This window comes from Hyla sarda, chromosome 2 (genome assembly GCF_029499605.1).
Source record: "Hyla sarda isolate aHylSar1 chromosome 2, aHylSar1.hap1, whole genome shotgun sequence".
NCBI classification, from domain to species: domain Eukaryota; kingdom Metazoa; phylum Chordata; class Amphibia; order Anura; family Hylidae; genus Hyla; species Hyla sarda.
In genome coordinates this window covers 425,109,591-425,253,769 of record NC_079190.1, presented here as the reverse complement: position 1 = coordinate 425,253,769, position 144,179 = coordinate 425,109,591, and the positions used below count along the sequence as shown (strand labels likewise).

General features: G+C 45.6%; 1 protein-coding gene across 8 annotated transcripts; it reads left to right on the top strand.

Moving 5' to 3' along the window:
* Positions 1-50,981: 50,981 nt before the first annotated feature.
* On the top strand, positions 50,982-134,215 carry LOC130358019 (interferon regulatory factor 6-like). 8 transcript variants are annotated; one of them, XM_056560818.1, is made up of 9 exons: positions 108,877-108,902; positions 111,753-111,857; positions 118,596-118,772; positions 126,037-126,241; positions 126,967-127,077; positions 131,708-131,854; positions 131,957-132,346; positions 132,459-132,577; positions 133,185-134,215. In XM_056560818.1, exons 2-9 carry the CDS (start codon positions 111,807-111,809, stop codon positions 133,485-133,487), a joined length of 1,503 nt encoding a protein of 500 aa, XP_056416793.1. In that variant the 5' UTR covers positions 108,877-108,902; positions 111,753-111,806; the 3' UTR covers positions 133,488-134,215. The 8 variants fall into 8 exon arrangements, with proteins under 8 accessions (XP_056416794.1, XP_056416795.1, XP_056416793.1 ...); XM_056560819.1 differs by lacking the exons at positions 108,877-108,902; positions 111,753-111,857 and adding an exon at positions 50,982-51,001; XM_056560820.1 differs by lacking the exons at positions 108,877-108,902; positions 111,753-111,857 and adding an exon at positions 104,830-105,002.
* The last annotated feature ends 9,964 nt before the right edge of the window (positions 134,216-144,179 follow it).

Below are 144,179 nucleotides of genomic sequence, written 5' to 3'. Positions count from 1 at the left end.
CCCTAATATACCTGAATACTGACAAAGTCCTTATAGTCCCTTGTATTGCAGATTTCAATGATTACAATACAATGTAAACTTTTCCAACACTAAAAAAAAATGCCACATAAGCAGGAGTAGCTCCTACAGAACCAGTGATGAGCAAAATAGGAACCAGTAAAAAAATTATATTTTACATGTTTCATTCTCTATTATAATATGCCTGCAACTGGTTATTTGGCTGGGATTTCAGGAGGTATGTAGAAGAAGAAAGGAGGTTTAAACTGGAATACCAACCAGCTTCTGATATTAATGTCAATAGGAAAAAGCCACAATGATAGCACACACATTCAGAACACTGTAGAGCCAATGAATGGGATCAGCAGTGCAATGTGCTCAGAATGAGCAAGAAGAACATATCATCCAAGCAAAGTAAACAGAAGCAGCGGGGCAGACTGGATTGCAAGCGCTGTAAAGCAGAAGACAAGTTAGTATATTTTATAACCATAACATTGTGTTTTCAATTTATGTTGGAAACCCCCTTTATACAGGCCCTTCAGGAATGTGGTCATTTGCATTGCACTCGCCCTCGTATGTGGGTCTTACAATGCATTCTCTTTATTGCATAGTAAACAAACATTGGTCCAGTCTTCCACAAGACATTGCATTGTGTACCATGGAAACAACCACAGACATCCAGTCACTCCACAAGGCTTCATCCCACCACATATCCCAAAAAGATTAAAAGAACTGTGTAAACACAAAGAGAGGAATTTATTACACAATTCACAACTGTTTTTGGCATGAAAAAGTTGCAAATTTTTGTATACATGTTAGTTGTGTCTTTCTGCCACATGCGCTTCCACAGGCAGTGCAGGGTCTGCAGCCAGGAACAGACCTCCTGAATTCAACTGCTGCAAGCTGCTGGTGTACCATTGGGCATGCATTACCCTAAAGGACCCTATGGATGGAGGGCTGAGTTATCTTCTCCCAGGACCAAGGGTTAGAGGGAATAGGGGAACTGCACAATCAAAGTTAAAGGGGTACTCCGGTGAAAACCTTTTTTTCTTTTAAATCAACTGGTGGCAGAAAGTTAAACATATTTGTAAATTACTTCTATTAAAAAATCTTAATCCTTCCTGTACTTATTAGCTGCTGAATACTACAGAGGAAATTATTTTCTTTTTGGAATGCTCTCTGATGACATCACGAGCACAGTTCTCTCTGCTGACGTTATTATAATAATAATAACACTTTATTTATTGTTGTCCTTAGTGGGATTTGAACCCAAGTCCCCAGCACTGCAAGGCAGCAGTGCTAACCACTGATCCACCATGCTGCCCTTAGCATACATCTGCTATGCATGGTTGCTAAAATGGATAGAGATGTCAGCAGAGAGCACTGTGTTCGTGATGTCATCAGTGTTCCAAAAAGAAAGGAATTTCCTCTGTAGCATTCAGCAGCTAATAAGTACTGGAAGGATTGAGATTTTTTAATAGAAGTAATTTACAAATATGTTTAACTTTCTGCCACCAGTTGATTTAAAAGAAAAAAGGTTTTCACCGGAGTACCCCTTTAATCCAAGTCAGAAAGGCACAGATGAAATAATATCCCAGACGTATTCACACAATTAGGCACTGTACAGATGCAACAAAACATCAACCCAGGATCATATAAACATTATGCAGTTTAACACATGTGCTGCACCATCAACAGGGCAAAAGAGGGATAGTCGGCTTACAAACTATAATGTTCCATGCCAGACAAGAATAATGATTAGTAATGAATAGTAATCATTATAGATGAGCGAATCGAAGCTGTCGAACCCGAATTCGTTACGAATTTCAGGAAATATTCGATTTGCAACAAATGCGAATATCGTCGCAATTCTATCATGCAAATCGCTTCATTAAACTCCATTTTACAGCGTTCCAGGCTCCAGGGCATCTAAAATGGCGGATCCACATGTCAACACATGGGGCAAGGGACGCTGGGAAGGCGGGAAGGCAAGGTGGGAGGGGAAGTAGGCGGTATGACCCTGAATCACATGCAGGATGCAGCCTATCAGTAGCCAGTCACCCCTGTGATGTCACAGCCCTATATAATCGGCAGCCATATTGCGGCCAGCCACTTCATTCATGACACTGCAGAGAGATGGGACAGACAGCCTATTTGGGTGTGTGTTACAGCAGAGAAAAGCGCATTCCAGCAGCAATTAACATTCTCCTAGTCACATCAGTGTTCTCGTGGATGGAGAGCATTGTTTTTTTCACTGAAAATTATTTTTACTGCAGCTGCAGGCATTAACCTCCCAGTCGCTTTCTTCGGCATAGTATTACAGAGAGGGGCAGATAGCTGTGTGTTGCCTCATACATTTCAACAAGCTGCATAAACTTCATAAACCTTAGCAGAGGAGGCAGTAATAATTTTTCAGCGCAATTCAGTGCCTTTGTTCCACAAAAAATCATCTACTTGTTATACTAGTCTGTAGACGGTATAATACAGTGGTCCCTCAACATACGATGGTAATCCATTCCAAATGAACCATCGTTTGTTGAAACCATCGTATGTTGAGGGATCCGTGCAATGTAAAGAATAGGAAGTTGTACTCACCTGTCCCCGCCGCTCCGGACCATCACCGGTGCCCTGGATGTTGCGCTCCATCGCTGTCGCCGCGTCCCCGTGATGTCCCCGTCGCTCCAGAACGTCTCTGCTGCCCGGGGTCGTCGCTCTCCCGTCGCCGTCATCACGTCACTACGCACGCCCCTCCTATTGTATGGCGGGACCGCGTGCGCGGCGACGTGATGACGATGATGGAGAGCGCCGGCGATGGAGGGGATCCCGAAGAAGACAGTCCGGAGCCCCGAGGACAGGTAGGAGACCATCACCGGAGTACACGGGGCACCGTAAACGGCTATCTGGCGGCAGCTGAAGCAGTCAGCGCTGCCGGATAGCCGTTTATGCGATGGCCCCGACATACAAAAGCATCGTATGTTGATGCTGCCTTCAACATGCGATGGCCTTTGAGAGGCCATCGCATGTTGAAATTATCGTATGTTGGGGCCATCGTAGGTCGGGGGTCACTGTACACAGCAGTCCATTCCTAATAGTCTGTGACAGAGTGCAATTTTGTATTTAGTACACATCTTATTTTGGCTGCAGCACTCTTGTGTACTGCTGGTGTTTTACAAACATTTTTTTATTTTTTTAAGGGTACTGTAGCACATTTCTCTGCCCTCATCAGTGCATACTGCATACGTACATCTAAGTAGTGTACTATTTTGTACCTGTTAATCTGTCAAGGGCCTACATACTGTGAAAGGACAGACAAAAGTTATCACCGGCTGGTGTTTTAAAAAAAATTACTGAGTTTTTAGGCGAATTGTAGCGCATTTTTCTGCCCTCATAAATGCATCCCGCATACGTATATCTAAGTAGTGTACTATTTTGTACCTGTTAATCTGTCAAGGGCCTACATACTGTGAAAAGACAGACAAAAGTAATCTCCTGCTGGTGTTTTACAAAAATACAGAGTTTTTAGGCATTTTGTAGGGCATTTTTCTGCTCTCATCAGTGCATACCGCATTTGTACATCAAAGTAGTGTACTATTTTGTACATGTTAATCTGTCAAGGGCCTACATACTGTGAAAGGACAGAAAAAAGTAATCACCGGCTGGTGTTTTACAAAAATACAGAGTTTTTCGGCGCATTGTAGCACATTTTTCTGCCCTCATAAGTGCATACCGCATATGTACATCTAAGTACTGTACTATTTTTTACCTGTTCATCTGTCAAGGGCCTACATACTGTGAAAGTCCAGGCATACTGTGAAAGTCCAGGAAAAAGTACTCATCGACTGGTGTTTTACTCAAATACTTTTTTAAGTGTACTGTAGAGCATTTTTCTGCCCTCATCAGTGCATACAACATACCTAACTCTAAGTAGTGTACTATTTTGTTCCTGTTAATCTGTCAAGGGCCTAGATACTGTGAAAGGCCAGCCAAAAATAATCACCCGCTAGACAAATACTGTTTTAAGAGTAGTGAAGCGTATTGTACTCCCCTCATATACACACTAAGTATGTCAGGCAGAGAACTGCCAGGATGTGCACAGAGGAGTGGCAGAGGCCTAAATCCTTCATGCAGAGGTAGCAGCAGACTAGGGGCGAGTGGCAGCACGAGTCACAGCGAGAGGCCTGAGCTCCCATTATCAGCCAGCAACCCGTCTGCTGTCGACCAGCAACCCATCTGCTGTAGTCGATTGGTTAACGCGGTCATCCACTTCATCACAAGGGACATCTGACACCCCTAGACAACAGTCACTGGGTTCCTCAGACACAGCCCTCAGTTGGCATGGCCCGAGAGCAGTTCCTGTCCTCCCATTTCCTCTGTCCTATGCTGTTCCCTCTCCTACAGAAGTATCTTATGCTGTGCTTTCAGCTCCACTATTCACTGAGGACGATCTACTAGAGGACAGTCAGCAGCTACTGCCCAGCCAAGAAGTGGAGGAGACATCCGCCACTTCCTCCGCTAGGCGGGCAAGTAGTGATGCGGAGAGGGAGGAGGTGTTGCCAGGGTTCAGGGTCCTGAAGTAGACACTGTTGAGGAACCTGAGGAGGACATCAGTGACGTGCAGACATTCATTGATGAAGATGAAGCCGCAATTGGGAGCCAGGTGCAGAAGGGCTTCATCATCATCATCAGGAGAAGAGAGTTGCAGGTTGCCTGTGAGGCAGCAGCTGAGCCAGCAAGTTGGTGGCAGAAGTGGAAATTCTGGAGCCAAATGTGCCCGGGGGAGACCACCTGCTTCGCGGCAGCCTACCTTCCTGGGAGAAGAGGTTCCTGGAGATGGCGGCAGTAGCACTCAATTAGTGCGGACTGCTGGTGGGAAAATCAGCTACTCGGCCGTGTGGCAGTTTTTCATCAAACATTCGGAGGAGGTTAACATAGCCACATGCAAGATAAGTCGACACAAGGTGAATAGTGGCCAGGATCCTAATGTTGGCACCACGGCCCTGCGTCAACATATGCTTTGCCATCATAAAGCGGCCTGAGAGAACCGTGGCTCCGATGTATTGGTCCAGCCTGCTGCCTCACCCAGTGGCACGCGGCTCCCTCTTTCAGCCAGCCAAGGCTCCACCACCTCAGCCGAAGGGAGCTGTGTGTCATACCCTCCTTCTGTAGCTCCAGATGCTCCTGCTCCGCTCACTTTTAGTCAGCCATTCCACCAACAATCCATCCGCGAAGCCATGTCCAAGAGACAACAGTATGCGCCCACTCATACAACGGTGCAGAAGCTGAATGTGCTCCTGTCTAAGTTGCTGGTGCGGCAGTCCCTCCCTTTTCAAGTGGTAGACTCTGCACCTTTCAGAGAACTTATGGCTTGTGACAAGCCGAGGTGGAGAGTGCCAAGCCGTCATTTCGATGCAAAGAAGGCAGTACCAGCCCTGCACAATTTTGTGGAAGAGAAGGTGGTCCAGTCCTTGAGTCTGTCGGTGTGTACCAAAGTGCACGGCAGCACCGATGTCTGGAGCTGTAACTACGGTCAGGGACAATACATGTCCTTTACGGCTCACTGGGTGAATGTGGTTCCTGCACAGCCACAACCCCAACTTGGACAGGTCACGCTTCCTCCTCCACATTCTCAGCCCGTTGGTCCTGTGACAGTGTGTGACTCCGCCTCCTCATCTTCCACCGTATCCTCAGCCTCCACTGCCCAGACAAGTCTTAGTGGCCCTTCAGTATAACATGTGTGCAGGGCACGGCGGTAAATGGGAACCATGGTGACTGACAACAGGAAGAACATCTTGCATGCGCTGCGACTGGGAAGGCTGAGCCCTGCATGTCACACGTGTTCAATCTGGTTGTGAAGCAGTTCCTGAAGTGTTCCCCCCATTTGCAAAACATCCTAACAATGGGAAGGAAACTTTGCATGCACTTCAGCAACTCGTACACCGCAAAGCACACCCTCCTTGAGCTGCAGCGTCAGAACGGTGTCCCACAACATAGTCTGATTTGTGACATTGCCACACCTTGGAATTCCACCCTCCATATGTTGGACCGACTGTATGAACAGAGAAAAGCCATCACAAATTACTTGATGATCCAAGCGGATAGGGGCACTCCCCTGTGTAATTTCACTGTAAACCAGTGGCAGCTCATACGTGACACCTGCCGTTTGCTCAGGCCCTTTGAGGAAGCCACATTATTAGTAAGTCGCCAGGATTAGGGGATGAACAACGCCATTCCACTGCTTCATTTCCTACAAGTGTTGGAGACGTTGCCCCTACATCTTGAGGAAACATGAGCCCTGTGGGGGCTGAACTGGAGGAGGAGCATGATCAACTTGAGGAGCTAGAGGGTTATGAGGAAGGCAAGACAGAGGACAACTCATCAGCAGCAGGTTGACATGGAGCAGGACCTGAACCAGCAGGTGGTGGCATACCTTGGCATGGCCATGCCAACAAACCTTGAAGATCTGCTGGAATTCTGGGCAGCCAAACTTGATTTATGGCTGCAACTAGCAGAGTTTGCCCTGGAAAAGCTGTCCTGCCCGGCCAGTAGGGTGCCATCAGAGCGGGTGTTTAGTGTGGCGGGGGCCATAGTCACCCCAAGCAGCTCGTCTGTTCACTAAAAATGTGGAGAGACTGACCTTTGTGAAGAAGAATCAGGCATGGATCAGCCAGGATCTCCACCCACCAATGCCGATTCATCAGAGTAGATTGACCATGGTGCTACACCAACACTTCACAAATATGGATAGTGCCAAACAGATTTAACGCACTGCTCCCCATTTACAAACACTCCAGCCACCTTCATCACCGGATACTGGTATTGCCACCCACCGCATCACTCTGTCACCGGATCACTTTCAGGACTCTTGATGCTGCTGCTGCCACCTCCAGGCTATTTCATTCAGCCACTTTTTTGTCTCCTAATGCTTCTGCCAACTCCAGGCTGCGCCATTCAGCCACTATATGGTCTATCCATGCTTTCCCCACCTCCAGGCTGTGTCATTCAGCCAATATATGATGCTGCTTGGACTGTCTTGGATATTACCTACAATTTTATATTACCTACAAGAGATTTCAACATTGATCTTTTAATGTTAGGGGTTGTGAAGCCCTCTTATGTACGCATCCTGCTGCCTGATCCAGGCTGTGTGTTTCAGGAACTACTTGGCTTACTGGTGCAGCTGGGCCTGTGCCTAAATTTTTTTGATGTTAGCACTAGCTAACATACATGTTTTATGCAGATTTCAACATTAACATTTTAATGTTAGGGGTTGTGAAGCCCTCTTGTAAACTCATGCTGATTCCTGCTCCAGTCTGTGTGTTTCAGGAACTACTGTGCTTAGTGATGCTGCTGGGCTTCGGCCTTAAATCTTTGATGATAGCACAAGGTAACATACCTGTTCAATAGAGATTTCAACCTTTATATTTCAATCTTAGGGGTTATGAAACCCTCTTGAGTACTGCTGCTGCCTGCTCCTGACTGTGTCTTTCAGGAACTACTTGGCTTACGTATGCTGCTGGGCTTGGTCCTTACATTTTTGGATGTTAGCACTAGCTCACATACATGCTTAATTGATATTTCAACATTGATCTTTCAATGTAAGGGGTTATGAAACCCTCTTGTGTACTGCTGATGCTTGCTCCTGGCTGTGTGTTTCAGGAATTACTTGGCTCACTGATGCTGCTGGGCTTGGGCCTTAAATTTTTGGATGTTAGCACTAGCTTACTTACATGCTTAATAGAGATTTCAACATTGATCTTTCAATCTTAGGGGTTATGAAACCCCTCTTGTGTACTCATGCTGCTGCCTGCTCCTGTCTGTGTCATTCAGCAACTACATGGTTTAGTGATGCTGCTGGGCCGAGGACATTGCCTATATATGTTTATGGTAGCACTAGGTACCATACATCTTCAATTGAAATTTAAAAATTCATCTTTTTTTCTTAGAGATTGTGAGTCCCTATTGTCTCCTCATCTGTCGCCAACTCCAGGCTGTGCCATTCAGGCAATACATGGTTTACTGATGCTGCTGGGCCTTGGTCTGGGAATAAAAATGTTGATATGGCAGCACTAGCTACCCAAAATCTTTGGTTTAAATTTCAAACTTCGTCTTTTTTTCTTAGGGATTGTGAAGCCCTGGTGTCTACTCATGCTGCTGCCAACTCCTGGCTGTGCCATTCAAGCAATATATGGTTTCCTCATGCTTCAGCCAACTACAGGCTGTGCCATTCAAGCAATATATGGTTTACTGATGCTGCTGGGACTCGGTCTGGGAATAAAAATTTTGTTATGGTAGCTACCCAAAATCTTCGGTTTAAATTTCGGAATTCATCTTATAATCTTAGGCATTGTGAAGGCCTAGTGTCTACTCATGCGGCTGCCCACTCCTGGCTGTGCCATTCAGCCACTATATGGTCTCCTCATGCTGCCAACACCTCCACGCTGTGTCATTCAGCCACTATATGGTCTCCTCATGCTGCCAACACCTCCACGCTGTGTCATTTGGGCATTATATGGTCTCCTCATGCTGCCAACACCACCACGCTGTGTCATTCAGCCATTATATGGTCTCCTCATGCTGCCAACACCACCACGCTGTGTCATTCCGCCACTATATGGTCTCCTCATGCTGCCAACACCTCAGCTAGCTTGATAGCGAGGAGTTCACGTTCTCCAATGGAGTAATTCCTCTCAGCAGGAGAGAAGGTCTTGGAGAAGAACCCACAAGTTACAGTCTTGCCCTTAGCGTTTTTCTGAATAAGAACGGCACCCGCTCCAATAGATGAGGCATCAACCTCCAAAGCAAAGGGCCTCTCCAGATCAGGTCTTGTAAGCACTGGAGCAGAGGCAAATACAGACTTAACGGAAGAAGGCCTCTTCAGCCTCTTGAGGCCAAGACTTAGGATTAGATGCCTTCTTAGTGAGAGACACTATTGGTGCAATCAGGGATGAAAAATGTGGGATAAATTGACGATAATAGTTTGCGAATCCCAGAAAGCGTTGAATAGCACTTAGGCCCGAAGGACGAGACCAATCCAATACTGCAGAAAATGTATCTGGATCCATCTGCAGGCCCTGATGTGAGACAATGTAGCCAAGAAATGGAAGACTAGTTTTCTCGAACAGGCATTTCTCCAGGTTGGCGTAGAAATGATTCTTCCGTAGTCGCTGAAGAACCAGGCGAACATGAGTACGATGCTCCTCTAAGTTGGAAGAGAAGATCAGAATGTCATCTAGGTATACAACAACACAGGTGTAGAGAAGATCACGGAAGATATCATTGACAAACTCTTGTTTGGAGCATTGCAGAGACCAAAAGGCATTATGATCAAAATGTCCATCACGAGTATTGAAGGCCGTTTTCGATTCATCTTCCTTGTGGATACAAATGGGGTTATACGCTCCACGTAAGTCCAACTTGGAGAAGACCTTGGCACCACGTAGACGGTCAAAACGTTCAGAGATAAAAGGTAGAGGTTACCGGTTCTTGACTGTGATTTTGTTAAGTCCTTGTAGTCAATGCATGGACGAAGTGAGCCATCCTTCTTCCCTAGAAAGAAGAAACCAGCTCCAGCAGGAGAAGAGGACTAATGGATAAATCATTTTTGGAGATTCTCCTGGATATATTCAGCCATGGCTTTGATCTCAGGAACCAATAAAGGATATTTCCTTCCACGAGGAGGAGTGGTACCAGGAAGAAGATCAATAGGGCAGTCGTAAGGACGATGTGGAGGCAGTGACTCAGCCTGTTTCTTGCAAAAAAAATCTGAGAAATCATAGTAAGATGGTGGCAGGCCAGGTAAAGGAGGAGGACGAGAAACAATTTTAGACTGAACTGATTGGAGGCAATGATTTTGACATGATTGTCCCCAACGAATAATCTCTCCAGTTCTTCAAACCAGTTGCGGAATCTAAAAGTACTGTAGCTCTGAAAGAAGACTTGGCTGAAGCAAAGACTTGTACAGAAATAGTTAAAGGGTACCTTTCATCCAAAAAACTTTTGATATATTATAGATTAATGTATGCAGAATAACTTTCCAATAGCATGTTATAAAAAAAATATGCTTCGTTCTATTTAATTTTCCACTTTGAAAAATGACCACTAGGGGTCTCCCTACCAGTCCTTTTTCATAGATTTCAGACTCATGCAGGAGTCCTAAATCTCAAACTGCAGCCGGAACACAGACAAACTCAGCACTGCTCACTGCCAGGGGGCAGTGCTGTGCTTGCCTGTGTCCCAGCAGCAGTCTGAGATTTAGGACTCCAGCATGGGTCTGAAATCTATGAAAAAGGACTGGTAGGGAGACCCCTAGTGGGCATTTTTTCAAAGTGGAAAATTAAATAGAAAGAAGCATATTTTTTAACAACATGCTATTGGAAAGTTATTCTGCATACATTAATCTATAATATATCAAAAGTTTTTTTGATGAAAGGTACCCTTTAAGCATGGAGAGGTAATATTGACACCCAGGGACGCCTCTCCCACAAACTCTAGGTGCGAGTGTTTCCCGGAAGCTGTGGGCGAGCTGTATAGATCTTGAGGAAGTGCTCCGGGCTAGCACAATACAAGCACAAATTCTCACTAGGTCGTCGTGACATCTCCTGTTGTGTAATACGTGAACAATCCACTTGCATAGCCTCTTCGGCAATAGGTGGAGGAAACAGAAGAGGTGGACATTAAAACATGGTTGCTAGACGAGGATATCTCATTGTTGGGGCAGGTTCCCTCTCTAAGCGCAGTTCCTCCTGTCTCTCAGCAAAACGCACATCAATGCGAGTGGCCAAGTGGATAAGTTCAGTCAAAGAAGATGGAGGATCACCTGCTGAGAGGGCATCTTTAACACAGCTTGACAGTCCTTTTTTAAATGTGGCACACAAGGTCTCATTATTCCATGCAAGTTCATAGGCAAGAGTGCGGAATTGAACCACGTATTCACTAACGGAAGAATTCCCTTAACAGTGGTTCAGCAAAGTCGTCTCAGCTTAAGAGGCACGTGCGGGTTCCTCAAAGACACTGCAAAGAAGGCCGAAAAATTGGAGGATAACGGATCACCACGGTCCCAAAGGAGTGTAGCCCAGGCCAGGGTTTTCTGGACAGTAGACTAATGACAAAGGTCACCTTAGCACGTTCCGTCGGAAACTGTTCAGACATGAGCTCCAAGTGCAGGAAGCACTGTGTAACAAAGCCTCTGCATGACTTGGAATCCCCATCACACTTGGAAGGTAACGGCAGATGTAGCTGGGAGTCAGGAGACACTGCAGGAACCGGTGGTGGGAGTGGGCCAGGTTGCGGTACCTGCTGCTGTTGTAAGGCCAAAAGCTGTTGCATCATAGCAGAAAGTTGAGAAAGTTGCTGCGCCTGTCGGGCCTACTGCTGCGACTGACGTACCACAACGGAGGGAAGATCGGCAACTTCAGGCAGGGGTACCTCAGCGGGATCCATGGCCGGATCTTACTGTAACACTCACGTTTCAGAAGACATGAACCCCGGTGGATGTGGATCCACTGGACCTGTGTGGCAGATGACTCGGACCATACAGGAAAGTGGAGTCTAAGGTCCTGCTGGTTTTCACCAGGGCCTGCCGCAAAGCGGGATGGACTTGCTGCGGCAGGCGGAACCCAGGCCGCTACCCCTGGCACGGCTCGACAGATAAGACAGCTCGTAGTCAGGATAGCAGAAGGTCAGGGCAGGCAGCACAGTAGTGTAGTCAGGAACGTAGCAAATGGTCAGTAGGCAGGTGGCAAGGAGCAAGGTCAGGTCAGGGAGCAAAGGATCAGATACATGCAAGGTAATAACAGGAATGCTTTCTCTCAGGCTAAGGCAACAAAGATCTGGCAGGGAAGTGAGGAGGGTGGAGGAATTTATCAATGAGCCACAGGTGAATTAAACTAATGAGCGCACTGGCCTCTAAATCTTAAAGCTCCGGCGTGCACACCCTAGGGGACAGGGACACATGCGCCAGAGCAGAGAGGCAGAGGCGAGGGCAGGAGAAGCACCAGGTGAGTGACGAACTGTGGCTCGCATGCGGTCGTGTCCCGCGATGCGAGTCCCAGCCCTGTCGGCAGCAGCAGGTAATGTGACCATGGAGAAGGGCTTAGCGATAGACCGCATCCTTTGTGCACGTTTTTTTTGTGTGACATGTTTGCACTTTTTCTTGCACTTTGGGTGATATAGAGCACTTGCCTCGGCTCTTAAAAAAAAAAATCTCTCTATCCTTTATTGCCCGATCTGCAGAACATAGCTGCATATACCGGAAAAAGTGCTTGTGACTTATGTTAAATTCCAACACCAAGTCTTCAAAACTCCTCAATTTACTTTCCCTATAGATTTGCTGTATTAAAGTTACCCCTTGTAGCACCCAAAATTTTCCAGACTAAGTGAAAAACTCTTTTAAATTCAAATTGTGAAGAATCTGAGAGAACAAAAAAATTCCTTTAAAATTCTAATACTCACCAAGCCATTTCCATGTTTTACTTAATGAGGAAGATTTATCAAAACCTGTCCAGAGATAAAGTTGCTGAGTTGCCCTTAGCAACCAATCAGATCGCTTCTTTTGTTTTTGAAAAGGCCTCTGAGAAATTAAAAAAGCAATCTGATTGGTTGCTATGGGCAACTCAGCAACTTTTCCTTTGGACAAATTTTGATAAATCTCCTCCAAATATGTGGACCTACTTCCCAGCTCTCTCTGACCAACCCCTGAATCCAAAAATGCTAAAATATCCACAAATTTGTACCCACTAATTTGCAAACAAAATACTATTATTGATGAGTCCTGGTTTTGAGTTATCATATTAATAATTCTTGATAAATAATATAGCCTAAAGTCCGGCAATCCTAATGGTTCCGAGGGATACCCATCAATCAAGACCCTTGCCAAAGGGGCAGGGCCAGATTAAGGCTGCCTGGAAGACGGAGCACTTCATTATGATGGTACCCCCCGACAGTCCCCCTTCCACTGAGTGGAACAGGAGTCAGGCCCCCGTTAAAATAAAACGGGCTGCATGGTCTAAAATCACTTTAGTTCAGGTCACTCTTTGCAGCTGTTGCAAAGCTACAACCCCCATTATGTCTGGAGAGCTTCAGGCGTTATAGGAGTTGTAGTTTTGTAACAGCTGGAGCCTCATATACAGTGTCATCCATTATTACTGCAAAACTTAGAAGTGACGAGAGATCTAATGTGACAGTCAGGAGAAAACAAAAACATAAAATGACTCACAGGAGACGTCTTCTCTGTTGTCTTTCCTTTTCTTCTTCATCTGGTCCAGACGCCAGGTCTTCTTCCAGCTCCATCTTCCTCTGTAAAGTTCGACGCCAGGACATCATTGGTTTCTCACTCAGCCAGCCGCTCCTCATCCTCTGTATAAAGACAACAATCATTATAATCCTACAAGAGACATTGCTCCCCCCTCCTCCTGCTTTTTCTATTTTTCATATCTACTTATCTGGCCGCGCTCGGCAGGCTCAGGTAGCGTCGGGTCTTGTGGGCTGTGACGAGTGACGGCTCCTCTGCACGACCTCACTCATCATTTCCTGCAGCGCTGGGGTGTAATGAAGAAAACTGTGCCCTGTAGCGGCGCGGCTGCCGGAAATGAGGAGTGACTCCCTGACACTGGGCAGAGGAGCCGCAGGAGATGTCACTCGTCACAGCCCACGAGACCCGACGCTACCTGAGCCTGCCGAGCGCGGCCAGGTAAGGAAATATGAAATATAGAAAAAGCAGGAGGAGTCCGGGGCGGGCCCACAGGAGCCGCCGCTGGTCACTGTTTTAAAGTGGCAGCGGCCGGGCTATCGGGGGGGCCCCGATCCGCTACTAAGCAGCCCGCAGGGATGTCCCGAATGTGACGGGGCCCCCTGTGGGCACGGAGCCCGGAGCAGGTGCTCCATGAGCGCCAATGATGATCCGGCCCTGCAAAGGGGTGGAGTATAGAGTATTCCCCCATCCTATAAATTCACCACCAAACCAAATTTTTCCAACACTCTCCACAGAAAGGGGCTGTAAAGTTAGTGTAGTTTATAATATAGTGTCTGTACCTGTGTGTGATGGTTTTCTCACAATTCTTATGTGATTATCTCCCCAATATTTATTTTTAACAGCATACAAAATGACCCAGGTCTCGGGATTTCCCAGGTTGTAGTGCATCGAGACCTGACATCACTAGGCAGGTGATCAGAGGGAATCTGCCCTGCTTCAATGGGTGGAGCGACCGCTGGGTAGGAAAGTGATCATTTTGCATCAGCTGGAGACACCCTGATTAGAAAACACTGGTGTATTGCATTGCAGGGATCACAGGTGTGTTTCAATGGGTGGGGTGGCTGATGTGTGGGAGGGAGGAAAGTGACCTCATACTTACAACCTATGGAAATATGGGGCAGGGGATTATTTTCTCAGCCCAACTTATTTTTGACATGGACTGAAAATCATGGCAGACGACCAGAATATGGCACACAGAACATTGCAAATGTTCACCTGTTATATGCAGGGCCAAGGAGTTTCTGATGCAGGCAGTGTGGTATACTGATGCTGTCTACGCCGATGGTCCCAGCTGCTGGCTCTGCACTCTTTGGTTCAACTGTGTGTGTGTCTTCATGAGGCACACATAGTTGAAAACTGAAATTGCCCGGGAATACAGCAGTCAGACCCCCACTGATCAGCTTATTATCCTGTATTCTATGATTATCTTATTAATGCTTCCCCTTTTTATATGCAATCCTGCTAACACAATGTATAGATAATTCTTCCTTTTTATTCTCTACATTAATACTCCTTTCTCCCCCACGACAATAGAATTTATAACAAAAACTTATATATACATATATTTTGACAATTTTCTATGCATGATAAAACTGTTTGCCAAAATATAACAGTCATATAGTTAAAGAGTTTTAATATATTGTTCCTTATGTAATTATAAGACGTTTATATGTTATTTATGTGATTGAAAAAATGACCACTAGGTGGCTCTGTTCTGTTCCCTGTCGCAAGTAAAACAGTTTGTTTGGTCTCCTCCCGGCCTGGCAGGAGACCAAACTGAGGAAGTGAGAGTGCGGGGCATAGTGAGGCACAGCTCTCGCAGGCTTCAGTGACATAGCGCCTGCTGGGGAACACACTTTCTCCTGCCGGGAGCTCACACAATGTGAGCAAGGGGAAAGATATGATACAGAACTTTTTAAAGCTCAGAAAAATTTTAAGGGCAGGAGGGGTGGTAGGAGTAGTTAGTTTAGAAAATATGGTTTGATGACAGGTACTATTTAACAAAGAACACTTGTATACAATAAGCAAATATCAGTATACATATTACCATCATACTGTTACTGACCAAATCCTGTATACTGGGACCAGTATTATTAATAATACCAGTATACAAGGAGGAATATTTTCACCATTCATATTACTATCATACTGTTACTGACCAAATCCTGTATACTGAGATAAGTAATACCAATATACAAGGGGCAATAGTATCCCCACACTATGACCACTACTATTTAACCACAAAGTGACTGTTGTTGAATAAAATCCACTATTTACAGAGAACAATATTCTCCCATGTACTGACCAGATAGAGATAAGTACCAGCACCTTACAGGCTCTGTAGACCATATAGGTGATCATATACTGTTACATCTAGTGACACACTGCTGCCATCTTTTCCGTGTCTTTTTCTTAGATTTTCTTCTCTATCTGGCTCAGATTATCATGAAGAATTCATCCAATCATGAATCGTCACCGCACAATCTGCCAGACAACAAACATATAAGGCTCTTCATATTTCCATCACATCCCCCACTTTTTCCCTCAGTGCCCTAAATAATGCCTCCCTTGGTACCCTGCACATTATGAGTGAGTAGGTAAGTGTGTTGGAGGGAAGGGTAGGGGTGATAATGGGAAGATAATTCCTCTCCATTAGGTAGAAGCTCCCAGTAGGTAGGTATATTCACCACTATTTGGTAGATGCCCACAGTAGGTAGTTAGGGAGTCAACCCTCTTATGTAGAACTCCCCTGTAGGTAGGTAGACAACACTCCCCTTCCCCCAGTTAGTTAGATGTCCCCAGTAGGAAGGTAGATAATCCCCCCCTCCATTCGTGTTGGTAGGTAGGCAATTATCCCCCCAGTAGGTAAGTAGGTAGGCAGTCAATTATTCCCCCCACCCCAGTAAGTAATCGACAATTATCCTCCTCCATCAGAAGATAGGTGTCACGATTCGGCTTACCGGTTGTGGATCCACTGTGTCAGCGAGGGATTGGCGTGGACCGTGCAGGTGGACCGGTTCTAAGAGGCTACTGGTGTTCACCAGAGCCCGCCGCAAAGCGGGATGGTCTTGCTGCGGCAGTAGCAACCAGTTCGTATCCACTAGCAATGGTTCAACCTCGCTGACTGCTGAGAAGGCGTGGGACAGAAGGACTAGGCAGAGGCAAGGTCAGACGTAGCAGAAGGTCGGGGCAGGCGGCAAGGTTCGTAGTCAAAATGGATAGCAGGAGATCAGGTAACACAGGCTTGGACAACACTAAACGCTTTCACTGGCACAAGGCAACAAGATCCAGCAAGGGAGTGCAGGGGAAGTGATGTGATATAGCCAGGGAGCAGGTGGAAGCTAATTAAGCTAATTGGGCCAGGCACCAATCATTGGTGCACTGGCCCTTTAAGTCTCAGAGAGCTGGCGCACGCGCGCCCTAGAGAGCGGAGCCGCGCGCGCCAGCACATGACAGCCGGGGACCGGGACGGGTAAGTGACTTGGGATGCGATTTGCGAGCGAGCGCATCCCGCTATGCGAATCGCATCCCCGCCGGCAATGTCAGTGCAGCGCTCCCGGTCAGCGGGTCTGACCGGGGCTCTGCAGGGAGTGAGACGCCGTGAGCGCTCCGGGGAGGAGCAGGGACCCGGAGCGCTCGGCGTAACAGTACCCCCCCCCCCCTTAGGTCTCCCCCTTTTTTTGTCCGGTAACTGCTTTACCTGGGACGAGGACACCGGGAGTGAATGTAGGGTTTCTTCAAAGGCAGGCAGTACAGCAGGAGTGGAAATGGGGAGGGAGGGCAGAGGGTGAAGCTTGGCACGAGGCAGGGTGTCACCAGGACGGGGGCCATGAGGAGGCAAGGCACAGTCCAGATAAGCCTTGGGGGGACCAGGTGTAGGAGGAGGCACTGAGGCTTGACTGACGGGACTGGGAGGGGGGGAGAGGCATTTCTTGTGGCAAGCAGAGTTCCAGTTCTTGATCTCCCCGGTGGTCCAGTCAAGGGTGGGAGAATGAAGCTGGAGCCATGGCAGACCGAGGAGGACCTCAGAGGTGCAGTTGGGAAGGACGAAAAATTCAATCATTTCGTGATGGGGTCCAATGCACATTAAGAGGGGTTTTGTGCGGTAACGCACGGTGCAATCCAATCTAACTCCGTTGACCGCGGAAATGTAGAGCGGCTTGACGAGACGGGTCACCGGGATGCAGAATTTATTCACCAAAGAATCCAGAATAAAATTCCCAGAGGCACCAGAGTCCAAGCAGGCCACGGCTGAGAGGGAGGAGTTGGCAGGAGGAGAAATCCGCACGGGCACCGTGAGACGTGGAGAAGCAGACTTCGAACCAAGAGACGCCACACCCACGTGAGCTGGGTGCGTGCGTTTCCTAGACGTGGAGGACGAATAGGGCAATCCACCAAGAAATGTTCGGTACTGGCACAGTACAGACAAAGATTTTCTTCCCTACGGCGATTCCTCTCTTCCTGGGTCAGGCGAGACCGATCCACTTGCATGGCCTCCTCGGCGGGAGGCCCAGGCGTAGATTGCAACGGATACTGTGGGAGAGGTGCCCAGAGATCTAAGTCTTTTTCCTGGCGGAGTTCCTGGTGTCTCTCAGAAAAACGCATGTCAATGCGGGTGGCCAAATGGATAAGTTCTTGCAGGTTGGCAGGAATCTCCCGTGCGGCCAGCACATCCTAGATGTTACTGCATAGGCCTTTTTTAAAGGTCGCGCAGAGAGCCTCGTTATTCCAAGATAATTCGGAAGCAAGAGTACGAAATTGGATGGCGTACTCGCCTACTGAAGAATTACCCTGGACCAGGTTCAGCAGGGCAGTCTCGGCAGAAGAAGCTCGGGCTGGTTCCTCGAAGACACTACGGACTTCAGCGAAGAAGGACTGGACTGTGGCTGTGGCAGGATCATTGCGGTCCCAGAGCGGTGTGGCCCAAGACAAGGCCTTTCCTGAAAGAAGGCTCACTACGAACGCCACCTTAGACCGTTCTGTAGGAAACAAGTCCGACAACATCTCCATATGCAGGGAACATTGAGAAAAAAATCCACGGCAGAGTCTAGAATCCCCGTCAAATTTGTCCGGCAGGGACAAGCGGAGGCTAGGAGCGGCCACTCGCTGCGGAGGAGGTGCAGGAGCTGGCGGAGGAGATGGTTGCTGCTGTAGCAGAGGCAGAAGTTGCTGTAACGTGGCGGTCAACTGCGACAGCTGCTGTCCTTGTTGGGCAATCTGCTGCGATTGCTGAGCGACCACCGTGGTAAGGTCAGCGAGACTTGGCAGCGGCACCTCAGCGGGATCCATGGCCGGATCTACTGTCACGATTCGGCTTACCGGTTGTGGATCCACTGTGTCAGCGAGGGATTGGCGTGGACCGTGCAAGTGGACCGGTTCTAAGAGGGTACTGGTGTTCACCAGAGCCCGCCGCAAAGCGGGATGGTCTTGCTGCGGCAGTAGCAACCAGTTCGTATCCACTAGCAATGGCTCAACCTCGCTGACTGCTGAGAAGGCGTGGGACAGAAGGACTAGGCAGAGGCAAGGTCAGACGTAGCAGAAGGTCGGGGCAGGCGGCAAGGTTCGTAGTCAAAATGGATAGCAGGAGATCAGGTAACACAGGCTTGGACAACACTAAACGCTTTCACTGGCACAAGGCAACAAGATCCGGCAAGGGAGTGCAGGGGAAGTGATGTGATATAGCCAGGGAGCAGGTGGAAGCTAATTAAGCTAATTGGGCCAGGCACCAATCATTGGTGCACTGGCCCTTTAAGTCTCAGAGAGCTGGCGCGCGCGCGCCCTAGAGAGCGGAGCCGCGCGCGCCAGCACATGACAGCCGGGGACCGGGACGGGTAAGTGACTTGGGATGCGATTCGCGAGCGGGCGCGTCCCGCTATGCGAATCGCATCCCCGCCAGCAATGTCAGTGCAGCGCTCCCGGTCAGCGGGTCTGACCGGGGCGCTGCAGGGAGAGAGACGCCGTGAGCGCTCCGGGGAGGAGCAGGGACCCGGAGCGCTCGGCGTAACAATAGGTAGGCAACCTCCCTCAGTAGGTAGGTAGGCTATTACCCATGCCCCAACCCCCATAGGTAGCTAAGCTATCACCCCCCCCCAGTAGGTAGGTAGGCCATTGCCTCCCCAGTAGAAAGGTAGGCCTTCATTCTCTCCTAGTACATAGGTAGGCCATAATCAGGCCCCAAAGAAGGTAGTTAGGTAGATTATTATCCCCCAACCAGTAGTTAGGATGGCATGCAGGCAATTAATCCCTCACCAAGGTAGGTAGGCAGGAAGGCTATTAACCCCTCCCCCACTAGGCAGGTAGGCTATTATGAGTAGGTAAGTGTGTTGGAAAGTTGGTAGGTAGGAAGGCAGGCAATTTTTGCCTTCCCAAGTAGGTAGATCAGCAATTATCCTCCTCCTTCAGTAGGTAGAAAATCCAACCACAGTAGGTAGGTAGGCAATTGCCTTGCCACCCAATACACAAGAAGGTAGATATGCATGCAATTAGTCCTCCCCTAGTTGGTAGGTCGGCTATTATCCCTCCAGTAGGTTGGTAGGCAATTATACTCCCCCTCCCAATAGGTAGGTAGGCTATTATCCCCCAGTAAGTAGGTAGGCCACTATTCCCCTCTAGTAGGTAGGTAGGCATTTATCCCCCCCCCCCAGTAAGTAGCCAGGCATGTAGGCCATTACCCCCCCCCCCAGGTAGGTAGGCAGGAAGGCTATTATGATTGGGTAAGTGTGTTGGAGAGTTGAAGAGAAGGATAGGGGTGGTAGTAAGCAGGTGATTCCTCTCCATTAGGTAGGCAGGTAAGTAGGTAGGTAATTTCACCCCTATTAGGTAGAAGCATAGAAGCTTCTAGTAGGTAGTTAGAAATCCCCCTATTAGGCAGAAGTCCTCAGTAGATAGGTAGGCAACTCCCCTCCTGCCCAATTATGTAGGGTATTATCCGCTCCCCAGTAGGTAGATTGGAAGGCAGGCAATTATATTCCCTCAAGTAGGTAGGTAGCAGATAATCCTCCTCCATCAGTAGGTAGGCAGGCAATCTCCCCCCAGTAGGTAGGTAGGCATGCAAATTTCCCCCCCAGTAGGTAGATGGTCTATTATACCTCCCCAGTAGGTAGGTAAGCTATTATCCAATTGTAGGAAGGTAGGTAGGCTACCCCTCCCCCCACTAGGTAGGCAGGTTATTATCCCAGTAGGTAGGCTATTACCCCCCCCCCCCACCCCCAGTAAGTAGGTCATTATCCCCCCTCCCAGTAGGTAGAAAGGCAGGCATTACCCCCAGTTGGTAGATAGGTAGGTAGGCTGGCTATTGTCTCCTCATGGCCAGAAGGTAGGTAGGCTATTATTCCCCCCTCCCCCAGTTGGTAGGAAGGCAGACATGCAGGCAATTAAACCTCCTCCAGGTAGGTAGGTAGGAAGGCTATTAATCCCTCCCAGTAGGCAGGCTATTATAGTCCTCTTTCACTCCAGTAGGTAGGAAGGCTATTCTTGCCCTCCCCCAGTTGGTAGGCAGGCTGTTATCCTCCCAGGCTGGGCAGGCATAATATTACCCCCCACCCCTCCCCCCTGGTAGGTAGGTTGAGAGGCGGGTTGTTAACCTCACCACCCCCCCACCCCCCCCCTCAGTAGGAAGGCAGGCAGGCAAATATTCTGACCACAGTGCTCTCTGCTAACACCTCTGTCCATGTCAGGAACTGTCCAGAGCAGGAGAGGTTTGCTATGGTGATTTGCTCCTAATCTGGACAGTTTCTTACACGGACAGCAGTGTCAGCAGAGAGCACTGTGGTCAGACAGAAAAGAACAACTCAACTTCCTCTGGAGCATACAGCAGCTGATAGGTACTGGAGGAGTAAAGATTTTTAAATAGAAGTAATTTACAAATCTGTTTGTTTCTGGCACCAGTTGATTTAAAAAAAAAAATTCCACACGAGTACCCCTTTAAACATTGAACATAGTCACTACACCATTTCCCTTACAGATACTGGATTTAACATAGTTTCCTTATTGACACCAATCCTCTCTTACTTATGTTTTATGTATGTTTCTTTACAGCTCCTTGTACCTCTTTTCTTGATTGTAAATAGAACAACATTCCCTGCCGGCCTCCCTAACTACTACCCAACCTAGTTTCCCTGTGTATAACATATTAACCACTGAAGTCATTCTAATCACGGTATACTGCTACATTGACATATTCCTTCATTTCTATGAGTATTAGATTCACGCTGTATGATTACTTATTACCATAGTATTTGCCTTTGTCTTGTCATACATGAACATTTATATTAATTACCACTACAGTATACATTACATATTATGCATGAGGATTATGTAATATTTCCTAATTGTTTTCATTATTATTCCTCTGGCTTATACTCTTTTTTGCATGTCAGATACCGTATTGATAAAAGGTCAGTTGGAACTGAAAAGCCCATCCTAACGCCCATACTACTGTGTCACCTATGCCGCATATCTCATCATATATATATATATATATATACAGGGTTCAAGTTCTGCAGGAACTCATGGGAATGGAGTTCCTGCACTTTTTCCACAGCAGGAATGCAGTTTCCATTAGCAGGAGTCCTGCAGAACCAGCCCTTAAAGGGGTACTCTGCCCCTAGACATCCCTAATCTTGGATAGGGGATAAGATGTCTGCATGCGGGGGTCCGGCTACTGGGCACCCCAGACATCCGGTGCATGGAGTGAACTACGCTCCATGCCAAATGACTGGCGAAGGGAGGCAGAGGCTCGTGACATCACGGCCATGCCCCCTCAATGCAAGTCTATGGGAGGGGGCGCGACAGCCGTCACGAGCCTCCGGCGCTGCACCCAACGCTCTAAATGAATGCCGGGTGCAACAGGGAGATTGCGGGGGTCCTCAGCGGCGGGACCCCTGCGATCAGACATCTTATCCCCTATCCTTCGGATAGGAGATAAGATGTCTAGGGGCGGAATACCCCTTTAAAGGGGTTCTCCGGTGCTTAGACATCTTATCCCCTATCCAAAGCATAGGGGATAAGATGCCTGATCGCGGGAGTCCCGCCGCTGGGGACCCCCGGGATCTTGCACGCGACACCCCGTTTGTAATCAGTCCCCGGAGCGTGTTTGCTCCGGGACTGATTACCGGCGACCACAGGGCGGGCGGTGTGTGACGTCACGCCTGCACCCCCGTGTGACGTCACGCTCCGCCCCTCAATGCAAGCCTACGGAAGGGGGCGTGATAGCTATCAGGCCCCCTCCCGTAGCCTTGCATTGAGGGGCGGAGAGTGACATCACACGGGGGCGCAGGCGTGACGTCACACGCCGCCCGCTCTGTGGTTGCCGGTAATCAGTCCCGGAGCGAACATGCTCCGGGGACTGATTACAAACGGGGTGCCGCGTGCAAGATCCCGGGAGTTCCCACACTGTTTTTCCCAGGACTTGACCCCTGTATAGATATATATATAAGATACGGTTTTGGACTCTTTGAAATCAATAAACAACACAATTAAGCAGAAATGTGCTTTATTATGGTACTTGTAGTGTGCAATGATTTACCACTCCAGTTATAAATTCTTAAAGACTTCTTTAAATATATGAAACAAGAACCTTATTCAGTGTGAAATCTGAAACTGGACTCCTTTATGACATTACAATTTCCAGCTGATAAAAAATACAGCATTCATTCTTTATGCTGCATTCAGGCAAATTCTTATAGGCTCAAATTCCTGCTGAACTGGTTAGTCCAGAAATGTTCTAATATTTATTTCCAGGGGAATCTTCTGAGCTATAGATTTTGTGTTCCACAAATCATGTTTTACTTTCTGTTAAAAATAGGTGTATTTCTCAAATAAATGATAAAACAAACCCTAAGGCTGAAACAAAGACTCTTTGTAACAGTCCACAAGAACATTTTTGAGTGTGATTCTGCATCCTGTGTCAATTAGTCAATGTAGTGTTGCCTAATTCCAGCGAAGCCACCTAGTAACCCACCAATCACTCATGTATCACACTGTCTACCCTTAAAAGGGTATACCAGCCATAGACATCTTATCCCCTATCCAAATGATAAAATGTCTGATCGCGGGGGGACCACTGCTGGGACCCCCTCGTGATCTCCATTCAGCATCCGCATTCTATGCTGAGCTGCTGCTCCAGTCTCAGAAACCTCTGTGTTTCCGGTACTGGAGAGGTGACATCATGTCACGCCCCCTCATGATGTCACGCCCCCTTCCATAGACATGAATGGAGGAGGCGTGGTGTATTGTCACAAGGGGGCGTCTCCAGTCCTGGAAACACAGAGGTTTTCGAGACCGGAGCAGCAGTCCAGCAGTCCCCCCCCCCCCCCCCCCATGATCAAATATCTTATCCCCTATCCTGTGGATACCAGCACACTTACAATATGGCCCCTGCCACCCCAATCACCTCTCCCTTAAATAAACCATACCACAGGAAGAAAATAAAAAATGGAAAACACCTAATGGCATGGTTGGAAATAATACTGCCACATACTGTGCCCCTGAATATAATAGCACACATTGAATCCCTAAATATATTACAGCCATACACCCTACTACAAAATATAATAATTCTTGAAAAATTTCTGCACTCACGTTTAGATGATTCATTCTTGTTTCATTTCTTTCAAACGTTCAGCGGAATTCATAGCCTATAAGATGAAAAATAGGCATACATCCATGATAGCAGAGGTCTCATTACACTAGTAGGGAGCCATCAGGGTCTGACGTGACGTTTCGGGGGAACGCCTTACTCATGCGTAAGTTAGGGGGCGTTCCCCCGAAATGTCGCGTCAGACCCTGATGGCTCCCTACTAGTGTAACGAGACCTCTGCCAGTGTGGATGTATGCCTATTTTTCATTTTACATGCTATGAATACTGCAGAACGTTTGAAATAAATGAAACAAGAATGAATCATCTAAACGTGAATGCCCGAATTTTTCAAGAAATGAAATATAGCCCATGTCTTTTCATATAAGCTGTCTATAGTGGAGTTGGTGGATATCATCATCTGGGCGTAATTAAATGTCTACACAGAGACTTTCCGTTTTTCAAGTTTAAAAAAAACAATAGTCTTACACACTATACCCCGATCACAATAGTTTAACACACTATACCCTTTAATATAATACCCCTGAATAAATTATTCCAACAAGTAACCCAAAAAATCAGAACTCCCCACATCATGCCCTACAAAAGTGCACTACAAAAGTGCCTCCCAAAACATGATAGTGCCAGACACAGTGCTCCCAAAACAACAGCATGTTAAATATAGTGTCCCATGTTATAGGTCTAAGCATTACAGTGAACCCTCGACCTATGATGGCCCCGACATACGATAATTTCAACATGTGATGGCCTCAACATACGATGCTTTTTTATGTCGGGTCCATCGCATAAACGGCTATCCGGCAGCGCTGACTGCTTCAGCTTCCGCCGGATAGCTGTTTACAGTGCCCCGTGAGCTCCGGTGATGTATCTTACCTGTCCTCGGTGCTCCGGCGCGTCGTCTTCAGGATCCCCTGCATCGTCGGCGCTCTCCATCGTCGTCATCACGTCGTCATCACGTCGCTGCGCACGCCGTCATCCAATAGGAGCAGCGTGCGTAGTGACGTGATGGCGGCGACGGAGAGCGCGGATGCCGGGGAAGCAGAGTCTTTACCGGGGCATCGGGGACACCTCGGGGACGCGGCAACAGCAATGGGCGGCGACATCCAGGGCAGCGGTGACGAGCGGTGACGGTCCGGAGCGGCGGGGACAGGTGAGTACAACTTCAACCTGCGGACCTCCAGATGTTGCAAAACGACAACACCCAGCATGCCCGGACAGCCAACGGCTGTCCGGGCATGCTGGGTGTTGTCGTTTTGCAACATCTGGAGGTCCGCAGGTTGTAGACCACTGTCCTATACTTTGCACGGATCCCTCAACATGCAATGGTTTCAACAAACGATGGTCCGTCGTACCATCGTATGTTGAGGGACCACTGTATGCCCCAAAACATAATACAGTGTCATACAAAGTGCCTCTGAACATGTCCCTGCCTATGGTTTGGCGGTTCACCTTCCCTATTAGTAACCCGATCAATACCCCATTAGGAACTGACAGATTTCCTTTAATGTAGGAGGGCACGTAGCAAGTGGACAGGAGGTGGGATCTTCTCCTTAGGTGCCATGAACTCTCTGTATTCAGGGTTTAAAGGGGTTTTCGCACCTGCAGTATTAAATATCCCTGTATTGCTACATCCCGCTCTACTTCCTGGTTTGGGCGGGGGAAGAGGAGGGGAAGTTACACAACAGTGTTGGTGCAATGCAGGGAGCTTTCTTGGGAGTTTGCACTCTGCCCAGGCACCCTCTGTGACAACCGACCCACAGACAGCTCCAGGGACTGTACACAAGCCATCTGTGAGCCACTTGTCACACATAGTAGGTGGCCGGGCAGAGGTGCGCACTCTCAAGATTCCAACAATCTGGCTATTTTGTTTGTCTGATCTCACTAGCCAGCCATCCGCTTCAACAGTGAAGCGGTGGTCAGTAACCTAGGCAAGGAACTGTAAACAATGATAACAGAGAATGGACACAACATAAAAGTAAGCAAGTTTGCTAACAACACATGTTTGCTTAAAAACATTTAATTTGCATTATCTATAAAATAAAATATTATATTTGAAATAGGAATACCCCTTTAAGAGCTCTAATTACGATTCACTTTAACCCCTTCAGGCCTATTTTGGCCTTGTGGACACTTCTTATTTTTGCGCTGCAGTCAGTGATTGGCTGAGCAGGCAGGTCATGCATGGAACTCTTGTCCCGGAAGCAGGAAGAGGACAGGAAGGAGCCTAATGGGATGCAAAGTACCAAGAGAAGGTAAGTATAGTTTTTAGAGTTTTTTCCCCAGCCTCCGCAACATATAAATTTTTCCAAATGGTGCAATGCGCCTTCAAATTGTACCTGTCATTTGCAAAAACTTTTTATATAAACGTAGATAAAAACATTTTATGTATATTTGTAATATCTTATAAACACTCACAATGTGTTGCCGACTAGGTGATGTGTTGTTTGTACATCTTCAATACTTTGTAATTGTCTTGGAATAAAGCCTGAAGTTTTTACAAGGAATTGCTGGATCATGCATTATTGTTCTTTTACTTTCGGGCAAGACCAAAAGGGAGGTGAGCTGAAAATATTTAGTATTTTTGCTATATTTGTAAAATACATTGCTTAAAAATGTGTATATTTTTGGGTGAAAAAAATGCTGTCCCTGCAGTTACTGACTGTGTGTCTCTGTGTGGAGATCAAATACAGAAAGTGAGGGTGGGGCAATCAAGGCTCTGTGCAGGCTCCTGGCTTGTCAATCATCCTGCTGTGTGAGCTGGGGGGGGGGGCATGTCATTGACCCTCAGTACACAGAGCCCTGCTTGTCCTTAGTGTACAGGGTCCTGATTGTCCTCAGTGTACAGAGCCCTGCTTGTCCTCAGTGCACAGAGCCCTGCTTGTCCTCAGTGTACAGAGCCCCGCTTGTCCTCACGGTACAGAACCCTGCTTGTCCTCAGTGCACAGAGCCCTGCTTGTCCTCAGTGTCCAGAGCCCCGCTTGTCCTTAGTGTACAGGGTCCTGATTGTCCTCAGTGTACAGAGCCCTGCTTGTCCTCGGTGTACAGAGCCCTGCTTGTCCTCAGTGCACAGAGCCCTGCTTGTCCTCAGTGTCCAGAGCCCCGCTTGTCCTTAGTGTACAGGGTCCTGATTGTCCTCAGTGTACAGAGCCCTGCTTGTCCTCGGTGTACAGAGCCCTGCTTGTCCTCAGTGCACAGAGCCCTGCTTGTCCTTAGGATACAGAGCCCTGCTTGTCCTCAGTGTACAGAGCCCTGCTTGTCCTCAGTAGTGTTGCTTGCGAATATTCGCAATTCGAATTTTAATCGCCTATATCGCATATTCGCGAATTTGCGAATATAGCACTATATATTCGTAATTATGAATTCGCGAATATTGAGCCCTCCCTTCTTTAATATTATAGGGAACTATGACTAGTGCCTTAACTCAGTGATTTTTTTGCCCATTGAAACCAATAGGCCCATTGTGGTCTATGGGGATCTCACTATGTGTTACAATGTTGTGGTTAAACTTAACTTTCCTGGAAAAGCTGCTGAGTTACCCATAGCAACCAATCAGAATCCTTCCTTCATTTTTCAGAGGCCTTTTCAAAAATGAAAAAAGAGATCTGATTGGTTGCTATGAGCAACTCAGAAACTTTTCCTCTGGACAGGTTTTGATAAATCTCCCTCTATAAGGGAGATTCATCAAAACCAGTGTAGAGGAAGAGTTGTGCATGGGCCCATAGCAACTAATCAGATTGCTTCTTTCATTTTGCAGAGGCCTTGTAAAAAACGAAAGAAGCAATCTGATAGGTTGCTATGGGCAACTCAGCAGCTTTTCCAGGAAAGTAAAGTTTAACCACAGAGCCCTCCTTGTCCTCATTGCAAAGAGCCCCGCTTTTCCTCAGTTCACAGAGCCCTGCTTGTCTTCAGTGCATAGAGCCCTGATTGTCCTCAATGCACAGAGCCCTGCTTGTCCTCAGTATACAGAGCCCTACTTGTCCTCAATACACAGAGCCCAGCTTGTACTTAGTGCACACAGCCTGGCTTGTCCTCAGTGTACAGAGCCCTGCTTGACCTCAGTGCACAGAGCCCTGCTTGTCCTCAGTGCACAGAGCCCTGCTTTTCCTCAGTATAAAGAGCCCTGTTTGTCCTCAGTGTACAGAGCCCTGCTTGTCCTCAAGTGCACAGAGCCCTGCTTGTCCTCAGTGTACAGAGCCCTGCTTGTCATCAGTGCACAGAGCCCTGCTTGTCCTCAGTGTACAGGGCCCTGCTTGTCCTCAGTGTACAGAGCCCTGCTTTTCCTCACTGCACAGAGCCCTGCTTGTCCTCAGTGTACAGAGCTCTGCTTATCCTCAGTGCACAGAGCCCCGCTTGTCCTCAGTGTACAGAGCCCTTCTTGTCCTAACTGCACAGAACCCTGCTTGTCCTCAGTGCACAGAGCCCGGCTTGTCCTCAGTGCACAGAGCCCGGCTTGTCCTCAGTGCACAGAGACCTGAATGTCCTCAGTGTACAGACCTCTGCTTGTCCTCAGTGTACAGAGCCCTGCTTGTCATCAGTGCACAGAGCCCTGCTTGTCCTCAGTGTACAGAGCCCTGCTTGTCCTCACTGTACAGAGCACTGCTTATCCTCAGTGTACAGAGCTCTGCTTATCCTCAGTGCACAGAGCTCTGCTTGTCCTCAGAGTACAGAGCCCTTCTTGTCCTCACTGCACAGAGCCCTGCTTGTACTCAGTGCACAGAGCCCGGCTTGTCCTCACTGCACAGAGTCCTGAATGTCCTCAGTGCACACAGCCCTGCTTGTCCTCAGTGTACAGAGCCCTGCTTGTCCTCAGTGCACAGAGCCCTGCTTGTCCTCAGTGTACAGAGCCCTACTTGTCATCAGTGTACAGAGCCCTGCTTGTCCTCAGTGTACAGGGCCCTGCTTGTCCTCAGTGTACAGAGCCCTGCTTGTCCTCACTGCACAGAGCCCTGCTTTTCCTCAGTGTACAGAGCTCTGCTTATCCTCAATGCACAGAGCCCTGCTTGTCCTCAGTGTACAGAGACCTGCTTGTCCTCAATGCACAGAGCCCTGCTTGTCCTCAGTGCACAGAGCTCTGCTTGTCCTCAGTGTACAGAGCCCTGCTTATCCTCAGTGTACAGAGCCCTGCTTATCCTCAGTGTACAGAGCTCTGCTTGTCCTCAATGCACAGAGCCCTGCTTGTCCTCAGTGTACAGAGACCTGCTTGTCCTCAGTGCACAGAGCCCTTCTTGTCCTCAGTGCACAGAGCCCTGCTTGCCCTCAGTGTACAGAACCCTGCTTGTCCTCAGTGTACAGAGCCCTGCTTGTCCTCAGTGCACAGAGCTGCTTGTCTGCCCACACTTCCTGTAATTTGTTTTGGCACTGAGACACAACTGCTTGAAAATGACAGGATTTCTTCACCCTAAAATATTCACATTTTTTAATCAATGTATATTACTAATGTACATTTAATATTATCTACATTACGAGGGGGGGGGGGGGACATTTTCACAAATGGCAAATGGGAAATAACACCTTTCTTTATCATGCAGGGTTCATGACAGAAACACCAGGTATTATTTCTCCTTCTCTGCCTAACCTAAGTATAGGGTTGTGTGCAGTATTGATGGCTCAGAACTACTAGCAATTCCATTAAATTATTAATTTGTTAATTCAGAATTGGCTGTATAGTAAAGTAAATTTACACAAATGCTGCTGTTTACCAGCAATGGAGAAGGAGTTCTTATATTTGTTAAATACTGTATTACTTTAATAATGGATGATCTCCTATAATACAGCATTATTATATAACATATAATTATATTTCTATTTAATTAAAATAAAATTAAAAAATAAGAAAGGGATTGGGATTATAAATTATGTAAAGAAATTATGTAAACGAATCAGTAAGATAAGATGATATATCATATCTAGAGTGAGTGGCAAAATTGTGACCTGTTTCTATAAATGGCCCAAGGTCTTAAAAGGGATTCTGCTGGTAAGAGGATTGGGACAGTTTTAACAGGACACATTGGATCAAGGCGTGCACTTCACAATGTGAGAACCAGGCACCTCAGAGCCTTATTGTACAGGGAAAGTGTTTTGCTAAAACTAAGTAAGAATATAAGGTGCCACACTTGTCTGGATGTTTGTCACATATTAAGCATTGCTGTAAAGGTTTTACAACGGTGTTATACTACTTCTGAAGAGTCTGATGTGATTTGCAGTAACTCGCAGGATTGTTCATCTTCTTATATGCCCTCTGTATCTTACAGAAAAATATACTGCTCCACTGGTCATATAAACTGAGTCTTTAAAGGGGTACTCCAGTGGAAAACTTTTTTTTTAAATCAACTGGTGCCAGAAAGTTAAACAGATTTGTAAATTACTTCTAGAAAAAATCTTAATCCTTCCAGTACTTATAAGTTGCTGAATATTACAGAGGAAATTATTTTCTTTTTGGAACAAAGTGCTCTATGCTGACATCACGAGCACAGTGCTCTCTGCTGACATCTCTGTCCATTTTAGGAACTGTCCCCGCCCACGCCCCCTCCCATAGACTTGCACTGAGGGGGCATGGTGTGACAACATAAGTGGGCATGGTTGTGATGTCACAACCCCCGCAGCCCACACCCAGCATTTGGAACAAAATTTTCTGAACACTGGGGCAGTGGAGTACCCCTTTAACCCTCTCATTGCCCTAGATTATGAGGGCCGCTTCACCACCAGGGAATCACCTGGACTATCAATGGGAAACCAAACTTTTTGAGGCACTATATAAAAAGTATTTTGCCACTAAATGGTAACATATGTTGTCACTGTGTAGGTGTAATTCTTGAATACTACATAGCTGTATAGCTGTATTATGTTTAATTCTTTTACACTTGTGTGTTGGGATATATCCTGATATAAATATTCCTGCAACAGATAAAGATCTGGTTCAGTATAATCATGATGTAGACATTTTTCTGACCAAAAGGTTTTGAAATAATTATTAGGATGTTAAGATGTTAAATGTCTTCGCCACTCAGCGTTATTTGGGGTAAAGATGCGGCAGCCAGAAGTTAGCTGAAAGTCAATAGAAAATTATGAAAGGCCGTACGTACTTGGCTTTTTTTTCCTTTGGAGTTTTTTTCACTCTCCTTGTGCTTTTTTTTGGCTCAGTGGCAGTAGCCAAAATCGCAACATTTTGAGACTATGGCCCAGATTTATCAAACTGTGTGAGAAAAAAAGGGAAGTGATTTTCCCACAGCAACCAATCACAGCTCAGCTTTCACTTTACTAGAGCTCGTTAGCTGAGCAGTGATTGGTTGCTGTGGGAAAATCCTTCCACTTTTTCTCTCACACAGTTTGACAAATCTGGGCCTATGGGTTTTTATGTTTGTTTTTTTTTTAAGAAATCTTGGTGTTTCTCTCCCATAGAAGTCTATGGGAAGCAAAAAAAAAAAAAAAAGCAATAAAAAATGCCATAGTGTTTTCTTTCCCCTCCAATTCTATAATAGAAATTTTTAAAGGGGTACTCCCGTGGAAAACTTTTTTTTTTTTAAATCAACTGGTGCCAGAAAGTTAAACAGATTTGTAAATCATTTCTACTAAAAAATCTTAATCCTTCCAGTACTTTTTTGGGGCTGTATACTAAAGTGAAATCCCAAAATGAAATGCATTTCCTCTGATGTCATGACCACAGTGCTCTCTGCTGACCTCTATTGTCCATTTAAGGAACTGTCCAGAGCAGCATATGTTTGCTATTGGGATTTTCTCCTTCTCTGGACAGTTCCTAAAATGGACAGCAGTGCTCAGCAGAGAGCACTGTGGTCATGACATCAGAGGAAATGCATTTCTTTTTTGGATTTCTCTTTAGTATACAGCCCCTAAAAAGCACTGGAATGATTAAGATTTTTTACTAGAAGTGATTTACAAATTTGTTTAACTTTCTGGCACCAGTTGATTTAACCCCTTAACGACAGAGGACGTATATTTACGTCCTCCGCTGGCTCCCACGATATGCCGCCGGGACCCGTGGCTAATACAGGACGTCACCGATCGCGGTGATGCCCTGTATTAACCCTTCAGATGCGGCGATCAAAGCTGACCGCCGCATCTGAAGTGAAAGTGAAAGTATACCGTCTGCTCAGTTGGGCTGTTCGGGACAGCAGTGGTGAAATCGCGGCGTCCCAAACAGCTTACACGACACCGGGAGGGCCCTTACCTGCCTCCTCGGTGTCCGATCGGCGAATGACTGCTCCGTGCCTGAGATCCAGGCAGGAGCAGTCAAGCGCCGATAACACTGATCACAGGCGTGTTAATACACGCCAGTGATCAGCATGAGAGATCAGTGTGTGCGGTGTTATAGGTCCCTATGGGAGCTATAACACTGCAAAAAAAAGTTTTAAAAAAAAGTGTTAATAAAGGTCATTTAACCCTTTCCCTAATAAAAGTTTAAATTAAAAAAATAAAACAGTGTAAATAAAAATAAACATATGTGGTATTGCCGCGTGCATAAATGTCCGAACTATAAAAATATATAATTAATTAAACCGCACGGTCAATGGCGTACACGTAAAAAAATTCCAAAGTCCAAACCATTAAAAAATGAATAAAAAGTGATCAAAAAGTCCGATCAAAACAAAAATGGTAACGATAAAAACTTCAGATCACAGCACAAAAGATGAGCCCTCATACCACCCTGTATGTGGAAAAATTAAACAGTTATAGGGGTCAGAAGAGGACATTTTTAAACGTATACATTTTCCTGCATGTTGTTATGATTTTTTCCAGAAGTGCGAAAAAATGAAACCTATATAAGTAGGGGACCATTTTAACTGTATGGACCTACAGAATAATGATAAGGTGTCATTTTTACCGAAATATGCACTGCGTAGAAACGGAAGCCCCCAAAAGTTACAAAATGGCATTTTTTCGTCGATTTTTTTCGCACAATGATTTTGTTTTCTGTTTCGCCGTGGATTTTTGGGTAAAATGACTAATGTCAATGCAAAGTAGAATTGGTGACGCAAAAAATAAGCCATAATATTTTTAGGTGGAAAATTGAAAGGGTTATGATTTTTAAAAGGTAAGGAGGAAAAACAAAAATGCAAAAACTGAAAAACCCTGCGTCCTTAAGGGGTTAAAAACAAGTTTTCCACGGGAGTACCCCTTTAAGCCACATGATGATAGAATCCTATGATTTGTCATGAGAAAAATTCAAGGGAAAAAAAACACAATTTTTTTATTTTATTTATTTTTTGATAATTTCCCATTGAAATATAGTATCATTTTATATTCTTTATATTTCATATTCTTTTGGAATCTACATAAAACATCCATTTAAGGCAAGGAAAAATAGACAAAACTGTCCCTTTGTTATTGTACACTTCAATTGCTTTGCCCAAAATTGTGACATCCCAAATGAAAATACGGTAGGTGTTTATGAAAGCAATTTTTATTTTATTTTATGAAAAACAGCTCATATGATCAAAATGAACATAAAAAAACATAGGCCCAGATTTATCAAACTGTGTGAGAGAAAAAGTGGAGTGATTTTCCCTCAGAAACCAATCACAGTTTAGCTTTTACTTTATGCCATTTTTTTTTATTTGATTTCTTTTTTTTATCACTTCCTATTGAAATATTGTATAATTTTTATATTCTTTATATTTCATATTCTTTTGGAATCTACATAAAACATCCATTTTAAGGCTAGTAAAAACAGACAAAACTGTCCCTTTGTTGAACTGACAAGAGAGCGTGAGGGGAAAGCACACTCAATTTCTCTGTCGAATGAGCAAAAGGAGCAACATTAAATACCATAGACACAGCCAGCTGAGGTCCTGGGTCCCAACCAATCAGCGATGCCTATGGGGTGCACATACCAGGTAAAGTATCATATAGGCAACAACAAAAAAGAACATACATGCACTCCCCGCCGGGACGGTATCAGGGCGTCCGGGATCACGGGGTCATGCAGAGACAAAGTGGAGCACTCAGACGCAACGCCAGCCGTTTCGTACGACAATGCATACTTCTTCCGGCCTCGAATCTTATATCATCATGCTAGATGCTTTTAAATCAGATGATTGTAGCGGTTACCATGTTAGTGTATCAACAGTAACAGTTAGCGTATCATGGATGCTTGGAAGAGTGCACACGCTACAGATTCTGAGAACCTTCTAAATCTCATACTAGAACAGAATCAGCAAGAATATTTAAAAATCACGGAAGACCCATGCAGGTTGAAAAAATAACTTTGTACTAGATTAACCGCTCAACAAGTCACGGTGTTCTTCAATAACCTTGATAAGAAAATGAGAGTGGTGGAGGCAGACGTCAAAGAGCGTCAAATGCAATAAGTTTCTTAGGGATAAGAAAGATTATTTATGACTCTAATACCATATTTATGTTGATGACATCAAAAAGGCCCAAGAGGAGGCTCTAGAGGTGGAGGTAGGAGACGTTATCAAAGGGAGAAACGGTCCTCTGATTATTGGACCACAGACTCGGACATGAGTGCCTCCGACGATGCTGTAAAAGATTTTACCACTGCCCGACACCAAGTGGCAATAAGGAAGGATGTCCCTTTAGGAGAAAGACAAGGAGAGGCAGGCGCAAGAGGAAGAGGAACAACAAGACCTCATCACAAGAGGAAATCTGTATCGGTTAGAAGAAAAAGAAAATGTGATTAATATCTATGATGAACCCTTGTCACCTGCCTCTACATCTGCCCTGTCTAACTGCATCAATTTTGGTCTTGATATCACACAATTTGAGATATGTATAAGGCTGTAAGAAAAATTTGCCTGATTAAGATATTTGACAATAAAAGCATTGACCAATCCTCAGAGAAACAATTAGAAGGAGAATCCCCGTGCACTATAGGACCTTTAGGATTCAGTGTAGCAAGTGGATTTGAGAGTGAGGACATTGAATACGCTAGGTTACTAGCAGAATTGTCTGAGGATTTCACTATTGAGTCAAACATTGAATCATCTCACCCTAGATTTACAGGAGGGCGACCATCCACCTTCACCCCGCCTCTCTCACCAAGCTCCCCCATTGATTTATTCATGAAGGCAGTGGTAGGAGATATGAAATGCTTACTCTAACCTGATTTAGAGAAGAATCTCACGCTTGACGAATTCCAAGCTCTAAAATGGTTAGTTGCACAAACACATCGTACAGTAATCAGAGCTGGCAAAGGTGGAGAGGGGGTGATTATGAGAACAGCCCAATATGAGCAGGAAGCCGCTTGGCAGTTATCGGATGAAATAATGTACGAACGTCTAACGTCAGATCCGACGAAAAAGATTGTGGAGCAATTACGGTCTATGTTGAGAGGCTTCGTAGAAAGAAGAGTCATGAGTAGTCAGTCGTACTGCTGAGCGGTTACTAACAAGATGCCCTAAAAAACCCACTTGGTATTTGCTCCCTATGGTGCATAAGTCAACAACCGATCCCCCGGAGCGTCCTATCGTCTTGGGGATTGGGTCCAAGACCGAATACCTATCACAATACATCTACTGGCTCCTCTGTCCATTACTAACAGCGATACAGGAGATGTTCTCAAGTTCTTGGACGAGTTTCCCTGGAATGCTTTATATTGTCTTACTAGTATAGAAAAGGAGAGTCTGTAAACTTGCATCCCTTTCGATGCGGGTGTACAGGCAATCCGCTTCTTTCTGGAACACACTGACAAGTCTCCTAACTTTGTCCATTTTGTCTGTGAGTCTAACACATTCAACATTCATTTTGTCTCATAACACCTTCTGATACCAACACCAATGGTATAAACAAGAAGTGGGGGACTGCGATGGGGACCCACATCTCATGTACCTTTGTGAATATGTTCCGTGCCGTTTTTGAGTATAAATACATCTTTTCTACACTCAATCCCGTAGTCCTGGCAACAGCTGGAGGTCCCCCGGTGGTGCTCAGCTTACAAGCAGGAGAAATCCAATAGATGCGCTAAGAAGACAGGACAAGCGGCACTCTCGGGTGGATGTAAACAGAAATTCTTTATTCTTGAAACATCAAACAGACATCTATAAAATGGGGAGAAAGCAGGGGCTGTGATACTTCATGCAGTGAACACTGGTAACGCCGTTTCACACAACTCGTGTGCTTCTACAGACCTGCCCACTTCCTTCTGGGCAGCACTGAAATACCTCACTCCAGTTAAAATTGACTCAGCCTAGCAAAATATTTTTACAGGGTAGAAGATGGGAACACCAATTGCAGGAACCGCACTTATGGTTACCGATAGGTCTGAATCCGGTTAACCAGTTATCTGGCTTGGTACTTGTAAATCTGATCCTGACTAATTCATTCTTGAGGCTTTTACTTTTACGAAAAGTAATAATGGGTCTATTTAGACGAACTTGACCTAAACTTGGATCTTTTTCGGTCAGGGGACAATTTTTTAAGATCACTTTTCTGATGGTGTCTGCCACTGAGGTAAATTTAAATGAGAAACAGATACGTTCATTCTCCCCTCCAGGGACAATTTTTGAATAGTTCCAATCCCCTTCACAGGACAAGTCCTGGGGAGAGGAGTAGAAGTCTGAACTGGACCTAAGTGTTGTGTCTTTTTTCTCTTGTCCCTAAAAAGGAGATCGTAGCGGCTCTGATTCCTTGCTCATGACAGGTCCTGGAGGAGAAGGTCTTCTGGATAGTCTTTGGATTTTAAGCATTCCAATAATTCTAAAGCCTGCATCATGAAGGTATCATCATTACTGTTAATTCTTCTAAGCCTAAGAAACTGGCTATAGGGTAGAGCCCTTTTAGTGTGGGCGGGATGATAGCTTTCATGATGCAGCAGAGTATTGCACGCAGTGGGCTTTCTGAAACCTTTTGTAATTAGTTGTACTTCTTGTATACAGACTTGTACATCCCAAAAATCTAAAGAGGAACTATCTATCTTGTGGGTGAAACGCATGTTGTAGTCATTAGGTGTATTCAGATATGCAACGAAATCCTCAAACTGCTGGACCGACCCGGTCCAGAGGATGAAGATGTCGCCCACATATCTGAAGAAGCAGTGCAAATATCTCAAGTAAGGATTGGCTGGGGAGAAAACAAAATGCTGTTCAAAGGCAGCCAGATAAAGGTTGGCGAAAGTTCACGTGCCGTGCCCATCGCCGTACCATTTATCTGGGCATACCAGATGTCATCAAATAGAAAAGCATTATGACTGAGAATGAAGTGTAGGGCACCACTGATGAAAGTAATGAAATCTTTGTCTTTGTCTGTTTTTGATAGTAGTTTTCTAATGCATTCTGTACCTTTAGCCTGAGGGATTCTGGTATAAAGGCTTTCCACATCAATGGATGCGAATAGAAAGCCCTCCGTCCAGTGTAATCCCTCTAAAGCCACCAGAAATTCGTTGGTGTCCTTAATTAAGGAAGAGACATATTTTAGCATCGGACGAAGGAGCCAATCCCCATAGAGTGACAAAGACTCTGTTACCGACCCTACCCCAGACACGATCGGTCTGCCTGGGGAATTTTAGGTAAAAAGTACCATGCTGGAAATTTGGGGTGGGTCGGCAAGACCAAAAGACAGCTTTACGTTAGACTCCATGAACACCGATATGCCCTTAAGAAAGGAATAGGTGTTCCGAGACTAGCAGAACACCTACAAATGTGCCATAACAATGATTTCGATGTTCTTAGATTATGAGGTTTAGAAAGAGTGTTTCTGCCTGAGAATGGGGGGGACAGGGAGGCCCGCTTGATCCTGAGATGTAATGCTTAGGGCCCAGCAGGGTTTAACGACCGCCTCGATATGTCCCCATTCTTCTATTAATAGTTATTTTACAATAGTATGTTCACTTACTCATTTAGTCTAATGCACTATGGCCTTTCCAGATTTGTTTTATTTTATAACTCTGCCTTTTTCTCTCTTTGTTCATTCACCGTACTGTTGATATGCTAACATGGTAACCGCCACAGTCACCTGATTTAAAAGCATCTAGCGTGATGACGTAAGATTCGAGGCCAGGAGAAGTGCACATTGTTGTACGAAACAGCTGGCGTTGCCTCCACTTCTTCTCTGCACGACCCTGTGATCCCGGGTTCCCGGACGCGCTGATACCGTCCCGGCGGTGAGTGCATGTATGCTCTTTTTTGTTGTTGACTGTCCCTTTGTTATTGTACACTCCAATTACTTCATCCCAAATGAAAATAGCTGTTTATAAAAGTGCCAAAACCAGCCAAAAAGAAAAAAAATGCCCTAAAAAGTAAGAAAATTTTAAGGGTTTTTGTTTAGTTTTTTAAAATAAAAAACTGCTATTTTTCTGAGGATCAAAATGAACGTCCCTCCGCTTTTTCTCTCACACAGTTTGAAAAATCTGGGCCATAGTGAGTACAAAGCCTTAGGGTGGCCTTTGCTTGACCATCTGCAATAATGTTCATATGATTATATGCCTTGATCTATTGATCAAGAAAATTTTTGCTTTTTTTTAGTCCAAAGAAAAAGGACTAACAGGAAAAAAAACTCACATCATATAACTTGAGAACTGAATTTTATTGTCCGAATTTGTGTCTAATTTACTGGTCATAAAAGTAAAAAAAAAAAAAAAAAAAAAAGGTTATGCAGTGGAAGGTATAGCAAGCATGTGATATGTGTTTAAATCAGGAAAAAACAAAGAATGTAAAGGGATGGAATCATTAGCCTGTATTTACATTGCCACTTCAAATTGAACACTTCAGGTCAGGTCTTTGAAATGTCAGACTTCATTTGTAAATTCGTGGCATTTGTTGCCAAGTCAACTCCTTGTATTTTCTCAATTTCCTCCACCTGTGAAAAACTGAGGGTGAATTGTCACATTGTCCTGATTAATCAATTAACTGATCCTCTACGTAGTGTATGTTTGCTACTGGTTGTCTGGGAAGAATTACTTTATGTAGTATTTGAGAATGCGTCAACGTGAGGACTTTAAATGAATGTTCTCTCACCAAGAGGGATGGTAAATATAATGGCTCCACGAGACAACATACAAGCTAAATCAGCCTCATCCAATTTTCACTCTCACATACAATTCTGTACAAAGTTGTAAACTGGCTTATTTAAGCAGAATCACTAGGTTTAATATTAAATACAAAATTAAAATCTGCCTCATGATAACTATCCATTGTAGCATCAGTCCCAAATCCAAGAAAAATTAGCACGCCACTGCCGAACAACATCCGTCTTCTACATATATTGAACACATACCTCCTGGTTCTCAACAACACAACAACAACTGACAAATAGGAGAAATAATTCTGACATTCGGATACTTTCTACACCTTAAAGCGACTCAGTTAGTATATTAAAAGACATAGCTGTGATGCAGAAACCAATCGTTGGCCCCAATCTCTTCCTGCATGTACAGTGACCACTGAGGCCAGTAAATGGGTGCAAGGCCAAATAAGTAATGTACATTATGTCAATACGGCAAACCCAAAGGAGGAGCAGCAGTGAAATTATGGGTGAGAAAATAATTTTTTTCTTTTTTAGGTAGGTTCGGACAATTTTTTATTACAAAAAAATGGGTAAATACATATACGCAATGACCCTCATAAATCCCCTAAAGCCAGACTTTTACCCATTCGGACCAATTTTGGTCCACGGAGAACTCCACCTCTAAGATAGCTAAAGGCTGGGAAAAATCTGGGAAGGCCTCCCAAAAAATTTGATGAAAAATTTGAAAATTTTGCATTTTTCTAACTTTGAAGCTCTCTGCTTGTAAGGAAAATGGATATTACGAATACATTTTTTTTGTTCACATATACAATATGTCTACTTTATGTTTGCATCATAAAATTGATGAGTTTTTAGTTTTGGAAGACACCAGAGGGCTTCAACGGTCAGCAGCAATTTTCCGATTTTTCACAAAATTTTCAAACTCAGTATTTTTCAGGGACCAGTTCAGGTTTGAAGTGGATTTGAAGGGTCTTCATATTAGAAATACCCCATAAATTACCCCATTATAAAAACTACACCCCCCAAAGTATTCAAAATGACATTCAGTAAGTGTTTTAACCCTTTAGGTGTTTCACACGAATAGCAGCAAAGTGAAGGAGAAAATTCACAATCTTCATTTTTTACACTTACATGTTCTTGTAGACCCAATTTTTGAATTTTTACAAGGGGTAAAAGGACAAAATTTTTACTTGTTTTTGTAGCCCAATTTCTTTCGAGTATGGAAATACCTCATATGTCTATGTAAAGTGTTCGACGGGCGCAGTAGAGGGCTCAGAAGGGAAGAAGCGACAAGAGGATTTTGGAGAGTACGTTTTTCTGAAATGGTTTTTAGGGGGCATGTCACCTTTAGGAAGCCCTTATGGTGCCAGAACAGCAAAAAAAAAAAACACATGGCATACCATTTTGGAACCTAGACCCCTCGGGGAATGTAACATGGGATAAAGTGAACCTTAATACCCCACAGGTGTTTCACGACTTTTGCAAATGTAAAAAAAAAAAAAAAAAATTTTTTACCTAAAATGCTTGTTTTCCCAAAAAATTGTAATTTTTAAAAAGGGTAATAGCAGAAAATACCCCTAAAAATTTGAAGCCCAATTTCTCCTGATTCAGAAAACATGCCATATGGGGGTGAAAAGTGCTCTGCTGGCGCACTACAGGTCTCGGAAGAGAAGGAGTCACATTTGGCTTTTTGAAAGCAAATTTTGCTCTGGGGGCATGCCGCATTTAGGAAGCCCCTATGGTGCCAGGACAGCAAAAAAAAAACACATGGCATATCATTTTGGAAACTAGACCCCTCGGGGAACGTAACAAGGGGTTAAGTGAACCTTTATACCCCACAGGTGTTTCACGACTTTTGCATATGTAAAAAAAAAAAAAAATTTTTTACCTAAAATGCTTGTTTTCCCAAAAATTTTACATTTTTTAAAAGGGTAAAAGCAGAAAATACCCCCCAAAATTTGTAACACAATTTCTCCCGAGTACGGCGATACCCCATATGTGGCCCTAAACTGTTGCCTTGAAATACGACAGGGCTCCAAAGTGAGAGCGCCATGCGCATTTGAGGCCTAAATTAGGGACTTGCATAGGGGTGGACATAGGGGAATTCTACGTCAGTGATTCCCAAACAGGGTGCCTCCAGCTGTTTCAAAACTCCCAGCATGCCTGGACAGTCAACGGCTATCCGACAATACTGGGAGTTCTGTTCTGGAAACAGTGGCGTACCAGACGTTTTTCATTTTTATTGGGGAGGGGAGGGGGGTTGTATAGGGGTATGTGTATACGTAGTGTTTTTTACTTTTTATTTTATTTTTTGTGGTAGTGTAGTGTAGTGTTTTTAGGGTACAGTCGCACAGGTGGGGGTTCACAGTAGTTTCTCGCTGGCAGTTTGAGCTGCAGCAGAAAGTTTGCAGCAGCTCAAACTTGCAGCCAGATACTTACTGTAATCCTCCGCCCATGTGAGTGTACCCTGTACGTTCACATTGGGGGGGGACATCCAGCTGTTGCATAACTACAACTCCCAGCATGCCCGTTGGCTGTCGGTGACTGCTGAGAGTTGTAGTTTTGCAACAACTGTAGGCACACTGGTTATGTATCACTGAGTTTGTGACCTAACTCAATGTTTCACAACCAGTGTGCCTTCAGCTGTTGCAAAACTACAACTCTCAGCAGTCACCGACAGCCAACGGGCATGCTGAGAGTTGTAGTTATGCAACCAGCAGATGCACCACTACAACTCCCAGCATGCACTTTAGCTGTTTGTGCAAGCTGGGAGTTGTAGTTATACAACAGCTGAAGGTACACTTTTCCATAGAAAAAATGTGCCTCCAGCTGTTGCAAAACCATAAGTCCCAGCATGCCCATAAGGGAATGCTGGGAGTTGTGGTGGTCTGCCTCCTGCTGTTGCATAACTACAGCTCCCAGCATGCCCTTTTTGCATGCTGGGAGCTGTTGCTAAGCAACAGCAGGAGGCTGTCACTCACCTCCAACGATCCACGCCGGAGAGTCAGTCCCTCGCTGCCGCCGCTGCTCCTGGGGCCCTGATCCCAACATTGACGCCGTGGATAGGGGTCCCCAGCACCCGGGGTGCACGTCCCGCACCCGCTCACGTCCTCCGGAAGAGGGGCGGAGCGGGTGCGGGAGTGACACCCGCAGCAGGCGCCCTGATTGGTCGGCCGGTAATCCGGCCGACAAATCAGGGCGATCGTGAGGTGGCACCAGTGCCACCTCACCCCTGCAGGCTCTGGCTGTTCGGGGCCGTCAGAGACGGCCCCGAACAGCCAGTAATTCCGGGTCACCGGGTCACTGGAGACCCGATTGACCCGGAATCGCCGCAGATCGCTGGACTGAATTGTCCAGCGATCTGCGGCGATCGCCGATATGGGGGGGCATAATGACCCCCCTGGGCGATATGCCGGGATGCCTGCTGAACGATTTCAGCAGGCATCCGGCTCCGGTCCCCAACCGGCTAGCGGTGGACGCCGGAATTCCCACGGGCGTATGGATACGCCCTGGGTCCTTAAGGACTCGGGATGCAGGGCGTATCCATACGCCCTATGTCCTGAAGAGGTTAAGGACCAGGTCTCTCATGTTGCTTTTTCAAAAATGTTGATGCCAATGTATCGCATCTCGTACCCTCTACCTGGTAGGAGATAAATGTTATAAGGGTAAATAGAGTCTCTCGCAGAAATAAACCGGACTCTTATGATACGTCCCCTGACCAATCCTCCTCTGAAATGATGGAATGGATAACTCAGATTACTCCATGAGGACATCTCTGATTCTGAGGACATTTTATTTAATCCTGAGGACTCAAAATCTGTCGTAACGGACACGTGCTGGAATACCATATTTCGACCCAGGATTTATTAAACATCCCCCTTCTGGGGAGTGGATACCCCATCCACATGTATCTCAATATTTGGGCCTATGGTTAAAAAAGCCCTTGGATAAGACTACCGCAATAAAATGCGAGCGGAATCCCCCAGACCCACCCTTCCCCATAAATTGTCTGTTACACCTGAAATTGATCCTTCCCTGGTCAAACACCTGAATAAATCCAGAAGGAACACCAGAAAAGGGGTTGATCATTCTTTCCGTACTATTCAGGATCGTTTCCTTGATCTTCTTGGCCCACTGACCAAGATCTTGGACCTATCCGAGGAGGCAAGTGCCTCTGGTACCCCCGTGGATCTCAATATTTTGAAGGGCTGGCCTCAAAGGGCCTTATGTATTTTCGGTGGAGTCAATGCTTCTATCTGCACGGAACGCAAACGTTCCATCCATATGAAGCTCAACCCGCAATTAATTCATTTGGCTTCATCTGAACCCGGAATCCCCCACTGATGGCTTACTTTTTTCCTCTTTAGAAAAGTGTTTCAGACACATGTTTTTTCCCGGACTGGAAAAAGAACAGGTAAATTTCCCCTCAATTTGCCGTCAATTTCAGCAAGGACAATCCGTCCTTGCACCACAAAACCAGATAGATTCCCAATCCCTTCCTCCACATACCAGCCGAATCCTTTCTTTTCCACAAGAGGAAGGCCCTGGAAGGCCAGGGGAGATTAATAACTATGCGGAGAACAGACAGTTTCTCTTTGTTCAATTGCTCGAGTAGTGGACCTGCTTTAAGCCTCTATTCAAGCGATTTTCCCAGCTTCTCTACACTACAGAGCTCAACATCTGAGGGACGGACTGGGATATTGAGACAAAATAGCTCTGATTCCAGATACCAAAAAGGAACTTCTTTGGTGGCTAGAACATCTTCAAGCTTGGAATGGAAATTTTTTTACAATTCTGTTTCTGATCTGATAATAGAATCGCACACCAGTTGCATCGGTTGGGGAGCACAATGCGGTTCCTCCTCCACAGGAGGAAAATGGTCTTCAGAAAAGTCTCTCCTTCACATCAACTGCCTAGAATTACTGGCGGATTTCTTTACTCTAAAAAGCTTTGCGAAGGACAGATCAAATTGTTGCATCCTTCTACGGATGGAAAATATCTCTGCAGTTCAATATATAAACAAATTAGAAGGCACCAGATCGGAACTTTTGGCAAACATTGCCAAGGATTTTTGGCATTACTGCCTTCACAGAGACATCGTTCTGAAAGAAGAATATTTACCAGGCCTTTCCAACATTATTGCAGATTGGAATTCCTGTTTCCTTTCGGATTGCATCGATTGGAAACTGGATTTCAATATTTTCAACCGTATCAACCCATTTTGGGGTCCTCTTCAGTTGGATTTGTTCGCATCCCGATAAAATCCTCAGATTCAATGCTTTTATAGCTGGCGGCCCGATCCAGAGGCGGAAGGCATAGATGCTCTTCTTCAACATTGGCCTTCAGGAAATCTTTATGCCTTCCCTCCTTTTGCTCTGATTCCAAGGGTCCTCCTACTCATGAAATCTCTGAGATCATCTGTAGTCTTAATAACTCCTTGGTGGCCGACCCAATCCTGGTTCCCACAAATCCTGGAGATTTTCCTGCCGTCTCACCCATTAATTCTTCATGATCCATCGGGCAACCCTCATCCTCTCATAACTTCCAATGCATTACAACTAATAGCATGGTTTGTTTCGGGACATCAGAATCAGATTTTGAACTTTCATAAACATCTAGAGAAATCTTATCAGATGCTTGGGCCCCAGGTACCAGATCTGCTTACAGATCAGCCTGGAAGATTTGGTCTGGTTGGTGCTTGCAACGGGATTTGCATCCCGTACTTAAACCTTTGGGTCACATTATTAACTTCTTATCATCATCTTTTGATTGAGGTAAAGCATATAGAATGATCAACGTCTATAGATCAGCCATTTCTATCATTCTCTATTCAATCCTTATCAATAGGAAAACATCCTCTTATTTGTAAACTGAAAAAAGGCATTAAGTTTAGAAATTTAGCCTAAATATCATTCCACTTGGGATGTTACTCTACTTATAAATTTTATTGATTCATTAGAGGATAACGATTCTCTTTCTTTAAAACTTTTATCTCTTAAACTCACATCTTTATTATGTTTCATATCTCTTAAGAGAGTTTCAGACATCAGAGCTCTGGATATATCTCACAGACAATATACCTCTACCGGAGTAAAATTTTCCATCTATAGACGTACTAGGACAAGTTTACAGTCAGTTTTTTATCCTGATTTTCCTCAACAACACCTCTGTGTTGTTAATTGTCTTCAATCTTATGAACAACGAACAAAATGTCTTCGACACCCTTTGGATTCTCAACTGTTAATTTCCTTTTGCAAACCCTATTGTCCTGTTTCTTCTCCTTCCTTGGCTAGATGGATGAGACAAATTATGACACTAGCTGGCATTGACATTTCTATCTTTGGAGCTCACTCTTCTAGAGGAGCCATGTCTACAAAACTTAAACAAGCTGGAGTTTCTTTATCTGACATCCTTAAAGGGGTACTCTGCCCCTAGACATCTTATCCCCTATCCAAAGGATAGGGGATAAGATGTCAGATCGCCGGGGTCCCGCTGCTGCAGCACCCCGCTATCATTACTGCGCAGGGCAATGACGGGCAATACAGGGGCCAGAGCATCGTTACATCACGGCTCCGCCCCTCCTGACATCACGGCCCGCTCCTGTCAATACAAGTCTATGGGAGGGTGCGTGGCGATCGTCACGCCCCCTGCCATAGACTTGCATTAAGGGGATGGGCCGTGATATCATGAGGGGCGGAGCCATGATGTCACACTGCTCCGGCCCCTGTATCACCCGTCATTACGCACAGAGCGAACTCTCTCTGTGCAGTAATGATAGCGGGGTGCCGCAGCGGCGATCCCCGGGGTCCCCAGCAGCGGGACCGCGGCGATCTAACATCTTATCCCCTATCCTTTGGATAGGGGATAAGATGCCAGGGGCGGAGTACCCCTTTAAACGGGTATTCCTGGCAAAAACATTTTATCCCCTATCCAAAGGATAGGGGACAAGATGTCTGATCGCGGGTGGCCCGCTGCTGAGACTCCCCGTGATCTCCCTCCAGCACCCATATTGTATGCGGCTACTGAATCTCCAGTTTTGGAAACCTCCGGATTTCCGGGACTGGGGACATGACGTCACGCCACCCCCCCTCCATTCATGTCTATGGGAGGGGGCGTCACGTCCCCAGTGTAAGTGATTTACAAAAGTAGGGGCTTCCACTTTTACCCCATCAGCCTTCCCCAATAATGTGTTTACAAGGTGCGCATATAATGCCTTGCCCGAGGGCTGACCTTCATCAATCACACAGTGATAGCCTATCCTAGCAATATACTATCCTTACATTATATAGGAATACCCCTTTAAATAGTATTTATAAATTTTTATCACCAGGCAATATTTACTTCCTATTTTTTATTCAAGGTTTGATGGTTGGCTGCTTTGCTCCTCTTCCAGTCTTTTCTTAAAAATTTTGTCTGGTTTTTTTTAAGTAAATTATCCTGTCATTATAGGTAGGGAGCAGTGCTGCCCTACTCTCACCCCAACCACTGTCGGCATCTACTTGGATGATCCCTAATGAGCCCTAAATAGCGGCCTCCAACAGGGAGACAGTTCCTACATTTAAATGGGCACAGTCAGATCCCAAAAATTTTTATATGTTGCTACTGATGAAAATTAAAGACCTTTTGTAATATGGTTGTTTAAATTTTTTTGAATATTAAATAAAGAAAATGGCTCCGGAAAATCCCACCATTAGGGGTCCCCATACCTACTGGGACACTAACTAGCCCTGCAGCAGCATCAGGCTTGTCCATGAGTCATGGACAGGAGATGACTCATAGACAAGGCTTCATGAGCAGACACACCAATCACCTCCCATCAACACAAGGGAGGGACACGCCCCTTCCCCTTTGAGGATTTCTAACACTGTGAGTTGAATTTTATAACACTCTGAGAGGGATTTTTGTAATAAATATAGATGATAGAGGCATAAAAAATGTTTGTACATGGTAAGGAATAGGTACTGAGTAAAAAATACTTTTTTTTTTTCGGGATCTGACAGGTATGCTTTAATATGTTCATAGGGTACTAAAAGGAGGGTCAGGCAGTTACAGGCCAGGTCACACACAGAAGCATTAGAGGACAATACAAAATAAAATAAAAAAAACAGGCAAGTGTCAAACCAGGAAGTCGGGGTCAGGTCCATACAGGGGCATACCTAGTGCTCCTTGTGCCCCTGGCGAGGTGCTGTGAGCCCCCTGAAAAAAAAAATTTACATTATTTTAGCAAAAAAATATACACGTAAGTCTAACCTAACATTCTTATCTTGTCTGAGCTGTTTTTAACACCTTAAGCACAAAGCTGAGCATGCATCATAGCTGGAAGGTCCCATCTGATCTCAGCAGCCGAGACCCGTGGCTAATGCCTGACATCGCTGATCAGGCCGATGCACTGCATTAAAGGGGTACTGCGCCGGAAACATTTAATCCCCTATCCAAAGAAGAGGACAACTTTAAGCATATTCATTTTCGTTAAAAATGTATTATTTTTTTAAATATATTTTATGTATTTTTTATGTATTGTTTCACACTGTTTCTTCTTCAGCTAAATGCCACCCCTGCACTCCCAAATTCATGTGTCCTTCTCCTCCAGACTCCTTTGCCCCCTCCCAAGAGCCCTAAGTACTCTCTATGGTCCCCTGCCCCCTCCCCAGACCCCTAAGTCCTCGCCACGGTCCTCTGCTCCCTCCCCAGACCCCTAAGTCCTATCCAGGCTCCTCTGCCCCCTCCCCAGACCCTTAATCCCTGATCCAGAAGGCTGTCAGAACATGATGTAGGACAGGAGATGTAGCTATGCAACAGCTGGAGAGCAGCAGATTTGAGAACACCAATCTAAACCAATATTCCTCAATCAATCGGTGGTGTGACATATACCCAATCACTCCCTGGCCCTCCACCCCTCTGCATCAATGTACAGTACATGCATGTATTTATGATAGATGTGTGTATGCATGATAGACATATAAAGGCAATGTGAGAATGAAAGAAAAACTCAGCAATTCACCACTGCTGCATAAATGAAGTTGGCTTTATTCCAAAGCTTGCTTCAAGACACACATCGTGGCAGAAGAGGGAAAGAGTGGAGGCAGGGGGTACTCGTGGAACAGCGCAGTTTTGTGCCTTTCTGGCACTTCAAGCCATGCAGACCCCATGATAGACATATGAATGATGGATGTGTGTATAATAGATGTGTGTATAATAGATGGATGTATGATAGATGTGCGAACTATCATACATACATTCACATATATAATACATATGTACACACATCTATCATACATACACACGTATACACATCTATCAATCATATATATACATCCCCCCCTCTATCCTCGGTTTCCTCAGCCTTACATCTCCCCCAGTCGCCCATCCTCCGTCCTCACCAACACCCCCTGCTTCCCCCCCCATCAATCATCCATACGCAACCACCCCATCCTCGGTTTCCTCAAACCCCACCCATCCTTGCTCTGCTCACCCTCGCCCCCCCTATCCTTGGTTCTCTCCAACACCCCCAAACCTTCTGATCGCCCCCCCCCCCCGCACCCATCTTTGTTATTTTGTTCTCCGTAGCTTCCCCTCCACACCCCTCAAATCTTTTTTTTTTTACCTTAAGTTTGCACTTGGAGCAGCTCCAGTGCTCCTTTTAATACAGACCTGGCCCGCACTCAGCAGCGGTGCTCGGGTCCCAGCTTTATGGTGTGGAGAGACGCAGAGGGAGTCACACCAGTGGGCACCACAAGTTATGTGACGTCATTGCGGCTCCCCTGTGCTCCTGGGACTACGGTCTGGGAAGCAGTGCAGCCGCAAGCAGCAATGAAGATGACTGCTGCGCTGCGGCATCCGATCCCACTGCCACTGGACTCCCAATGCTCGTCTTTATTAATTAAATAATTTTGGGCGACCTGATCTGTTTGGCGGCCTGCACCCTCACCAGGTGTGCGCCCTTGGGGAGGGGGGCCGGGTTCGCCAAACGGTAGGTACGCCACTGGGTCCAAATCAACAGTCAGAGGCAGGGTCAGGTAGCAGGCAGAAGTACAAAACTTCAGAAAACAGTTAGGAAGCAGTAGTAATTTGTTCCTGGAGAGATACAACAAATGGAAAATAACTCAAAATAGGAAAATAGGTCTAAACTAATGCTTTATGTTAGAAATAGTTGTATGTTCAGAATTAGTTATGAATTTCAGGAAAAATGTAATTCGCAACAAATGCGAATTTCCCCGCTATTCGATCTCACAAATTGATTCATTAAACGCCATTTAGTGCGGTCCAGGCTCCAGGGCATCTAAAATGGCAGATCCAAATGTGAGGACATGGGGCAAGGAATCATGGGAAGGCAGGAAAAGGGGTAGGCGGGATGACCCTGAATCACATGCAGCATGCAACCTATCAGCAGCCAGCCACCCCTGTGATGTCACTGCCCTATATAATCGCAGCCATCTTGCGGCCAGTCACTTCAGCCTTTTATTGTAGAGAGAAAAAGAGGGACAGACAGCGCTGTGTGTTGCACAGAAAAGCATTATTACAGCAGCGATTCAGCTCCCAGTCACTACAGCGTTCTAATACAGAGAGGGACCGAGAGCAGTGTGTTGCACAGAACAGCAGCGATTCACCTCAAGCCCAAATCCTGCCTAGAAGCACTGATAGGAAAGCAAGTGAGATTGAGAGAGAATTTTCGATGTAGTACACAGCGACTGTGTGCTGCAGCACTGGTGTGTACTGCTGGTGTTGTACACAAATACTGCACATTGTCCTCGCCTCATAAGTGCATATCACATACGTACATCTCAGTGGTGTACTATTTTGTTCCTGTTAAAGTCTTAAGGGCCTAGATACTGTGAAAGGCCAGGCAAAAGTACACACCGGCTGGTGTTGTACACAAATACTGTTTTAAGCGTACTGTAGCGCATTGTCCTCCCCTCATAAATGCATACCACATAAGTACATCTCAGTGGTGTACTATTTTGTTCCCTTTAAAGCCCTAAGGGCCTAAATACTGAGAAAGGCCAGCCAAAAATACACACCTGCTGGTGTTGTAGACAAATACTGTTTTAAGCATACTTGAGCGCATTGTCCTCAGAGTTCCCCTCACTCAGGTCTATGGAACAGACTGTTGCAGAGATTTCTACAACTTAAGCTGCCCACCTTTTAAATCCACCCTTGATGACCTTGTCATATTTAATATTACCTCTTTTTTTATAGCACTTTTATCACAGATTTTAGTGTTTTTTGCCGTTTGTGTTTTTTGCACTTGTATGTTCTGTAATCAGGGCTGTAGCTCTGATGAGGTGAGTGAGGCGATTGCTTCAGGTGCACTGTTGCAGGGGGGTGCAAGGTGGGTCCAGCACACATTACACTGAGGCATTGATTCCCAACCAGGGTGCCAGGACACTCTGGTGGGAAATATGGCGCTAACATTTTTAGATTTTTCTACCCAGGCCTGCGTACCAGGTGGGAGGGGAGTCTAAGTGCAGTGCAGGAAGGGTGATGCTGCAGTTTCAATCCTCGTGTATCCTCCCTCTCCTGTAGAGCAGCTCTGGACTCTGCATTCTCCCTGGTCCCTCCAAGGAATGATCTGGATGGAGGGAAGGTGCCGGGGCAACACTGATAGAGGCCTACTCAGCTTCAGGTAGTGCACCCCCACCCTTCTTTCACTCCTCTACACCTCTTTGTAACCCCTGGACACCCCTCTGTTGTCCCATACACCCTTCTGCTCTACACCCTTCTGTCACCCCTCTGTCACCCCTGTATGCCCCTCTGTCACCCATGTACACCCCTCTATGCCCCTGTCTCCCATGTACACCCCTCTGTCACTGTGTGGGGTAATGCAGGAGGCATTGTGTGTGCTTGGGGGGAGGGCTGGAGGCATTGTTGGAGATTTATCAAAACCTGTCGAAAGGAAAAGCCCACTTGCTCATAGCAACTAATCAGATTTCTTATTTAATTTTGCAAAGGCCTTGTTAAAAATGAAAGAAGCAAGCTTATTGATTGCTATGGGCAACTGGGCAACTTTTCCTCTGCACATGTTCTGATAAATCTTCCCCCTCGTGCATTGTGGGAAGGCTGGTGGCATTGTGTTTGGAGGAGGCTGGAGTCATTTGTAGGGAAAAGCAGAGGATAATGCTGGAAAAGCGCAACTAACACTAATATGTTTGTGTTGCAGGTTTCATGATGTCCTGTGCCAGATGGGGAAGAAAAAAAAAAAAGAGAACGACTCAGATTTTTTGGTAAGGGTGTCCCGCTAATTTTTTTTCAAAGGGGTGCCCCAAGCCAAAATGGGGGGGGGGGGCACAATTTGCTGTTCTCACCTCAGGAGCAAAAAGAGCTAGCTGCAGCTCTGTCTGTTGTGCACGTCACGTAACAATGTTTAGCACTTAGCTGATCGCTGTTATTTTCTGTTCCCGCCTCAGGAGCAAAAAGAGCTAGCTACAGCTCTGTCTGTAATGCACATCGTGTAACAATGTTTAGCACTTATCTGATTGCTGTTATTTTCTGTTCTCGCCTCAGGAGCAAAAAGAGCTAGCTACAACTCTGTCTGTAATGCACATCATGTAACAATGTTTAGCACTTAGCTGATCATGGTTATTTTCTGTTCTCGCCTCAGGAGCAAAAAGAGCTAGCTACAGCTCTGTCTGTAATGCACATCATGTAACAATGTTTAGCACTTATCTAATTGCTGTTATTTTCTGGTTTTGCCTCAGGGGCAAAAAGAGCTAGCTACAGCTCTGTCTCTAATGCACATCATGTAACAATGTTTAGCACTTAGCTGATCGCTGTTATTTTCTGTTCTTGCCTCAGGAGCAAAAAGAGCTAGCTACAGCTATGTCTGTAATGCACATCATGTAACAATGTTTAGCACTTAGCTGATCACTGTTATTTTCTGTTCTCGCCTCAGGAGCAAAAAGAGCTAGCTACAGCTCTGTCTGTAATGCACATCATGTAACAATGTTTAGCACTTAGCTGATCACTGTTATCTTCTGTTCTCGCCTCAGAAGCAAAAAGAGCTAGTAACAGCTCTGTCTGTAATGAACATCATGTAACAATGTTTAGCACTTAGCTGATCGCTGTTATAAGAGCCTTGTAGTTTGCAGACTTTTTTAACGACATTTTATAATTTATGAAAAGTGACTTATAAATTTTTAAACAATATTTAATATAATTTAAATAAATAATTGCTATACATAAAAGCCAGGTAAGAAGTCCAGAATGGAAGGTAACTCTTGTCACCACATTCTCATGGCATGGAGGACATTGCCAAAAGCATCTGCATGTACTGAATAACAGTATGATTTCACTAAACCAGCACACACCCTATGCGTGTTACAGCAAGGCAAAGTGTTCAACACCCCTATTGAGACACTCTGTAGGCCATTTTTTAATAGTGATTTGCCACAAATAAATTCGGACAGTAACAATTTCGGGGGGGAGGGGGGAATTCGGCGAAATTGGCCGAATCAAATTTTCCAAAAATTCGCTCATCTCTAGAAATAATCATTTCTGAAAATGTACTGTTTGAAAGATATAAGTTTATTTATACCCCATGTGCCTGCATTGTTTTGATAACTGTTGTCCTTGGTGATGACCTTAGGTGGGTCGCACATGCTCAGTTTAACTGCAGTCTTATTAAGTCTATGTGTTAAGACCCTTTTACACAGGTTCATTATTGAGTAAATGAGCTTTCCTAGGAATGCCCGTTTCTGCTCATCTGCCTGTGTAAAAGGTCCCAAGATCAGCTGACAAATGAGCAAACTTTTTTTTTTGTAGTATCTTTTGTGCGGTCATATACTGTAAATTATCGCTATTGGCCGCCCTGTGTAAACAAGGGCTAGCAGCCAACAGTGATCAATTGAATGGCACACAAATGATCCAGACGATTGAGTCATGTGATGGGTAAGCAAACAAGTGGTGATCAGCAAATCATTGCCTTCCTCCATTGGCCCCTATATAAGGGCCCTTACATGCAATAATAACAGCAACGTTTTATTGCCTGGCTTACTGGAATAGTCTAATTGTATATTTCCTCTGCTAGTGACTTTTTACACCCTGTTAACTTTCTCTTTGGTCTGGTTGACTAGCTCAGAGCTCTGCATGTTTTCCTGGGTATTCATACTGAATGCAATATTAACTGGGTCATCTGATATCAGTCTGTCTCTGCCTCTGTGATGCAGTTTCTGTGTTAAAGCAGGCCCGTCGCTACCGGACCGGCAAACCAAGCAATTACTTGGGGCCCTGAGCTGGCTGGGGGCCCCGAGCAGAGTTGGTGCTTGCACATCCAGTAGCGACGGGGCACTTCGGGGGGCCCGCACATTTCACATTTCAATTAAATTACCTTTGTAGGGCGCTGACCCCTTAAGAAACAAAGCAGGGCCGGCACCGGACAGGTCAGGGGCTGATGGGAGTAGAGACGTCACGTGCCCCGCGCAGGCACGCACGTCCACTCCGATCACCTGACCTGTCCCTGCTTATGTCCCCACGCGAACCTCCAGCATCCTCCGCCGCTGCAACGATCCCCGGCAGGGTAAGTAAACTGGTGCGGGGGGGGGGGGGGGGATGGGTAGGGGGATTGTATGGTGGTTAGGGGACTACAATGCTGATGAGAGGTGTGTGTGGGGGGGGGGGGAGTGTTATGGGGGTGATGAGAGGTGCAGGGGTGATAAGAGGTGCAGGGGGGGTGTTATGGGGTGATAAGAGGTGCAGGGGGGGTGTTCTGGTGGTGATAAGAGGTGCCCGGGGGGTGTTATGGGGGTGATAAGAGGTGCAGGGGGTGTTATGGGGGTGATAAGAGGTGCAGGGGGGTGTTATGGGGGTGATAAGAGGTGCAGGGGGGTGTTATGGGGGTGATAAGAGGTGCAGGGGTGTTGGGGGTGATAAGAGGTGTCGGGGGTGTGTTATGGGGGTGATAAGAGGTGCAGGGGGGTGTTATGGGGTGATAAGAGGTGCAGGGGGTGTTATGGGGGTGATAAGAGGTGCAGGGGTGTTGGGGGTGATAAGAGATGCAGGGGGATGTTATGGGGATGATAAGAGGTGCAGGGGTGTTATGGGGAATGTTATGGGGGGTGTTATGGGGGTGATGAGAGGTGCAGGGGGGAGTGTTATGTGGGTCATGAGAGGTGCAGTGGTGTTATGGGGGTCATGAGAGGTGCAGGGGGGTGTTATGGCGTTGATAAGAGATGCAGGGAGGGGTGTTATGGGGGTGATAAGAGATGCAGGGACGGGTGTTAAGGGGGTGATGAGAGGTGCCCCCCCCCCCTGCACCTCTCCTTATCACCTCCCAATAACCCCCCCTGGTTATAGTAGTAATCAGGAGAGGGGCGGGGGGGAAGTTATAGTAATGATGAGGAGAGGTTTGGCGGGGGGGGGGTTACGGGGAGTGATAAGGACACAGAGGATAAGAGGGGTGTATATGTATATATGATGTGTATTCATGTGTGGCAGTATTGTATTCAGTGGATACAGTGTGGAGCAGCATTATATTCAGGGTACAGTGTGTGGCAGCATTATATTCAGGGTACATTGTGTGGCAGAATTATATTTAGTGGGTATAGCATGTGGCAGTATTATATTCAGGGTACAGTGTGTGGCAGTATGACATTTAGTGGGTACAGCATGTGGCAGTATTATATTCAGGGTACAGTGTGTGTCAGTATTATATTTAGTGGGTACAGTGTGTGGCAGTATTACATTTAGTGGGTACAGTGTATGGCAGTATTCAAGTTACAGTGTGTGCAGTATTATATTCAGTGGATACAGTGTGTGGCAGTATTATATTCAGGGTAAAGATAACAGAGAAGATATCACTCAAGTCAGAAGACATCACTCAGTTCACTGATATAATTGTGTGTTCTCCTCACTGTCCCATCAGAGCTGTAGTCACTTGTAAGTTCTGCAGTGAGGATGGGTAAAACTGTGTCCAATCTGTGTCTCTCCAGCTGTTACAAAACTACAACTCCCATTGCCAGAGGCTCTTCAGACATTATGGGAGTTTTAGCTTTCCAACAGCTGGAGAACCACTTCAACCGAGGTGATCGGTGGGGGTCTCAGCAGTCAGACCCCCCACCCAAAAAAATGTCCCTGGGGGGGGTCTGGACAGGGGGTATGGGTAGGGAACACTGCTGCACCTAATGTGGGGGGAACACTGCCTGCCTAATGTGGGGGGAACACTGCCTGCCTAATGTGGGGAGAACTATGCTGCACCTAATGTGGGGGGAACTCTGCTGCACCTAATGTGGGGAGAACACTGCTGCACCTAATGTGCGTCGTATCAACGTTCGCTCACGTTGCGCTCTCAGAATTCAAGGGCCGGCCCCAGAGCGTGACGTGCGTGAACATCAAAGGGGGGGGGCCTCCATGTCCATTTTGCTTGGGGCCCCCAAATTCCTTCAAATGGCCCTGTGTTAAAGAGTACCTCTCATGATCTTGTTAAATTTTATAATCCTCCCAGTTCACTGCCCCCATCATGATAAACCACCCACAGCCTTTATTTTTAATTATTTGTTAGTTTTCTACCTTGATATTGCTCTGTATTTTCTGCTCATCTCAGTCAGATTCACAGACTGGGAAGGGGCATTAACCATTAGGCGTGATATCACCTGAAGCCATACAGGGGAGAATTCCCTCCCTCACACTGCTACTGTCACGATGCCGGCTGGCGGGTAGTGGATCCTCTGTGCCAGAGAGGGATTGGCGTGGACCGTGCTAGTGGATCGGTTCTAAGTCACTACTGGTTTTCACCAGAGCCCGCCGCAAAGCGGGATGGTCTTGCTGCGGCGGTAGTGACCAGGTCGTATCCACTAGCAACGGCTCAACCTCTCTGGCTGCTGAAGATAGGCGCGGTACAAGGGAGTAGACAGAAGCAAGGTCGGACGTAGCAGAAGGTCGGGGCAGGCAGCAAGGATCGTAGTCAGGGGCAACGGCAGGAGGTCTGGAACACAGGCTAGGAACATACAAGGAACGCTTTCACTGGCACAATGGCAACAAGATCCGGCAGGGAAGTGCAGGGGAAGTGAGGTGATATAGGGAAGTGCACAGGTGAAGACACTAATTGGAATCACTGCGCCAATCAGCGGCGCAGTGGCCCTTTAAATCGCAAAGACCCGGCGCGCGCGCGCCCTAGGGAGCGGGGCCGCGCGCGCCGGGACAGGACCGAGGGAGAGCGAGTCAGGTACGGGAGCCGGGGTGCGCATCGCGAGCGGGCGCTACCCGCATCGCGAATCGCATCCCGGCTGGAAGCAGAATCGCAGCGCCCCGGGTCAGTGGATCTGACCGGAGCGCTGCAGCGGAGAGAGTGTAGCGAGCGCTCCGGGGAGGAGCGGGGACCCGGAGCGCTCGGCGTAACAGTACCCCCCCCCTTGGGTCTCCCCCTCTTTTTAGGGCCTGAGAACCTGAGGAGCAGACTTTTATCTAGGATGTTGTCCTCAGGTTCCCAGGATCTCTCTTCAGGACCACAACCCTCCCAGTCCACTAGAAAAAAAGTTTTCCCTCTGACCTTTTTAGAGGCTAAGATCTCTTTGACAGAGAAGATGTCCGAGGAGCCGGAAACAGGAGTGGGAGGAACAGATTTGGGAGAAAAACGGTTGAGGATGAGTGGTTTAAGAAGAGAGACGTGAAAGGCATTAGGGATACGAAGAGAAGGAGGAAGAAGAAGTTTGTAAGAGACAGGATTAATTTGACACAAAATTTTGAAAGGACCAAGATAGCGTGGTCCCAACTTGTAGCTAGGGACACGGAAGCGGACATATTTAGCGGAGAGCCATACCTTGTCTCCAGGGGAAAAAACGGGAGGAGCTCTTCTTTTCTTATCCGCGAACCTCTTCATGCGTGATGAAGCCTGTAGGAGAGAATTTTGGGTCTCTCTCCATATAATGGAAAGGTCACGAGAAATTTCATCCACAGCGGGCAGACCAGAGGGCAAGGGGGTAGGGAGGGGGGGAAGAGGGTGACGGCCGTACACCACGAAAAATGGGGATTTGGAGGAAGATTCAGAGACTCTGAAGTTATACGAGAATTCGGCCCATGGAAGGAGATCTGCCCAGTCATCCTGGCGGGAGGAAACAAAATGTCGCAAATAATCACCCAAGACTTGGTTAATTCTTTCTACTTGTCCATTGGACTGGGGATGATATGCAGAAGAAAAATTTAATTTAATCTTGAGTTGTTTACAGAGAGCCCTCCAGAATTTAGACACGAATTGGACGCCTCTATCCGAGACGATCTGCGTAGGCAATCCGTGAAGACGAAAAATGTGTACAAAAAATTGTTTAGCCAACTGAGGCGCTGAAGGAAGACCAGGAAGAGGGATGAAATGTGCCATTTTGGAGAATCGATCAACGACCACCCAAATAACAGTGTTGCCACGGGAAGGGGGTAAATCAGTAATAAAATCCATACCAATCAGAGACCAAGGCTGTTCGGGGACAGGCAGGGGATGAAGAAAACCAGCGGGCTTCTGGCGAGGAGTCTTATCCCGGGCACAGATAGTGCAGGCTCGCACAAAGTCCACAACATCCGTCTCCAGAGTCGGCCACCAATAGAAGCGGGAGATGAGTTGCACAGATTTCTTGATGCCCACATGACCAGCGAGATGGGAGGAGTGACCCCATTTGAGGATTCCGAGGCGTTGGCGTGGAGAAACAAAGGTCTTTCCTGGAGGAGTTTGCCTGATGGAGGCTGGAGAAGTGGAGATCAGGCAGTCAGGTGGAATGATGTGTTGCGGAGAGAGTTCAACTTCTGAGGCATCCGAGGAACGAGAGAGAGCATCGGCCCTAATGTTCTTATCGGCAGGACGAAAGTGAATCTCAAAATTAAATCGGGCAAAGAACAGAGACCACCGGGCCTGGCGAGGATTCAGCCGTTGGGCAGACTGGAGGTAGGAGAGGTTCTTGTGGTCGGTGTAAATAATAACTGGAAATCTTGATCCCTCCAGCAGATGCCTCCATTCCTCAAGTGCTAATTTAATGGCTAGAAGCTCTCGATCCCCGATGGAGTAGTTCCTCTCCGCCGGAGAGAAGGTCCTAGAAAAAAAACCACAAGTGACAGCATGCCCGGAAGAATTTTTTTGTAAAAGAACAGCTCCAGCTCCCACTGAGGAGGCATCAACCTCCAATAGGAAGGGTTTGGAAGGGTCAGGTCTGGAGAGCACGGGAGCCGAAGAAAAGGCAGACTTGAGTCGTTTAAAGGCGTCTTCCGCTTGAGGAGGCCACGACTTGGGATCGGCATTTTTTTTGGTTAAAGCCACGATAGGAGCCACAACGGTAGAAAAATGTGGAATAAATTGCCTGTAATAATTGGCGAACCCCAAAAAGCGTTGGATAGCACGGAGTCCGGAGGGGCGTGGCCAATCTAAGACGGCAGAGAGTTTGTCTGGATCCATTTGTAGTTCCTGGCCAGAGACCAAATATCCTAGAAAAGGAAGAGATTGGCATTCAAACAGACATTTCTCAATTTTGGCATAGAGTTGATTGTCACGAAGTCTCTGAAGAACCATACGGACATGCTGGCGGTGTTCTTCTAGATTGGCAGAGAAAATTAGGATATCGTCCAGATATACAACAACACAGGAGTATAGCAGATCACGAAAAATTTCATTGACAAAGTCTTGGAAGACAGCAGGGGCGTTGCACAGGCCAAAGGGCATGACCAGATACTCAAAGTGTCCATCTCTGGTGTTAAACGCCGTTTTCCACTCATCCCCCTCTCTGATGCGGATGAGGTTATAGGCGCCTCTTAAGTCCAATTTAGTAAAGATGTGGGCACCTTGGAGGCGATCAAAGAGTTCAGAGATGAGGGGTAGGGGGTAGCGGTTCTTAACCGTGATTTTATTAAGACCGCGGTAGTCAATGCAAGGACGTAGGGAGCCATCTTTTTTGGACACAAAGAAAAATCCAGCTCCGGCAGGAGAGGAGGATTTACGGATAAAGCCCTTTTTTAAATTTTCCTGGACATACTCAGACATGGCAAGAGTCTCTGGGGCAGAGAGAGGATAAATTCTGCCCCGGGGTGGAGTAGTACCCGGGAGGAGGTCGATAGGGCAATCATAAGGCCTGTGAGGAGGTAGAGTCTCAGCTTGTTTTTTGCAGAAAACATCCGCGAAGTCCATATAGGCCTTAGGGAGACCGGTTACTGAGGGAACCACAGAGTCACGGCAAGGGTTACTGGGAACCGGTCTTAGACAGTCCTTGGAACAAGAGGGCCCCCAACTCTTGATCTCCCCAGTGGACCAATCCAGGGTTGGGGAATGAAGTTGAAGCCAGGGAAGTCCAAGGAGAATTTCCGAGGTGCAATTGGGGAGGACCAAAAGTTCAATCCTCTCGTGATGAGATCCGATGCTCATTAGAAGGGGCTCCGTGCGGAAGCGTATGGTACAGTCCAATCTTTCATTGTTTACACAATTGATGTAAAGGGGTCTGGCGAGACTGGTCACTGGGATGTTGAACCTGTTGACGAGAGAGGCCAAAATAAAATTTCCTGCAGATCCAGAGTCCAAGAAGGCCACGGTAGAGAAGGAGAAGGCAGAGGCAGACATCCGCACAGGCACAGTAAGACGTGGAGAAGCAGAGTAGACATCAGGGACTGTCTCACCTTTGTGCGGAGTCAGCGTACGTCTTTCCAGGCGGGGAGGACGGATAGGACAATCCCTCAGGAAGTGTTCGGTACTAGCACAGTACAGGCAGAGGTTCTCCATGCGGCGTCGTGTCCTCTCTTGAGGTGTCAGGCGAGACCGGTCGACCTGCATAGCCTCCACGGCGGGAGGCACAGGAACAGATTGCAGGGGACCAGAGGAGAGAGGAGCCGAGGAGAAGAAACGCCTCGTGCGAACAGAGTCCATATCTTGGCGGAGCTCCTGACGCCTTTCGGAAAAACGCATGTCAATGCGAGTGGCTAGGTGAATAAGTTCATGTAGATTAGCAGGAATTTCTCGTGCGGCCAGAACATCTTTAATGTTGCTGGATAGGCCTTTTTTAAAGGTCGCGCAGAGGGCCTCATTATTCCAGGACAATTCTGAAGCAAGAGTACGGAATTGTACGGCATACTCGCCAACGGAAGAATTACCCTGGACCAGGTTCAACAGGGCAGTCTCAGCAGAAGAGGCTCGGGCAGGTTCCTCAAAGACACTTCGGATTTCCGAGAAGAAGGAGTGTACAGAGGCAGTGACGGGGTCCTTGCGGTCCCAGAGCGGTGTGGCCCATGACAGGGCTTTTCCGGACAGAAGGCTGACTACGAAAGCCACCTTAGACCTTTCAGTGGGAAACAGGTCCGACATCATCTCCAGATGCAGGGAACATTGGGAAAGAAAGCCACGGCAAAACTTAGAGTCCCCATCAAATTTATCCGGCAAGGATAGGCGTAGCCCAGGAGCGGCCACTCGCTGCGGAGGAGGTGCAGGAGCTGGCGGAGGAGATGACTGCTGAAGCTGTGGTAGTAACTGTTGTAGCATAACGGTCAGTTGAGACAGCTGTTGGCCTTGTTGCGCTATCTGTTGTGACTGCTGGGCGACCACCGTGGTGAGGTCAGCGACAACTGGCAGAGGAACTTCAGCGGGATCCATGGCCGGATCTACTGTCACGATGCCGGCTGGCGGGTAGTGGATCCTCTGTGCCAGAGAGGGATTGGCGTGGACCGTGCTAGTGGATCGGTTCTAAGTCACTACTGGTTTTCACCAGAGCCCGCCGCAAAGCGGGATGGTCTTGCTGCGGCGGTAGTGACCAGGTCGTATCCACTAGCAACGGCTCAACCTCTCTGGCTGCTGAAGATAGGCGCGGTACAAGGGAGTAGACAGAAGCAAGGTCGGACGTAGCAGAAGGTCGGGGCAGGCAGCAAGGATCGTAGTCAGGGGCAACGGCAGGAGGTCTGGAACACAGGCTAGGAACATACAAGGAACGCTTTCACTGGCACAATGGCAACAAGATCCAGCAGGGAAGTGCAGGGGAAGTGAGGTGATATAGGGAAGTGCACAGGTGAAGACACTAATTGGAATCACTGCGCCAATCAGCGGCGCAGTGGCCCTTTAAATCGCAAAGACCCGGCGCGCGCGCGCCCTAGGGAGCGGGGCCGCGCGCGCCGGGACAGGACCGAGGGAGAGCGAGTCAGGTACGGGAGCCGGGGTGCGCATCGCGAGCGGGCGCTACCCGCATCGCGAATCGCATCCCGGCTGGAAGCAGAATCGCAGCGCCCCGGGTCAGTGGATCTGACCGGAGCGCTGCAGCGGAGAGAGTGTAGCGAGCGCTCCGGGGAGGAGCGGGGACCCGGAGCGCTCGGCGTAACAGCTACACACCGCCTAGAGCAGTTCAGTGTGAGATGAGCTATGATTGGCTAAGGCCCAGGAGAGGTGAGTGGATAGTTGAGCGTTAGGCTCACAATTTGTGCTAGGGTCCCATCCTAAATGAGGCCACCTCCCCGTGGTGGATAAGGGACACGTTTTGATCAAAAAGTGCGCTAAGAGCCTAAATTTTTTGACCAATGTGTGCTGCTGCAATCCTCTTTTTTTGTATACTCTGTATCTGCCACAGCAGTGTGCACCCATGTATTAGGCTGTTGTGCTGGCTATCTTTCTTTTTTCTTGTATGTACAATTCAGGGGGAAATGGCACCCTCTTTAGCTGTGCACCCCTACCCCTTTTTCACAGGTGGAGTTTTAAATGGATCCAGCATGTCACCCAGTCAGAGGCTATATGCCCAGGAGAGGTGAGTGGATAGTTGAGCGTTAGGCTCAGAATTTGTGCTATAGTCCCATCCTAAATGAGGCCACCTCCCCGTGGTGGATGGGGGACACGTTTTGATCAAAAAGTGCGCTAAGAGCCTCAATTTTTTTGACCAATGTGTGCTGCTGCAATCCTCTTTTTTTTGTATACTCTCTCTCTAGATATATATATATATATATATTGGTACCCAACAAATTTTGAGAAAAAAAAACGCCAAAGGGGCCAAAAAAGCAATTTCCACTCAAATGCCAGAAAAAAAACGCCAGAAAAAACATCAGACGCAGGACATTGTACTGGCGTTTTTTCTGGTGCTTTTGTTCACACAAAAAAAACGCAGGAAAAAAAAAACAAGTGGAAACTTAGCCTTGAGGGGTTGCTCAATAAAACAAATTATCCCCTATTCACAGGATAGGGGATAAGTGTTTAATAGCAGAGGATTTGACAGCTGGAACTCCCTGGGTTTTCCTAAACAGGACCTCGGCTCTCTGAGAGCAGCATGTGCTACAGATGGCATCCATTTTTTATGGGAGCACCGATGAGACCTGAGTGCTGTATCCGGGCATTTCCAACGCTACTACAAAAATTATTGGAGAGCATGTTGTCTGTGACTAATGGATAGGTTGTCTTTCACTGAACAACCCATAATGTTCTATGTATGTTTTTATTAACATAGGAATTCCATGAGCAGGTATTATTAATAGAATGCAATGACAATAAGGATCTGATCAGAATAATTACCAATGACCTTTAAAGCGTTACAGTCGTTAGAAACAACTTTTTTCCATTAAATATTTTCTTAAAAACTAAGCATTTTCCTAAAATACTTCATTAAAAAATGTAATTGCTAAAGATGTGAAAAACAGGTTTAAAAAAATGGCCACTAGGGGTCTCTTCTGCAAACGAACCCAGAAAATTCAGCCTTTTTTTAAAAGTACCAAAATCTGTGAGGGGAGGGGGAAGGAGGTGTGGTTATCTCCATGCTGTTTCTCAGAGCACAGACAAGATGCAGACAGCCTGCAGCTTCTTCAGGAGAAGCATTCACATGCACAGTTACAAGCAAAACAAGGTGTTAAACTATTATTTATATGCAAAATAGTTTCTCTGTGGTCATTTTTTTTTAAACTTCTTTCTTGTGCATGTGCACCATATACCGTATATCACGACTTTTTAACCCTGAATTTTCTTCTGAAAAGTCGGGGGTCGTCTTATACGCCGGGTATTGAGGTCCGGGATAGGAAAACTTCTGATTATCTGCCCGGGCCGCCTCTCATGTGTGGCTGCAGGCGGGGGCTGGCAGATAATCATAGGTATTCCTATGCCAGACATCCCTGTGTCCCGAAAAATTTTTTCGGGACATAAGGATGTCCGCCGGTCACTTACCATTCCCCGGCGTCCTCCTGCGATCCTCCTTCGGTCCTCCTGCGGTCCGGTCCTCCGTCTCTATGGTTGTACGCACGGGACGTCAGTGACATCACGTGCCTACAACCATAGAGGCAGAGTAGTGCAGGACCAGGAGGACCGCAGGAGGACATGCCGACCGGGGCCTGGTGAGTGACCGGCCGTGCTATCTTGAGTGATCCGGTCACCACTCCCCCCCCCCCCCCCCCGGCACCTACTGCTATGGTCCATAGGCCATAGCAGTAGATGGTGACCCGGGCCGGAGGAGCGGTGATCGGAACACTGTGGGGGCAGTACAGACATACAGCCTGCAGCCACACACTGTATATGGCTGGAAGCTGTATGTCTGTTGGGGGGGGAGCTGCCAATCTAATGTGGGGGGAGCTGCCTACAAATGTGGGGGGAGCTGCCTACAAATGTGGGGGGAGCTGCCTACTATTGTGGGGGAGCTGCCTACAAATGTGGGGGGAGCTGCCTACTATTGTGGGGGAGCTGCCTACAAATGTGGGGGGAGCTGCCTACTATTGTGGGGGAACTGCCTACTATTGTGGGGGAAATGCTGACCTAATGTGTGGGAATTGCCTACAAATGTGGGGGGAGCTGCCTACTATTGTGTGGGAACTGCTGACCTAATGTGGGGGGAGCTGCTTACAAATGTGGGGGGAGCTGCCTACAAATGTGGGGGAGCTGCCTACTATTGTGGGGGAACTGCTACTAATGTGGGGGAGCTGCCTACTAATGTGGGGGAACTGCTGACCTAATGTGGGGTAACTCCTGACCTATTGTGGGGGAGCTGCCTACTATTGTGGGGGAGCTGCCGACCTAATGTGGAGGAACTGCCGACCTAATGTGGGGGAACTGCCAACCTAATGTGGGGGAGCTGGAAATCTAATGTGGGGGAACTGGCAACCTAATGTGGGGGAACTGGCAATCTAATGTGGAGGGAACTATGCTGCCTATCTAATGTGGGGGGAACTATACTGCCTACCTAATGTGGGGGGAACTATACTGCCTACCTAATGTGGGGGAACATGATGCCTACCTAATGTGGGGGGAACTACAAGGTACTGTACATCGTGGTTGGAGGGGTAGTCTTATATGGCGAGTATATCCCAAACTCTATATTTTAACTGTAAAAGTTGGGGGTCGTCTTATACGCCAAGTCGTCTTATACGCCGGCATATACGGTAGGTTCCACATGGCTGTTTTAGGGTAATAAAAAGCATGCACTTTGGTTACAAAGCTGTGAGAATGGCAGGTTTTTCTTCTGCTCTTGCACCATATAGTTTCACATGGCTGTATTAGTTACAGTCATGGCTGTAAATGTTGGCACCTCTGAAATTTTTCAAGAAAATGAAGTATTTCTCACAGAAAAGGATTGCAGCAACACATGTTTTGCTATACACGTGTTTATTCCCTTTGTGTGTATTGGAATTAAACCAAAAAAGGGAGGAAAAAATGGACAATGTCACACCAAACTGCAAAAATGAGCTGGACAAAATTATTGGCACACTTTCAAAAATGTGGAAAAATAAGGTTGTTTCAAGCATATGATGCTCCTTTAAACTCACCTGAGGCAAGTAACAGGTGTGAGCAATATAAAAATCACACATAAAAGCAGATAAAAAGGAGAGAAGTTCACTTAGTCTTTGCATTGTGCGTCTGTGTGTGCCACACTAAGCATGGACAACAGAAAGAAATGAAGAGAACTGTCTGAGGACTTGAGAATCAAAATTGTGGAAAAATATCAACAATCTCAAGGTTACAAGTCCATCTCCAGAGATCTAGATTTGCCTTTGTCCACAGTGCGCAAGATTATCAAGAAGTTTGCAACCCATGGCACTGTAGCTAATCTCCCTGGGCGTGGACGGAAGAGAAAAATTGATGAAAGGTGTCAACGCAGGATAGTCCGGATGGTGGATAAGCAGCCCCAAACAGTTCCAACAATATTCAAGCTGTCCTGCAGGCTCAGGGAGCATCAGTGTCAGCGCGAACTGTCCGTCTACATTTAAATGAAATGAAACACTATGGCAGGAGACCCAGGAGGACCCCACTGCTGATACAGAGACATAAAAAAGCAAGACTATATTTTGCCAAAATGAACTTGAGTAAGCCAAAATCCATCAGGCAAAACGTCTTGTGGACAGATGAGACCAAGATAGAGCTTTTTGGTAAAGCACATCATTCTACTGTTTACCGAAAATGGAATGAGGCCTACAAAGGAAAGAACACAGTACCTACAGTGAAATATGGTGGAGGTTCAAGGATGTTTTGGGGTTGTTTGGCTGCCTCTGGCACTGGGTGCCTTGAATGTGTGCAAGGCATTATGAAATCTGAGGATTACCAACGGATTTTTGGTCGCACTGTACAGCCCAGTTTCAGAAAGCTGGGTTTGCGTGCGAGATCGTGGGTCTTCCAGCAGGACAATGACCCCAAACATATGTCAAAAAGCCCTAGAAATGGATGGCAACAAAGCACTGGAGAGTTCTGAAGTGTCCAGCAATGAGTCCAGATCTAAATCCCATTGAACGCCTGTGGAGAGATCTTAAAATTGCTGTTGGGAAAAGGCGCCTTCCAAGAAGAGAGACCTGGAGCAGTTTGCAAAGGAAGAGTGGTCCAACATTCCGGCTGAGAGGTGTAAGAAGCTCATTGATGGTTATAGGAAGCGACTGAATTCAGTTATTTTTTCCAAAGGGTGTGCAACCAAATATTAAGTTAAGGGTGCCAATAATTTTGTCCAGACCAATTTTGGAGTTTGGTGTGACATTATGTCCAATTTACATTTTTTCCTCCCTTTTTTGGTTTAGTTCCAATACACACAAAGAGAATAAACATGTGTATAGCAAAACATGTGTTACTGCAATCCTTTTCTGTGAGAAATACACATTTCAGGGGTGACAACATTTACGGCCATGACTGTATCTGGAGCATACATGGCTGCCTTAGCGTTATAAAGAGCATGCATTCAGCCAATATGCTTTGAAAAAGTAAAAATGTTTGTGCAGACCTCATGACAGGGGAGAGGGCACATTGCATTACATTATACAGGTCTTATGGCACATTACTACACTGATTTAATCATTTTTTTTTTCTTACTAATGATAGTAACGCTGTAAAAAAAAAAAAAAAAAAAAGCTGCCAATAGTCCACTCCAGTCTAGGTTACAGAATCTAAGGCTATGTTCACACGACATTGCCCCTAGGTCCACTTTGGGAATTTGCCATCTCAAAGACGGCAATGCATTCATTGCAGAATCCGCAGAAAGAAAAGACATGCTTATTCTTTCTGCGGACACCAGAATTCTGCTATGTGAACAGTGCAGCAGAATCCCAATTAAATCAATGGGACTCTGCTTCTGCTGAATCTCTGTGCGGAATTCCATATGGAAATTCTGCTGTGTGAACATAGCCTAAGGGTATGTTCACACTGAGGAATTGGGGCGGAAATCACGCTGAAGATTTCCACCCCAAAATACAGTTTTTTTTCCGCTCAGAATTAGCAGCGATTTCACACGGAATTCGCGCGGAATTCCACGCGGAAATGCAGGTTTCATGCGGAGGAGGAGAAGAGAAGGAGTATCAAGAGTGAGAGGAGTTCCAGCGGCCATTTCCACAGACTGATTTTCAGGGGCATTTCCACTCATTTTTGGTGAAAATTTTGCATTTTTCTCTGAGAGAGATTATTCACAGACTCTGAATACAGTCACAGAATCAGAAATGAGAATCTCAAAATGGCTGCTGAATAAAAAGTGGGTGGAGAGTGGGCATAATATATGTATTTTTTTATTCATAAATACTCCTCTTTTTTTTTCATGCGTAAATTCCATGCAAATTCCATGCAAATTCCGCATGGAAATGCTTCTGACTGAAAAAAATTATAACATTGATCTCTATGGGAGAACGACGCTGATTCCGCTTGAAAGAAAGAACATGTTCTCTCTTCAAGCAAAACAGATTTCCTCTTCAGAATTCTGCTTGAGGAAATTCCTCAGTTTGAACTGAGGGGCAGAAATTCTGCACAGCTCTATGGGGATTTTCACTGCTGAATGATTTAGAGAGGAAAAAGCGAGCAGAATTACTCGTGGAAATTCCTCTCCAATTCCTCAGTGTGAACATACCCTAAGGCTAGCCCTGTAACCTTACCAGAGCTTTCAGCAAGATCAAATGGACTTAGCAGCCAAGGGCTCAGGTTGCATCTGCAAAGCACGAAGATGCAGTAATGGTGCTGGTCAAAAAGCCACAAACTGCAATGGATTCTGGTGGTATAGAGTGGTCATCTAGCCAGGTAAGTACCAGAAAGCACATCAGGACAAAATTTCCTTACAGAGAGGCTAGCGGTCATGGTAACCCCGGGGCCCTGAACCACAGAACAGCAGACATCAGTACGAACCAGCAGTACAAACACTCTGACAGACAAAGTATTACATATTTACATATGTTCTCTACATTAGAAAGGCTACTTTTGAAAGCAGGACTAATCCAATTATAAGCTCCAGCTAAGTCTTTCACCAGTGATAAAAAAAAAAGAAAAAAGTGTTTTAACTTTTTATATAAAAATAAATAAATAAATAAACACATCCTTCAAATAATTCAATCTAGGAGGGAAAATATGTGGATGAAACAGAGGCATTTAATGTTACAGGTTCCCATTATTCTTAACCCCTTAACGACGCAGGACGTATATTTACGTCCTGCGCCGGCTCCCGCGATATGAAGCGGGATCGCGCCGTGATCCTGCATCATATCGCGTCGGTCCCGGCGCTCATCAACGGCCGGGACCCGCAGCTAATACCACACATCGCCGATCGCGGCGATGTGCGGTATTAACCCTTTAGAAGCGGCGGTCAAAGCTGACCGCCGCTTCTAAAGTGAAACTGAAAGTGACCCGGCTGCTCAGTCGGTGTGTTCGGCACCGCCGCGGTGAAATCGCGGCGTCCCGAACAGCTGACCGGACACCGGGAGGGCCCTTACCTGCCTCCTCGGTGTCCGATCGACGAATGACTGCTCCGTGCCTGAGATCCAGGCAGGAGCAGTCAAGCGCCGATAATGCTGATCACAGGCGTGTTAATACACGCCTGTGATCAGTATAAGAGATCAGTGTGTGCAGTGTTATAGGTCCCTATGGGACCTATAACACTGCAAAAAAAATGTAAAAAAAAAAGTGTTAATAAAGGTCATTTAACCCCTTCCCTAATAAAAGTTTGAATCACCCCCCTTTTCCCATAAAAAAAATAAAACAGTGTAAAAAAATAAAATAAATAAACATATGTGGTATCGCCGCGTGCGTAAATGTCCGAACTATAAAAATATATCATTAATTAAACCGCACGGTCAATGGCGTACGCGCAAAAAAATTCCAAAGTCCAAAAAAGCTTATTTTGGTCACTTTTTATACCATTAAAAAAATGAATAAAAAGTGATCAAAAAGTCCGATCAAAACAAAAATCATACCGATAAAAACTTCAGATCACGGTGCAAAAAATGAGTCCTCATACCGCCCTGTACATGGAAAAATAAAAAAGTTATAGGGGTCAGAAGATGACATTTTTAAACGTGTAAATTTTCCTGCATGTAGTTATGATTTTTTTCAGAAGTGCGACAAAATCAAACCTATATAAGTAGGGTATCATTTTAACCGTATGGACCTACAAAATAATGATAAGGTGTAATTTTTACCGAAATATGCACTCCGTGGAAACGGAAGCCCCCAAAAGTTACAAAATGGCGTTTTTTTTAAAATTTTGTCGCACAATGATTTTTTTTTCGTTTTGCCGTGCATTTTTGGGTAAAATGACTAATGTCACTGCAAAGTAGAATTGGCGACGCAAAAAATAAGCCATACTATGGATTTTTAGGTGAAAAATTGAAAGGGTTATGATTTTTAAAAGGTAAGGAGGAAAAAACGAAAGTGCAAAAACGGAAAAACCCTGAGTCCTTAAGGGGTTAATTTCATATAAGAATTTGTCTATGTCTTTTTGAAGCCCTCACCAGTCTCTGCTGTGACCAGCTCCTTGTGTAGACTGCTCCACAGATTCACAGTTCATATGGTAAAGAAGTCTTATCACCCCTGGAGATTAAATCTACTTTTTCCCCCAGGCAGAGAGAATGCCATCTTGAGCTTCTCTGCATCTTTTTCACCCCCAGGTCATCTATTCTATGAACCGGTGCCCAGAAATGAACAGCATATTCTAAATGCTTTATAGAGTGGTAATATTATGTGCTGTTCCTGCAGTTCCAGAATACAATAACGTATTAAACAATAAGTATTGAACATGTCACCATTTTTCTCACTAAATTTATATCCAAAAGCTCTACTGACAGGAAATGTTCACTGTATGTTAGTAACAACTTCAGTAATCCATACATACAAAGAAACAAAAACAAATCAGCTTACAAAGTAAGCTATGTGTAATAATGGAAAATGACAGGAAAAAAGTATTGCACACGCTTACTGATATTTATCACTTTGTACAAAAGCCTTTGTTGGAAATAATCTTGAAGGTTCTGTGGGCCTCTTCTATGAATCATACAGAACATAAAAGGAGACATAAAAAAAGAGACTGTTGAACAAATAAATTTCATGTTTGTTATTTTATCTGGTCCGTATTGTCGAGTCCCTGCATCTATTGCGCAATCTTGAGCATTTTATTACTTACTTTTTATCTGTGTTAAATGAATTATGATTGTCAGTTCTTTCCATAGATTTTTTATGGGATTTAACTTAGGTGATTGGCTAGGCTTTCGAGCAGCATTATTTTATTTCTTTCAATCCATTAAAGAATTTGTGGTCCTTGGCTCTTGAACAACTTTTCTAATTATCAATTTCACTCCTCTGTCAGAAATCTTGTGAGGAGCACCTCGTCAAAGCTAATTTTTGGTGAAATGATTGTCTTTCCACTTCCGTATTATGGCCCCAACAGTTCTCACTGGAACATTCAGAAGCTTAGAAATGGACCTGTAACCAAAGTCATTGTTATGTTTTGCAACAATTAGGTTGTAAAGGTCTTGAGACAGCTCTTTGTTTTCACCCATCATGAGATGTGTCTTGTATGAGACCTTTTTGTAGGCCACCATTTGGTCCTGAACCTTGCATTCACAAGGGGCTGGATTGTTTGTTTAATTATTGATAGATTTCAGTTGTTGTCTTGGCTTTCCATGCCTTTTTGCAACTCCTGTGTCCCTGTTTCACTTCACATTATTACACATAACTTAATTTCTGAGCTTATTTGTTTTGGTTTCTTTGTATGTATGGAATACTTTTTTCAGCGCTGTATGTATACCTTTCTATACCGTACAGAAAATATTTAGTGAAAGTGACAAAAAATTGCACAAACCAAAACCTTGTGGCAAAGTAAATTCATTGTTTGACATTGTAAAATTTATAAAGTTGGAAAGATGGAACTAAAATACTCTAAGGGAAAAAAAAGTTGCATTTATTTTGAACAAATATCGTAAAATGTAAAACGTAAAATAGAAAACAATATTCTTAAATAAATCATGTTAGAAAAGCATTTCTATGATAGAAAAATACAGTTTATAGTTCTATGGTACTGTATACTGTATACTGCTACTGTTCTAAATTTCCCTAGCAAACGCAAGGATTTGGAATAGTCTGTAAAACAATAGGTTAAACATTCAGCTCTATAGTTCACATGCCCCAGTAGTAACAAAACTTAAAGGGGTACTCCGCCTTAGACATCTTATTCCCTATCCACACCCTTTGTGATGTTACGCCCCGCCCCCTCAATGCAAGTCTATAGGAGGGGGGTGGCGGCCATCAAGCCCCCTCCCATAGACTTACATTGAGGGGGCAGGGCATAACGTCACAAGGGGTCGGAGCTGTGACGTCACAATACTCCGGCCCCTGTATCGTGAGTCATCACGCATGGAACATGCAGTGATGACTCGGGGGTATGCAGGAGAGATTGTGGGGGTCCCCAGCAGCGGGACCCCCGTGATCAGACATCTTATCCCCTATCCTTTGGATAGGGGATAAGATGTCTAGAGCGGTGTACCCCTTTAATGATATTGTTGGCCTCTATACATATGTTAAGAAGCCTTGTTGGGCTTTAGGCTACTTAGGAACAAAGGCTTTTTATACCTGTTGGTGACCTATAGATTAACATATTGCTCATCCCTAAAAAGACTTAACACTTAATCAGTATCACCACAAAAACATCAATTTCCCCTAAAATCATGTTAATTCGCTTAACTCTCATGCAGATATAGATTATAAGGCTGCAGATACCCATGGGTGTGTTCTCAAATTTGAGTGCACAGTGTCAGGACTATATATTCACCAATAGATCACCATTCAGGTGATCCAATAATTTCCCTTTATTTCCCATAAACTAAGATTGGTTTGTAACTTTATTTCTACACACAATGGGTTAAAATCTCAGACTCACACCATCCTTATTTCATCGCTTTTTGTATGAAGGTTACTCAAATCTGTAACACCTGCGCTCCGGCCGGACAAGCCGGCCGTGAGCGCTCTCTGCTTATGTCCCCGCTGCCGGCGGGGCTGGGATTTGCACCACGGGACGCGCCCACATGCGAATCCCAGCCCGTCACTCACCTCCCTCATCTCCCTCCTCTCCGTGCCCCCGCCTCGTAGGGCGCGCGCGCTGGAGCTCTTACTCTCAAAGGGCCAGTGCTCATTTAATCAAGTGTCTACACCTGCACCCTGTCCTTAAATATCAGCTCCTCCCTTGTTTCCCTGCCAGATCTTTGGTTACCTTATGCCATAGTGAAAGTCTGTGTCCCTGTTACCATGTACCTGTTCCTTGCTAACTTAACTCCCCTGCACCTGTGTACCTGCCCGGACCTACGGCCATCTTGCCATGTCCTGCCAGTCTCCTTCTGTGCCACGCCACCTCCCAGCTACCTTTGTGGACGAGTCGTGCCAGGGGTAGTGACCTGGTTGCCGCCTGCCGCAGCAAGACCATCCCGCTTTGGGGCGGGCTCTGGTGAAAACCAGCAGCACCTTAGGCTCCGCTCCCTGGCAGGGCTCACGTTATCATCCACACAGGCCCAGAGGATCCACCACCTGCTGTGTCCCGTTACAAGATCCTTCTATACAGTCATGGCCAAAAATGTTAGCACCCCAGAAATTTTTCAAGAAAATTAAGTATTTCTCACAGAAAAGGATTGCAGTAACAGATGTTTTGCTAAACACATGTTTATTCCCTTTGTGTGTATTGGAACTAAACCAAAAAAAGGGAGGGAAAAAAGCAAATTGGACATAATGTCACACCACACTCCAAAAATGGGCTGGACAAAATTATTTGCACCCTTTAAAAATTTTGGATAAGTAAGATTGTTTCAAGCATGTGATGTTCCTTTAAACTCACCTGGGGCAAGTAACAGATGTGGGCAACATAAAAATCACACCTGAAAGCAGATTAAAAGGAGAGAAGTTCACTTTGCATTGTGTGTCTGTGTGTGCCACACTAAGCATGGACAACAGAAAGAGGAGAAGAGAACTGTCTGAGGACTTGAGTACTAAAATTGTGGAAAAATATCAACAATCTCAAGGTTACAAGTCCATCTCCATAGATCTAGATTTGCCTTTGAGTGCAACATTGTCAAGAAGTTTGCAACCCATGGCACTGTAGCTAATCTCCCTGGGTGTGGACGGGAGAGAAAAATTTATGAAAGGTGTCAACGCAGGATAGTCTGGATGGTGGATAACCAGCACCAAACAAGTTCCAATGATATTCAAGCTGTACTGCAGGCTCAGGGAGCATCAGTGTCAGCAGGAACTATCCATCGGCATTTAAATGAAATGAAACACTATGGCAGGAGACCCAGAAGGACCCCACTGCTGACAGAGACATAAAAATGCAAGACTACATTTAGCCAAAATGAACCTGAGTAAGTCAAAATCCTTCTGGGAAAACATCTAGTGGACAGATGAGACCAATATAGAGATTTTTGGTAAAGCACATCACTCTACTGTTTACCGAAAATGGAATGAGGCCTTCGAAGAAAAGAGCAGAATACCTACAGTGAAATATGGTGGAGGCTCAATGATGTTTTGGGGTTGTTTTAATGCCGTGCCTTGAATGTGTACAAGGCATCATGAAATCTGAGGATTACCAATGGATTTTGGGTCACACTGTACAGCCCAGCGTCAGAAAGCTGGGTTTTTTTCCGAGATCGTGGGTCTTCCAGCAGGACAATGACCCCAAACATACATCAAAAAGCACCCCGAAATGGATGGCAAGAAAACGCTGGAGAGTTCTGAAGTGGCAGCAATGAGTCCAGATCTAAATCCCATTGGACACCTGTGGAGAGATCTCAAAATTGCTGTTGGGAAAAGGTGCCCTTCCAATAAGAGAGACCTGGAGCAGTTTGCAAAGGAAAAGTAGTTGTTACGCCGAGCGCTCCGGGTCCCTGCTCCTCCCCGGAGCGCTCACGGCGTCTCTCTCCCTGCAGCGCCCCGGTCAGACCCGCTGACCGGGAGCGCTGCACTGACATTGCCGGCGGGGATGCGATTCGCATAGCAGGACGCGCCCGCTCGCGAATCGCATCCCAAGTCACTTACCCGTCCCGGTCCCCGGCTGTCATGTGCTGGCGCGCGCGGCTCCGCTCTCTAGGGCGCGTGCGCGCGCCAGCTCTCTGAGACTTAAAGGGCCAGTGCACCAATGATTGGTGCCTGGCCCAATTAGCCTGATTAGCTTCCACCTGCTCCCTGGCTATATCACCTCACTTCCCCTGCACTTCCTTGCCGGATCTTGTTGCCTTGTGCCAGTGAAAGCGTTTAGTGTTGTCCAAGCCTGTGTTACCTGATCTCCTGCTATCCATATTGACTACGAACCTTGCCGCCTGCCCCGACCTTCTGCTACGTCTGACCTTGCCTCTGCCTAGTCCTTCTGTCCCACGCCTTCTCAGCAGTCAGCGAGGTTGAGCCGTTGCTAGTGGATACGACCTGGTTGCTACCGCCGCAGCAAGACCATCCCGCTTTGCGGCGGGCTCTGGTGAACACCAGTAGCCACTTAGAACCGGTCCACCGGCACGGTCCACGCCAATCCCTCGCTGACACAGTGGATCCACAACCTGTAAGCCGAATCGTGACAGTAGATCTGGCCATGGATCCCGCTGAGGTGCCGCTGCCAAGTCTCGCTGACCTTACCACGGTGGTCGCTCAGCAATCGCAGCAAATCGCCCAACAAGGACAGCAGCTGTCGCAGTTGACCGCCACATTATAGCAACTTCTGCCACTGCTACAGCAGCAACCATCTCCTCCGCCAGCTCCTGCACCTCCTCCGCAGCGAGTGGCCGCTCCTAGCCTCCGCTTGTCCCTGCCGGACAAATTTGATGGGGACTCTAGACTCTGCCGTGGATTTTTGTCTCAATGTTCCCTGCATATGGAGATGTTGTCGGATCTATTTCCTACAGAACGGTCTAAGGTGGCGTTCGTAGTGAGCCTTCTTTCTGGAAAGGCCTTGTCTTGGGCCACACCGCTCTGGGACCGCAATGATCCTGCCACAGCCACAGTCCAGTCCTTCTTCGCTGAAGTCCGTAGTGTCTTCGAGGAACCAGCCCGAGCTTCTTCTGCCGAGACTGCCCTGCTGAACCTGGTCCAGGGTAATTCTTCAGTAGGCGAGTACGCCATCCAATTTCGTACTCTCGCTTCCGAATTATCTTGGAATTACGAGGCTCTCTGCGTGACCTTTAAAAAAGGCCTATCCAGTAACTGTCACGATTCGGCTGGCAGGAGGTGGATCCTCTGTGCCAGAGAGGGATTGGCGTGGACCGTGCTAGTGGACCGGTTCTAAGTTACTACTGGTATTCACCAGAGCCCGCCGCAAAGCGGGATGGTCTTGCAGCGGCGGTAGTAACCAGGTCGTATCCACTAGCAACGGCTCAACCTCTCTGACTGCTAAAGATAGGCGCGGTACAAGGGAGTAGACAAGAGCAAGGTCGGACGTAGCAGAAGGTCGGGGCAGGCAGCAAGGATCGTAGTCAGGGGCAACGGCAGGAGGTCTGGAACACAGGCTAGGAACACACTAGGAAACGCTTTCACTGGCACAATGGCAACAAGATCCGGCGAGGGAGTGCAGGGGAAGTGAGGTATACATAGGGAGTGCACAGGTGAACACACTAATTAGACCAACTGCGCCAATCAGTGGCGCAGTGGCCCTTTAAATCGCAGAGACCCAGCGCGCGCGCGCCCTAGGGAGCGGGGCCGCGCGCGCCGGGACAGGACCGACGGAGAGCGAGTCAGGTACGGGAGCCGGGGTGCGCATCGCGAGCGGGCGCCACCCGCATCGCGAATCGCATCCCGGCTGGGGGCAGTATCGCAGCGCACCCGGTCAGTAGATCTGACCGGGGCGCTGCAGTAGCGAGGATGTTGCGAGCGCTCCGGGGAGGAGCGGGGACCCGGAGCGCTCGGCGTAACAGTACCCCCCCCCTTGGGTCTCCCCCTCTTCTTGGAGCCTGAGAACCTGAGGACCAGACTTTTGTCTAGGATGTTGTCCTCAGGTTCCCAGGATCTCTCTTCAGGACCACAGCCCTCCCAATCAACCCAAAAAATTTTTTTCCCTCTGACCGTCTTGGAGGCCAGTATCTCCTTCACGGAGAAGATGTCAGAAGAACCGGAAACAGGAGTGGGAGAAACAAGTTTGGGAGAGAAACGGTTGATGATGAGTGGTTTAAGGAGAGAGACATGAAAGGCATTGGGAATAAGAAGAGAAGGAGGAAGAAGAAGTTTGTAAGAGACAGGATTAATTTGGCACAAGAATTTGAAAGGACCCAGATAGCGTGGTCCCAGTTTGTAACTGGGGACACGGAAGCGGACATATTTAGCGGAGAGCCATACCTTGTCTCCGGGAGCAAAAATGGGGGAAGCTCTTCTTTTCTTATCGGCAAACTTTTTCATGCGAGATGAAGCCTGTAAAAGAGAATTTTGGGTCTCTTTCCATATGGTGGAAAGATCACGAGTCACTTCATCCACAGCGGGCAAACCAAAGGGCAAGGGAGTAGGGAGGGGTGACGGCCGTACACCACGAAAAATGGGGATTTAGCAGAAGATTCAGAGACTCTGAAGTTGTACGAGAATTCGGCCCATGGTAGAAGATCTGCCCAGTCATCCTGGCGGGAGGAAACAAAATGCCGTAAATAGTCACGCAGGACCTGGTTAATTCTTTCTACTTGCCCATTGGATTGAGGATGATAAGCAGAAGAGAAGTTTAATTTAATCTTGAGTTGTTTACAGAGAGCCCTCCAGAATTTTGACACGAATTGGACGCCTCTATCCGAGACGATCTGCGTGGGCAAACCGTGAAGACGAAAAATGTGTACAAAAAATTGTTTTGCCAACTGAGGCGCTGAAGGAAGACCAGGAAGAGGAATAAAATGTGCCATCTTGGAAAATCGATCAACGACCACCCAAACAACAGTGTTGCCACGGGATGGGGGTAAGTCTGTAATAAAGTCCATACCAATCAGAGACCAAGGCTGTTCGGGGACAGGCAGAGGATGAAGGAGACCAGCAGGCTTCTGGCGAGGAGTCTTATCCCGGGCACAGACAGTACAGGCCCGCACAAAATCAACAACATCCGTCTCCAGAGTCGGCCACCAATAGAAACGAGAGATGAGTTGCAAGGACTTTTTGATGCCCGCATGGCCTGCGAGGTGGGAGGAGTGACCCCATTTGAGAATCCCGAGACGTTGGCGTGGAGAGACGAAGGTCTTCCCTGGAGGAGTTTGCCTGATGGAGACTGGAGAAGTGGAGATCAGACAGTCAGGAGGAATGATGTGTTGCGGAGAGACCTCTACTTCCGAGGCATCCGAGGAACGAGAGAGAGCATCGGCCCTAATGTTCTTGTCGGCAGGGCGAAAATGAATTTCAAAGTTAAAACGGGCAAAGAACAACGACCAACTGGCCTGGCGAGGATTCAGCCGTTGGGCAGACTGGAGATAGGAGAGATTCTTGTGATCGGTGTAAATGATAACTGGAAATTTTGATCCCTCCAGCAGATGCCTCCATTCCTCAAGTGCCAATTTAATGGCCAGTAGTTCTCGATCCCCGATGGAGTAGTTCCTCTCCGCCGGAGAGAAGGTCCTAGAAAAAAAAACACAAGTAACAGCATGCCCGGAAGAATTTTTTTGTAGAAGGACCGCTCCAGCTCCCACTGAGGAGGCATCAACCTCCAATAGGAAGGGTTTAGATGGGTCAGGTCTGGAGAGCACGGGAGCAGAAGAAAAGGCAGACTTGAGCCGCTTAAATGCGTCTTCCGCTTGGGGAGACCAGGACTTAGGATTGGCATTCTTCTTGGTTAAAGCCACGATAGGAGCCACAATAGTGGAAAAATGTGGAATAAATTGTCTGTAATAATTGGCGAACCCCAAAAAACGTTGGATAGCACGGAGTCCGGAGGGGCGTGGCCAATCTAAGACGGCAGAGAGTTTATCTGGGTCCATTTGTAGTCCCTGGCCAGAGACCAAGTATCCTAGGACAGGAAGAGATTGACATTCAAACAGACATTTCTCCATTTTGGCATAAAGTTGATTGTCTCGAAGTCTCTGAAGAACCATGCGGACATGCTGGCGATGTTCTTCTAAGTTGGCAGAAAAAATCAGAATATCGTCCAGATACACAACAACACAGGAATATAAGAGATCACGAAAAATTTCATTAACAAAGTCTTGGAAGACGGCAGGGGCGTTGCACAGGCCAAAGGGCATGACTAGATACTCAAAGTGTCCATCTCTGGTGTTAAATGCAGTTTTCCATTCGTCCCCCTCCCTGATGCGGATGAGATTATAAGCACCTCTTAAGTCCAGTTTGGTAAAGATGTGGGCACCTTGAAGGCGATCAAAGAGTTCTGAGATAAGAGGTAGGGGGTAGCGGTTCTTTACCGTGATTTTATTAAGTCCGCGGTAATCAATGCAAGGACGTAGGGAGCCATCTTTTTTGGACAGAAAGAAAAATCCAGCTCCGGCAGGAGAGGAGGATTTGCGGATAAACCCCTTTTTTAAATTTTCCTGGATGTATTCAGACATAGCAAGAGTCTCTGGGGCGGACAGAGGATAAATTCTGCCCCGGGGTGGAGTAGTGCCCGGGAGGAGGTCAATAGGACAGTCATAAGGCCTGTGAGGAGGTAAAGTCTCAGCTTGTTTTTTGCAAAATACGTCAGCATAGTCCATATAAGCCTTAGGGAGACCGGTTACAGGGGGACCCACAGGGTCACGGCAGGGAGTACTGGGAACCGGTTTAAGACAGTCCTTGAAACAAGAAGTACCCCAGCTCTTGATCTCTCCTGTGGACCAATCAAGGGTTGGGGAATGGCGTTGAAGCCACGGTAGTCCAAGGAGAATTTCGGAAGTGCAATTGGAGAGGACCAAAAACTCAATTTTTTCGTGATGAGGTCCGATGCACATTAGGAGGGGCTCCGTGCGGTAACGCACGGTACAGTCCAATCTTTCATTGTTAACACAATTGATGTAGAGGGGTCTGGCGAGACTGGTCACCGGGATGTTGAACCTGTTGATGAGAGAGGCCAAAATAAAATTTCCTGCAGATCCGGAATCCAAGAAGGCCATAGTAGAGAAGGAGAAGGTAGAGGCAGATATCCGCACAGGCACAGTAAGGCGTGGAGAAGCAGAGTTGACATCAAGAACTGTCTCACCTTTGTGCGGAGTCAGCGTACGTCTTTCCAGGCGGGGAGGACGGATAGGACAATCCTTCAGGAAGTGTTCGGTACCGGCACAGTACAGGCAAAGATTCTCCATGCGGCGTCGTGTCCTCTCTTGAGGTGTCAAGCGAGACCGGTCAACTTGCATAGCCTCCACGGCGGGAGGCACAGGAACGGATTGCAGAGGACCAGAGGAGAGAGGAGCCGGGGAGAAAAAATGCCTCGTGCGAACAAAGTCCATATCCTAGCGGAGCTCCTGACGCCTTTCGGAAAAACGCATGTCAATGCGAGTGGCTAGATGAATGAGTTCATGCAGGTTAGCAGGAATTTCTCGTGCGGCCAGAACATCTTTAATGTTGCTGGATAGGCCTTTTTTAAAGGTCGCGCAGAGGGCCTCATTATTCCAGGATAATTCGGAAGCAAGAGTACGGAATTGGATGGCGTACTCGCCAACGGAAGAATTACCCTGGACCAGGTTCAGCAGGGCAGTCTCAGCAGAAGAGGCTCGGGCAGGTTCCTCAAAGACACTTCGAATTTCCGAGAAGAAGGAGTGTACAGAGGCAGTGACGGGGTCATTGCGGTCCCAGAGCGGTGTGGCCCATGACAGAGCTTTCCCAGACAGAAGGCTGACTACGAAAGCCACCTTAGACCTTTCAGTAGGAAACTGGTCCGACATCATCTCCAAGTGCAGGGAACATTGCGAAAGAAAGCCACGGCAAAACTTAGAGTCCCCATCAAATTTATCCGGCAAGGATAGTCGTAGGCCGGAAGAGGTGCAGGAGCTGGCGGAGGAGATGATTGCTGAAGCTGTGGTAGTAGCTGCTGTAGCATCACGGTCAGTTGAGACAGCTGGTGGCCTTGTTGTGCTATCTGTTGCGACTGCTGGGCGACCACCGTGGTGAGGTCGGCGACAACTGGCAGTGGAACTTCAGCGGGATCCATGGCCGGATCTACTGTCACGATTCGGCTGGCAGGAGGTGGATCCTGTGTGCCAGAGAGGGATTGGCGTGGACCATGCTAATGGACCGGTTCTAAGTTACTACTGGTATTCACCAGAGCCCGCCGCAAAGCGGGATGGTCTTGCAGCGGCGGTAGTAACCAGGTCGTATCCACTAGCAACGGCTCAACCTCTCTGACTGCTGAAGATAGGCGCGGTACAAGGGAGTAGACAAGAGCAAGGTCGGACGTAGCAGAAGGTCGGGGCAGGCAGCAAGGATCGTAGTCAGGGGCAACGGCAGGAGGTCTGGAACACAGGCTAGGAACACACTAGGAAACGCTTTCACTGGCACAATGGCAACAAGATCCGGCGAGGGAGTGCAGGGGAAGTGAGGTATACATAGGGAGTGCACAGGTGAACACACTAATTAGACCAACTGCGCCAATCAGTGGCGCAGTGGCCCTTTAAATCGCAGAGAACTGGCGCGCGCGCGCCCTAGGGAGCGGGGCCGCGCGCGCCGGGACAGGACCGACGGAGAGCGAGTCAGGTACGGGAGCCGGGGTGCGCATCGCGAGCGGGCGCCACCCGCATCGCGAATCGCATCCCGGCTGGGGGCGGTATCGCAGCGCACCCGGTCAGTAGATCTGACCGGGGCGCTGCAGTAGCGAGGATGTTGCGAGCGCTCCGGGGAGGAGCGGGGACCCGGAGCGCTCGGCGTAACAGTAACATCAAGGATGTGCTGGCCACACAAGAGATTCCTGCCAACCTGCAAGAACTTATCAATTTGGCCACCCGCATTGACATGCGTTTTTCTGAGAGACGCCAGGAGCTCCGCCAGGAAAAAGACCTAGATCTCTGGGCACATCTCCCACAGTATCCTTTGCAATCTACGCCTGGGCCTCCCGCCGAGGAGGCCATGCAAGTGGATCGGTCTCGCCTGACCCAGGAGGAGAGGAATCGCCGTAGGGAAGAAAATCTTTGTCTGTACTGTGCCAGTACCGAACATTTCTTGTTGGATTGCCCTATTCGTCCTCCACATCTAGGAAACGCACGCACGCACCCAGCTCACGTGGGTGTGGCGTCTCTTGGTTCGAAGTCTGCTTCTCCACGTCTCACGGTGCCCGTGCGGATTCTCCTTCTGCCAACTCCTCCCTCTCAGCCGTGGCCTGCTTGGACTCTGGTGCCTCTGGGAATTTTATTCTGGATTCTTTGGTGAATAAGTTCTGCATCCCGGTGACCCGTCTCGTCAAGCCGCTCTACATTTCCGCGGTCAACGGAGTTAGATTGGATTGCACCGTGCGTTACCGCACAAAACCCCTCTTAATGTGCATTGGACCCCATCACGAAATGATTGAATTTTTCGTCCTTCCCAACTGCACCTCTGAGGTCCTCCTTGGTCTGCCATGGCTCCAGCTTCATTCTCCCACCCTTGACTGGACCACCGGGGAGATCAAGAACTGGGACTCTGCTTGCCACAAGAAATGCCTCTCCCCCCCTCCCAGTCCCGTCAGGCAAGCCTCAGTGCCTCCTCCCACACCTGGTCCCCCCAAGGCTTATCTGGACTGTGCCTTGCCTCCTCATGGCCCCCGTCCTGGTGACACCCTGCCCCGTGCCAAGTTTCACCCTCTGCCCTCCCTCCCCATTCCCACTCCTGCTGCACTGCCTGCCTTTGAGGAATCCCTACAATCACTCCCGGTGTCCTCGTCCCATGTGAAGCAGTTGCCGGACAATGAAAGGGGGAGACCTAAGGGGGGGGTACTGTTACGCCGAGCGCTCCGGGTCCCTGCTCCTCCCCGGAGCGCTCACGGCGTGTCTCTCCCTGCAGCGCCCCGATCAGACCCGCTGAACGGGAGCGCTGCACTGACATTGCCGGCGGGGATGCGATTTGCATAGCGGGACGCGCCCGCTCGCGAATCGCATCCCAAGTCACTTACCCGTCCCGGTCCCCGGCTGTCATGTGCTGGCGCGCGGCTCCGCTCTCTAGGGAGCGCGCGCGCCAGCTCTCTGAGACTTAAAGGGCCAGTGCACCAATGATTGGTGCCTGGCCCAATTAGCCTGATTAGCTTCCACCTGCTCCCTGGCTATATCACCTCACTTCCCCTGCACTTCCTTGCCAGATCTTGTTGCCTTGTGCCAGTGAAAGCATTTAGTGTTGTCCAAGCCTGTGTTACCTGATCTCCTGCTATCCATATTGACTACGAACCTTGCCGCCTGCCCCGACCTTCTGCTACGTCTGACCTTGCCTCTGCCTAGTCCTTCTGTCCCACGCCTTCTCAGCAGTCAGCGAGGTTGAGCCGTTGCTAGTGGATACGACCTGGTTGCTACCGCCGCAGCAAGACCATCCCGCTTTGCGGCGGGCTCTGGTGAACACCAGTAGCCACTTAGAACCGGTCCACCGGCACGGTCCACGCCAATCCCTCGCTGACACAGTGGATCCACAACCTGTAAGCCAAATCGTGACAGTAGTCCAACATTCCGGCTGAGAGGTGTAAGAAGCTTATTGATTGTTATTGGAAGCGACTGATTTCAGTTATTTTTTCCAAAGGGTGTGCAACCAAATATTAAGTTAAGGGTGGCAATAATTTTGTCCAGACCATTTTTGGAGTTTGGTGTGACATTATGTCCAATTAGCTTTTTTTCCTCCCTTTTTTTGTTTAGTTCCAATACACACAAAGGGAATAAACATGTGTATAGCAAAACGTGTTATTGCAATCCTTTTCTGTGAGAAATACTTCATTTTCTTGAAAAATTTCCTGGGTGCCAACATTTACGGCCATGACTGCATATTCTCTGAGGGCTCTGTGGCTGCAGACCACAGTGACTAGCTTGGATTGTGTGAGTACTGCTTTTAAAACTTAGCAGAGTACTCACACAATCCAGGCTAGTCACTGTGGTCTGCAGCCACAGAGCCCTCAGAGAATATATAGAAGGATCTGAGTAACCTTCATACAAAAAGTGATGAAATAACGATGGTGTGAGATTTTAACCCATTGTGTGTAGAAATAAAGTTACAAACCAATCTTAGTTTATGGTAAATAAAGGGAAATTATTGGATCACCTGAATGGTGATCTATTGGTGAATATATAGTATTGAGACACCCTCCATAAACAGGTCTTAAACAGAAAGTATACAGTGTCAGGACATGACATGATAGGCGGGGGCGAACCATCAATTATGCCAAGCATTTTAGGAAGATGCCAAGAAACTGGGTACTAGTAAGTGATTCAGTGACTTCTCACAAGAGGAGTGTATTATTCAGACCCACACAGAACAATAACCTTGTGAGACACCTACAGATCAGTCTTCTAAGTACAACCTCTGCTCTCAAACATGAAGCACCAAACAGAGCGACTGTGTACTGTATACGGAGGCTGCTGACTGCTTACATTCTTCTCCTTCAGTATAATGCAAGTCCACACAAAGAACACAGTCATAGTCTATGCTGGACCTACAATAGCTTTAACAAATAAACCTAGGTAAATTAGTTTCCAATACAGCATAAATCTGTAGTCACAAGAGATGAGTAAAATACTTTTGATGGTGTTATAAAATGGTGTTATATGTGTCAGTCATAAATTTAAATATATTGGCCTGAAATGTGCCACATTTATTGAGAGGCACTTGGGCTGTCTTTAAAGTGAACATGTCAAGTATTTGATTGTAATATATATATATATATATATATATATATATATATATATATATATATATATATATATTTATTTATTTATTTATTTATTTTTAAGCACATTTTTTTGCCCTAGTTGTTTTACTACTATTCAGTGATACCTTTATGGTTTACAATAAGCTCCATGGACATAAACATAATGAACCATAATGATTACCAGACCCAATTCTTTGTATGGGGAGTAATTTGTAATCATGCTCCGTGACCTGTACAGAGGTCAATCTACAGGGAGGGGGAGGCTGAGCTGCTATTGTGTCATCTATATACTGTTTTCACCTTTTGCAGTAATTCTGAAGAGATTACTTTCCAACAGCCTTCACCCTATCATCACAAACAGAACAGGAAGCTTCATTTAACACCTAACTTAGACTGAAAACTGCAACTTTTTTTTTAGTATAGATAGTAAAATGAAAAACGTAAAAATTTAGTAAAACCTGTGTCACGATGCCGGCTGGCAGGTAGTGGATCCTCTGTGCCAGAGAGGGATTGGCGTGGACCGTGCTAGTGGATCGGTTCTAAGTCACTACTGGTTTTCACCAGAGCCCGCCGCAAAGCGGGATGGTCTTGCTGCGGCGGTAGTGACCAGGTCGTATCCACTAGCAACGGCTCAACCTCTCTGACTGCTGAAGATAGGCGCGGTACAAGGGAGTAGACAGAAGCAAGGTCGGACGTAGCAGAAGGTCGGGGCAGGCAGCAAGGATCGTAGTCGGGGGCAACGGCAGGAGGTCTGGAACACAGGCTAGGAACACACAATGGCACAATGGCAACAAGATCCGGCGAGGGAGTGAAGGGGAAGTGAGGTATAAATAGGGAGTGCACAGGTGAACACACTAATTGGAACCACTGCGCCAATCAGCGGCGCAGTGGCCCTTTAAATCGCAGAGACCCGACGCGCGCGCGCCCTAGGGAGCGGGGCCGCGCGCGCCGGGACAGGACAGACGGAGAGCGAGTCAGGTACGGGAGCCGGGATGCGCATCGCGAGCGGGCGCTACCCGCATCGCGGATCGCATCCCGGCTGGAGACGGTATCGCAGCGCACCGGGTCAGTGGAGCTGCCCGGAGCGCTGCGGTAGCGAGAGAGAAGCGAGCGCTCCGGGGAGGAGCGGGGACCCGGAGCGCTCGGCGTAACAGTACCCCCCCCCTTGGGTCTCCCCCTCTTCTTAGAGCCTGAGAACCTGAGGAGCAGACTTTTGTCTAGGATGTTGTCCTCAGTTTCCCAGGATCTCTCTTCAGGTCCACAGCCCTCCCAATCCACCAAAAAGAACCTTTTTCCTCTGACCGTCTTGGAGGCCAGTATCTCTTTCACTGAGAAGACGTCAGAAGAACCGGAGACAGGAGTGGGAGAAACTAACTTGGGAGAGAAACGGTTGATGATGAGTGGTTTAAGAAGAGAGACATGAAAGGCATTAGGAATACGGAGAGAAGGAGGAAGAAGAAGTTTGTAAGAGACAGGATTAATTTGGCACAAGACTTTGAAAGGACCAAGATAGCGTGGACCCAGTTTGTAACTGGGGACACTAAAGCGGACATATTTAGCGGAGAGCCATACCTTGTCTCCGGGAGCAAAAATGGGGGGAGCTCTTCTTTTCTTATCGGCAAACTTTATCATGCGAGATGAAGCCTGTAAAAGAGAATCTTGGGTCTCTTTCCATATGGTGGAAAGATCACGAGTCACTTCATCTACAGCGGGCAAACCAGAGGGCAAGGGAGTAGGGAGGGGGGGAAGAGGGTGACGGCCGTACACCACGAAAAATGGGGATTTGGAGGAAGATTCAGAGACTCTAAAGTTATACGAGAATTCGGCCCATGGTAGAAGATCTGCCCAATCATCCTGGCGGGAGGAAACAAAATGTCGTAAATAATCACCCAAGACCTGGTTAATTCTTTCTACTTGTCCATTGGATTGAGGATGATATGCAGAAGAAAAGTTTAATTTAATCTTGAGTTGTTTACAGAGAGCCCTCCAGAATTTTGACACGAATTGGACGCCTCTATCCGAGACTATCTGTGTGGGCAACCCGTGAAGACGAAAAATGTGTACAAAAAATTGTTTAGCCAACTGAGGCGCTGAAGGAAGACCAGGAAGAGGGATGAAATGTGCCATCTTGGAGAATCGATCAACGACCACCCAAACAACAGTGTTGCCACGGGATGGGGGTAGGTCTGTAATAAAATCCATACCAATCAGAGACCAAGGCTGTTCGGGGACAGGCAGAGGATGAAGAAAACCAGCGGGCTTCTGGCGAGGAGTCTTATCCCGGGCACAGACAGTGCAGGCTCGCACAAAGTCCACGACATCCGTCTCCAGAGTCGGCCACCAATAGAAGCGAGAGATGAGTTGCACAGATTTCTTGATGCCTGCATGACCTGCGAGATGGGAGGAGTGACCCCATTTGAGGATTCCGAGGCGTTGGCGTGGAGAGACGAAGGTCTTTCCTGGAGGAGTTTGCCTGATGGAGGCTGGAGAAGTGGAAATCAGGCAGTCAGGAGGAATGATGTGTAGCGGAGAGAGTTCAACTTCCGAGGCATCCGAGGAACGAGAGAGAGCATCGGCCCTAATGTTCTTATCGGCAGGCCGAAAGTGAATTTCAAAATTAAATCGGGCAAAGAACAGAGACCACCTGGCCTGGCGAGGATTCAGCCGTTGGGCAGACTGGAGATAGGAGAGGTTCTTGTGATCGGTGTAAATAATAACTGGAAATCTTGATCCCTCCAGCAGATGCCTCCATTCCTCAAGTGCTAATTTAATGGCTAGAAGCTCTCGATCCCCGATGGAGTAGTTCCTCTCCGCCGGAGAGAAGGTCCTAGAAAAAAAACCACAAGTAAGAGCATGCCCGGAAGAATTTTTTTGTAGAAGGACCGCTCCAGCTCCTACAGAGGAGGCATCAACCTCCAATAGGAAGGGTTTAGATGGGTCAGGTCTGGAGAGCACGGGAGCCGAAGAAAAGGCAGACTTGAGCCGTTTAAAGGCGTCTTCCGCTTGAGGAGGCCAAGACTTGGGATTGGCATTTTTTTTGGTTAAAGCCACGATAGGGGCCACAACGGTAGAAAAATGTGGAATAAATTGCCTGTAATAATTGGCGAACCCCAAAAAACGTTGGATAGCACGGAGTCCGGAGGGGCGTGGCCAATCTAAGACGGCAGAGAGTTTGTCTGGATCCATTTGTAGTCCCTGGCCAGAGACCAAGTATCCTAGGAAAGGAAGAGATTGGCATTCAAACAGACATTTCTCTATCTTGGCATAAAGTTGATTGTCACGAAGTCTCTGAAGAACCATACGGACATGCTGGCGGTGTTCTTCTAGATTGGCAGAAAAAATCAGGATATCGTCCAGATATACAACAACACAGGAGTATAAGAGATCACGAAAAATTTCATTAACAAAGTCTTGGAAGACGGCAGGGGCGTTGCACAGGCCAAAGGGCATGACCAGATACTCAAAGTGTCCATCTCTAGTGTTAAATGCCGTTTTCCATTCATCCCCCTCTCTGATGCGGATGAGATTATAAGCACCTCTTAAGTCCAGTTTGGTAAAGATGTGGGCACCTTGGAGGCGATCAAAGAGTTCAGAGATGAGGGGTAGGGGGTAGCGGTTCTTTACCGTGATTTTATTAAGACCACGGTAGTCAATGCAAGGACGTAGAGAGCCATCTTTTTTGGACACAAAGAAAAATCCGGCTCCGGCAGGAGAGGAGGATTTACGGATAAAGCCTTTTTTTAAATTTTCCTGGATGTACTCCGACATAGCAAGAGTCTCTGGGGCGGACAGAGGATAGATTCTGCCCCGGGGTGGAGTAGTGCCCGGGAGGAGGTCAATAGGACAATCATAAGGCCTGTGAGGAGGTAGAGTCTCAGCTTGTTTTTTGCAAAAAACATCCGCAAAGTCCATATAGGCCTTAGGGAGACCGGTTACAGGGGGAACCACAGAGTCACGGCAAGGGGTACTGGGAACCGGTTTTAGGCAGTCCTTGAAACAAGAGGGCCCCCAACTCTTGATCTCCCCAGTGGACCAATCCAGGGTTGGGGAATGGAGTTGAAGCCAGGGTAGTCCAAGGAGGATTTCGGAAGTGCAATTGGGGAGGACCAAAAATTCAATCTTCTCGTGATGAGGTCCGATGCACATTAGAAGGGGCTCCGTGCGGAAACGTATGGTACAGTCCAATCTTTCATTGTTTACACAATTGATGTAGAGGGGTCTGGCGAGACTGGTCACTGGGATGTTGAACCTGTTGACGAGAGAGGCCAAAACAAAATTTCCTGCAGATCCGGAATCCAAGAAGGCCATAGCAGAGAAGGAGAAGGCAGAGGCAGATATCCGCACAGGCACAGTAAGACGTGGAGAAGCAGAGTAGACATCAAGGACTGTCTCACCTTTGTGCGGAGTCAGCGTACGTCTTTCCAGGCGGGGAGGACGGATAGGACAATCCTTCAGGAAGTGTTCGGTACTGGCACAGTACAGGCAGAGATTCTCCATGCGGCGTCGTGTCCTCTCTTGAGGTGTCAGGCGAGACCGGTCGACCTGCATAGCCTCCACGGCGGGAGGCACAGGAACGGATTGCAGGGGACCAGAGGAGAGAGGAGCCGGGGAGAAAAAACGCCTTGTGCGAACAAGGTCCATATCCTGGCGGAGCTCCTGACGCCTTTCGGAAAAACGCATGTCAATGCGAGTGGCAAGATGGATGAGTTCATGTAGGTTAGCAGGGATTTCTCGTGCGGCCAGAACATCTTTAATGTTGCTGGATAGGCCTTTTTTAAAGGTCGCGCAGAGGGCCTCATTATTCCAGGATAATTCTGAAGCAAGAGTACGGAATTGTACGGCGTACTCGCCAACGGAAGAATTACCCTGGACCAGGTTCAACAGGGCAGTCTCAGCAGAAGAGGCTCGGGCAGGTTCCTCAAAGACACTTCGAATTTCCGAGAAGAAGGAGTGTATAGAGGCAGTGACGGGGTCATTGCGGTCCCAGAGCGGTGTGGCCCATGACAGAGCTTTTCCAGACAGAAGGCTGACTACGAAAGCCACCTTAGACCTTTCAGTAGGAAACTGGTCCGACATCATCTCCAAGTGCAGGGAACATTGGGAAAGAAAGCCACGGCAGAATTTAGAGTCCCCATCAAATTTATCCGGCAAGGATAGTCGTAGACCAGAAGCGGCCACTCGCTGCGGAGGAGGTGCAGGAGCTGGCGGAGGAGATGATTGCTGAAGCTGTGGTAGTAGCTGCTGTAGCATCACGGTCAGTTGAGACAGCTGTTGGCCTTGTTGCGCTATCAGTTGTGACTGCTGGGCGACCACCGTGGTGAGGTCGGCGACAACGGGCAGAGGAACTTCAGCGGGATCCATGGCCGGATCTACTGTCACGATGCCGGCTGGCAGGTAGTGGATCCTCTGTGCCAGAGAGGGATTGGCGTGGACCGTGCTAGTGGATCGGTTCTAAGTCATTACTGGTTTTCACCAGAGCCCGCCGCAAAGCGGGATGGTCTTGCTGCGGCGGTAGTGACCAGGTCGTATCCACTAGCAACGGCTCAACCTCTCTGACTGCTGAAGATAGGCGCGGTACAAGGGAGTAGACAGAAGCAAGGTCGGACGTAGCAGAAGGTCGGGGCAGGCAGCAAGGATCGTAGTCGGGGGCAACGGCAGGAGGTCTGGAACACAGGCTAGGAACACACAAGGAAACGCTTTCACTGGCACAATGGCAACAAGATCCGGCGAGGGAGTGAAGGGGAAGTGAGGTATAAATAGGGAGTGCACAGGTGAACACACTAATTGGAACCACTGCGCCAATCAGCGGCGCAGTGGCCCTTTAAATCGCAGAGACCCGACGCGCGCGCGCCCTAGGGAGCGGGGCCGCGCGCGCCGGGACAGGACAGACGGAGAGCGAGTCAGGTACGGGAGCCGGGATGCGCATCGCGAGCGGGCGCTACCCGCATCGCGGATCGCATCCCGGCTGGAGACGGTATCGCAGCGCACCGGGTCAGTGGAGCTGCCCGGAGCGCTGCGGTAGCGAGAGAGAAGCGAGCGCTCCGGGGAGGAGCGGGGACCCGGAGCGCTCGGCGTAACAACCTGCATATAAAATAACTGACAGTTAACATCCTTTATCAGCCAGTAAAACATGCATTTATCTCTGTAAGGGTAGGTTCATATGTAATGGATCCGCATCGTATTTTACGCTGCAGATTCGCGGATGACTGACCCTAGAGTGTAACTCCAGCTGAATCCTTGTGTCCGGCTTTGTCTGCTCATAGTAGCAATACACCGGTACAAGCAGACACACAGGAACCTGCGAGTTGCTGTGTTCATGCTCAGTGTACTCGCAGACATCTTGGTCACTCCCCATGCTCTCTGAGCTAGGCCACAATGTCTAAGTACATTGCGCATGCACATGGCAACTCAAAGGTCTCTGTGTGTCTGCTCGTAGTGGCGGATTGCTGCTATGAGCAGAACACAGGCACAGCAGGAGGCACACTCTAGGGTCGGTCATTGGCAGAATGGCAGCGTACAATATGCTGGAGATCTGTTACATGAGAACCTACCCTTAATGTTCGTTATTTTTTCATCAGTTATTTATTCTGAGCATGCTCCGTAGCAATAAAACATGAAATAACTGATAGAAATAACTAAATTACTTGCGTCCCCTTAAATAACTACATGCATTATTACATATGTTATTTAAGACTTAAGAAAAAATCCTGCATGCCCATCAAAAATAGACAGTAACAGAGTACAGTGAAGATTTGAAAAAGCCCATTGAAGTGAATGGAATCTGTTACCTTCTTTTTTAATCTCCGTTGCTTATTTCTTCAACATTGTTTTTTATTGAAGTTAAATAGACATTACATCATCATATCCATGCAACAAATTTTTCAATTTTTATAAAACAGTAAAGAAAACAAAAAGAAACACAGATATATAATGTACATATATAATATAGGCTCCAAGTCCATATGATATAAGCGTCCGTACGCCAATGCTCCTATGTCGTGGATATTCAGTTTTATTGACGGTGTTCGGTGTTTCAGCAAACAAGGATAATATAGTTTACTAAAGGAGGTGCAGTCCAGAGATATCAACATTTAACACTCTATATGGTATTTATATAACTAAAGAGAACAAATATTAGGAAATTTTCCAATACAATAAGTTAACATATAAAAACACAAACAATATAATTCTAAATGTTTGTTTTTCGCCTGGTCGCTACATGACTACAGTATAGTAAAATGTAGACATATTTATGTCTTGTATGACAATAAATGACACTGTAGTAACAGCAGGGGAGACACGGCAGGAGAGCCCCAGGTCACTGAGGGACTCAACCTGACAGGGCCTAAGTGTAGTGCAGGACCATGTCCTGTACTGGGACATTACATACATACCTCTTATCCCGTTTTGGAGAATATAAATGTTTTAATTAGTTTATTAGACGGATCTTCCTCGATTTCCTCTCCTTCCTCCCCGCTTGCATCACTCTAATTTCCAGTGGACAATGTGAAAAATCAGGTGTGACATACATGCGTAATAAAGGAACTTTGTCCCATTGTGTTTCATCTCCGTTGCTTATTTCTATAACGGAGATAAGCAACGGAGATGAAAAACGTTAATGTGAACCCAGCCTTACTCCCAAATTCCAAATAAAAATAATGTCATAACAACTGGTCAAGATATCCACTCCTGGCACAAAAATTCAAATGGCTCGGCTTTGTTTGATGGCTTGTGATCATGCTTCTTCCTCTTGATCAAATTCTAGAGGGTTTCAATAGGGTTCAGGCCTGGAGATTGGGCTGCCCATGACAGAGGGTCCTCCTTCCACACATTGATTAACCTGGCTGTATGGCAAGGAGCATTGTCCTGCTGGGAAAAAAACAACAATTTGGGGAGTTTGAGAACATTGTCAGAGAAAAGAGAAGCAGGTATTCTTCCAGGATAACCTTGTATTTGACTTGATTCATGGATCCTTTATGACCAATTTGCCTGATTCGAGCCTTGCAGAAGAATCCCCAGATCATCACTGCTCCTCCATTAGATTTTACAGTGGGGGGTGAAGGCCTACAAGCCACAGTGTCCCCCACTATGAAAATATTTCTATTTGGAATTTGGCACTAATGTTGTTAGTAGTTTACGGCATAAAGCAAAACTGTTTATCTTACGCAAACACGTACTTATAAATAGTAAAAACGGAGAAAATAGTCTCTTCGTTTTTTTCCAGAGCTGTATTTGTGCTATTTTTTTTGGCATTTTCTGGCATAACATGTAAAGTGTACCTGTCATTTGCAAAAACTCTTTATATAATGTAGATAATAACATTATATGTGTATTTGTAGTATACATTGCCTGTGTGTCTGTGCTGGGACAATAAACAGGAAGTGTGGGCAGGACAAGCAGGGCTCCTTACGGAGCCCTGCTTGTCCTGCCCTCACTTCCTGTATTTTGTCTCCACTCAGAGATACACAGGCAATAGCTGCAGGGACTGCATTTTTTTCACCCAAAAATATACATATTTCTTAATCAATGTATATTAAAAAAATATACATATAATTGTATTATCTGCATTATGTAAAAAATTGTCAGGTAAGCTTTGTCACACAAATATAGCAAGAGCAAAATTTGCTATGTTTTTTATATCATTAAACAATATATTTCACCTTTATGTTTTAAGGGTGGATATAAAGCAGTGCTTCCCAAAGTGTGAAGCAGGCCTCACTAGTGAGGTGCCCCCAAATTTTTTGTGAGGTATAGCTAGGAAGAGGGAGTTTAAAAAAAAAAAAAAAAGGGACATTTTTCCCTGGCTGCATCAGACTCTGGTTACTCATTTTTACTTTCTTTAATCTTTTAGGCTGGATTCACACCCCGGTTGCGCTTCAACCGTGGTGTGAATCCAGACTGAGTTTGAGAAGCCCTGACTTCAAGTCTGTGTAGAAGTGATATGTCACTACATTCTTGAATCAGAAAAGGGTAAAGCTGAACTCTATAGATTAAAAAGATTATAAAAGTTAACTTTATTAGGATAGGTGTCACGATGCCGGCTGGCAGGTAGTGGATCCTCTGTGCCAGAGAGGGATTGGCGTGGACCGTGCTAGTGGACCGGTTCTAAGCCACTACTGGTTTTCACCAGAGCCCGCCGCAAAGCGGGATGGTCTTGCTGCGGCGGTAGTGACCAGGTCGTATCCACTAGCAACGGCTCACCTCTCTGGCTGCTGAAGATAGGCGCGGTACAAGGGAGTAGGCAGGAGCAAGGTCGGACGTAGCAGAAGGTCGGGGCAGGCAGCAAGGATCGTAGTCAGGGGCAACGGCAGAAGGTCTGGAACACAGGCTAGGAACACACAAGGAACGCTTTCACTGGCACTAAGGCAACAAGATCCGGCAAGGGAGTGCAAGGGAAGTGAGGTAATATAGGGAAGTGCACAGGTGATTACCCTAATTGGAACCACTGCGCCAATCAGCGGCGCAGTGGCCCTTTAAATCGCAGAGACCCGGCGCGCGCGCGCCCTAGGGAGCGGGGCCGCGCGCGCCGGGACAGAACAGACGGGGAGCGAGTCAGGTAGGGGAGCCGGGGTGCGCATCGCGAGCGGGCGCTACCCGCATCGCGAATCGCATCCCGGCTGGCAGCGGGATCGCAGCGCCCCGGGTCAGAGGACGTGACCGGAGCGCTGCAGCGGAGAGAGAGAAGCGAGCGCTCCGGGGAGGAGCGGGGACCCGGAGCGCTCGGCGTAACAGTACCCCCCCCCTTGGGTCTCCCCCTCTTCTTAGAGCCTGAGAACCTGAGGAGCAGACTTTTGTCTAGGATGTTGTCCTCAGGTTCCCAGGATCTCTCTTCAGGACCACAACCCTCCCAGTCCACTAAAAAAAAATTTTTTCCTCTGACCTTTTTGGCAGCTAAGATTTCCTTGACCGAGAAGATGTCCGAGGAGCCGGAAACAGGAGTGGGAGGAACAGATTTGGGAGAAAAACGGTTGAGGATGAGTGGTTTGAGAAGAGAGACGTGAAAGGCATTAGGGATACGAAGAGAAGGAGGAAGAAGAAGTTTATAAGAGACAGGATTAATTTGACGCAAAATTTTGAAAGGACCAAGATAGCGTGGTCCCAACTTGTAGCTAGGGACACGGAAGCGGACATATTTAGCGGAGAGCCATACCTTGTCTCCAGGGGAAAAAACGGGAGGAGCTCTTCTTTTCTTATCCGCGAATCTCTTCATGCGTGAAGAAGCCTGTAAGAGAGAATTTTGGGTCTCTCTCCATATGATGGAAAGGTCACGAGAAATTTCATCCACAGCGGGCAGACCAGAGGGCAAGGGAGTAGGGAGGGGGGGAAGAGGGTGACGGCCGTACACCACGAAAAATGGGGATTTGGAGGAAGATTCAGAGACCCTGAAGTTATACGAGAATTCGGCCCATGGGAGAAGATCTGCCCAGTCATCCTGGCGGGAGGAAACAAAATGTCGCAAATAATCACCCAAGATCTGGTTAATTCTTTCTACTTGTCCATTGGACTGGGGATGATATGCAGAAGAAAAATTTAATTTAATCTTGAGTTGTTTACAGAGAGCCCTCCAGAATTTAGACACGAATTGGACGCCTCTATCCGAGACAATCTGCGTAGGCAACCCGTGAAGACGAAAAATGTGTACAAAAAATTGTTTAGCCAACTGAGGCGCAGAAGGAAGACCAGGAAGAGAGATGAAATGTGCCATTTTGGAGAATCGATCAACGACCACCCAAATAACAGTGTTGCCACGGGAAGGGGGTAAATCAGTAATAAAGTCCATACCAATCAGAGACCAAGGCTGTTCGGGGACAGGCAGAGGATGAAGAAACCCAGCGGGCTTCTGGCGAGGAGTCTTATCCCGGGCACAGATAGTGCAGGCTCGCACAAAGTCCACAACATCCGTCTCCAGAGTCGGCCACCAATAGAAGCGGGAGATGAGTTGCACAGATTTCTTGATACCCGGATGACCTGCGAGATGGGAGGAGTGACCCCATTTGAGGATTCCGAGGCGTTGGCGAGGAGAAACAAAGGTCTTTCCTGGAGGGGTCTGCCTGATGGAGGCAGGAGAAGTGGAGATCAGGCAGTCAGGTGAAATGATGTGTTGCGGAGAGAGTTCAACTTCTGAGGCATCCGAGGAACGAGAGAGAGCATCGGCCCTAATGTTCTTATCGGCAGGACGAAAGTGAATCTCAAAATTAAATCGGGCAAAGAACAGAGACCACCGGGCCTGGCGAGGATTCAGCCGTTGGGCAGACTGGAGGTAGGAGAGGTTCTTGTGGTCGGTGTAGATAATAACAGGAGAACTTGATCCCTCCAGCAGATGCCTCCATTCCTCAAGTGCTAATTTAATGGCTAGAAGCTCTCGATCCCCGATGGAGTAGTTCCTCTCCGCTGGAGAGAAGGTCCTAGAGAAAAAACCACAAGTGACAGTATGCCCGGAAGAATTTTTTTGTAGGAGAACAGCTCCAGCTCCCACTGAGGAGGCATCAACCTCCAATAGGAAGGGTTTGGAAGGGTCAGGTCTGGAGAGGACGGGAGCCGAAGAAAAGGCAGACTTGAGTCGTTTAAAGGCGTCTTCTGCTTGAGGAGGCCAGGACTTGGGATCAGCATTTTTTTTGGTTAAAGCCACGATAGGAGCCACAATGGTAGAAAAATGTGGAATAAATTGCCTGTAATAATTGGCGAACCCCAAAAAGCGTTGGATAGCACGGAGTCCGGAGGGGCGTGGCCAATCTAAGACGGCAGAGAGTTTGTCTGGATCCATCTGTAGTCCCCGGCCAGAGACCAAATATCCTAGAAAAGGAAGAGATTGGCATTCAAACAGACATTTCTCGATTTTGGCATAGAGTTGGTTGTCACGAAGTCTCTGAAGAACCATACGGACATGCTGGCGGTGTTCTTCTAGATTGGCAGAAAAAATTAGGATATCGTCCAGATATACAACAACACAGGAGTATAACAGATCACGAAAAATTTCATTGACAAAGTCTTGGAAGACGGCAGGGGCGTTGCACAGGCCAAAGGGCATGACCAGATACTCAAAGTGTCCATCTCTGGTGTTAAATGCCGTTTTCCACTCGTCCCCCTCTCTGATGCGGATGAGGTTATAGGCGCCTCTTAAGTCCAATTTAGTAAAGATGTGGGCACCTTGGAGGCGATCAAAGAGTTCAGAGATGAGGGGTAAGGGGTAGCGGTTCTTAACCGTGATTTTATTAAGACCGCGGTAGTCAATGCAAGGACGTAGGGAGCCATCTTTTTTGGACACAAAGAAAAATCCGGCTCCGGCAGGGGAGGAGGATTTACGGATAAAGCCCTTTTTTAGATTCTCCTGGACGTATTCGGACATGGCAAGAGTCTCTGGGGCAGAGAGAGGATAAATTCTGCCCCGGGGTGGGGTAGTACCCGGGAGGAGGTCGATAGGGCAATCATAAGGCCTGTGAGGAGGTAGAGTCTCAGCTTGTTTTTTGCAGAAAACATCCGCGAAGTCCATATAGGCCTTAGGGAGACCGGTTACTGGAGGAACCACAGAGTTACGGCAAGGGTTACTGGGAACCGGTTTTAGACAGTTCTTGGAACAAGAGGACCCCCAACTCTTGATCTCCCCAGTGGACCAATCCAGGGTTGGGGAATGAAGTTGAAGCCAGGGAAGTCCAAGGAGAATCTCCGAGGTGCAATTGGGGAGGACCAAAAGTTCAATCCTCTCATGATGAGATCCGATGCTCATAAGAAGGGGCTCCGTGCGGAAACGTATGGTACAGTCCAATCTTTCATTATTTACACAATTGATGTAGAGGGGTCTGGCGAGACTGGTCACCGGGATGTTGAACCTGTTGACGAGAGAGGCCAAAATAAAATTTCCTGCAGATCCAGAGTCCAAGAAGGCCACTGTAGAGAAGGAGAAGGCAGAGGCAGACATCCGCACAGGCACAGTAAGACGTGGAGAAGCAGAGTAGACATCAAGGACTGTCTCACCTTTGTGCGGAGTCAGCGTACGTCTTTCCAGGCGGGGAGGACGGATAGGACAATCCCTCAGGAAGTGTTCGGTACTAGCACAGTACAGGCAGAGGTTCTCCATACGGCGTCGTGTCCTCTCTTGAGGTGTCAGGCGAGACCGGTCGACCTGCATAGCCTCCACGGCGGGAGGCACAGGAACAGATTGCAGGGGACCAGAGGAGAGAGGAGCCGAGGAGACGAAACGCCTCGTGCGAACAGAGTCCATATCTTGGCGGAGTTCCTGACGCCTTTCAGAAAAACGCATGTCAATGCGAGTGGCTAGGTGAATAAGTTCATGTAGATTAGCAGGAATTTCTCGTGCGGCCAGAACATCTTTAATGTTGCTGGATAGGCCTTTTTTGAAGGTCGCGCAGAGGGCCTCATTATTCCAGGACAATTCTGAAGCAAGTGTACGGAATTGTACGGCATACTCGCCAACGGAAGAATTACCCTGGACCAGGTTCAACAGGGCAGTCTCAGCAGAAGAGGCTCGGGCAGGTTCCTCAAAGACACTTCGGATTTCCGAGAAGAAGGAGTGTACAGAGGCAGTGACGGGGTCATTGCGGTCCCAGAGCGGTGTGGCCCATGACAGGGCTTTTCCGGACAGAAGACTGACTACGAAAGCCACCTTAGACCTTTCAGTGGGAAACAGGTCCGACATCATCTCCAGATGCAGGGAACATTGGGAAAGAAAGCCACGGCAAAACTTAGAGTCCCCATCAAATTTATCCGGCAAGGATAAGCGTATCCCAGGAGCGGCCACTCGCTGCGGAGGAGGTGCAGGAGCTGGCGGAGGAGATGACTGCTGAAGCTGTGGTAGTAACTGTTGTAGCATAACGGTCAGTTGAGACAGCTGTTGGCCTTGTTGCGCTATCTGTTGTGACTGCTGGGCGACCACCGTGGTGAGGTCAGCGACAACTGGCAGAGGAACTTCAGCGGGATCCATGGCCGGATCTACTGTCACGATGCCGGCTGGCAGGTAGTGGATCCTCTGTGCCAGAGAGGGATTGGCGTGGACCGTGCTAGTGGACCGGTTCTAAGCCACTACTGGTTTTCACCAGAGCCCGCCGCAAAGCGGGATGGTCTTGCTGCGGCGGTAGTGACCAGGTAGTATCCACTAGCAACGGCTCACCTCTCTGGCTGCTGAAGATAGGCGCGGTACAAGGGAGTAGGCAGGAGCAAGGTCGGACGTAGCAGAAGGTCGGGGCAGGCAGCAAGGATCGTAGTCAGGGGCAACGGCAGAAGGTCTGGAACACAGGCTAGGAACACACAAGGAACGCTTTCACTGGCACTAAGGCAACAAGATCCGGCAAGGGAGTGCAAGGGAAGTGAGGTAATATAGGGAAGTGCACAGGTGATTACCCTAATTGGAACCACTGCGCCAATCAGCGGCGCAGTGGCCCTTTAAATCGCAGAGACCCGGCGCGCGCGCGCCCTAGGGAGCGGGGCCGCGCGCGCCGGGACAGAACAGACGGGGAGCGAGTCAGGTAGGGGAGCCGGGGTGCGCATCGCGAGCGGGCGCTACCCGCATCGCGAATCGCATCCCGGCTGGCAGCGGGATCGCAGCGCCCCGGGTCAGAGGACGTGACCGGAGCGCTGCAGCGGAGAGAGAGAAGCGAGCGCTCCGGGGAGGAGCGGGGACCCGGAGCGCTCGGCGTAACAATAGGTTTCCACTATGATTTTTTGGGCAAAAATGCTGCAAAAATCGCCTAATCTGCCGCAAGACATGTTTTCAGTGAAAAAACACAGTGGCCAGATGTTTACATTGGAATCTTCATCTCCCCAACATTCTAATGTAATTTATTTGCGGTCAGGCCACTAAACCTAGTGACCTAGATGCATGTATTTCACCTACTTTCCCCTTTCTAATCATCATGCACAGCAGGTCCCGGCTGCTATCAGCTGCGGGGATCCGATCATCCAATATGGTGGCCGGAGGTCCCTTTACCTGTTAAGGCCATCATCCTGGGGTCTTCGTCTCTGGTCTGCCCTCCAGCATATGCATAGCACTGTTCAGTATCAGCAAGCTAAGGATTGCTGTAGATAGTCCCCTATGGGAACATAAAAAGAGTTAAAAAGTTGTAAAAATAAAAAAAATAACTGAAAAATCCCCTCCCCAAAAAAAATATTAATGGTACCTTTTTCCCATTTTTTCCCAAAAAGCGTAAAAGAAAAATAAATAAACATATTTGATACCGCTGCATGCGTAAATGTTCAAAATATAATGTTTATGATCCCATATGGTGAATGGCATAAACATAAAAAAAAGTCTGTAATTGCTCACATCACTTTAAAAAAAATTTTTTATAAAAAACTGATAAAAATCACAGATGCAAAAGCGGTACTGATAAATACTAAAGATCACGGTGCAAAAAAACAAGCCCTCATACAGCCCTGTATATGAAAAATGGAGAAAGTTATAGATGTAGAAAGTTCAAGAGCACATTTCCCCCATCTCATACACAGACTTTGGATCAAAGCCCAAAAACAGGAAGTGCAGCCTGGAGTGCTGAGGGGGAGGGGGTGTCCAGTCTCATTCAATCATAGCTCCTCTCACACTTAAATGCCATATGCTATTGGACACCCCCCCCCCCTCAGCACTCCAGGCTGCACTTCCTGTTTTGGGCTTCGGTCCAAAGTCTGTGTATGAGATGGGGGCAAATGTGCTCTTGAGCTTTTTTAAGCACAAATAAAACATAGAAAACTTTTTTTTTAAACAAAGTATATTGGAAATATTTTTGATTTAGGATAAGGAGTGCAATAGCAGAAATTAGTTTTAATGAGAGTGACCATTTAAGTCATGCTGCGGAGATCCTTTCCTTCTCCCGATAATTGTTCCCTGAATAAAAATAAACAAAGATTTTGTAGGAAAAAAATTACATATTCGTTAGATAAAAATTACAGCATCTCTATTGCATTCTTTTCTCCCTGGTACCAAACAAAGTTGGTAAAAGCGGCCTACCGGGAAAAGCTGCCAAAGGAGCAAAGAAAAAAGCCTATTCCTACACAAGGATAAAAACAAAACCTCTGTAGAATCCTAGTCTTAACCCCTTAAGGACCAAGCCCATTTTGACCTTAAGGACCAGGCCAATTTTATTTTTGCATTTTAGTTTTTTCCTCCTCGTCTTCTAAAAATCTTAACTCTTGTTTTTTGCGCGCCCAGTTGTCCTGCGTAATGACATCACTCATTTTACCATAAAATGTATGGCGCAACCAATACAAATACTATTTACGCCGTACAATTTACGGTACAAAGGACATGTGCTCTTTATTCTGTGGGTCAATACAATTAAAAAGATACCCATGATTATATACTTTTCTATTATTGTTGCGCTTAAAAAAAAAATCGCAAACTTTTTAACCAAATTGGTATGTTTAAAATCCTTCTATTTTGATGACCTATAACTTTTTCAATTTTCCGTATAAGTGGCGGTATGAGGGCTCACTTTTTGCGCCTTGGTCTGTACTTTTTATTGATACCACATTTGTGAATATCAAACTTTTTATGAATTTTTTTCTAAAAAAAATTTTTGAATAAAATGTTGCACTGTAAAATTTTGCACTTTTTTTTTTTTTACATTCACGCCGTTCACCGTATGGGATCATTAACATTATATTTTAATAGTTCGGACATTTACGCAGGCGGCGATACTGAATATTTATATACATTTATTTTTTTTCACACTTTATGGGGTAAAATCGGAAAAAAGGACATTTTACATTTTTATTGGGGAGGGGAATTTTCACATATTTTTTACTTTTTTTTTTTTTACTTTCATTTTTACACTTTAATAGTCCCCATAGGGGAATGTCAATAGCAATCCTTTTATTGCTAATACTGTTCAGTGCTATGTATAGGACATAGCACTAATCAGTATTATCGGTGATCTTCTGCTCTGGTCTGCTCGATCTCAGACCAGAGCAGAAGACCCCGGGAGACGGCCGGAGCCTAGTGAGGGGACCTCTGTCCACCATGCTGGATGATCGGATCGCCAAGGCAGCGCTGCGGGCAATCCGATCATCCATTCAAAGTACCGCACTGCCGCAGATGCCGTGATCTGTATTGATCACGGCATCTGCGGGGTTAATGGCGGACATCTGCGCAATCGCGGATGTCCGCCATTACCGGCGAGTCCCTGGCTGCTGATAGCAGCTGGGACCTACCGCGCATGATGCGAGCACCGCTCCGATGTTCACGTTTATGACGGAGCGTAAATGTACGCCATGGTGCGTTAAGTACATTTACGTCCATTGTTGTTAAGGGGTTAAAAGGGGTACTCCGGTGGAGAAACTGGTGCCAGAAAGTTAAACAGATTAAACAATCTTAATCCTTCCAGTACTTATTAGCTACTGAATACAACAGAGGGAATTCTTTTCTTTTTGGAACACAGAGCTCTCTGCTGAATCACAAGCACAGCGCTCTCTGTTGACATCTCTGTCCATTTTAGGAACTGTCCAGAGCAGCATATGTTTGTTATGGGGATTTTCTCCTACTGGACAGTTCTTAAAATGGACAGAGATGTTAGCAGAGAGCACTGTGCTCGTGATGTCAGCAGAGATCTCTGTGTTCCAAAAAAAAAAAAATTATTTCCTCTGTAGTATTCAGCAGCTAATAAGTACTAGAAGGATTAAGATTTTTTTTTTTACTTTCTGTTTAACTTTCTGGCACCAGTTGATTTAAAAAAAAAAAGTTTAACACCGGAGTACACCTTTAATCATAGATACTCTATGATTAAGGCCTGGTAGGGAGGAAACACGTCAGAGGGGGAGTTTTTTACCTCAAACATGTCGGTGTGCACCTTTTTTGTATCCTGTCGATTTTAATGGAATTTCAATAAACGAATGGTTTTGCCAGTGCTGTGAACTCTTGGACTTTGTATTTTGGAGACAGTGAAGGAGGACTGACTGCACTACCAGCTATTTAGGTATTCATACAATTAAAATTGGCACTCACCAGCCTAGAGATCTGGATTCCATAGTTAATAATCAGATTATTAGTAGGCGGTTTGGAGGGCGACCCAAACCACCAACATTATAATTCACTGGATCAGGTGCATTGGAGGATTCCATTTAATGGTAGATTATACAATACATGGATAGACAGTCGCTCATACTGTCTCCCATTCTGGCTCATAGAGGGGACCCCATTTTCTCCCATTTATAGTCATTCATAGGAATTGCCTTGATGTCTAAAGTGAAATAGTGTTTATGCTGACACTATCTTAGACACTTCCCGGTAATGCATTACCCACTTGGAATGTTTAATTCCATTAATGCAAATTGCAAAACACCTAAGTTGCTAAGGAAGCTAAGTCAGTCATGTCATAGTATATGTTCTGGCTCATGTATGATGTCAAGTAGATATACACTCAATATTTTATATTCTGAGTAAGCAAAAACAAGGAAGTACATGTATCAATGTTTCACTTATAAAAACCAAGACAACGTAAAAAGTTATACAATGTGAGTAACTCAAGACTCATCATGTATGAGATGTATAAGATCCATAATAGAGTTCTCTCTATATATAGCAATATATAAACTATATACACAGGAGGTAATCACATCGAGTGAAGGTATTTTCAGTAGTCATGTAGTCCTACCCCCTATACCACTCAACATTTACAATGAGGTAGTAAGAGTGATATGTAGAATTATCTAAATCCCTATGGGTACAGTGTGTCCTCTTTGCCAATTTAGAGCTAGGAATGGTAATGGACCCTGCCAGGATACTCCATAGAATCCTTTGACAAACAAAACCACTGGGAAAGATTTCAAGACTTTGCCCAGACACGATCTGATCCTATTTTTGGCACTCAGGCTAAAACACAGCACCAATGTATTAGCTTAACCGCATCCTTTAGATGCCTCCCATTAATACAAATACCATATTTCTTAATTCACCCTTGACCTTGCTACTGCTTCAGTGTCCCCTGCTGGAAGTGCTGCAATGACATTTCATCCATGGTGCATGTTATTCTACAGCCAATCACTGGCCTCAGAGATCACATGCTGTACATGCAGGAAGAGATCACCGAGGCCAGTGATTGGCTGTAGCATCATGTGCACCCTGTATGAACATCATAACAGCACTGTTGGTGAAGGACACCCAAGAGCGCTGGAGTGGGAGCGAATTCAGGATTGAGCAGGCAACAGCAGATGATTGGATGAACATCTGGCCCAACACTACCCCCCAGCTGCCGTTGCTGGGCAAAATGTTTGGGATGGCCCATGGTAGGTGATTGAGTCTGGACCTCTGGTTTATCAGCTGCTGCAGCTAGGAACTTAGATCCTAGTCTACCCAGTGACAGTCAGGTTATTTGTCCAATTACCTACGGATTTTCTATTTATATTGCGGTCTGGTGTAATTTGGGTCACTTATCCACCAGCCCGCTAGACCTCCGGTTCTGCACCCACCCGCACCTTTGTTTGTCATTGCTATGTCATGACAGCTATATTAGACGGGGTAAATCAATAGCTATGTGTTTGTTCAGGTTTATGCAGCTGTCCAGATAAATTGGCAATTAGTATTAAAACTTACTGTTTGTAGCCTACTGTTTTTAGGTCTGACCTTATGGTTAAACTAAGTTTTGTCAAATATTTCAGTTAAAACTATTTTATGGATTCAACTTTAATAAAGATGGCCCGTGCCACAATTTTCCTTCCTTTTGTTGCCCTCATGTTAATTTTTATTTTTCCTTAATTGTAATGTGTCATTTATAATACCATGTTTCTGAGATCATCTGGGTACATCCAATAGGAAATAATTATGCTACAGTTTTAAATGATGATCTGCTAGATAACCTGCTTTGAGGGGTAGAATAAAAGGAGTCCACGGCACCAGGTAGTCTCTTGCAAGTAAAATCTTCCTTTATTTAGGCATAGTAGGACATAAGGAGAGGCGGAACAAGGTACCGATAAGCGCTAATTTCGCATCATGTGACGCTTTGACAAGGCATGACATGGCCTAATGCTGCTGCAGCTGTCCTGCAGTACACATGAGTGGTGCAGGATTACACTTCCCCTTGTTATTGCTATGAGGGGAATTCCAGAACTTAAAAACATATTTCCTATCCACATTATAGGGCATAAGTGTCTAATTGTGAAGAATCTGTCCTCTGGAGCCCCCCCACGATCTCAAGAGCAGTGCCTCAGCTCTCCCCGTTACATGGGGAGAAATGGAGACAAAAATGCAGTGTGAACCCACTCTTACATTCTTATTTTTGTGTCTGTATCCCAGCCTTACCCCATTTCTGATGACCTGGAACTGACAAATTTTTGTGAAAGATTGCAGCAGTGGATTCAAAAGGAAAAGGGAAAATATAAGGAAGGAGTTAGTTTGGTACTTTTTTTGGTTATTTTTTATATGTTTTGTTTTTATAATAAACATGCTGTTTGAAAAAAATAAAATAAAAAAAAAAAACACAACAAACCTTGACTTACCTCCTGAACTCTCCTGATGCCTCTGGTTTGCTGCTCCATTCTCCGCTGTGATCCTCTTCCTTGGGCCAGGTTTCAATGCGTCACCAATGGTGCTCAGCAAATTGCAGTGGCGATAAGGTGTTTTAAGTCCTGGCCTTCTTCCTGGTACTGAGACCCAATAAATCCCATTTCTGCTTAGACGATCTGTCTTGGGTGCGACACTGCTTCGGCCAGCGATTTGCTATACCACACTATGACGCGCAGCAGCGACACCAGGGGAGGTTAGTGATGGTACAAAAAATAAATAAATAAAATAAAGTACTCCTTTAAACATCTTCTTTCTGGCACAAAAAAGCTGTAAGACCTCCCTCTTATTAGACAATATTTGACCACAATTCACAACAAGTCAATTAAAGGAGTATTCCAGGAAAAAACTTCTCTCTCTATATATATATTTATATATAATTATTATATATATTTATTTATTATATATATATATATATATATATATATATATATAGATGCAAATCATAAAATGTTGCAGTATCTTGTAATACCTTTTTTTATTGGACTAACAAAGGTATTAAAAAAAAGGTATTACAAGATACTGCAACATTTTATGATTTGCATCTGCATCACTGGACTAATACGGCTACTCAAATTTACTATATATCAACTGGCTTCAGAAAGTTAAACAGATTTGTGAATTACTTTTGTACAAAAAAAATCTCAATCCTTTCAATAATTATCAGCTGCTAAAGTTGAGTTGTTCTTTTCTGTCTTGCAACAGTGCTCTCTGCTGACATCTCTGCTTGTCTCGGGGAACTGCACAGAGTAGAAGAGGTTTGCTATGGGGATTTGCTTCTAATCTGGACCGTTCCCGAGACAGGTGTCATCAGAGAGCGCTTAGACAGAAAAGAACAACTCAACTTCAGCAGCTCATAAGTACTGAAAGGATAATTTTTTTTAATTTTTTATTTTAATTTTTTTTAATAGATGTCATTTACAAATCTGTTTAACTTTCTGGAGACAGTTGATAAACTAAATGAAAAGGTTTTTTTTTGTTTTTGTTGTTTTTTAACCTGGATAACCCCTTTAAGGTGCTATCCATATAGCTATATCCACAGTGGTGTCTCCCCAGCAGACACAGACAGCACCTGCACATTAGTACTCAGGAGGTTGTGCAATGCTGCCTGCTGTGCTCCCATGGTGCCTCCTTGACTCATGCTGTGAGGATGAGTGGCTGCAGCCCAGGCCTCCTCCCTCACTAGGTGTGTCCTGTAGCCCTGAGCAAAGTGACGTCAGCCATACCTGAGCCAGGCAGGAAGGTGAGGGCAGTCATTAGCACAGGAATCAAAGGGAGGAGGATAGAAGGCAAAAGGGGGGTCACATCCAGGGGCTCCACTACTATTGTCAATAGCCATTGCCTGCACACTGCTTACAGCCGGGGTCTGCTGTGTGGAGCCAGGTGGAGGTAAGACGCTGCTTCCCTGCTGTGGAGCTGCATTTCCTGCTTGCATATTTGTGGTTAACTGCTCAGCTGCCATATTGTTGTTTCCGTGGAAGTTCTGGGTGTTCACTGTTATTCTGAATATTCTTTACATTATATATACTGTATATCAGATCCAGTCATTACTTATTAACGTGGTGTGAAGTGTTTTTTCTATTGTTTTATGGTCCTGATTGATACAATGCCAGTGTAGTCTGTGGAGTTGAGGTAAATATTTTGGTGTTTTGATCTTTATTGTATCAGTTTGGGCTTATGTTTCTCATACAGTCTTGTGACCTGGAAAGTTGGAGCATAAACTTTAGTATGGTGTTAAAAACTTTTTAATTGTGTGTACCTAGATCAATGAATCCCAACCAGGGTGCCTCCAGCTGTTGCAAAACTACAACTCCCAGCATGCTCGGACAGCCTTCGGCTGTCCGAGCATGCTGGGAGTTGTAGTTTTGCAACAGCTGGAGGCACCCTGGTTGGGAGTCACTGATCTAGTAAGGGTGCATGCACACCACGTTTTTGCAATACAGTTCCCGTATCAGGTTTTTGATGAAAAACGGATTCCTCAAACCTGACTTAGGCTACGTTCACACTACGGAATTCCACGGGTGGAATTACGCAAGCGGAATTCCGTGGTTTGAACTTAACATCAGTGTGAATGGGTTTCCGCAAGACCAGTTCACACTGTGGAATTTCAGTGGCGGAATTGAAACTGTTTCGCTCAAAGAAAGAACATGTTCATTCTTTGCGCGGATTCTGTGAGCACTACATAGCCGTCAATGGTGACTGCTCAGTGCCCCGCGGCCCTAGCGCCGAAGTTTTTTCGGCGGCCGCCAGACGGAATCTCCGCTCGCTGAATTAAGCAAGTGGAGATTCCGCAGTGTGAACGCACCCTTGGCTGCATTCACATCTCCTTTTTGCAATACGGTTCCCGTATCAGTTTTTTTGTAAAAAAAAAATTAAAAAAAATATAGAAAAATAAAAAAATAAAAAAGTGTCTCAAAACCGGACTGAACCGTATATACCTCTGTGCGGTTTTAAACCGTATATGGTTTCAAAACGGATGTTCGGTTGCATACGTTTTTTTTTTTTTTTTTTTTTAATTTATTTTTTTAAACTGATACGGTTTTATGTTTGTCCTTAAATAAAGTCCTTCTTGCTCTATTTGTGGGAAGAACTTTCGGCATGCACTGCGCATGTGCAAACTGCAAAACCATATTGTACAGACCGGATGGAACCGTACGCACATACGGTTCAGTACAGTTCCCATAGACCACCATTTAAAAAAAAAATATGTATACGGGTTGTATCCGGTTTTTCGCCCAGACATAAAACTGAAGTGTATGGGGAAAAAAATGGATAAAACTAGAGATGAGCGAACTTACAGTAAATTCGATTCGTCACGAACTTCTCGGCTTGGCAGTTGATGCCTTTTCCTGCATAAATTAGTTCAGCTTTCAGGTGCTCCCGTGGGCTGGAAAAGGTGGATACAGTCCTAGGAGACTCTCTCCTAGGACTGTATCCACCTTTTCCAGCCCACCGGAGCACCTGAAAGCTGAACTCATTTATGCAGGGTAAGTCATCAACTGCCGAGCCGAGAAGTTCGTGACGAATCGAATTTACTGTAAGTTTGCTCATCTCTAGATAAAACCGTAAATGATGCAAAATGTACACAACCAGATGGTACGGTTGGCATGCGGTTTTCTATGTCTATACATATACGGTTCCATACATTTTTTTTTCACTGAAACCGTATTGCAAAAACGAGATGTGAATGCAGCCTAAACTGTATCAAAACGTGTGTACAAATTTTAACCCATATATGGTTGAAAACTGTATACGGTTTGAAAACTGATGTCCAGTTGCATCCGTTTATTAAGAAAAAAAAGTATGTTTTTAACTTTTCACTCCATTTTGAATAAAGTTTCACTTGTTTGATTGAAATTCCAAGAAAAAAAACGGTGCAAAGTCAAAAAACGGATGGAACCGTACGCACATACAGTTCTATAAGGTTCCCATTGACTCCCATGTTAAAAAAATAAAATAAAATAAAAATTAAAAACATATATACGGTTTGATACAGTTTTTCACCCGGACCAAAAAATGTGGTAGACTATGGTTTTGGGTACAGGTAAAAAAATGGACAAAACCGGATGATGCGTTTGACATACGGTTTACAATGTTAAGTCAATGCATACGGTTTTCTATACAGTTCTATACGGTTTTTAACTTGAAACCGTATACAGGAACTGTATAGCAAAAAACGTGGTGTGCATGCACCCTAAGCCAAATCTCCTCACACCCATGTGTCCTCTGGACAGTCAGTCTCCTTCCATTTCACCTCATTTTGAGTAGAGACTCGCAGTAATGTTACATATACTGTAATATGTTGGTGTTAGATCTTTTCTGCCTTTTCTCGTCCATTCAAAGTGCTACATTTTAAGTGTCTGCAATATCGAAGAATCAAAAGTACCACTACTCCCAGCAGACCTGCATTGTTTACTATTTACTGCACTCTGGATTTATTACTTTCCTAATTGATTTGTTTATCTTTATCCAATTTGTTTCCATTTCCTTTTCTTTCCATTTCCCCTGCCTTGTTTTCATGTATCTCCTCCCACTCCTGGTAGCTCTGTTGTCATTTTGTCACCTTACCCAGCACTATATATTAAGGCCTCTGGGATCCATTTGACGTGTGCATTCTGAGGTAGACCAGAGTTAATTGGAAATAAAATGATTCTATACCAATGAATAGGAGTACAAAAAACTAACTCTATGGAGGAAATGTATCAAAACTTGTGCAGAGGAAAAGTTGATCGGTTCCCTATAGCAACAAATATTGTTGCTGCTTTTATTTCTCAGACACCATTTTAACACTGGTTGCTATAGGAAACTGGCCAACTTTTCCTTCGCACAAGTTTTGATAAATGTCCCACTTTATGCCTATTGTTTTTGCCTTTTATCCTACCACCCATCCATTCCTCCAAGTGGATTTTATCAATGAGTCCATCTCCTTCTCTCATTCCATGTATTCCTCATATTTTTCCCAGCCCATCTTCACCAGTAACCTTTCATCTTTACATAAACACTCATAATTTCCATAACATTTGTTGTCTGTTTTATGATAACAAATTACACCAGCAGACCCAACCTGTGTGTGTGTGTGTGTGTGTGATAAAGGGAGGAATCCCGAAAGTTTGTCTCTACAAAATTCTGTTAGTCCAATAAAAAAGGTATTACAAGATACTGCAACATTTTTTGATTAGCATCTCTCTCTCTCTCTCTCTCTCTCTCTCTCTCTCTCTCTCTCTCTCTCTCTTATCTATATATATTAGTAAACCTCAATAAGCTGCTAAAAAACCGAAGAATAAACCATCTGGAGTGCACTATGGATTGTATGTATATCACAGATCCCCAAATTTTGGATATTCCTTGTCAGGGCCGCCATCAGGGGGGTACAACCTGTACCCCAGTAAGGGGCCCGGACCCCCAGGGGGGCCCGCCCGGCTCAATACCATTTATTTTATTTTTATGGCGAATCGGCGAGCTGGGGGTGTCACTATACACTGACTGACTGAACTCTGAACAGGCAGTCATTCAGTCACACCAGAGAGGGGGCTATCATCACGTTCATTTTTTTTATTTTTTTATTACTGAAGCCTGATCAGCCCTGCACTGTCTGCTACTGTGGTCCAGATCGGGGGCTGGAGGGAGCGCCATGCGGAGGGCAGCACACTGACACTGCAGCTGATATGGGACGTGCCTGCTCGTGGCCGTTAGTTACCAGCAGGCCAGTGACGTAGGCCCACGTGTTCCTCCTCTCCCTACCCGGCGACCGCAATAGAGTAGCGGAGCAGCCTGCTACACTGCACACAGGTAGGGGCAAATGCATGTATATGGAGGCAGTGTATATGGGGGGAGTGTGTGTGTATAAGGGCAGTGTGTGTGTGTATAAGGGCAGTGTGTGTGTGTATAAGGGCAGTGTGTGTGTGTATAAGGGCAGTGTGTGTGTATATAAGGGCAGTGTGTGTGTATATAAGGGCAGTGTGTGTGTATATAAGGGCAGTGTGTGTGTATATAAGGGCAGTGTGTGTGTATATAAGGGCAGTGTGTGTGTATATAAGGGCAGTGTGTGTGTATATAAGGGCAGTGTGTGTGTATATAAGGGCAGTGTGTGTGTATATAAGGGCAGTGTGTGTGTATATAAGGGCAGTGTGTGTGTATATAAGGGCAGTGTGTGTGTATATAAGGGCAGTGTGTGTGTATATAAGGGCAGTGTGTGTGTATATAAGGACAGTGTGTGTGTATATAAGGGCAGTGTGTGTGTATATAAGGGCAGTGTGTGTGTATATAAGGGCAGTGTGTGTGTATATAAGGGCAGTGTGTGTGTATATAAGGGCAGTGTGTGTGTATATAAGGGCAGTGTGTGTGTATATAAGGGCAGTGTGTGTGTATATAAGGGCAGTGTGTGTGTGTATAAGGGCAGTGTGTGTGTGTATAAGGGCAGTGTGTGTGTGTGTGTGTATAAGGGCAGTGTGTGTGTGTATAAGGGCAGTGTGTGTGTGTAGAAGGGCAGTGTGTGTGTGTGTGTATAAGGGCAGTGTGTGTGTGTGTGTGTGTGTGTGTATAAGGGCAGTGTGTGTGTATATAAGGGCAGTGTGTGTGTATATAAGGGCAGTGTGTGTGTATATAAGGGCAGTGTGTGTGTATATAAGGGCAGTGTGTGTGTGTAGAAGGGCAGTGTGTGTGTGTGTGTGTGTGTGTGTGTATAAGGGCAGTGTGTGTGTATATAAGGGCAGTGTGTGTGTATATAAGGGCAGTGTGTGTGTGTGTGTGTGTGTGTGTATAAGGGCAGTGTGTGTGTGTGTGTGTGTGTGTGTGTGTGTGTATAAGGGCAGTGTGTGTGTATATAAGGGCAGTGTGTGTGTGTATAAGGGCAGTGTGTGTGTGTATAAGGGCAGTGTGTGTGTGTATAAGGGCAGTGTGTGTGTGTATAAGGGCAGTGTGTGTGTGTATAAGGGCAGTGTGTGTGTGTATAAGGGCAGTGTGTGTGTGTATAAGGGCAGTGTGTGTGTGTATAAGGGCAGTGTGTGTGTGTAGAAGGGCAGTGTGTGTGTGTGTATAAGGGCAGTGTGTGTGTGTGTGTGTGTGTATAAGGGCAGTGTGTGTGTGTATAAGGGCAGTGTGTGTGTGTGTAGAAGGGCAGTGTGTGTGTGTAGAAGGGCAGTGTGTGTGTGTAGAAGGGCAGTGTGTGTGTGTGTGTGTGTGTATAAGGGCAGTGTGTGTGTGTGTGTGTGTGTGTGTGTGTATAAGGGCAGTGTGTGTGTGTGTGTGTATAAGGGCAGTGTGTGTGTATATGGGGGCTGTGTATGTGTCATGGGAGCTGTGTGTGAGGGGCTATGTATGTAGGGGCTGTGTGTGTGGTTGTGCGGTCTTTGAATGGGGGGGGGTGTATGTGTCATTTCGGTCCCACCCCGTGTCATTTCGGTCCCACCCCGTGTCATTTCGGTCCCACCCCGTGTCATTTCGGTCCCACCCCGTGTCATTTCGGCCCCCCCCCCCGTGTCATTTCGGCCCCCCCCCCGTGCCATTTCGGTCCCCCCCCCCCGTGCCATTTCGGTCCCCCCCCCCCCCGTGCCATTTCGGTCCCCCCCCCCCCGTGCCATTTCGGTCCCCCCCCCCCGTGCCATTTCGGTCCCCCCCCCCCCCCGTGCCATTTCGGTCCCCCCCCCCCCCCCGTGCCATTTCGGTCCCCCCCCCCCCCCCCCCGTGCCATTTCGGTCCCCCCCCCCCGTGCCATTTCGGTCCCCCCCCCCGTGCCATTTCGGTCCCCCCCCCGTGCCATTTCGGTCCCCCCCCGTGCCATTTCGGTCCCCCCCCCCCCCGTGCCATTTCAATCCCCCCCCCCCCCCCGTGCCATTTCAATCCCCCCCCCCCCCGTGCCATTTCAATCCCCCCCCCCCCCCGTGCCATTTCAATCCCCCCCCCCCCCCGTGCCATTTCAATCCCCCCCCCCCCCCCGTGCCATTTCAATCCCCCCCCCCCCCCCCCGTGCCATTTCAATCCCCCCCCCCCCCCCGTGCCATTTCAATCCCCCCCCCCCCCCCGTGCCATTTCAATCCCCCCCCCCCCCGTGCCATTTCAATCCCCCCCCCCCCCTCCCCGTGCCATTTCAATTGCCCCCTCTGATTCCCCCCACCCCCTCCTGTGCCATTGTAATCCCCTTCTGATTCCTCTGTGCCATTACGTGACGCAACATGTGTGGGCATGTGCGTAGCTTCCTGTGATGTCACGCACATATAATTATGCAAATTACCATGGGATTTTTTTGAAAAAAGGTGGCAACCCTATGTGTGCATAAGGGCAGTGTATGTGGGGGCTGTGGCTGTGGCTGTGTGTGTGGGAGGGGATGTGTAAAGGTTCTGTGCACACGTGTGGGGGCTGTATCTGTGTATGTGGGGCACAAAGTGGACACTATGGGGGATATTTATCAAAACCTGTTCAGAAGAAAAGTTGCCCATAGCAACCAATCAGCTCGCTTCTTTCATTTTTAACAAGGCCTCTGCAAAATGAAAGAAGCGATCTGATTGGTTGCTATGGGCAACTATTCCTTTGCACAGGTTTTGATAAATCTCCCCTATTACTATGTTAGGCAATATTGATGTGGAGTTTGTATAGAGGTGGGGATGGTGCTTTAGAAAGGAGCCTAAAATGATTGTCCATCAGGCTCTGCAGAGACAAGTCAGAGCTGGGAGAAGTCTTCATGGAGGTCCAGGCCAGATGGAGAAGGAAAGGAAACATGAACAACTCCGACCAGAAAAGACGTCGCCTGTGAGTCCTGTCATTGTAATCCCCTATACTGTCCGCAGACACTTCCTGGATTCTACCTCTGTATGGTCAGTGGGGGAGATTTATCACAACCTGTAGAGAGGAAAAGTGATGCAGTTGCCCATAGCAACAATCAGATTGCTTCTATTTATTTTTCAAAGGCTTTCTTAAAAATTTAAGAAGCTACCTGATTGGTTGCTATGGACAACTTCTCCACTTTTCCTCTCACAGGTTTTCATAAATCTCCCCCAGTATGTGGGAATATTCACAAATTTTTTGAGCAGTTTTACAGTAACCAGAATAGTATATATTTGATTACAGTTACATACTTTGCAGCACAGTGTTTTACTGCAATGCCCTCAGCTGTAATCTAATTAAAAATACATAATTGGAAAAATAAATGGGGGTGGGGGTTTGAGGAGGTGTCACTGGCGGCAGACACGGGGACAGGCCACTAGGGGGAAGGGGGCCCAGGCCTTAACCTGTGTAAGGGGCCCTAAAAATCTCTGATGGCAGCCCTGTTCCTTGTGCATTCTCATTGGGAGAATGCTTAAGGAATATCCAAAATTTGGGGATCTGTGATGTACATACAATCCATAGTGCACTCCAGATGGTTGATTATACTGCATTTTAGCAGCTTAATGGGGTTTACTTTATATATTATCACTTCAGCCCTATGTAAACTTTTTTTTAAATTTTTTTTTTTCACTTTTAGAGGAACAATTTTAATGTTATATTTTAGGCACCTTCTTTACACCGGTTGGGTCTGCTGGTGTAATTTGTTATTGTATATTGCAAGAAGGTTAATGATGACGGTCGTATGCAGGAACAAATTTATGTGCATATTCTATATTGTCTGTTTTATGGAAACGTGGTTACAACCATATGACACAGCTTTCCCTGCCGCTGTAAGTGTATACCATGTTTTTCTGTCAGCATATAAATCAGCAGTCTGTCAAAAAAAGGATAACGACCTATATTGTAATGGATGGACAGCAGGCCCATTGAATTTAAGAGAACATAGTACAGTAAACTAATTATATATTTGGCCCAGTTTCCACATGTATATATTTGTTTTGCAAATGCGGTGGAAATGCGTGTTGTGAGTTTTAGAGGGGGCCAACGTGACTGACGTGCGACTCCGCCTCTAAAACTCACTACACACATAGGGCTGCCGCCGGAAAGCCCTGTGTGTATAGTGAGGGAGGAATACGCAGTGTATTTCCCGCTGCTGCTGCAAACTTTGCGCAGCGTGAAATACGCTGCATATACGCCGTGTGGGAACACACCCTTAATCTTAACATCCTCACATTACACTCCACAATAACTGCTCTTAATAAGGTCTCCCGACTGCTAAATCTGAAGGCATCTACTCTATCAATTCTCCTGAGTATGTTCCACTATATTGGCCTTAAAGGGGTTGTCCAGCAAAAAGTTTTTGGTTTTTTTAACTGTGCCGCCTGCCTGCTACACTTTACTTCCTGGTGCTGTGGTCAATGCATCACGTTGCCGCTCAGCCAATTACATAAGAAACCAATCTCTTCTGACCTTCACTTCCTGGTTCTGGGGTTGGCGTGACACATTGCTACTCAGCCAATCACTGCCCGCAGTCATGTCCCACCTCAGCCGGTGACTGGTTGATCAGCAGTGTTACGTTTTGACCACAGCTGCATGGAGGAAAACTGGCTCTGTGATAACATAGATGGGAGAGAGATAGGACAACCCTTTAAAGGAGAAGTCTCGTGGTGGAAAAACTTATCCCCTCCATATATCTCTATAGGAGCCCCCCCTGTATATCTCTATGGGAGAGCCATTCGGCTATCTTCGGCTCTCACATAGGGCTGTATGGAGGGGGTGTGGCAGCCCAGCTTCGGGCGGGGGCGGGACACATCCCTCTGGGGGAGAGTCCTGGCTCCATATAGGAGATCTAAAACTTATCCCCTATCCTGTGGGGTTCCTCAGGGATCAGTCCTGGGTCCTCTTCTTTTCTCTCTGCACAACCCCTATTGGACAAACTGTCAGAAGAGTTGGCTTTCAGCACCATTTCTACGCACTACAAAACACCGTCAGGGGCGTAACTAGAGACTGTTGGGCCCCATGCAAAACATTTTGTATTCTCCTCCAGCCCAACATCACTAAGGAGGCCGACGTATCTCCCTCTCATCTATAAAACTAAGCATCACAAAAATTAAAGCTGTATAAAACGCAGCTCTATCATTAGTTGTGTGGATGCTAGTGTATGGCACAGCTATTTACCCATTTTACAACATATGGTTTTGCAATGCAATTATAGGATACACAGTGCATACAGGTGAATTGTGTGTAAAAATATCACCTATAACCACATAGTGTCGTTTTACTGTGCCGTAACTGGCTGCTCCACACTCTACTGGGCGTATGAACCCATCCTAATGAATAAACTGTCTAATAATGGAATGTAGGTCATAGAGCTTCTGAAAAATCTCTAAAAAAAAAATAGATCTTTTGAGGTAGACCAGCAGATTCCTCCACTTGAAGGTTATATATGTTTTGCAGTTAAAGTGCACTTCTTGCTGTGCAGCCAAGAATTGTGGGAATTGCCAAAGTTTTGATTAGCCACCTGTGCTTAAAGGGGTGGCCCCACAAGCCACTCTGTTTACGTAACTCCCAAGAATCTACAGCATAGTTTGAAAGGTGACATTTTTTCTGCCATGAATTTAAGAATCCCTGTAGACACCATGATGGGTAGCCTGGATGTGCATTAGCCCTATTGTTCAGGACTGATTTTCATCTAAAACCACAGTGAATCCACTAAAAAACAGAAATTTCGGAAATCAAATTTCAATTTCTGCCATAGATTGCATGGACGATTTTCCAACTAAAAATCCACAATGTGATCTTAGGGGAGTTCTCTACAGTAAATAAGACCTACTTTAACTGGAGAACATGCATGACTATGCTATATAATACTAGAACACACGGAGTTGTCCTTAGCGTAAAGACGAGTTGCCCTGACCAGACCAGGGATGATAAATGTTGTGCTGTTTGGGAGGACTGGTTGGTGAATAAAGTTTGTCTGATTTTGATGCTTGGTTGAACAGCAGTTGGTTGCTGCTAACCTTCTGTATTCTCCTACCCCCTTCTCTTTTGTATGTGTATTTTTCATTGCCATCTTTGTTGGGTCCTGTTTGTCCACCTGGTTTGGTTATGTTACTATTATAGGTTTTCTGACTAGGATATTAGGCCCAGATGGCATGGGATATGTTATTTTCTTAGGTTAAAACTGACAACGGGCTCACTCTCACTTAATCCATTACAAGGGGTTATATTGCAGGTGAACAGGATTACAATAAGGTATCACTTACCCGGATCTGCGGCTGGTTCTGGTTGCGGGGATATCTGTTGTATTAGCCGGCATGGCCAATCTGGAAATGGCCAGCTTTGCCTAATGGAGGCGGGACCCAGCATTTCTTGCCTCTATCCCCCCTGCACCAATATGCCCACCCACCTCATGAATATTCAAGCGAGCGCAAGGTGGACAGACATATCTGTGCAAGGGTATGGGGGGCAGGGAAGCTCTATATGCTGGGTCCCACCTCCATTGCACATTGCCAGCCATTTCCAGATTACCAATGACGACTTCTACAACAGGTATCTCTCAAACCGCCTGTGTATCCGGGTAAATGATACCTTGTTGTAATCTGGTTGACCCGAACTATAATTTATAACCCGGTGTATTGGGCTTAGAGAAGGTGAACCTGCTGCCAGTTTCATTTTAGTATATTATTTATTTATTTATATTTATCGTTTTCCTTGAGGTGTATTTGATGTGGCTGAGACTAATTAATCAAAAAGTTGCACAGCCTCTCGTGAATTGTATGCAGAAGCATCAGTGATAACGCTGGGACTGGTTTGAGTGGCATCGGGGCTTCTCTGCTAGTGGGTCATTCCCCCTGTGGGCACTGGTGTTGCGGCGGTGGTGGTCGCTGCCCAGTGCTACGCCATTTTATGCTAGGGACCCACTACTTAGAGGTGGCCGTGACGTGGCTAGTGGGCTTGCACTTCGTGATCATAAAGTACACGAACGACCTGTTAGTTTAATAAAAGTTGCTGAGAAGCATTAGATCATTGTGCATGTTGTGGATGTGAGACCATGTGTTTTCTCTATTTCAATTAGCATCAGTGATAAAGGTGACTGGAAATATTGTATACTAAAGGCACTTTTCACCGTGGGCAAACTTGGTGAAACTTAGTAAATATATATGGGGTCCATTACGCATGAGTTAGCAACTTTAAAAAAAAATAATTCAAATGATGAATTGATAATCACTGCAAAAAAAATTAAAAATTCTACAGCACACAAATGCGGTGGTTGTTAAAAATTGCTATATGTGAACAGTCACAAAAAGTCACAGCTTGCTGCAACTTTGTTATGGCTTAATTTACAGAAAAAGTTCTTAAAGGGGTACTACCATGCTGACAACTTATCCCCTATCTAAAGGATAGGGGATAAGTTGCCTAATTGCGCGGGGTCCCGCCGCTGGGGACCCCCATGATCTCACACGCAGCACCCCGCTCTCATCAGGCCCCGGAGCAAACATCGCTCCGGGTCTGATGACTGCCAATCACGGGGCCGGAGTATTGTGACGTCAAGGCTCCGCCCCCATGTGACATCATGCTCCTCCCCTCAATGTAAGTCTATGGCAGGGGACAAGACAGCTGTCTCGCCCCCTGCCATAGACTTGCATTGAGGGGCTGAGCGTGACGTCACACGGGGCGGAGCTGTGACGTCACGGTCACCAGCCCCGTCATCAGACCCGGAGCGGATGTTCGCTCCGGTGCGTGATGAGAGCTGTGCTGCGTGCGAGATCGCGGGGGTCCCCAACGGCGGAACCCCACGCAATCAGGCAACTTATCCCCTATCCTTTAGATAGGGGATAAGTTGTCAGCACGGTAGTACCCCTTTAACACCATGATAAAGTTTACATAAGCCGAAAGGCTTATGTAAGGATCTTTCTATCTCCAGCATTAGAACACCCCATAAATATATCCACTTTAGTCCTTTGGTCAAGATCTATATTTGTTTTGCTATTTATTGGAGGTTTGGGGCTGTTCAATTGCTTTACATACAGGTAATTGCCAGTTGCCTTCAATCTACTAGTTGAAAACATCAAAGGGCACTGGGGGATATACTTCTCAACCTTTCATCTGTTTTCTACAGAACTTTACATTGTGTAGCCTGCACTTTATTTAGGATTATTCACAAGTCACAGTCTTATGTTAGTAGCTATTGTACTACTTGAACACACATTTTTAGGCATTTTTTGCTTGCTTGTTTTTTATTTTTTTTATTTTAAGCTTTTGAGATAAACATCTTTTTTTAAGTTTGAGATACAGTAGCTAAAGTCTTTTGAAACTTTTTGTTAGTGTACCTTTTTGATGATATCCCATCAGATATTTCTGCAGACCTATTGACTTAATGGACCAAACCTCGTCTACTAGCAATTACATACAGTTTTGTGAACTGATCCTTTTTAAGCCAGGGCTCAAATGTGTGATCCAATAAGCTTTTAAAGGGAAACTGACAGCTGGTTCACCCACACTAAACCCCATACACAGGTTATAGTGTGGGTGAATCAGATTAAAGTAAGATATAACATACTCCAATTGGTGCAAGAAACATTAGTGTTCGTTGCTATTTTGCTAATACTGTCCTTTGTGCAGTGGAGGTGTGAGCTTGCATACAGTGCTTCCCAGCCTCCTTCTTCTCTGCTCCCATATGTCCGCCCACCTCATAAATATTCACAGAGGACCCTTCACCCATATGAGCATGCTGTGGGTGGGCATATCAAAGCAGAGGGAAAGGAGGCAGGAAACTAAAAGCTTTGGTGGAAGGGAGCTGGGATACAATACTAAGCACAACTTATATAAAAGATTTGCACTGTTAAAGTATTCCCATTTTTTATTTTTTTTTATCTTATAGAACCCCTTTTAATGGAGTATTCCTCTAATAAACATTTTAAGACACATCCATTGGATACGCTATTAATACATTTATAGGTGTGGATAACATTTCTGTGAACCTCATCTATTGGGGCAACAGGGGCGCTGTGACTCCATTTTACGGAGTCAGATCAGTTGCTTTCCCCATGCAAGACAATAAAGAGGTGGCAGCCTCTCACTGAAGCCTACAAGATTTACCCCACTCTTTCTGTGACTCGCATAGACTTGACCATGTCTGGTTGACCCAACTGCACACATGGGTTTAGAAGAAAATAAATGTGTTCAGAAGAAGCTTGTTTCATTGTGTTAAGACACAAATCATAGCAGACATCCACTTAACAGGGAGATCTCACAGCCAAAATTTCTAATACCACATTTTATTTGTTGTCCATTCTTTGTGTTGGTGATATAAATGACCATGACGAGTTTGTGACTCAAGTGACACAGAAGAATGTCTGGTATTTGATAGCTTGGTATTTTAGATCTGTCTGATGGGTGAGAGGGTAAAGTCATCTAATAGATGTTCTGCAATTCATGACCCAACTAAATATTTGTTCAGTGACAAAGATGAAAGGCAGCAGTAAATTATAAAGCTACCATAGCTAAAGCCGAATTCGTCAGGTAGAGACAATATCTCCTCTAATCTATTCTTAGTTGACCTTAATTGTTCAACTAGAGGAATTCTGACTCCTCAGACTCTAAACGGAAGACTTGATTTCTACCAAGCATCTCATTATCTGTTTCTTTATTCCACTTTAGAATATGGCCCTGCACCCTCGCCGTGTTCGTCTAAAGCCGTGGCTGGTGGCTCAAGTGGACAGCGGAATGTATCCTGGTCTTACATGGATAGACAGGGAGGCCAAGAGGTTTCAGATCCCATGGAAGCATGCTACACGTCACAGTCCTCAGCATGAAGAAGAAAACACAATCTTCAAGGTGAGTAGCATTCCTAACAGAAATATCATTTTACCTGCTGAACATAGTGGAGTTGATATGACTGACAACCATCATATAAACTATTCTACTTACACTTCACATGCTATGTCAACACTTAAATTGAGATATAAGGAAATGAACAGCAGCTTTCTGTTCATAGCCTCTCGATTTGCCCACACTGATAGTTTGATCTTATCGTAAAACTTTATTTTTAATTTTTTTTTAAATATTACCTATTTTAACCCCTTAAGGACCAGGCCATTTTACACCTTAAGGACCAGAGCGTTTTTTGCAATTCTGACCACTGTCACTTTAAACATTAATAACTCTGGAATGCTTTTAGTTATCATTCTGATTCCAAGAATGTTTTTTCGTGACATATTCTACTTAAACTTAGTGGTAAAATTTTATGGTAACTTGCATCCTTTCTTGGTGAAAAATCCCAAAATTTGATGAAAAAAATGAAAATTTAGCATTTTTCTAACTTTGAAGCTCTCTGCTTGTAAGGAAAATGGATATTCAAAATAAAACATTTTTGGGTTCACATATACAATATGTCTACTTTATGTTTGCATCATAAAATTTATGAGTTTTTACTTTTGGAAGACACCAGAGGGCTTCAAAGTTCAGCAGCAATTTGGAAATTTTTCACAAAATTTTCAAACTCGCTATTTTTCATGGACCAGTTCAGGTTTGAAGTGGATTTGAAGGGTCTTCATATTAGAAATACCCCATAAATGACCCCATTATAAAAACTACACCCCCCAAAGTATTCAAAATGACATTCAATGAGTGTATTAACCCTTTAGGTGTTTCACAGGAATAGCAGAAATGTGAAGGAGAAAATTCACAAACTTCATTTTTTACACTCGCATGTTCTTGTAGACCCAATTTTTTTAATTTTTGCAAGGGGTAAAAAGGAGAAAATTATTACTTGTATTTGTAGCCCAATTTCTCTCGAGTAAGCACATACCTCATATGTCTATGTTAATTGTTCAGCGGGCGCAGTAGAGGGCTCAGAAGGGAAGGAGCGTCAAATGGTTTTTGGGGGGCATGTCACCTTTAGGAAGCCCCTATGGTGCCAGGACAGCAAAAAAAAAACCACATGGCATACCATTTTGGAAACTAGACCCCTCAGGGAACGTAATAAGGGGTAAAGTGAACCTGAATACCCCACAGATGATTCACGACTTTTGCATATGTAAAAAAAAAAAAAAAAAAAAGTTTTACCTAAAATGCTTGGTTTCCCAAAATTTTTACATTTTTAAAAAGGGTAATAGCAGAAAATACCCCCCAAAATTTGAAGCCCAATTTCTCCCGATTCAGAAAACACCCCATATGGGGGTGAGAAGTGCTCTGCTGGCGCACTACAGGTTTCAGAAGAGAAGGAGTCACATTTGGCTTTTTGAAAGCAAATTTTGCTCTGGGGGCATGCCGCATTTAGGAAGCCCCTATGGTGCCAGAACAGCAAAAAAAAAAACACATGGCATACCATTTTGGAAACTAGACCCCTCAGGGAACGTAACAAGGGGTAATGTGAACCTTAATACCCTACAGGTGATTCACAACTTTTGCATATGTAAAAAAATAATAATAATTTTACCTAAAATGCTTGGTTTCCCAAAAATTTTAGATTTTTAAAAAGGGTAATAGCAGAAAATACCCCACAAAATTTGTAACACAATTTCTCCCGAGTACGGCGATACCCCATATGTGACCCTAAACTGTTGCCTTGAAATACGACAGGGCTCCAAAGTGAGAGCGCCATGCGCATTTGAGGCCTGAATTAGGGACTTGCATAGGGGTATTCTACGCCAGTGATTCCCAAATAGGGTGCCTCCAGCTGTTGTAAAAGTCCCAGCATGCCTGGACAGTCAGTGGCTGTCTGGTAATACTGGGAGTAGTTGTTTTGCAACAGCTGGAGGCTCAGTTTTGGAAACAGTGGCGTACCAGACGTTTTTCATTTTTATTGGGGAGGGGAGGGGGGGTGTGTAGGGGTATGTGTATATGTAGTGTTTTTAACTTTTTATTTTATTTTGTGTTAGTGTAGTGTAGTGTTTTTAGGGTACAGTCGCACGGGCGGGGGGGTTCACAGTAGTTTCTCGCTGGCAGTTTGAGCAGCGGCAGAAAATTTGCCTCAGCTCAAACTTGCAGCCGGATACTTACTGTAATGCTCCGCCCATGTGAGTGTACCCTGTACATTCACATTGGGGGGGGGAACATCCAGCTGTTGCAAAACTACAACTCCCAGCATGTACGGTCTATGAGTGCATGCTGGGAGTTGTAGTTTTGCAACAGCTGGAGACACACAGGTTGTGAAACACCGAGTTTGGCAACAAACTCAGTGTTTTGCAACCAGTGTGCCTTCAGCTGTTGCAAAAGCTACAACCCCCAGCATGTACGGACAGCAGAAAGGCATGCTGGGTGTTGTAGTTATGCAACAGCGGGAGGCATACTACTTTGGCTGGGGATGCTGGGGATTGTAGTTATGCAACAGCTGGAGACACACTGGTTTGCTACTTAACTCAGTGTGCCTTCAGCTGTTGCAAAACTACAACTCTCAGCAGTCACCGACAGCCAACGGGCATGCTGGGAGTTGTAGTTATGCAACCAGCAGATGCACCGCTACAACTCCCAGCATGCACTTAAGCTGTTTGTGCAAGCTGGGAGTTGTAGTTACACAACAGCTGAAGGTACACTTTTCCATAGAAAGAATGTGCCTCCAGCTGTTGCAAAACCATAAGTCCCAGCATGCCCATAAGTGCATGCTGGGAGTTGTGGTGGTCTGCCTCCTCCTGTTGCATAACTACAGCTCCCAGCATGCCCTTTTTGCATGCTGGGAGCTGTTGCTAAGCAACAGCAAGAGGCTGTCACTCACCTCCTGCTGCTGCTTGATCGCCGCACAGGTCAGTCCCGCCGCCGCCGCCGTCGTCGCTCCTGGGGCCCTGATCCCAACATTAACGCCGGGGATCAGGGTTCCCAGCACCTGGGGTCTTCTGCCCGCACCCGCTCACGTCCTCCGGAAGAGGGGCGGAGCGGGTGCGGGAGTGACACCCGCAGCAGGCGCCCTGATTGGTCGGCCGGTAATCCGGCCAACGAATCAGGGCGATCGTGAGGTGGCACCAGTGCCACCTCACCCCTGCAGGCTCTGGCTGTTCGGGGCCGTCTCTGACGGCCCCGATCAGCCAGTAATTCCGGGTCACCGGGTCACTGGAGACCCGATTGACCCGGAATCGCCGCAGATCGCTGGACTGAATTGTCTAGCGATCTGCGGCCATCGCCGACATGGGGGGGCATAATGACCCCCCTGGGCGATATGCAGCGATGCCTGGTGAACGATTTCAGCAGGCATCGGGCACCGGCTCCCCTCCGGCTAGCGGCGGGGGGCCGGGAAAGGACAGGACGTACTCCTACGTCCTCGGTCCTTAAGGACTCGGAAACGGGGGCGTAGGAGTACGTCCATTGTCCTTAAGGGGTTAATGAGAACTGCTTGCTGTAAAACCACAAGACAATTCTTAATATACTGTTTGACACAACCAAAGCATATGAAAAGTAAGTTTCATTGGCCCAGGCTTATCATAGCCTGAAACCTGTGGGTTTTTCCCACAGCAACCATTCACAGCTCAGCTATCATTTTACCAAAGCTTATTAAAGCGTACCTGTCATATCACAGAAAAAATAGTGCTCATATGTTACATACTAGGTCATACAGATGCTTTACATGTCATTTTGTGTCTAGCGTCTGTATTTGGCTCACAAATCCCTCTGTACTGCTGCTCACTCACGGGGCCGGTGAAAGGATTTTTTCCTACACAGGAGAAGTTACATTTTGGCATCCTCCCGGCCACCAGAACGCATGCCATAGAGATGTGTGTGTGTGTGTGTGTGTGTGTGTGTGTGTATGTATATATAAACACAGTGTCCCCATAAATACAGAATGCGTTGCCCCTCTGTATATATGGTACACTATGTTCTGTATAGTGTCCCCTTATCATGTCCCATATATATACAGTGCCCCTCTCTAGATACAGAATAGGGTGTCGCCATAAATACAGAACAGTGCCCCCATGTATACAGTAACCTTTCTAATGGGTGTTGCCTTAAATACAGAACAGTGCCCCCATGTATACAGTAACCTTTCTAATATACTTCATAACATTTTAATGTTTTGCAAAGATGTAGAGCATATAAAACTTTTTTGATTCTGACAGTACCCTTGTTATCAAAGCTGAGCTGTGATTGGTTGCTGTGAGAGAAAAAAAAACAGTTTGGGTTATAGCTCATTAAAAAGCAATGGTCCAAATGTATCTAATTGTTAAATAATTTGATGTACATTACAGCCTCGGCCAAAATACTCCTTGAAATCTGCATCATCATAAGCATTTATTCAATACTGCAGTGTAACTCCACTCTAAAGGGCTGCTAATATTCACATTTCATCTTTACAATTAATTCATATGTGACTGGTCCTAACACAATATAGAGGCAGGGTTCAATCAACGATTGTTCTATTGTCATATTTTTATTTCCAGTGCTTAGAAGAGACATTACGTGACACTGCCAGCCAGGAAAAGTAAACTCCTTTCCTCTGGTTGAAATGACTTTTCAGACCACAAAGCATTCAGCATTGGTTTCTAAAACTAATGTAAATGGTCCATAATAATAATTCTTGATGTTATAGTGCAAACAGATTCAGCAGTGCTGTACACTCAGATTGGTTCCTGTCCCAATTGGGGCACACAATCTAAATTCACCAAAATCAAACAGCGGCCCAACAGTGTTCAGACTGATTGTATCAACCATCACTGTGCAAATATTAAGGTTTAAAATGAATAAATAATCAGAGAATGACCTATTGTTTAAATGAATTAAATCTGTGTTTGTTAACCATATTTAAGAATTTTTGGTGTTTTTTTTTTTTTCTCATTTTCCATTTTACTATGTATATATTTTAAATAATCATGAAATCCTGACATTTCCATTCTGGCCACTAGGCCTAAAATTAAGTTGAGCCTTTCCGTTCTGTACAGAAAACACCCCACCAGTTCCCTCCTTATCAAGACAGACAGGATTACAGTGAAAGGTGACACCATAAACCTGGATTTACTACCATTGTGAACAGAGCTCGGCCCCCGCCACCCCCACAGAATGACCTGTGAAAAGTTCACAGAGCGTGCCCAGTAATATGGGATATGGGATAATTCATGGGATAAGTCCTGTCTATTGTCAATAGGTTCTGCTGTAAAACAATTACAATCAGAAAAAATAAAACAGATTAGAAAAGAACATGTTTTAGTATCTGGCTCTAATCAAGAAAAGAAAGTGGGGAACTTAGTTGGCTATACATAGTAAAGTGTCTGAACCCACTGGTTATCATTTAAGGGGAAACCGACAGGAGGGTCACCAGCACTATGATGTATATACAGGTAAATAGTGTGAACAGGGAGCCTGGTGTAGTGATTCAGCTGTGTAGGTGCGGAGGCATCAGTACGAACGATGGTGCTTCCATCTCGGCGGCTGAGAGAAACGTTAGCGGCAGGAGCAGTGAATAATAGTGAAAAGAATGGTCAGCATTGCTAAAAGAACAATAGAACAACCCTATTGCTCGTTTCTTGGAATTATACAGTCAAATGTAAATATGCAAATTTCAACAGCTGGACGGATTTTGGCGAGAGGTACATCATTGGCAAAAGGTTCACTATCTACCAACGTATACAGGTTACTTTGAGTGACTGTCACTCTGTTTTTCTTTACAGTGGCTCTGTCCTAAAGAAAAAAAGAAAAAGAAAAAAAAAACTATGACATGTCGCAGAGACATGTCAAAAGTTTTGATTGGTCGGATTCTAGGTGCGGAGACCACCCTCCGATTTAGCAGAATGATTAGGGGACTAGCGCACGTTTCCCTGGACTTATATTATGGCTGTCTAGAAAAGCTGAACAGAGATTGCTCCGAGCCAGGGAGTGCGCACTTTCTCCCACTTGTTCTACGGATCAGTGGTGGTCTCAGAAAAGAGACTCGGACCAATCAAAACTCTTGGCATGTCAAAAGTTTTTATTGGACACTTTGAGAATGCAGAATAAGGTGATATTCTTAGTCATTTTACAGCATGTTTACAGAAGGATAAACCTCTTTTAACTTGAAGGGAGGGGCTGTCCTGATCTATCCTCCTGGACTGAGTGTTTACCCAGAGTTGTACTCCTAATCTTTGTTGAGGCACACGTTATTCCATGAAAAACAATGCAAACTTCTTTTATTTTAATTTTATTTTAATTAGGAAGTTTTGCACCATTCCTATAAGCCTTTTAAGCTCACCATACACACCACATTGCTGTTTAACCTCTTGGGTTTATTTATTATTTATTATTATTATTTTTTTTTTTTTTTTTTTTTAAATAAGCCATGATTTCTATAAAAAAGAGATAAAAATTATTCATCAAGTATATTAAAAAAGGTTTTGCTGAGCATTTTTGCTTCTGACAGTGCCCATTTACTTCAGTGAGCAATAGAAAAGAGGCAACAGCACTGACACCGCTTCTATCAGTCGTGGCAGAACACAAGTGATCACAGGATCGCCTGTTATAGGAAACAGCTGCTGGATTTAGCATTGCCTTAACTATGACATTACTATCCTAAGCTCATTTCTGGGGGTTTCTATGTGAAAATTGTGTATACTTTTGTCTTCAATTACCTTAATTTTGTCATAAATGGATACTGTTAGTATTATGATTTTGCTTTAAAATATAAAATGTGCCCTAATGAACCCTAAATACAAAGCTATTTTGCCTTGGTTCATGTTTTAATAATAAAATACATATCTGTGAATATTTTATTTACAGTAACGCCACCATATCTTGTACTTGTGACGATTTTGTACTTGTGGAACATATGTCACATTTTATAAGGGATGAAAGTGTTTTTTTTTTTTTTTTTTTTTTCTTTTGGTGTCACCCAAGACTTTAATAGTCTGTTCCCTAGAAGAGGCCAATGATATCAGATCCATTGTGCATGCTATTGGAGCAGCAGAGGACTGCAATACAAGGCATATCTTCAACAAAATGTGTGGCGACATGCCTTGTAATTTAAGAGGCTGCAGCCTTTGTCCTTTGGTGTGATCCCCCACTGATCTGGTATTGATGATCTATCCTAAACATAGGTAATCTATAGAAAACCCCTTTATGCCCTGTAGCTATAGTAGATGGGTACTAGAATTTTTTTAAATATAATTTACGTTATTATATTACAGTCCCATGTTTCTTTTCACAGGCATGGGCTGTGGAGACAGGCAAGTATCATGAAGGAGCGGATGACCCTGATCCAGCCAAGTGGAAGGCCCAATTGCGCTGTGCCCTAAATAAGAGCCGGGAGTTCAAGCTCATGTATGATGGCACCAAAGAAGTTCCTATGAATCCTATCAAAATCTATGAGGTGTGTGACATACCTCAGTCTCAAGGATCAATCATTAACCCAGGTAAAAATTTAAAGAAAGTGTACAATTTGCTATAAATATATAAATTTTGACTTGTCAAGAAAATAATGGTACTGTGCAAAGTGATCATGACAACCGAAAAGCAGGTGCATATAAATCTGCCTGAATACTACTAATCCCTTTAGAAGACTGGAACAGAACAATTAGCTTAGAGCTGTTTACTATGTGTAATCTGGGCATTCATACTAGGTAGACTCAATATCACAAAAAAATAATTTTTTGTCCACTATTGCTACCTTTTTGTGACAATGAATAGCCTGATACACATCTGCCATGTTGGATTTTCTCTTTTGCCTTTTTTGAATTCAGTCATTGGAATGTTGTTCATGTGACACTTTAGATTTGTTTCTCATTAATAGAAGCCAAAGTCATGGCATAGATCGATGGGGGATTTATCCCCATTAACATACAGTGTCAATATTCGATGATCATTACAGATCAATCAACTAGAAGTCGGTCACCATAAAGGCTCTGGTAGTTTCATTTTGTTGCCCCTAGTATACAACCTTTTTCTTTTTTTTTTTTTTTTTTTTTTTTTTTTTTTTTTATGTATGACTTGTTTGAAAAAGAAAAAAAAAAACTTCAAATATTAGGTGCAACAAGATGAAACTACTAGATGGTTCCAGAGGTTGCATATAGCAAATTTAGACCAAATCATAGTGAAAACATCTGTTGTCATCTGTGATGTGTGGTCTGTCCTATTACAGGTTCAACTGGATCCTCACCATGGGATGATGATGACTATGAAGAGGAAGATATAAACCAGTCTCAACTTCATGTCCCAATCCAAGAGCCATTCAATGGATTAACTATTAATGGTAAGAATCTATCTATCTTTTTTTTTTTTTTTTTTTTTTTTTTTTTTTTTTTTTTTTACCTCTTTTTATAATTGTTCTCTGCCAGATTTAAGCAGACCATACCATTTAGGTATTTCTGTGTCCTCTAAATCCTCCAGCAGTTTCTGCTGCCCATCTAATGTGTATTGCAGCCTCCCGACTATCCCCTGTTGTTGGAGTGATAAGCTTTTCCCCCACACTAAGCACATGTACATTTCTTTTCTGCTGAAAAATGTAGGAAAATGAACATTAAACAAAGTTGCATACTAAGAAAAAGGTGAAAAAGTGTTGCAAAGTTTCGCTTCAACTTTAGAAATGTAAGGCAGCAATCTCAGTCATGGTTGTAGTCGTACATGTGGCTCCTCAGCTAAAAAAAAAAAAAAAAAAAATATTTGCAGTGTCCGAAGACAACTGCAAGTCCTGTCAAATTATTTCAATTCAGGGGAAATTTTTCTCAGGATCAATGGGGGTCCCAGCAGTCAGACCCCCACCAATAAGTTTGTTATCCCCTGTGCTGTGGATAAGGGAAAACTTTTCATGCCCTTGCATCCTGGTACTGAAGGACCAAGAGCGTACCTGTATCCTTAAGTGGCTTTGAAGGGAGTGCAGGAGAAGATTCCGGCAGCTCAGTGGAGTCACGCAACCCCAACGTGATCACGGGGGTACCTTGAGCCAAAATGGCAGGGGAGGGTCCCCTTACCTGCCTCCTGCCACCCCGGTCGCCGATTTAATGATATAGCCTGGCTTAGCAAGGCTAAATCAGTGTATTGCCAATCTTATTGGGGGAGATTTATCAAAACCTGTCCAGAGAAAAAGTTGCTGAGTTGCCCATGGCAACCAATCAGATTGCTGCTTTCACTTTTGTAACTGCCTCTGAAAAATTAAAGAAGCGATCTGATTGGTTGCTATGGACAACTCAACAACTTTTCTTCTGGACAGGTTTTGATCTCCCCCAGTGTGTAATGCTATGCAGTAGGCTTAGCATTATACATTAAATGCAATCTAATGAATGCATATTAAAGGGGTACTCCGGTGAAAACCTTTTTTTCTTTTAAATCAACTGGCTCTGGAAAGTTAAACAGATTTTTACAATACTTCTATTAAAAAATCTTAATCCTTCCTGTACTTATTAGCTGATGAATACTACAGAGGAAATTCTTCTTTTTGGAATGCTCTCTGATGACATCACGAGCACAGTGCTCTCTGCTGACATTATTATTATAATAAGTCATTTTCTATTGTTGTCCTTAGTGGGATTTGAACCCAAGGCCCCAGCACTGCAAGGCAGCAGTGCTAACCACTAAGCCACCATACTGCCCTTAGCATACATCTGCTATGCATCTGCTATGCATGGTTGCTAAAATGGACAGAGATGTCAGCAGAGAGCACTGTGCTCGTGATGTCATCAGTGTTCCAAAAAGAACAGAATTTCCTCTGTAGCATTCAGCAGCTAATAAGTACTGGAAGGATTAAGATTTTTTAATAGAAGTAATTTACAAATATGTTTAACTTTCTGGCACCAGTTGATTTAAAAGAAAAACGTTTTTCACCGGAGTACCCCTTTAACCCCTTAAGGACGCAGGACGTAAATGTACGTCCTGGTGCGGTGGTACTTAACGCACCAGGACGTACATTTACGTCCTGTGCATAACCGCGGGCATCAGAGCGATGCCTGTGTCATGCGCGGCTGATCCCGGCTACTGATCGCAGCCAGGGACCCGCCGGCAATGGCCGACGCCCGCGATCTCGCGGGCGTCCGCCATTAACCCCTCAGGTGCCGGGATCAATACAGATCCCGGCATCTGCAGCAGTGCGCGATTTAAATGAACGATCATGCGGGGATCCGATCATTCAGAACGCCGCACGGAGGTCCCCTCACCTTCCTGCTCCCGGCGTCTTCTGCTCTGGTCTGAGATCGAGCAGACCAGAGCAGGAGATGACCGATAATACTGATCTGTTCTATGTCCTATACATAGAACAGATCAGTATTAGCAATCATGGTATTGCTATGAATAGTCCCCTATGGGGACTATTCAAGTGTAAAAAAAAAATGTTAAAAAATGTAAAAGTAAAAGTAAAAAAAAGTGAAAAATCCCCTCCCCCCCAATAAAAAAGTAAAACGTCCGTTTATTCCTATTTTACCCCCAAAAAGCGTAAAAAATAAATTTTATAGACCTATTTGGTATCGCCACGTGCGTAAATGTCCGAACTATTAAAAGTCCAAAATTGCTACTTTTTTAATACATTTTATAAAAAATAAAATTCTAAAAAATTTATTAAAGTTTTTTATATGCAAATGTGGTATAAAAAAAAAGTACAGATCATGGCGCAAAAAATGAGCCCTCATACCGCCGCTTATACGGAAAAATAAAAAAGTTATAGGTCATCAAAATAAAGGGATTATAAACGTACTAATTTGGTTAAAAAGTTTGTGATTTTTTTTAAGCACAACAATAATATAAAAGTATGTAATAATAAGTATCATTTTAATCGTATTGACCCTCAAAATAAAGAGCACACGTCATTTTTACCGTAAATTGTACGGCGTGAACACGAAACCTTCCAAAATTAGCAAAATTGTGTTTTTCTTTTTAATTTCCCCACAAAAATAGTGTTTTTTGGTTGCGCCATACATTTTATGATATAATGAGTGATGTCATTACAAAGGACAACTGGTCATGCAAAAAACAAGCCCTCATACTAGTCTGTGGATGAAAATATAAAAGAGTTATGATTTTTAGAAGGCGAGGAGGAAAAAATGAAAACGTAAAAAATTTAATTGTCTGAGTCCTTAAGGCCAAAATGGGCTGAGTCCTTAAGGGGTTAGTCGCCTATTGGGACTTAAAAAGTGTCATTAAAAATTAAAGAAGCAATCTGGTTGCTATGGGCAACTGCTCCACTCTTCCTCTGCACAGGTTTTGATAAATATTTCCCATAATGGTGGCCTAAAAGGCCACTAAAAAGCTTGTCCTGCAGAAAAACAGTAACTACAGCTAAATCAAATAGTTAGAAACACTACAGTATGAAAAACTTTTCCTACTGATACTTGCATACTTAGTGAGACTGTGTAAAAGGGGGTAAAGTTCGTATAGTGCATGAAAAACATCTGCTCTCTTGAGGAAGCATAGCTCTGAGAATGTCCACACGTCTGTCTGGAAATGTTTTCTCAAGATGTTTCTTGTTGGTATTGGTAATTTCCGGTACAATAGATATAAAGATTCCCTCTGTTTTGCTTTAAGGTGGAAGCAACAACGCTGATTAATGTTTGATTAACGTTGATGATCATAGGAATGTACAGTATGTCCATATTCATAGCAGGCCCTTTTTTTTTTAGTGTGACAACTACTATCCACATATTTCTGGCTGGAAAGTTTTGTCACGTTGCACACCTATTTTGGTCTTTACGTGACAAATAGGTATGCCATTTAAATACATCTGATGCATTACATGTGGAAACACACAGATATATGTATGTAGTAGAACATGGAAACTTTATACTGTTTGCACCCGTGTTGCCAATCTCCTGGTTTACCAATTTTTTTTTTTTTTTAGTAGGATAAAATGTTAGGTTTTGAAATACACTAAAGCTTTTGTTATTGGTGATCATAGAGGTTTAGCAATGTTGTCCAGCCTGTCCGTCAGGGTTCAGGAACTATTTTACAAGAATGTGACTTTTATTTACCTTCAGTGAGCATTGGAACATTTGCTACTGAAACTGTAATGTACCGGTTGTAGGAATTTTTTTTAGGTGTATGTTGTTGTTTCAATTCGGGGGCCAATTTTTCTCAGGATCGGTGGGGGTCCTTGCTTGTAAAAGGGGTATTCCCTGGTACCCTTACTACCTGGCACTCATCTTTCATGCTGCGTCTAGACCATAAAGTATACTTTCCTGACTGCTTGCAGGGGGCGAACTGTGTCACTGTAGGCAAGTCCAGTGGACAGTGTCAGTCACTGATAGGACCACCCACTGGACTCCTAAGCATGGAAAGATCAGAGACTGAAATCAGCAAAAAGATGTTAAACTATATTTTTAATCAATCATCTCAGCTCCTGATCACCCCCCCCCCCCCGAAAAAAAAAAAATGGTGATCTACTAGAAAACATTTTAATGGTCTATTCACACGTACAGTATTCTGGGCAGATTTGATGCATAATGTTCTGCTGCAGATTTCAATGTAAACTGTACACAGCTTTAAATATGTGCAGAATACTGTACGTGTCAATAGACCCTAAAGATGACATATTGCTTTAAACTTGGGTTAAAGGGGTTCTCCACTGCCCTGCCTTCCTGAGCTCCGCTCGCAGCATCCGGAAATGTATTACTCCAAATGATGTGTGCGGGTTTCCGTGTTCGAGGCCGCCCCCTCGTGACGTCACGCCCGCCCCCTCAACGAAAGTCTATGGGAAGGGGTCGTGACAGCGGGGGGGCGGCCTCGAACACAGAAGCCCGCACACAGCGTTCAGAGTAATACATTTCCGGACGCTGCGAGCGGAGGTCCGGAAGGCAGGGCAGTGGAGAACCCCTTTTTAAGACTACCTGGTCAGCATTAGCCATGTGCAGATGAAATGGAAACATGTATGTAAATTGTAAAAAATAATTTAGATTTTTCAGATTCTCCTATGGCCCCTGCCAGCATAGGAAGTTGCACTCCAGAGCCAAATTGGCCAAAATCAGAGCCACAAGATATGGAGGTCCCACAGACCCCTGGAGCAATGGAATTTTTTAACACTCCTGAGTTGTGGATTAGTTCTCTCCCAAGTAAGTAAAGTTAACATTAATTATTAACATTTTTGTTGGTGCAATAAGCCATCGTTGTGATATTCTCGTGTAGTTTCAATCTATTTTTGTTTTCTTTTACAGTGACAGATTTAGAAATCCAGTTTCTGTACAGAGGGAAAGAGATTGGCCAGACAATTGTCAGTAACCCCCAAGGGTGCCGACTATTCTATGGAGATCTGGGTCCAATGCCCAATCAGGAAGAGCTCTTTGGCCCCATAAGTCTTGAGCAGGTTCGGTTCCCTGGTCCAGATCAAATAGTCAATGAGCGGCAAAAATTGTACACCAGCCGCCTTCTAGATGTCATGGACAGAGGCCTTATATTAGAAGTGAGCGGACATGCCATCTATGCCATAAGACTATGCCAGTGCAAAGTATACTGGACAGGACCTTGTTCTCCTTCTCCACATGCTCCGAATTTGATTGAGAGACAGAAGAGAGTGAAACTTTTCTGTTTGGAGACATTTCTAAGTGGTAAGTTTATCTTGTATATTTATTTTTACTTTTGGCAAATAAATTTCCTGTATGACTTATACTGGCAAAATTTTTAACCCCCCACATCTATTATTTTACTTACCTACAACAGAACTCATTACACAACAGAAAGGAAGTGGAGCAAAGCAGCCGCCATATGAAATCTACTTGTGTTTTGGAGAGGAATGGCCTGATGGTAAACCAAAGGAGCGCAAACTTATCATTGTTCAGGTGAGTTATAGTGAAGTACATGCATGTATAAATAAGGGCATTATATATATCTTTTTAGAAGTATCTTCTCAATTATAGCAGCATGTGTTTTATACAATGCCTTTGCTACAGTGTTGTACAGTGCTGCACCAAACTAAACATGAACAACTGTTCTGAGATGCTTTACATGACCCAAACTTAAAAGGTGTGGATACATGTTTCAAAGGTTTTTTTTTTTTTTTTTTTTTTTTCTGCTGCCAATTGGGGCACTTGATACATTTTTCTTTACAATCCTGCATGAAGACCTTTCACATGAATTGGGGGGGCAGCCAGTGACCCTGCTTTAGTTTAAAGTTCACTGCAGCATGACTGACCAGGCAAATCACATAAAACGGCATTACGCATGAGTTAGGACATGTGCATTATATGCAACTTGAAGGAGGCACAGAACTGATAATAAATAAGAATCAAAAATACCAATAAAATACCATCAGATCCTAATAATGCTCTTTTATTATTTCAGTGCCTCGCAACCAATGTAATATTTTTGTATGTGTCCTTTTGTTGTGTGTTTGCATGGATTTATATAAATGTGTATATATATAAATATATATTTTTTTAACCGTAGATTATTCCAGTGGTGGCCCGGATGATTCTTGAGATGTTTTCTGGAGATGCCACTCGCTCCTTTGAAAGTGGAAGTGTTCGTTTGCAGATTTCTGTTCCTGATATCAAAGACAACATTGTTGCCCATCTCAAACAGCTTTACCGCCTTTTACAGAACCACCAAGCCCCCGATGGCTGGCCAGTTATGCACCAAAATGTGCAGCAACCAAATATGCCACAACCAAATCTGCAACAAGCAACTATGCAGGCACCAAATCTGCAGTCACCAAACCTTCACATGGCCCAGGCACTACAAGCTCAGTGAGATCACATTTGTAGGACCTTGAGGACTGTCTCAGGGGAATGTGTTCACCTTAGTGGCTGGACTATTGGGGCATAGAGTACTCAGACTTAAAATTGTGGCCTAAAAAAAAAAGTACTTCACCAATCATATTCGCCCTTGAGAAGATATGGAGTCTGTAAATAAATGCAGCCACATTGCGTCTTCTGTTTTCGTGTGCACAAGTCACTTACCTAATGCTTAAAATAGTACATACTCAAAATATCAGCATTTTATATAAATATCATAATTTTTTTTTATTTTATTGTAAATGTTTTAATTCTCCAGATAATAAGCATCAGAATATATATCTATTGCCCCAGGTGCCTCGAGAAAGCTGGAATTTCTATGGCATATGCAACAATAATAATCTCTCGGTAGATTTCAGCAGCCATGTAGTAGTCAATACTTTTCTTTTTTTATTTATTTATTTTAGTTTTTATGAGTTCATATAAGCCAATTATAATCTTTTACTAATGACTGAAATCTGAAATAAAATCGATGCTTTGTCATGACATTTAATCTCAGTACAATCTTGGCTGAATATCAGGCTTTTGTATAAAATTACTTCCTAAATTTCTACCTGCCTTTTTTATTGTTTTATTTTGTAAAAAGTAAATTTTCTTATTGATAACTCAGTTGCGTGATTCTGTATTTTTCTAGAAACTGCTTCACCGTTTCAGGTGACAACAATATGACTAATACAGTTCCTTTATCAATTTTACCCAGATGTGTCCCAAACTCTTAAAGGGGTACTCCAGTGGGAAAAAAATCAAACAGAAAGTTTATACAGATTTGTAAATGACTTCTATTTCAAAATCTTAAACCAGTTCCAGTATTTATCAGCTGCTGTATGCTCCAGAGGAAGTTGTGTAGTTCTTACCATTCTGACCACAGTGCTCTCTGCAGCCTCCTCTGTCTGCGTCAGAAACTGTCCAGAGTAGGAGCAAATCTCTATAGCAAAAATCTCCTGCTCTGGACAGTTCCTGACATGGACAGAAGTGTCAGCAGAGAACACTGTTGTCAGACTGGAAAGAACTGCACAACTTCCTGTGGAGAATACAGCAGCTGATTAATACTGGAAGGATTAAGGTTTTTAAATAGAAGTAATTTACCAATCTGAATAACCTTTTTTTCCTCACCTTTTTAAATGGCAGATCTGCTTACAGTTAACAGTAATGCATGTTACATACATTAATTCACACCGGGTGTTTTCCCGAAAGGAATTCCGCTCCCGATTTCCGCTGCAGATAATAGGGTGCAGCAGCATCCCATTGTTTTCAATGGGATGCTGCTGTACCTTTCACACTACAGAATTTTGGCAGCAGAACTTCTGTACCACAGACTCCAAAATAATAAACATGTTCAATCTTTTATCGTAGTCTGCTCAGAAATGTATTGCGGACTATTGAGATGATGCATGTCCCAGCGGTCGTAGCGATGGCTTGCCCAATTCTCAAAGAATGAGAGGAATGAAGGAGAAGGCTATTCAATTCTACTTTTCTGGATTCCGCACAAAACTGATTTTGTCATGGGAAAAAAAAAATCCCATTGACTTCAATAGGCTTTTACCCAAGGATTCCTCCTGAAAAATGAACATATTCTTTTTTCAGGCGGAACAGAATTCCATGTCGGAATTCTGCTAGCAGAAATTCCTCATTGTGAACTGGACAACAAAGTCCATTAACCCCTTAACGACAATGGACGTACATGTACGTCATGGTGACGTGGTACTTAACGCACCATGACATACATTTACGCTGCGACATGATCGCGAGCACCGCGGTAATGGCGGACATCAGCGATCGCGCCAATGTCCGCCATTAACCCCTCCGATGCCATGATCAATACAGATCACGGCATCTGCGGCATTGCAGTACTTTCAATGGATGATCGGATCGCCCGCGGCGCTCCGATCATCCAGCATGGCGGCCGGAGGTCCCCTCAACTGGTCTGAGATCAAGCAGATCAGAGCTGAAGATCACCGATAATACTGAGCAGTGCTGTGTCCTATACATAGCACTGCACAGTATTAGCAATCAACTGATTGCAATGAATAGTCCGCTATAGGGACATAAAAAGTGTTAAAAATAAATGTAAAACATCCGTTTTTCCCATTTTACCCCCCAAAAAAGCGTAAAAAAATAATTAATACACATATTTGGTATCGCCGCGTGCATAAAAGTCTGAAATATTAAAATATATTGTTAATCATCCCTTACGGTGAACAGCGTACACGTAAAAAAAATTAAAAAAAGTTCAAAATTGCTGCTTTTTTGTCACATTTTATTAAAAAAAAATTAAGTAAAACCTAAGCAAAAGTGATACTGTTAAAAACTACAGATCATGGCGCAAAAAATGAGCCCTCATATCGCCCCATATACGGAAAAATGAGAAAGTTATAGGTAGTCAAAATAGGGCAATTTCAAACATACTAATTTTGTTAAAATGGTTTGAGATTTTTTTTAAGCGGTACAATTATAGAAAAGCATATAACATGGTTATCATTTTAATCATATTGACCCACAGAATAAATAAAACATTTCATTTTTACCGGAAAGTGTACAGCGTAAAAACAAAACCTTCCAAAATTTGCTAAATTGCGGTTTTCTTTTCAATTTTCCCACATAAATAATATTTGTTTGGTTGCACCGTACATTTTATGGTAAAATAAGTGATTTAATTACATAGTACAATTGGTGATGCAAAAAACAAGCCCTCATATGGGTCTGTGGATGGAAATATGAGTTATTATTTTTAGAAGGTGAGGAGGAAAAAACTAAAATGCTAAAATAAAATTGGTCTGTTCCTTAAAGCCAAAATGGGCCTGGTCCTTAAGGGGTTAAAGTCAATTGAAAATGACTTGATGAATAAATTGGAGCAGAAAAAGCAAGCTGAATTACTCGAGTACATTCCTTTTGAATTCCTCAGTGTGAACATACCCTTAGTGTTTTGGGTGAAAGGTTTATTTTATGAAATTACTGCAGACTGTTAGGGAATTAATGTCCCTTTTGTCTACACTGCTGGTTATTTTGGGATATTATTTCCTAAACTCCCTCAATAAAGGCAATAGCAAAAGCGGCACCAGGTCTCACTACTGGGTAATGGTGGAGCAGGTATGTAAACGGTTAAACTTGCAACTGACTCCAACTGAGGTGCATAGAGATGGAAGTAGAACAATGCATATACCATGAAATAGAAAGTCTCCAGCACTCACCGTAAATACCAGTATCTCAATCTTCTCGTAGAATGACCGGGAGTAAAAGGTGACTAGCAAGCGAAACCGCCACCAGTCGCCTCTGAGTGCCACATGCTATTCACCTGTTACTCCTGGTCCTTCTGAGTGAAGATTGAGACTGCAATATTTATGGTGAGTGATGGAGACTTTCTATTTTATGATATATTTCCTAGACTCCACAAAGCTTTTAGAAAAAAAAAAAAAAAAAAAAAAAAAAAAAAAAACGATATTTTATGAATTCTTGTTTGATATACTATGTAAATGTTAAGAGGTGTTTTTTTTTATTTATGTTTGTTTTCCGTATTAGATTAGCAGGGTTGGAAGGGAAGGAGGAATAATAGTGTTTTACTTTAGTGTGGAAACTTGTTTAAGATTATGAGGGAGATTCATGAAAACCTGTGTTGAAGAGTGGTGCAGTTGCCCATGACAACCAATCAATTAATACATTTTTCTTTACTGGCCTTTTTTGAAAATGAAAGCAGCAATCTTGTTGCTATAGGCAACTGCACCACTCTTCCTTTTACACAGGTTTTGATAAATCTCCCCCAAGTGCAGATTATAAATTAAACATTAAAATACAAGTAGCATAGGGGAAAAGTGTCTGATCGTGGGGGTCCGACTGCTAGGACCCCTGCAATCTCCTGTAAGGGGACCCGGCACTACCGTGCCTCTGTGTGGCTGATGCTCAGGTCTTCAACCTCACTAAAAGGTCGACAGACACGCCCCCTCCATTCAGCTCTATGGAAGAGGCAGGGATGCATGGAGAGGGCTCCTCCTGCACGGGGAGAGCGGTGGCAGAGCCTGGGCCCCGTACAAGAGATCTCAGGGGTCCCAGCATTCAGACTTCTCAGGCCAGGCAATGTTCTTCCAGTCTTCCATTGACAAATTTTGATGAGCCTGTGTAAATTGTAGCTTCAGTTACTTGTCCTTAGCTGACAGCAGTTGCACTGGGTGTTTTTCTTCTGCTTCTGTAGCCCATCTGCTTCAAGTTTTTGACATTTTCGACATCACTCTATATGTGCAATATGACAGGTTCTTTGTATAAATGAAAAGTTCCTCAACTATCTAATACACTTTGTTTGAATGCCTTAGGCCATGTTCCCACTTTCGCATGGTTTCATTTCTTTGTTTACATAAAAATAACCTAAGTTCATTGTGTGTTTTGCAATGTTATTATCGTTTCCAGCCTGAATCAGATCATTGATAATAAAGAAACATTGTAACAGTGTCTTTCCTAACCAGTGTGCCTCCAGCTGTTGCAAAACTATGTATACAACTCCCAGTAAACATGGAAAAAGTAATCCAGCGCTCATCACATAGTGGATAAAAGCAGCAATTTATTGAATGCCGTTAAAATCTGATCAGCATATAAACATGTACCAGTACAGCTTAGCTTGACACATTTTGTGCTAACCCATTTTATCAAAAGCATACAACTTCCAGTATGCCTGGACAGGCTGTTCGGGCATGCTGGGAGCTGTTGGTTTGCAACAGCTGAAGGCACACTGGTTGGGAAACGTGGGGATAAGTGTACATTAACATGTTTGTGGTATACCACAAACATATGTACCAAAACAATACCTATTTTGATACATTTTTATTGTATACATCTGGGTAATAAAACCATTAGTAACCACTTTTAAAACAGAAACGATGCCCAGCCCAGTATGAGTATCAAAACATAAGGAGATTTTTTAGACTTGCCGTAAAATCTCTTTCTCGAAGGATCCATTGGGGGACACAGACCTTGGATATATGCTGCTGTCTCTAGGAGGCTTGACACTATGGTAACCAAAAAGTCGGCTCCTCCCAGCAGGATATACCCGCCTCCAGGCCACTGAGCAATTCAGTTTTAGTCCCAGAGCAATAGGAGGAGACCGACAGGTCAAAGGAAAAACCATGAACTGTCCGAGAACCAGAAGAAAAATTTACTGAACACACCCTCGGACAGATAACCAAAAAGGAACCCGAGAAAAGAGCGGGAGCTGTGTCCCCCAATGGATCCTTTGAGAAAGAGATTTTATGGTAAGTCTAAAAAAATCTCCTTTTCTCTATCGGCTCCATTGGGGGACACAGACCTTGGGACGTACCAAAGCCGTCCCTTGGGTGGGCAGAGAAAAAAGGTCAGGCAGTCGGCTGTACCACCGCCACCTGCAACACTTTACGGCCCAGACTAGCATCAGCCGATGCGAAAGTATGAACCTGGTAGAATCTCGAAAAAGTGTGCAAAGACGACCAGGTGGCCGCTTTACAGATCTGCAAGGCCGAGGCCTTGTTTCGGAGAGCCAAGGATGCTCCCACAGAGCGGGTGGAATGAGCCAAAACCCTGAAGGGTGGGATCTTCCCCTTGCAGCGGTAAGCTTCTGAAATAGCACATCGGATCCACCGAGAAATGGTGGACTTGGAAGCAGGCTGTCCCTTTCGACGACCTTCCGTAAGGACGAAAAAAGAATCGCACTGACGAAAGGAAGAGGTGACAGAAAGATAAGTCCAAACAGCCTGCACCACATCCAATTTGTGGAGTAAGCGCTCCCTGGGATGAGAAGGAGCGGGACAAAAGGACGGGAGGACGATGGCCTCATTAAGATGAAAAGACGAAACGACCTTGGGTAAGAAGGACGGATCTGGCCGGAAAACAACCTTGTCCTGATGAACTATCAGGAAAACGGCAGGAGAGAGCTGCCTGTTCAGATACTCTCCTAATGGAAGTAATAGCCATAAGAAAGGCCACCTTCCAGGATAGGAGGCAAAGGGGAACCTCCCTAAGAGGCTCAAAAGGTGCGTCCTGGTGCGAGACTTGTTTTGAGGTAATAAGGAGCTCTTGCCACCTGTCGCCTCAGAGATAATCTCATCTAGGCGCTTGCCGAAAAGTCTGGAACCGGTAAAAGGAATCTCGGTGAGAGACTTCTTAGAAGCAGCATCTGCGTTCCATGTTTTAAGCCAAATGGAACGACGGAGGGCCCCTAGATTACCGGTGGCGAAGGCAGCGCAGTGAGCTGAGTGCAAGGAAGCAGAACACAGAAAGTCTCCAGCTTTGGAACATTGGAGGGCCAGAGCAGACAGTTCTTTCGGGGGAGATCCCGAAAGAATGCCCTGATGGAGTTGGGAATGCCAAACCGAAAGGGCCTTAGACACCCAGGTGGAGGCGAAGGCAGGAAGCAGGGAGGAACCCACTGCTTCAAAGGCATACTTCGCTAAGGATTCAACCTTTTGGTCTGCTGGATCCTTGAAGGCAGCTGCATCCGCCAGCGGCAAAGTAGTAGCTTTAGAGAGGCGGGAAACCGGAGGATCCACCGCTGGAGAGGAAGTCAATTTGGAGACAAGGTCCTTGGCGAAAGGATATCGCGCTTGAACTTTCTTCAGTCCCTGAAGCTTCTTCTCAGGGTGCTGCCAGGCAGATTCTAGAATGGCATCAAATTCAGCGTGAGAGCTGAACACTTTGGGTGCCGGTCGGGCACGATGAAAGGATACTTCTGGAACTGCGTCTGAAGTTCCTGGGTCCTCTAGGTTAAAGGTGTCTCTTATGGCCATAACCAATGAGTTCACCATGTCCACTGAGTCCGAACGGTCCTCTGAGTCAGATGCCGAATTGGAAACCTCGTCCGCAGGCTCTCCAGGAGAGTGCAAACGAGTGGAGGCGGCCCTAGAAGAGGGAGACTCCGACCTGATACGTGGCTCAGGAGAGCCAGAGCGATGACCCCGGGAACGTCCTCTGGAAGAGTGACGCGTGCGGCCTGAAGAAGCGGTAGGGCGAGACCTACGAGAGGAACGCCCGTGTCTACCAGAAGACTCAGGGGATGAGTCAGAGGGAGACACCCCTATTACGCTTATGTGAAGCGTAGGGAGAAGGGGAATGGGACCTTCTAGATGGCCGGTGAAGGGTAGACCTCTCCAAGGCAGTCACCACAGAACGGGAGACCTGTGCCAAGTTGGATATAGACTGGGAGAGGGAGGAAACCCAGGCTGGAGGGGCGGCCGAACCCGGGTCTGAAGGAGCACCTGGGTTAGAAATAGCAGGGGGGTCTTGGGGAGCAGTGGAGCAGGCAGAACAAGTGGGTTCAGCAGAACCTGGCATTTTTGCAGAGCAGTTTTTACAAGCATAATGGGTAACTAATTTTCCCGATATCTGCTTTGAGGGAGGAACAGTTCTGGGCATGGACATAGGAAAAAAAAGAACAGTCTCACCCAAGTCTGTGTCCCAAGGCAGCTGCTGTGAAGAGAACTCCGCATTGTGGCTGAGAGGAGAGAGAAGAGACACGGGCCAATAGGAAGAAGAGGCCAGGTCAGAGGCAAGGGCGCTGTGATTGGCCCCTGCACAGCCCCAAACGCCTGCACGGTGCTGATTGGTGGCTATTTCGTGCTGCTGAAGCACTTATGCGGCCTGGTAGGCTGAGCTAACATCCGCCTGGCCGCCGAAGAATTACAGCAGGGCTTAGAAATGGCGCCCGCTTCGAACCCCGAGTGCACACGCCGCCTTAGTGAGCTCCTATGCGCCCGGGGAACGGAGCGGCCGAAGTGCCGTCGGCAGCCGCGGCTGCCGAAAGTGAAAGTAAAAAGGTGCACCCGCCTGCAGAGAGAAGCCTGCAGCACATACAGTAAAACACATTGTCAAATAAAGTGCCCCGTACTATGAAACACTGACCCTTGCACAACTGCTCCCCCAATAATAAAAACCAATCCCCCTGCAGGGAAGAATAAGTAGCTGCAGCCCCAGCTTAGTAATGACAGGTGCAAAAAAACAGGGGTCTCCAGCTGTTGCAAGGCCTAGGGAAAGAAAAATACTCACCTATGTTGAAGAACTTACCTAAAAAAGTCTTCAGAACGCAGTCTTCAGTCAGCATTTTCACCTGCAGCAAGCCAAGCTCATAGCGAGGCGAACAGGGAGGTAGAGAGACCCGGACCCATGAGGTACAATCCCAAGCGCTGACCGTTGGCGAGAGGGGGTTAACAGTACATCCAAGATGCCTGCCACCTCTCGCAATGGGGAAACAGTGAACCTTAGTTCCTGAGTCCCCACCTGAAAACAGAAATAAAAAGGATTAAAGCACTAACACATTCCCTAAACCTAAAAAATAAAAAATATGAGACCTGGTCTGGAGAACACCAGACCAGTGTCCACCTCCTAAGCAAAAACTGAATTGCTCAGTGGCCTGGAAGCGGGTATATCCTGCGGGGAGGAGCCGACTTTTTGGTTACCATAGTGTCAAGCCTCCTAGAGACAGCAGCATATACCCAAGGTCTGTGTCCCCCAATGGAGCCAATAGAGAAAACCTTTTAAAACAGTCCATAAAAGTATGCAGAACAGCACTGGGTTCGGGTCCTACGGGTTTCTGACATAGACATCGTGGGGGAGATTTATCAAAACTTGTGCAGATGAAAAGCTGCCCAGTTGCCAATAGCAACCAATCACATTGCTTCCTTCATTTTTAACAAGGCCTCGGCAAAATTAAAGAAGTGATCTGATTGGTTGCTATGGGCAACTGGCCAACTTTTCCTCCGGACAGGTTTTGATAAATCTCCCCTCATGTCCTTACTCATGGGTAAGGCTGTGGAAAATTAGTAGGACCTAAACCCAGTGCCAAGTGATGTACAGCATAGTGTGATAGCCTGGGGGAGTTGGGTGTAGGGAGTGTAGCTGTGCGGGGACTAAAGGGTGTCTGGTTAACCCTTTCTGTTTGTGACGCCAGGGTAAGGGCTCCTCTGTAATGCTTGTCCTACCGCCACCCTTCCCAAGAGTGATAGGGAGATATAGAATAATTGAATGTCCACAACCGGAGAGTTGGCTGAAAACAGTTGGAACTTTACTGAAGATTTTATGCAAGCTTCATAACCGGAACAGTCTCTATACATGCAAAGTCTCTCAGAGATTGACAAAGGTTGGGACCATAAGCATTTTAGAGTCCTTAGACTGATATGCACTGTTCCACTGGATTTAGGGGATTTAGTTGCGGTCCAGTAGTCACGCTAGTTTTAGCGGGGATTAGTTTAGAACTCACGGTTTAGTTTAGACTGAGGCCGGTAGGTTTTCTGGCCTAGTGTGTCTTTGAAAGTTGCGCAGATCCATCCTGCTAGTCCGGCATCCACGAAAGCAGCAACCCAAGAGAGCGATAATTGGCTACAGCTCCCTTATATGGGCAGGGGCTGGACTAGAGCTAATTGGTCCAATACTTCTGTCAATCACCTTCACACAGAATTATGGGTAGCATGTGACCCAAGGACCTCCAAAGGTCCTCTAACATACCATAGAGGAATTAACATAGTCACATGACCGAAGGTCCTGCGACGCTAATAAGGTAAGTATACTATACATTATATTAGATATACACATTATTAAATATGTACATATAGAAACACTATAGCATTAGAATAGAATAGAATACTAGGGGCTGTCCCACCTGGGGGACACTACCTGGGGGACACTACCTGAGCGTAGTAACTCTGTCTTTGGGGACCACCATACAAGGTACGGTATGCAATACGGTACCAGGACACCACAAACCCCCTTACTTAAAATAAGTCGGCCTCGACGTCTGTCCCCTAAGACAGAGGGACGAAGTGAAGGTTGCTTTATAACAGTCCTGGGCATAACTATTCAAATGTCCATTAATCAGACTGTATAAACACTACAAAGCTATTTAACTTTTTGAGGTACATACATATGCATGGGTAAACTCATGAACAGGATTACTTGGTTCATGAATTTAGTAACAGGATGATTTTATTATACATGAAATACATCCTACTTAAAGGGGTACTCCGGTGAAAACCTTTTTTCTTTTCAATCAACCGGCTCCGGAAAGTTAAACAGATTTTTACATTACTTCTATTAAAAAATCTTAATCCTTCCTGTACTTATTAGCTGCTGAATACTACAGAGGAAATTCTTTTCTTTTTGGAATGCTCTCTGATGACATCACGAGCACAGTTCTCTCTGCTGACGTTATTATAATAATAATAATAATAATAAGTCTTTATTTATTTATTGTTGTCCTTAGTGGGATTTGAACCCAAGTCCCCAGCACTGTAAGGCAGCAATGCTTACCACTAAGCCACCATGCTGCCCTTAGATGTCAGCAGAGAGTACTGTGCTCATGATGTCATCAGTGTTCCAAAAAGAAAGGAATTTCCTCTGTAGCATTCAGCAGCTAATAAGTACTGGAAGGATTAAGATTTTTTAATAGAAGCATTTACAAATATGTTTAACTTTCTGGCACCAGTTGATTTAAAAGAAAAAAGGTTTTCACCGGAGTACCCCTTTAACATTTTTTAATCTCACTAGACATTTTTTATCTCACTAGACATTTTTGCCATATTAGTTACCTGTTTAGTAGGGTTTTATTGGCTTGCCTGAGGCTTTCTACCAATAAAATGGCTACTAGGGTCCATTGGCTATACGCTCTTACCCCTAGAACACAACAGATAAACCTTACCTAGGTTAC

Excerpts from the sequence above, each read along its gene's own strand:
- LOC130358019 (XM_056560816.1), top strand. The coding sequence starts at position 111,738 with ATGATTGTCCATCAGGCTCTGCAGAGACAAGTCAGAGCTGGGAGAAGT. Across the intron at positions 111,858-118,595 it reads GACCAGAAAAGACGTCGCCT|AATATGGCCCTGCACCCTCG; the intron begins GTGAGTCCTGTC and ends ATTCCACTTTAG. Across the intron at positions 126,242-126,966 it reads AGGATCAATCATTAACCCAG|GTTCAACTGGATCCTCACCA; the intron begins GTAAAAATTTAA and ends GTCCTATTACAG.